Source organism: Xenopus laevis, chromosome 8L (assembly GCF_017654675.1).
Source record: "Xenopus laevis strain J_2021 chromosome 8L, Xenopus_laevis_v10.1, whole genome shotgun sequence".
Lineage (NCBI taxonomy): Eukaryota > Metazoa > Chordata > Amphibia > Anura > Pipidae > Xenopus > Xenopus laevis.
In genome coordinates this window covers 61,184,896-61,329,074 of record NC_054385.1, presented here as the reverse complement: position 1 = coordinate 61,329,074, position 144,179 = coordinate 61,184,896, and the positions used below count along the sequence as shown (strand labels likewise).

Here is a 144,179-nt window from a genome sequence, read left to right as displayed (position 1 = left end):
ATTTCTATTTGAATCAAAACAAAGTCTAAATAAGATATATATATTCCTTTTAATGTAGTGGAAGATAATTACAGACTGACAAGCTTCTTCAGTTGGTTCTGCGTTTATCTGTAGCCTTGGATGCCAGAATACATTATCCTGCTTCTGGACTCCCCCTCACCTGACAATATTATGCAAATAAAAGTAAAACCAGTAAAAAAAACATATATCAGTATGAAAGGAAACACTCTGCATATGATTGTATCATACATATATATATATATATATATATATATATATATATATATTCCTGATGACGGCTTTGATGTAGGCGCTGAAACATAGAATAAATCCACTTCTCATTTTCACAAGACCTGTGAGTGCGGTTGTTTTTCTTAAACTTAATATACACTGAGATCTTGCATATTGTTACAGAAGTCACACAACCACTTTGCATGCATTGGGACATTACAACTGCAAGAGTATGTAAACTGCAACATCAGACTTAAATGACCATGTTGTTTTCTTTCCCATTTGCCCCAGTTGCAATTGCATCAGATGCATCTAAACAAAAGCAATTGCGTATCTGTGTTTTAGCAAATCAGATAATATTTTCAGTGCAGGTACTGTATCGCTTCTGGAGGGAATTCACTATGGGAACCCTGAAATTGTAGCTATATTCAGAGTGGTGGTAGCTTCAGGGTTAAACAGCATCAATAGGCACACTTATGCACCTACTGTATACCAGGGACTGGTCCATTTACCATCTTGGAGTCAGGAAGGATTTTTTTTCCCTCTCTGAGGCATATTGCAGAAGCTTTAGAATTTGATTTTTGCCTGCCCCTGGATCAACTAGCAGGAACTTGAACTTGATGGATGTGTGACTTTTTTTAAACCTGACTTCCAGTAAGCTCTTACCTTTTTACATGCACAGTTTGTGACAATGTATATTATGTAGTGAAGATATACTTTCCAAATGTGAACATTCAGCGCTATAGTGCTAGTGTATACAAATATCAGTATAAGTAAGATTCTATATGAGCTTCACACTTTAGCAAGGACAAATATTAGTAATAATCTGCAGGGTGGGTGTACATGTGGGCAAATGTGCTTAAGAGCACTCTTGTACTGTAACAATTCAAATATGTCTTACTATTAATTTTGTTCAATAACTGTGGATTATTGAAATAAATTGAAGTCACTCTTGAAGATGATTAGCCCCATCTGAAAAATACTAAAGACAAGTAATGGCATGTAATGTTATGCATATTAAACTGGCTCTGGCCACGTTTGTGTAAATCTGTGAATTTAGCTGAGACGGTTGAATAACACAGGGGTGTATTCAGCCAGATAGTTCCATTAAATTAACAAACAGTGCACAAGCAGCAGCAGTATAATTCTGCAGGTGTATATACAGCATTGCACTACCCAGATGATTCATCAGAATGTGCAGCACATGCTCCAACTGCTTATTATTCCCCCTTAACCAGAATAGACTTGACCCACATTATTAACAGCTTGGCAAATGGTGCTTTTGATTTCCATTTCCTGATACTATGGGGAATTATTCTCCTGTTAAACTCTAGGGTGCCAGCATGGAAATCTTTAAGTAAGTTGCCCTACTGTTTGATCAGACATTTTTGCTGCAGCTGCCATCCAGATCTGGTTAAAAACCAAGCATGTCTAGACAGTAACGTTAATGAATAATATAAGTAGGGGGAACTGAAGTTCCTCTGCAAAGGGCCCCTAAAACTTTATTTACACCACTGATGGTTCCAGACAATAGCGCAGTACGAACTAGATAAAATGTTCAGCCTACTAACCTAAGAGACTGCGACACTTACAAATGCAAGCACTACTGATTTACACGAAGCAAATCATACCCTAATGCTGTGATTTTATCCACATGCTGATGCAGGTCCGGACTAACATTCAAAAGAGGCCCTGGCATGCATTTCAGGCACAGAGGCCCACTAAATAGTGACTGTCTATGGCACAGAGCAGCAGCCCCTCTGGCATTTGCTGGAAGTTACAGATTGCCAGTCTGGGCATTTCAGCATGTTCATCCACACTCTGCAAATGCTACCCACAACTTGTGCCAAATTCATGAAAACATGCAAGGTAATTAGTATGAGTTTTGGTATATCACACAAATTGTGTTGGATGCAACATAGCACGCAACAGCAATGATGCAGGAATTCTGGGATAAAAGCTGCATTGTGGGGGAAAAAAATTGACGGTTTGTGTATGAAAAGTTTACTTTGTGCCATGCACTGTTTTGTAAATGAGCCTTAAAGGCACTTGCCTGCAACAGGGACAGTATTTAATAGATGCAGTCAAGGGGATTTTCTACGGTTACTGCCATCTAGGGCGGCTGTCCTGATGCCACCCCTAACACTTACAATTTCCATGTTCTGACAGGGGTAAGGAGGGACTGATTCGCTAGAGCAGAGAGTGGAAATTAACTCTCTGCACTAAAAAAAGCCAAATTTTCATTTGAATAACAGAAAATCAGGGGTGGACTATTTATAATTGATTATGATGAGAACTGCTACCTTTTTTCCCATAAGCAGTTTTTTAATTTCTGTGTCTGAGAGGACACAGTACCTTTTAGCTAAAGAGTGCTTCCTGGGGTGTAGCTACTGCCTGTAATTATAGGGTTCCCTGAATTCCTTATAGATGGGGTGCTCTATCCATACAACTTAGGTGTAATTTACTTTTGCCCAGGCAGAACATAAGTACAAGAGGTATCAAATTATTTATACTGCATTTGTTTCTGAAGCATTGCTGCACTTCAAACTAAATAAAAAAATTGGCACAAGGTACAGAGTGCAGCTCTCTTGAACACAAGGCAGCCCTGTACCAACGCCTGAACTGCATCTTGAGCCAACTGGTGCTCAGTGACTTGCATATCTGACTGATAAATGGGAATTGCTGAGGGCTTTATAGGAACTCCTACAGTGTCAGGCCAGGGATTCAGGGGCCATCATCTCCTCCACTCCAGTAATGAACATCTCCACTTTTGAAACTTGGAGCCAGCCTACTTGTCCCATAATCACTCCTTGCATGAATGTTACAGCCACTTCCTCTTTCTTACAGCCATGATTGGAGGTGGGGTGAACAGCCCAAAGTTCCTGGTGCAAAGCAGACCTGGGCCCACTGGTATTTCCATGTCCTGCCAGCCCAGTTAGACCCTGGGCATGTATGTGCCATTTTGGAACACAAAGACTTGGACTTATGGGCCTTCCCTATGTGCTCTAAATGAGTGGTGTGTAAAGTACAAGACATAGAATCAGGTCCAGGGAACATCTCCAAAAACAATCTTGGCTCTGTTTAAAAATAAAATGTCCATTACACAAATGTGACACACCACACAATTTGTGGCATAATGGAAATATGCCCAGCATTTTGAACTATGAGTGGGATGCTACAAAAGAAGCTGGTGTGCTGCTTCACAAAAGTGGATAATACATACGTGATGCCTCTATTTTTAGGCATGGGTGAATACATTCTGTATACTGTATCTAGCTATAATGCACGTGAAAGTACATTGTGTGAGTATATGTGTTGAGAAAGCTAGTGAACGTATCATATCGGATGACAATTCTTGGAGAAAAGCTGGCAGGTTTGGGAAAGAATGATGTCAGGAAATACTGCCTTTTACAGGGTGAAAATGGACCATTATCATTCCACTTTGCTTGGCCCATTTGCACCAAAGGGAGAATCCAGTCTCCATGGTGATACAGCCAAATGTTTTGAATCACAAGGTTTTGCGTTTTAAGGTTTTAATTAGGTAAGTGAGTATGCAGGAAAAGTGTAGCCCACCTGAGAGGCAGGATGCAGCTGGGGAGGACAGAGGTGGGTGAAACAATGTCACACCTGCCAGCAGAACATAGGGAGAAGAGATGCTTATTCTCAGGCACTTGGAAGGAGTGACATATTAATGATGAGTGTTTGTACTTATTAGTATCAGCACAGAGATAAAATCAAAGCAAGGCACATTATTGGTATACATTATGGCAATCTGGGATAAACTGTTTGCTTCCAACTGTCTCGTCAGATGCAAAATGCCACAAACAGTTAGTCACGGTTTCAGCTTGGCAACACGCATTCTAAATTTGTATCATATTTCATAAGGTCTAGCAATCACACATTGTGCGTCTGAGGAACGAGACATTACATTGTTCTGCTATCCTGCGCTGTACAATAGCCCCTGCGAGGGGTGAGGGGGTCCTGCCAATTTCAGCATTTCCACTTCTAAGTGATTAGAGAAAGAAATATGTAAAATGGTTTTAATGCAGCAATCTGCTGGTTTTATAAGAACGAGACGGCTGTTATTGCTTGTAAATGTGATGTGCTGTATTGGTTTAGCACCCTCTGCTTGTTCCAGGCTTCTCCATAGCTTGTGAGTTAAAAAGAGCATGGGGGAGGGAATGGAAGACTGGGAGAGGAGGAGGAGGAGGGAAAGGAGAGGGCTGATTCCTCTCCAGCAGAACTGAGCTGTCCAAATCACAGAAATAGACACAACGGGAGGGGGTATGGAGACAGATCCATCATTTTATCAGCTTCCTGAAGCTTATGAAGACAATGTCCATCAACAGGTAATTTTACTCTCACCTTAACATGCGTTTATTCCAGGGGCGAGAGTTATTTTCATTCACAGGACAGAACATATTGGGTGATATATTGGACATATAGCTAGATGTACACTGCCGCTCACAATAATACCTGTGCAGCTGTGCAAATAGGTGCCTTAGAATAATGTATACACCAGTGTATTCTATGAAAAAGCTCTTGTCTTAATGTTTGTACTGATGTCTTTAGGCCTTTCTGGTGGAGAAATGAAGAAATGGAAATTGTCAGAATGTGAAGCTCTAGTTTCTGCTCAGTGTCCTCCTAGATGCTCTGTGTGGGTGATGGATGTACAATCTACATATAGAACTCTTTCTAAGAGTGGCCTGGATCGTGCTGGGGTAGAATAGCACTCCAATGCTGCTCTGGCATACAGTCTGACCTGAAGAACCTAGCCATCCCACTCTGGATGGAGGTGTGAGTGAGGCTTGGTCACAACCATGCAGAGGTTGAGTGAGCGAAGGGTCATCGGAAACCAGAGTCACTTTTCAGCTGAGCAAAGCTCATCCTCTATGCCTGACACCATTCTCAGGATTGTCCTCATTATTTCCCTCCTTTGTCTTTCTTTATTTGGAAATATAATGCTCCTGGTGGTTTTTCATCGAAAGCCTCAGCTGCTCCAGGTAGCAAACCGTTTTATTTTCAACCTGCTGGTAGCTGATCTTCTGCAGACAGTCTTGGTGATGCCTTGTGTCATTGTTACCTCCCTCCCTGATATCTGGCCCTTGGATAATGGTCTCTGTGGAGCAGTGGTGGTGCTGATGCATTTATTTGCATTTGCAGGTGTAAACACAATCACGGTTGTTTCTGTGGACAAATACCTGGCCATAATCCATCCATTGTCGTACCCCACTAAGATGACCCCAAAGAGAGGCAGCCTTTTGATATTTTGCACTTGGATTTTCAGTGTCCTCCAAAGCACCCCACCTCTTTATGGCTGGGGGAAGGTTGAATTTGATTTACAGAGTCACTACTGTAAAGTGTTGTGGGCTTCAAGTTACTCCTACACCATGATTAGTGCTCTGTTTTCCTTTATCTTGCCAGTAAGCATTATGTTGGCGTGCTATGGAATGGTTTTCAGAGCTGCCAGGAGGCAAAATGCATTAGTGCACCCAGTCCAGGCAAATGGATGTGACAGGTCTGAAAGCTCTAGATCCACTGCACTAAACGCACTTGACAAAACAACTCACCACCGACCTCTCTACCACTGCAAAGCAGCCAAGGTTATCTTTGCAATCCTGTCATCTTACATCATAAGCATGGGTCCCTACAGTATACTCAGCATTGTCGCCTCCAGTGCCAATTCAGACATTCCAAGAGGGGTAACCTCATTAGTTCTGGTTCTATTCTTCCTTCAGTGTTGCATCCATCCTTATATATATGGTTATATGCATAAAAGCTTGAAAAAAGAATTCCTTTTGCTTCTGCATGGGTTTTTCTGCAAGCAGGTGCATCCACAAAACACCATAGTAGACAGTTATATTATCCTAACAGATGGCAGGATCTTTCCATCACACTTTTCTGCTGGTCCTACAGTCAAATTTCTGGAGGAAGAGACTACCATTTCTGTCATAACTGGAAAAAGTATGAACAATCTAAAAATTAAAGAAGGTAAAAAAGAAACTAGTTCAGCCAATCTAACCCCAGAAAGGGAGCTAAGCCAACAAAAAAGGGGTCCTGATATACCACAACTTATTAAATGTTAATGTACTAGATATAAGGTATACATAAATATATATATATGTATATATATTTATGTGGTATTTGGGGTAACTAATTATGGGACATATCTGCATTTATAAAAGACAAATGGTTTGATATAAATTAAAGTAAAAAAATGTGGGTTTCCATGTTTGACTTTAAAGGTCAAAGCAAAATTTTGTGGCCCTCCGTTGCAGATTTATAGATTAATTTTGCTACAAAAACTGAAATAAGATTTTTTTTTATACAATAAAATCATACATTCTAGTAAACTTTGTTTAGTTTACCTTATGTTGATTATAAATTATTGCTTTAAGAGAGGGAGTATTAACTTTTTATGTCCATGTGCCATTCCTTGCATTCCAAGGCATTCACCAGCAATATGAGTGTGTTGTGAACTGTAGTTCTGCAACAGCTGGAATGGCAAAGGATTTCTAGTTCTGAAAAAGTGCCAGGCCCTTAAATCATATATGCAATAATTGAGTCCAAGGGTCTGGTATGTGGCCTTCCAGTTGTTTATGAACTACAGATCCCAGCATCCCTTAGAACCTTTCAGCTGTCAATAGACCCTGAAGGATGTCTCTAAAATTAACTATGTGACAACAGGTTGGATAGATCTGCTCTCTATACAAATATCCATGCACAGTACTTGCACTTTCCAATTAATGCAAAACCACAGAGGAGGGAGTATTCTAACATCTTGTACTAAAGCATTCAATAAAATGACTTCTTTTCAGAAATGAAAGGCTTGCAGAAACTCATTGTGGGGAAACAATTTCTTATCTACAGTATACACAGAATTTTATCATTTTACAGTAAAGTAAGAGCTCATTGTTGGAAATAAATATTGCTTTACTGCATTTGGGTGGGGACTGCCATATTTCTTGCCTCAGTTGTGGTTAATTTAAATGTTTTACATAAACACCAACAGCAACAACATAAAATTGACTTCAATTTTTTTTCATGATACCATTGTTAAAGCATGCATTTTGTCCACCAAGCTTTAGCCCTCAAAATGCTGTTTAACTACAACTCCAAACACCCTCTGTGAGAGTTGTAGTCCAACAATATCTGGAGCTTGGTGAGAGCATTATTAAATAACCAATAAAACAGAGAGGAATGGTGGGCTAATGAAGTATCAAACTCTAATTATATAGAGGGATACAGACTATTTGTCTGGACTTTGTCTATATTTTCATGTATTGTATACCCTAATAAGGCAAGAAATGGCAGGCAAGTAGATGTAATTGTTCCATAGCAGCGGATACTTACTATTATAATCCCCTGCTCTGTGGTACACGATGCTGCTATTTATAGAAGTCCTTTTATATAGCGATAGAGACCAAGAGCACATCTGGAATCAAACTGAAACTGATGATTGTGCTAACAGGGGAGAAAATAACCACCGATGTCTGCATAGAAGCAGAAAACAATCAAAGCAGCACTAAAATGATCATCTGTTACATTTCATGTGTTGATTGCATTTTCAGAAATCTCAGTAATTAGGAGCATGCAGGTGGCCCTTTAGCTACAATTCATTGTTAACTTTATTTATTACAGAGTGCACAGTTGACTGGGAATGATGGGAGTTGTATTTCAATCATAGAGCCGATATTCCTGAGACATTGTATACTGACTGTATCCATTCACAAAGCATATTCTCTCTGCTGGTAGATGTCCATCTCTATCAAATGGAAGACATGGATGAAATGCATGTATTTTGTCACTAAAACAAAACTATACAGTTAACATGTATTACAGTACATAGAGGGGTTGGACATATTCATTTCAGAAATATGCCTTGTATTATTCACACACCTTGTGAGAACCTACAGTGATACTTTTATGTAAAGCAGAGAGATTGGATCCCATTGCTAAATGTACATGGGGCATCAGCCAATGCACAACTGTCTAGACTCACACTGCATATCAATCCGATCGATCCCCCCCCCCATACACACACTGATCAGTAGGATGAATACAGTGTGGCCTTGCATGGCTGAAGACAAGCTGCTCAACAGCTATCCAGCTTTAAAGTGGAATGATAGCACCTAAAACACAATTCAGTGTCAATGCCATCAGAAAGAAGCCCAATGGCCTACATATAAATCGAGAAAATAAAAACCTATGGCACGCTGTAGCTTTTGCAGGATGAAATTAGTGCTTTATTAACTCCAAGAAGATATTATTGTTGCAATGTTTTAGGCCTGGCTGCCAATAGCTGAGCATTTGGTTAGATATCAGAAAGTCAGCCCATGTGTCACTAAATCAACAGGAGAGGGATTTAAAATTGTTTGTGTAGCTGAGTCTTGATAAGAGCTGCTGAAATTGCTGATTACCTGAAATACCCCTTATGCTGAGGGCACACGAGGCGCAGGCTCAGCTATGCTCCATCTACGTTTTCCCTGCAGACGGAGAAAAGCCAATTCACTCCTACTGCACTCATAGACACAGCATTGGGCACTGAGCAGATATCAGCACAAAAATGCATAATTTCGCATTTCTGCCCAGATATCCACTCAGTGTGTCTACAAGCAGCCTGACGCTGTGCCTGTCAGTGCAGAGGAACAGATGAGTGGATGGGAGCCCATTCCCTAAGGGGAAACACAGGCAGAGAGAAGCTGAGCATGCACCCCGTGTGCCCTCACCCTTGTATTATAAAAAGCACTTAAAGGGGAATCTATATGTTTTGAAATAAAATATAACAATTACTACAGCAGTGCTTCAATTCTATAATAATGAATTTTTTTTAAAAATAAGCTTTATTTATATGAAAATGTCATTTTAATATAGACTGTTTATGTTTCCCTTTAATGACTGCTGATATAAACAAACAAAGGTATGCTTTTATATCTTGTATCTTTCTATCAGCAGTCATTAAAGGGAAACTATACCTCAGAACATGCAGAATATTTCTCACATAAACAGCCTATATTAAAACGACATTTTCATATAAATAAAGCTTTTTTTTTTTTTTAAAAAAATTATAATAAAATTGAAGCACTGCTGCAGTAATTATTATATTTTATTTCAATACATATAGATTCCCCTTTAAGTGCTTTTTAATAATGCAGACAACATACATAGTCAACATTGGGGGTGGGGATCATTTGCTAACCGTGGGCACATTTGCACTAGTGCAGAGAGCCATAGCAACCATTCTGTCAGAAGCTTTCATCAGTCTGCTGCAAGTAGAGTCTGAAAGCAAAGCTTTAAGGTGTTCCACAATAATGGAGAAAAATAAGAAGCCTTAGCTTAGTTATGGGCCGATCTTTCAATCTTTTTTATCTTCAATATTTAACCCCTTAGCTCAAGGCAAGCGGCAGACAAGCAGTAAATTATTTCTGTGAACAGCAAACAAAAATGTGGCAGTGCAACCCTCAATAAACTCAGTGTGTGTACAGCAGGAGTGGGAAAAGTACACATGTTGTATCTCACTAATATGTTGCCTTGTTTTAATTTGTAAAAAATGCTTTTGTCATTTCTACCTTCTAGATCTTCTACCTTCTACCGGTTTCTAACCTTTTCTTTAGCCATTGGAGTTTTCATTGGTTTGTGTTATGATTCATTCCCAAGGGAGTATTCTGAGAGATGTATTTGTTTAACAACACTGAAAGAGATTCCATTTATCCCCTTAATTTAATCCTGAGAAAAGCCCTTCCTATCCTGTGAGTTAAAGAGATTCCCTGAATACCTTGAAGAAAAGTTAGAGCTCCTTAAATGAAGGGGCTTTGTAGTCCTTGATAACTGGGCCTCTGGGACCTAACAGATAGGAACATAGAGAATGAGACTTTGCTTGTGATATAAGAATATCATACAAATAGTATATAATGATATATAAATATATTTAGGTAATCTGATATTGTAAATAAGCGATAGGAATAACCTGTAAAATACAGATTTAGAAACTGTGCTTACAGATGTCACATGTGCCATAAGACTGATCTTTTCTACTATGATAAACAATGCACTAGGGATGGATTGGATATGGAAATTTGGTCGAATCTGAGCCTCTCAGCAGGATTTGGTTTCAGCCATATACAAGAGCCTGGCAAAACCAAATCTCAACCATTAAAACCATGTGATTAAGGAAATAAAAAAAGTGGCTTTCTTTTCCCATTCCGTTATCTGATCTGCATATGCAAATTTTGGTGTGGATTTGGTTCAGGATTCGCCTGAATCTCAAAAATAGGCATTTGGTGCATACATACTTTGCACCCACCTACTTTATAAAAGACTATCCAGAGAATAGATTGCTTTGGCATAGGTGGATATCTAAAACATATTGCAATGTATAGGCAAGTAATCCTTGTTTTATTACTCATTCCTATAGGCAAACTACCAGTATTTAGTAATTTCTATAGCAGATATTAAACCTTAAAAGAATGAGAACCAAAATGGTAGCATGACTCAAAAGGTGCCTTCCAACTGCTTCTCTTTAATATAGAAACTCACTGTGTTTTGTAAAATAATAGACACTCCTGCATACTCAACATTATCCTTGCACAGCTGCATACCTAAATAATATCCAGTTCAGGTGTCTCAATTCTTCTTTTTCTTGTCTGTTTAATAACAAAGTATAATTTATACTGACAAGACAAAATTTATGGTATGAACAATTACTTAGGTTTCTTACCTTTATTTATTCTCTCTTCTTCAGCTAAAAACAAAAAACACTGTATTTTACAACATGTGGGGAATACAGGACCAGTTTGTTGGAGGCATCTCAGGACTAATTTAGTAGGTGGCCAGTAGCCCTACATCAATCCAAACCAAGTTGCAGGTTCAGTACTAATTTTCATGTTTGAGGGGGAAAATAAGAGACTTTTTCCCTGATCACTTTTTTTTAAACTGCAGCTTAGTTTCACAAACCTTTAAAGAATATCTAAACCCCCCTACCATAATGCTGTGTGGGCAGTGTCGGACTGGGCAGGCGGCACACCAGGTAAAAACCCAGTGAGCCCCGGCCCTCTTGGGCCCCCACCGGCCCAGACCTGCTCCCCTGTTTGGGTGCCCCCTTAAAAAACTTGTGCCAATGCGCCTCAGCACAGGTGCGCGGCATGATGGCATTTTTTGTGCAGGTGTGCCGAACCACCTTTCGCCCAGGCAAGCTGAGGTTAGCCAGGAGGGCCCTTCATGTGGCAGTCCCGATGGGCCCTCATTGCTCCAGTCCGACCCTGTGTGTGGGATCCACAAGATCTGTCTAGCAACCACTCTGCTTATATTTTGTGATTCAATGAGACAAATTTGCATTTGTACCTGAATGCTATAGAAGGAAATATCAAATGGATGTTCAAATATTAGATATATTTCCAATTTAAGTCCAACTGTAGACAACCTTCTCATCTATAAGCCACTTTCTACATAAGTTATTTAGCAATGATCTACACTTAGGTGCACATTTACTAAAACTCTAATTACTCTAATTGTTTTATGAAAACAAATCGAACCAAACTCCCTTCCACGATTTTAATTCTTTTTTCAATAATTTTTCTTGAATAAATCAGAGTGACAAAATGTCATGACAAAATCGAGTGTCAATTTGAATTGTACGATTGATGCTCCAAAAACTGGATTTTTTTAGCGTTTTCACTGGGAAAACATGACTTTTTCAGATTATCAGATGAAAACAAATTTTTCAGATCATCCAGCACATATCACGATGTCAAGAAAAAAACTTCAGGGACATCTGCCATACACTTCTATATAACCTTGACAAGTTTGAGATGGCGTATTTTCGCATTTTTATCAGCTTTTGGGTATTATAAAGCTCCAAAAATTCTTTTTTTTTTTGAAAAATTTGAGTTTTCCCCCTATTCCCTGACCTGCCTGACATAAGAATGAACAACAGTTTAGTATTTAGCATTTCCACCACCCACTGCATTCTCCATGTTACACGGCATATGGGTCCAATTCATTTCTAAACATCCTTACTAAGAGACAGATATTAGTCTGATTGTTATTTTTGTTCTGATATTAAAGGTTTTGAATGTAAGATTTTTAACTAGGTAACAAATGTTGTTTCTCAATAGAAAAGAAATGTATAAACAGATTTTGTTATAAGCTATTAAGGATTCCAGACTTACATGTTTTTAAGAAAAAAAAGAAAAAGAGAATTGATTCTGTAAGTCACTTGATATTTTGTACCAAGAATAGGGCTCAGAATGCTAAATGTTCCAGTCCTCCTCGTGTCCCAGCTTTGCTTCAGTGACTTATCACTATACACAGTTGATTGGGTCAACATGTGCTCCTTGCATTTCCATAAAGATGCACCTGGCACCTCTTGCTTTCTATATTGAGCACAGTTGCTTCTATTGACACAGGGGGAAGGTTATCTCGCCCCTTCCTCCCCACTATCTCACCTTATAAGCTTTAATCTCCTCCCCTCTCATACCTGCCTTGAGCCAAGGGGAGGGGACTGAAAACAACCATCTAGAGAGATCCCACCCCCTCCCACTGGCAATCAGCAACACCTAGCCCCAAAAACTATAGGTCTCATGGGCCTCCATTTAATGAATTGCAGCCTTCTTTGCTTCTATTGACACAGGGAAACCTGGGAGCAGTGGCAGATTAATGAAATGTGTGGCCCCTAGATTACAGCCACAGGCCCCCTTCTAGGATATTGCTGATTCTGGATGTGTGTAGATCAAGACACGTGTACCCCCGAGCTCTCTGCACCCGGTTGGGTTCAGCATGTGCCAGTGACATGACTGGATATGCACACATACAGGCACATGCAAGCATGTGCCTTTCCTTCCTTCCCCTCCAATCAGGTGCACCCAACTGGGCCCAGCAGTGCAAATTAAAATAAATATTAAAAAGAAGAAAATAGTAATAATAACTGAAAAAAGCTAGATGGGCCCCTGATTACACTGGGCCCCAGGCTATAGTTTAAGGGAGCATGTGCATTAATCCAGCCCTGTCTGGGAGTTACACCACCTCCAAACCAGGCAGTATGTCCAGTGTTTCTATAGCAGCCTGTGTTGTAACATATTGTAACCAAAGAATATAAGAAGATCAAATAGCTCCAGACAGTATATTTTGACTGCAATGTGGTTTATTTTAGCAGTGTAAGCACACTACATATTTTGGGACAGAACTTCAAATTTAGACACTTGATAAAGAGCTTGTCTGGAAACATGTAGTGTGCTTAAATTAATTAAATGTAAATTAAAATAAACTGAAGGTGCTAAAACAAACCACATGGCAGTCAATAGATACTGCCTGGAGCTGTTTGACCTTGTTTTATCCTTTGGTTACAGAAACAAGTTGAATCACAGACACCTGCTATCTGAAGCTATACCTTTACAAATACAGTGCCATTACATAAGACTGAATAGGGTGCACATGTCACATTTTCTGAATGCTGCAAATGACAACTGGACAACCCTAATTATGCTGGAATCATGGGGACAAAAGCTTTGCTGTATGTATAAGAACATGGCAATTGTATACAAAATTGTACTTTGCACATTACAGTCACACCCTTATAAATTTGTCCCTGCAACATAATGTCAAAGCAGACTGTGTTATGATCACTGTTCCCTAAAGGTTCACCCATGCTAGTGACAGATAAATTCATTATTATCTATGATAACAAAATCCAAAAGGGCATATTTCCTGGGCAGGTTCTTGACTACTACTTGACCTAGTTCTGAAGCTTGTTTCATTGCACTGTAATTGCAGCTGGGCCTTATTCTTCTCATTAATGCTGGGGGGTTGTAGCACATACCAGTGATCATTTTGTTAGCCATCTTAGGTTCAACTGAAATCTTTACCCATTGTTAGGACTAGTTCTCAGTTTTAATAAGAAAAAACGTACACAAACCCCTGCAGGCAATTGAAAAAGGGCAGACAGAATAAACAAGTCCTTGAAACATGCCGAAGGTCAAGGGTAGGCGGCAGACAAGCCTAATACAAAAACAGACCGAAGGTCAGGAAAAGGCAGAGAACTTGAAAAGTCAGGAAACAAAAACAGGCCTATGTCAAACTGGGGAGTCAGAACCAGAGGGAACAGGGACAGGGCAGAGCCAGTGTTACTGGATCAGAATCAGGAACAGGGTAGCAAATCAGAAGCACAATCTTCATGACACTAGGCTAGGATAAAGCTGGCCATAGACGAAAGATCTGATCATACGAATCAAGGAATCGTACGATTTTCGGAACGTGTGTGGAGAGTCCCGTCATTTTTCATCCGGCGGAGATCGGTCGTTTGGTCAATCGGACAGGTTAGAAAATTTCTGTCGGCTGCCGATAATATCTCTGCGTGTATTGCCGATCGTACGATTTTAAGTGGGAGACTGTCACTAGCTTTGGTTGGACATAGATATCGTACGATTGCTGTCAGGGGCAGAACATTGCTGATCTGTTCTTTAACTAATCTGACTGGTAAGACTTTGATCTGAATGGTTAGTGGCGGGTCGGGAGATGGGAAAGTCCGATCGTACGATGATTCGTACGATCGGATCTTTGTATCTATGGCCAGCTTAAGGCAGAATCGCCAATGATCCAGGGAAACGGGGTTAAATAGACCTTTAACAAGCTATTGCCCGCAGCTGGATAGGCAACATGGGTCAGGTAAGATTGCTCAAGCAGGAGGAGCAGTGGCAGAAATACACTAGGTACCTGGTTCAAAACCAGGGAGTTTCTGAAAATAAATAAATGGGCAAATATGTAATACACACTGTATTCTTTTACCAGTCAGGAATAAGGGAGAGTTGAGACTCTTTTGCAGTTGATGCTTATGTACAATAACCGCTGTGGCCATCTAATACATGCATTCATTCAAGTCATAGTGATATTCATTTGTTGCTGCAAGAAGCTAACATAGGTAACAATTACCAGCTGCTTCCAAGACTGAAAACTATTTCTTTTGTGCCTCCAAGATTCTTCCACATGAAAAGATTCTAGGCCTCGTGGAATTTCTTTATGATTAAAAAACCAGACATGCTGCAAAATGTCATTTCCACTGATACTAATAAACTATAATTCCCTCTGCTTAAAAAAAGGGAATTATTGTACATGCCATTACTTGCTATTTAGGTAAACTAGGCACTTTATCATTCCTTAGATTATAACTTAATTTGGCTCACATCCTATCAGCTACTTCATTCAGTCATCACGTTTAGAGATGTATCACACACTTCAAACAATATCATATAGAAATGATAAATTACAACTGCACATTCATACACACAAGCTTATAGACTACGTTTGTCGCAGTCACTATTCTACATTTAACCCAAAATTTTGTGGGTTATTTACTAAAACCTGAATTTATCTCATATTTTATTTAATAAAACCATGACCAAACTCCCATGTTTGATTTGATCTTATTTATTAATAAAATAACTCAAATTAATCAGATTGTAGGAAAACTCAATAAAACAAGCAAAAACCTGAATTGCTCCAAATTTTCGGGCTTTTTCCCTTCATTTAATATTTTCAAATTTTTGCCCAAAGACCCCTGAAAATTTGGATTTTTGGGCTAAACACATTGAAGACTACAATAACTTCAATTTGGGATAGGTGCCTCTCCTATTGAATTATACAGGACCTCAACAGGTCTGAGATGGCATATTTTTGGATTCTGGCTTTTTGCATCATCAGGGCATAATGAATCTCTAAGAATTCAAGTTTTGTTTCCTCAAAAAAATTGAGTTCTGCCCCAAAAAACCAAAACAGAAAAATCTGAGAACGAGACAAGTGCAGGAAGAATGGAGAACAAGAAACATGGTCGACAGAATACCGGGTCAATATCAATCAGGCAGAGCAATGCAAAATTAGGAGTCAGGAACAGTTGTGGTGACAGGCCTGGGTCAAAACCAACAGTAGCGCAGTACAAAAACAGGATCCAATAGAATGATCAATAAAAGGGCAGAGGTCAGGACAGGCAGCAAACTAGGGAAGGTCAGGAATAGGCTAGATCAGAAACAGACAAGAGAGCTTTAGGAAACTCAGCCAGGAACTATTAGACATATAACTAAATTGGGAAATTGAAAATCAGCCAGGAACTATTAGACATATACCTACGTTGGGAAATTGACAATAGGTAATGACACCTTTAAATGTTTGAATTTCGCACTTTGCGTGATGACGTCATTGTGCCAAAACATTGTCACGTAGCGTCAGATCACAAAGGCCAAGCATGCGTCCAAGAAAATTGCGGGTGTCCCAGCGAATGATGCGGCTGGCGTCCCTGCTGCACCGCTGGACCACCAGGTATCGTAACATTACCCCCTTCTACAGGGGCCACCGAACCACTAGGCCTAACAGGAAACCTAACATGAAACTGGCGCATGGATATCAAAGGCAGGAACCCAGGATCTCTCCTCTGGACCATAACCCTTCCAGTTTACCTCTGGAATGGCAGGAATTCACTAACCTCTACACCAATTATTCAGACTGACCCTCAACTGAGATTGGAGGAGGAGGATAATTCTGATGAACAGCTCTGATGGGCTTCAACAAATAAATTTAAAAGAATTCAAAATTTTAAGTTCAGGAGGCAGTTTTAATCAGATAGTACAGAAAAAAGACCAACAAATTTAGGACCCAGCTTGGCAGTAGGGACTTTCAAAGGAATGTTCTTAGAAGATAACGGGACCCTATCACCAGCCTGATACTCAGGAGAAACTTTAAGATGCCTATCAGCTACTGCTAAAGACAATAGTCTTCGACCCCCTGCCAAATCTTAGAAAAATAAACAACCAACGACTTGGCAGCAGGAACATTTGAGCAATGACCAGAAAATGAAAAGGCTCTAGGATGATAGCCAAAAACAGTAAAAAACTGAGATTCTCCAGTGGACAAATTAGTGGTATTATTGAATGCAAACTCAGTCCACGGAAGAAAATCTGTCAAAAGTGATTGATTACTTGAGACATAACATCTGAGATATTGCTCCAATGATTAATTTGTCTTTTCCATCTGGCCATTAATAAGTACCCATAGGGGAACAAACGCCTCTGTTATGATTAGTATCCCAAACCTAGAACAAATCCCAAGATTCCAGGCTCACTCTTGCGCCTTTAGCAACCACCTATGGCTTCAGGAGGAGCCCTCCGCTACTCGGGTGCCACCAAATCTTAATATGAGAGGACCAAGGGAAGAGTTCTAGGCAAGCAAGGGAACCGCACGTTAAACTGAATGGGAGAACAAGGAACGTAGTCGGGGTCACAGGCGGGGTCAATATAACAGAAAAGCTGAGGTGAATAATAACAGGAGATGGTAGCGTAATCAAAGTCACAAGCCGGATCAGTTTACCAAATGGACAGCGCAGTACAAAACAGGAGTCAGAAGCGTAATCGGGTCACAGGCCTGATCAAATTACCAGAGGGTTTTCATGATCAGAGAGAATGGTCAAAGACAGGGAGCAGGCTGGACTTGGTCAAGAACAGGTAGGATATATCCAGAAATAGCTGAGCACCGCAAACCCAGAAGAATACGCATTCAAGAAGATAGCGCCAACGTCACACCCCCACTAGACCACCAGGGTGAGTTGTCACAGGCCCACTAGAATCTTGACACAAATTTAACCCCCCCCCCCATCAGAAAAAATGTTTAATGGGGGCCCCATGAAACGTAAATATATTAAACAGGAACAGTTCTGCAAGAGAGGGTGAGAAGGGGAATAAAATGAGACATTTTAGTAAATCGGTCGACCACTACCACCCAAATAACAGCATTACCTTTGGAGGGAGGCAAATCCATAATTAAGTCCATGGAGATATGGGTCCATGGCCTTTCAGGAATAGGAAGTAACTGTAGCAGCCCCTGAGGTAAGGACCTGGAATCAATATAATTACCCACATCCAGTTTCAGTCGTGGCCACCAGAAAGCAGGGGACAGAAAAGAACAGGTTTTACAGTGGCCTAGATGCTCGGCTAAGTGGCAGGTGAGAGCCAATGTTGATAAATGTAAAGTCATACTCATGGGATGTAAAAATATGCAAGGCAGTTATTCCATTAATGGGACTGCACCTTGGAGTCCTTGTAAATAATAAACTTGGCTGTAGCAAGCAATACCAGTCAACAGCTTCAAGGGCAAATAAGGTCTTGAGCTGTATTAAAAGGGGCATAGATTTGTGGGAGATGGAGGTTATTTTTGCACTTTACAGAGTGCTGGTAAGGTACCATATACTCATCTAAAAAAAATGCAGTAAAGTTTCAGCCTCCAGTGCTCAAACTGGATATTTTTTGCATTAGAGAGGAACCAGTGTCTTTTTTCAGCCTGACTAATTATGTTACTATGTAAGGCAGTGATCCCCAACCAGTAGCTCGTGAGCAACATGTTGCTCACCAACCCCTTGGATGTTGCCCTCAGTGGCCTCAAAGCAGGTGTTTGTTTTCGAATTCCCAGCTTGAAAGCAAGTTTTAATAAAAACTTAGTTTGCATAAAAACTAAGTATGCTCTCCTGTAGGCTGCCAGTCCATATAAGGGCTACCAAATGGCCAATCACAGCCCTTATATGGCACCGCAAGGGACTTTTTCATGCTTGTGTTGCTCCCCAACTCTTTTTACATTTAAATTTGGCTCACAGGTAAAAAAGGTTGGGGACCCCTGATGGACTGACTGGCAGATCCCCGGGAGTCAGCCATAAACAAGTGCCCTTGCAAAATCCAGAATCATTCACAATTTAGTGCTGCAGATATTACAGTACATGTATGAAAGCGAGAAAGAACACTTTGCATTAGCACCAATATTGGAATGGAATTTTATACAATATCAAATTTCAAATTGTATTTAAGCACCGATTAACTGAACCCTGTACTGCAGGTTGTTTTTTTTTTGTTTTGTTTTTTAAAAAAAGGGTTTTATTCCTTATTAAAATAAATATGGTATGCTGGATTTGGTTATAATGATCAAGCATCGTGATCTGCGTACACTGTAGATTAAATTGCTTGGTTACACTGCAAATTATAGCTGCCAAGGCTTGTTATTTCTGCATCTGCCTGGTAGTGCAGGGATTATTTGGTATAAAGCAGAAAGCAGTTTTTTTAATAGTCAACTAGCTGTTCTTTATAGCACTGTGTGCACCTTCCGGGATCAATAAGACACAAACATATCCATTTTAAACCTTCTTGTTGCAGGAGAAATACTCAGTATGTAACAGGGTAGATGAGAAACTAGAAAGTCAGGGATCATAAAACATATTAATTTAGCTACTGCAGAAGCCAATTAATAGCAAAGTCACTGTTGAGGTCACCCAGTCCTCACTATGTTAAGAGTGGAGCAAATACTCACGTTACTGTGAGCGCATTATCACAAGACTCATAACGGGCACCTTGGTTATTCAGGTTTGTACTGCAGGCACAGGGCTTGTGTTCACATTGCTACAATCTTTTGAACTAGAATCATCTCTCTGAAATCTGAAAGATACTGTCTTCATTTTTATTGTTGAGTGAATAACATACTGTATTCCAGTTTCTTTCACTGAACCTTTACTAAAGCACTAAATATATGTGCATTCTAATTATAGCTAGGAAATAGCTGCGAGTGATAAGAATAGAACCAGAAGACCAAGCAACTGCTGTGGATCCAGGAATATTAAAGGCTTGTGAGATGCTTAATTATGGACAATTTAATATATGAGCGCAAAAAAGGCTATTTTAGGACAGGGGGATGTTGAGTCCTAAACATATGTTGTTGGGGGCTCAGTACCTTGTAACAGAACTACTATTTTTAAATAATTATTATTATATTCATATTATATTATTCATATTTATTGCACTCATATTTCGAATGAATAATCATTTTAGTAAATCATCAAACAGAACATATCCTAAATCTAGAGTAATTTGAAGAACAAAAAAATGTATTGGTATTTTTGCATTGATATTCATATTTGGGCTCCTGTATACTGCCAGAATTGAGTGTGTAGGGTCAGATGGTTTTCATAGGGCTTTTGGATTGCATTGAAATGTAGTTAAGTTTTCAGACTATGATAAACTACTTGGAAAACAGTGGGTTAATGGTTCTGATGTGCAGGTGAAGCAGTCAAATAAGCACAGTAACCTCTGGTATATTTATTAAGAGTAGCCTGCACAAGCAGAGGTTACTACACAGACATAAGTGCAAATTGGTCATGATTACAGAAGACATTAGGATAAAATAACAGGCATGGTCAGAGGGATATAATATTGTTGACATCAATGTCAGGTAGGAAGAAGAGCAACCCAATACTAATGGCCAGCAATCATTGTATCATTTGCTGTTCAGCTTCTAGTTTTGCCTGCCTGTCTAACTGTGAAGGTTTAGCTAGATACTAGGCCTGATTTTTAATATACAACTACCGGTATATACACTGTGGGTTTGCAACATTCTTTGCTGCATTTTTCTTTCCAACATCCCTAAGCATCAGACCATTCTATTACATTCTAGCAGCTTCATCGTAAGCAATGGACATGCCTCCAATTATCGAAAATGTAGGATATTTTGGTCACTAGCCTGTTGCATTCAGGCTTTGCTATGTTACACTTAGGAATACATTTTTCTGGGTGTAGAATTTCTGTGTTCAGCTCCCTGCTAATGTATGTCGTGTTTGACCCAAAACAGTTTGCAAAACTGCTTTGTGAATATTTTCTCCACCAAAGTTTTGACATAAGCATTTGAAATGGTGCCATATTTAAAAAGCTCTTATGGACATTTGCAGCTAAATAAAAATGTGCAATTCTGTTTGCACATTTCTGAAGTATCTGAAAGCAAATCAACTGAAAAAGTGTTTGGAAAGTAAACAAGGGTTTGTTCACCTTTGAGTTAACTATTAGTATGATGTAGAGAGTGATATTCCCAGACAATTTGCAACCGGTTTTAATTTCTTTATCATTTGTGGTTTTTGAGTTATTTAGCTGCTTATACAGTTTGCAATTTCAGCAGTCTGGATGCTAGGGCCCAAATTACCCTAGTAACCATGCACTGATTTGAATAAGAGACTGGAATATGAATAGGAGAGGCCTGAATAGAAAGAGGAGTAATAAAAAGTAGCAATAACAATTTATTTATAGCCTTACAGAGCACTTGATTTTAGATGGGGTCAATGACCCCCATTTGAAAGCTGAAAATAGAAGCAAATAATGAAAAAATTATACAAAATAAACAACAAAGACCAATTGAAAAGTTGCTTATAACTGGCTATTATAAATACTACAAATGTATCACCCCTTTATGCACTGAAAAATACCCTTAAAAATTCTGAGTATAAATATTGACTTGAAAATACAGAACAAAAACACCACCGAAATGTCTAAAATCGTGACCTACACTTTTATTTAGCCTACACCAATTCCATATCTGCCTGTTGCTTCAAACAGCCCTGTTCAATCGATCTTTCAATTTATAATCCAGAGACCCTAAATCCATTTGCTTCCATTTCAATGCTGGCATTCTATAATGTATCATTTCATAATCAGAGCCAACGATCAACAGGCAAACCATACACTATTTAAAGCCTACTTATATCATTAAGCTTACAATTGAAACATAAATGGAACAAAACTGTTTGCAAATTGCTAGGTAATCACTGCCTACACGCCAGGCACACACCCACATGTTAGACACTCAACACATACATCATAACCACATTTAATTATGTCAACCATTTGTACTGCACACAAATACTGTATGACTCTAACCAGGCATGGTAATGTGTCTGGCCAAGCCATTCAGATCAGTAAATTTATGTCATGTGAATTAAGTTATTTAGTCATGTCTTGCATTATGTGATTGTCTGCAGTAGACCATTGATCTAAGGCACAGAACCTCACTGCAAGAACCATATACAATATATGAGTTTCCTGGCAAGCCTCTCAGCACTGCTGGTTGAAATTTGGCCAGCACTTAAAAGATTAAGGCCAGAGCCTAGAAAATGTTTTAAGGGAAAACTATACTCCCAAATGAATACTTGAGCAACAGATAGTTTATATCAAGCTTATTAAAGAATCTTACCAAACTGGTATATATATTTAAATATTGCCCTTTTACATCTCTTGCCTTGAACCAACAATCTCTTGATGGTCTGTGTGCTGCCTTAGCTGACCAGAAATACTACAACTCGAACTGTAACAGGAAAGAGTGTGGACAACAAAATACAGAACTGTCTGTTAATTGGCTCATGTGACCTAACAAGTACAGTTTGGTTTGTTTGTGTGCACCATGAATTGTACGATCCCAGGGGGCTCACCTTATTTTTTAAAATGGCAGTTTTCTATTTATGACACATACTGCTAAAAAGTACATTATTATGAAAATGGTTTATTTATATGAAGCAGGGTTTTTCATAAGAGCTGTTTTATGGTGTGTAGCCAATTATTGCTTATAGCAAAATGATAATCAAACAATGTCATACATCACTGTCACTGGTGCTGGCTGAGGGCAAAGCCTAAATAATTTTAGTTACTTGTTTTTTTATTCAGCAGCTCTAGAGTTTGCATTTTCAGCAACCTTGTTGCTAGGGTCGAAATTACCCTAGCAACCATGCATTGGTTTGCATAGGAGACTGGAAAATGAATAGGCGGGGGCCTTAATAGAAAGATGTGTAATAAAAATTAGCAATAACAATAACATGGTAGCCCTCAGCGCCGATCCGCGCCTATATGCCGCCTGAGGCGGCCTTCCGTTGCCGCCCGACCCCTCCTCACGGCGCTCACATTTTCTGCGCAGGAGGGGGTCGGGGCGCTGCACGACGCTAGTGCAGAGAGTGCAATTGCGCTCTCTGCACTAGAAGAGCCGAATTTCCGGGTTGAAAACCGGAAATTCGGCTCTTAGTTACCAGGAGCGGCATTTTTGCCGCCCCTGGTAACCAGGGGGGCGCTGCCGCCTGAGGCGAATGTCTCAACTCGCCTCATTGGTGGAGCGCCCCTGGTAGCCCTACAGAGCATTTGTTTTAGATGGGGTCAGTGACCCCCATTTGAAAGCTGTAAAAAGCAAGAAGAATAAGGCAAATAATTAATAAACTATAAAAGATAAATAGAAAAGACTAATTGAAAAGTTGCTTACAATTGGCCATTCTATAACATACTGAAAGTTATCTTATGGGTGAACCACCCATTTAATATTTTAAATAGTTTTCTGATCTAATTTTCTCTTGTCATGTAAAGTTGCTTAATTTTAAAATTGTCTGTGTATTACAGAAGGTAGAAATATACTAATTTATATTAGCGTGGTATACCATGCAAAAATACAGAAATAAAAATAATATGCAGAGGTGGCAAGAACATGGGAGTAATAGGCACATGGCTAGTGCTCAAAAGGGGAAAAAAGGGTTGAGTGTAAGTATGTAACCTGATTTCAGGTTGCTTCCAAATATTTGGAGACTAAACATTTGTATGTGGCTTGTGCTTTAGAGTACAAGGAAAAGTGTTACATACAGACTGACGCTTGTGACACAGCACTGCAATTCCTTTACATTTGTGTGTGTGGCGCTAGGGCCAATAGTTTTCTATTGTCGATTTCACTACTGCATTTGAACTTAAATAAGCCTTGCAGTCAGTAAGTCAATAGTCTTGGAGAGGCTAACATGGTAAATGTGAGATGAGAAGCAGGTGTACAGCAGGAGAAAGCATTTATGACATATAGCTCCTGCTATAAAATGCTTCTTGTCTGCCCCCTTGTGCTTTGGTACTGGCCTTTCCTCAATAAGGATATCAATGCATTTTTGTTTCCTGGCTGGAACAGAGATATATGTGAACATTTTCAGATGGACTTCGCCTACTAGTTAATATTTTTGTTCTCATTAATTTCTGCAAATATCTGGACTGAAAGTTTGAAACACTTAGCAACAGATAGTTTCTGCTATGGCAAGAAACATTTACTTTCATATCTCACTTGCAACATTAGTAATTGCACTTGTATGGTGTTGGGTGACCAGAAGCAGCCAGAAGAGCATCATAAAAACTGGCCTGGATAAAACTAACTTCTCTAAGTACCATAGGGTGTATTCCATCAGGCCTAGGCCTCACATTGATTTTGTTTAAAGGGATACTATTAACTGATACGTTTTGAAAATAACATGTTTTCCCATGACAGTATCCCTTTAAACATGTACCATGTATCAGTCACTGACAATTTGTTTGAGCTAACCCCTGAGTACAGAGTTGGTTCTCTAAACACTGACTCCTATATTGAATACATCGAGGAAAATAACTGATTAAGTGCATTTGCCTTTTCAGAATCCCTTGTAACCAAAATATCTTCATTTTTTCAGTGTAGCCACACTCTTAAACCAAATCTTTGTACTGTTGATATATTTGAACTTTTTAGGATTAGTCTCTGCTTGGAATTTTTAATTTGCCTTTCTGATTGTTGTTTTACAACAATCATACAGGGTTATGGGAAATAGCTCATAGTCCAAGTTGATCCAGGGACTAGTCCGATTGCCATTTTGGAGTCAGGAAGGAATTTTTCCCCCTCTAAGGCAAATTGGAGAGGCTTCAGATGGGTTTTTTGCCTTCCTCTGGATCAACTGGCAGATAGGTAGTTAATAAACAAAAAAAAAAAAAAAAAAAGGTTGAACTCGATGGACATGTGTCTTTTTTCAACCTTACTTACTTACTATGTAGGGGTATATTTATCAAAGAGCGAAGTTACAGGTCACCACAGTCCTCTAGAGTGAAATTCCGCCACTGTTATTAATTTCTATGGGATTTGTAAAAGAATATTTATCAACTGGTGAAACTGAAAGTTCATCCTTGATAAATACGCCTTTCAAAATCCCATAGAAATGAATGGAGAGTGGCGGAATTTCACTAGAGGACTGTGGCCATCTCTTACTTCACTTATTGATAAATATACCCCGTAGTGTTTATAAGTCCTAAAAGAAGCATCTGACTCCTCTGACTTGCTTTTCTTAAATTACAACCATTTCTGTTCTGTGTTTTTAGTAGAAACCTACTGTCCCAACCCACCAATCTAAGTAATTAAGTAGTCCAGAAGTAGTTTGCCTTTTTTGTTGACCCAAAGTATGCTTTGCAACATTACATTACATAATATTATAGTCACTATTACCCAGGACTAGAAAAAAACTCGAATCCAATTCGAGTCAAATTTGTTTCGAGTTTTCTGGTCGATCCTATTCATCCGAGATTTGAAAATGAGATATTTTTAATAAATTTGGATTGGTCAAATTTCGAGTTCATGGGCGTTTACGGGAGTTTTAAAAAAGCTCCCATGAATTCAAAATTCGAACCTTGATAAACCGGCCCCTCCATGTCCTTAATATATTGATAACGTGTGATGCCAGACGATTTTTGGTCTGTAATTTGTGGTCACTCGTGCGAATCTGTCCTGTGTCGCTTTGCAGAGAATTTGGCAAAACAGCGGAAAGAAATTGGGAAACGCATTTAAGTCAATGGACGTCAAAATAATTTTGACGTGTGACAAATTTTTTGATACAGCCAATTTTTTGCTGGCAAATTTTCACAGCAGTTTCGTAAAAACATTCGCCATCGGCGAAATTCCCTTTGAATCCATGTCTGACAAATTTATTCACCCATTTCTAGTAGTCACCCCCTCCCTGCACCCCAGTCCAACGCTGTAGTTTATACAGGAGCACTGACCAGCTCCATGTTATAGTTCCATTCATTCCCAGATACAGCTGACCCCAGTTGTGGCCAGTGGAAAGTGCAACCATTTGGGAGTGTTAACCTTGGAAAGTAAGTTGTAAGTAAAACGTAGTCCCTGTGAAAAATGCATAATGGATTGGACTTTGACACAGTTGACTTGAATACATTGCAATTTATTTGATATATTTGGTATTTTGTTACTATCTTTATGAACAAAAAGTCTTAATGCCCTTAATTTATTGATATAGTCGAGTGCAGAGGATCTCTTGTCCTCTTTTTGTCCTATGTTTGTCAATTTTGTAAATCTTCTGGTCATGTTAGGCCATCTTTTTAATGCCAATGGCACTGCGCATGTTCAATTTGGTGTTACCTGCTAAGTGTTGTGGTTATCAAAGATCATCAACACATAGCAAAAATTGAGGTTGAATTTAAAATAAAAGCTAATGCTTGCTAAGGCCTGCTTATTAAAGGCAAGCTATTGTGAAAAAATATTCAATAAAAAATTAATCTCATAAAATAAGAAAATGTCAATATAATTAAAAAGATTGTGTCCTTTTTGAAATGATAAAGTTATTATTCAATATATATCTATCAGCAATCTGTCTCTAGTCATGCAGGCTTATGTGAAGAGTCAGTTATTTTGAAACACCAATGATACATTGTCTAGGCCCAGGGAGCACAACCCAATATTTTTATTCTAACTGTCAATCAATATCTGACTCAGATTTAGAAACAGAATAGAATTTTTAATAGACTATATTTATATATATTTATTAAGTTTATTATTTCCACACGATAAAGGACATGACATTTTCAGTATACTTCCCCTTTAATCAATTTTGATGCACACAGCACTGATTTCTGTGCTGTCAGTTTTATGATCTTGTCAGTTTCCCATAAATCAGTTATGATATCTATGAATTAATGGAAAGCATATGTTAAACCAACAATAAAAAAAAGAATAGCAAGCTCAACCTGGCAATTACAGGCCTCTAAGTCTGAGTCTATGGTGGGTAAGCTATTTAAAGGCTTCTTAAGGGTCACATTCATGATTTTGTTATGGAGAATGTCATTATAAAAAAAAATTGCTTTATGAACGATTTTTTCTAGCTTTTTATGAAGACATGGTAGATGTGGTCTACTTAGGTTTTGCCAAAAATGTTAATACAGTGCAAAATACAAGTTTCTTTTTTAAACTAAAGTCTGTTGGCATTAGTGATGCTGTTAGTACATGTATGGTCGAGGTTTGATAAATCTCACATTCAAATTTACATTTGAATAGGGAGATTAAAATTAGAATGTGTTAATTTTGACACTTGAAAATTCTAATTTGAATTTACTATTCAACCCTTGATAAACTGTTTTAATCAGACTCTTTATAACCTGTATTGTACTAAGGACAAGGTTCTGTATTTATCTGAAATCACATAAAACACATATATGTCATGTGCTCTGTTTATTTCTCAAGAAAAATCAAAAATAAAATATGTATGACATAACAATATTTTTATTTGGTTGACTTTAAATTCCTATAGAAAAATTAAACAAACATTCTATGCAAAAAAATCTAGAGCAGTATAGTGCAATATGATTTAGCAAATGAGGTGAAGAAAAAAAAATCAGCACAACTTCTGCTTTCAGGAACAGTAAAAAATAACTGCATAATTTAAACAAACAACTAAGATTTACATTTAAAAATAATCTCTACAACATTTTCCATAACATGTGAAAATGGATCTGAAAAGGTAATACGGTGCTCAACATTTTGGTAGGATCCGAAACATGGCCATATAGTTGAACATGCTACCTAGGTTTGTCTTGCAGTAATTGGGTCATCCAGAGTAAGAGTCGTCCATCTTGCACTGATGTCAGAATTAGCAGGTCATCAATGGAGAAACACAATAATAAACATTAACACCTATGGAACACAATGCATTCTGATGGTGCAGGTCAACCCCATCACTGAAAAACATCTTGTGATAAAAAGTACTGGGCAGCTATATAAATGATTCTTACAAGCAGTAAACAAATTTTGCATGATGCCATAATGACACCTCTTCCCCAGATGATATAACTGCGCCAAGATGTATGTAACCCCTACTAGCAAAAACAACAATCTTTGGTTGCAATTACATAAAGCACCATATATGCAGAAAGAATTTCAGAGTCAGCCATTGCTATATGTGACAGATATATACAAATTACATTTTTACCTACATAAAATTAAAATCCAACAAATTACTGTAAGGCATGGGAAAATAGATGGTGAGGGAAACTATGCAATATTTCTTATATCATTGTCTAAAGATCACTACAATTGTACTTTATCTTGGACTCACCACTGCCAGCAACAGGCAATGCAAAGATAGCGAAGCCTAACAACAAAACCCAAGATGTAGGCTAATCCAAATATTCATGCCACATATTTTGCTCCGTAGAAGCAAGTATAGAATGTCCCTTATGTTTATATTTTAAACACTATAAAATAAAAATACATATAAGCTCTGCACATCTTGTGTACAATTACAATATACGGTCATAAAAAGTAAACCAGAAAATGTATAATACCTTTGAATAAAAACGTTTAACTTTTTCAGAGACTACAATATATTATTAAAGAACAGGAATGCACTTACAATGGATTTTAGCAGTTGAAAGGCACAGTAGCTTTTGATGACTATCGTTGTTACCAGCAAATATACGGCCCAATTCTTTATTTCATCACAACATCAGTATTTAGGACATAGGCAGACAGCTGAAATGTACCTTTGCTAAATTAATCCATTTTCAAACTTTCTATATGTTACGAGTGAGACAGTAAAAGTCTTTCAACATACATATATGACATTATATCCTAAACACAATTATCTAAAGTGCTCATCTCAGTTGAAAGTTTCTGTTTTGTGCCATTATAGCTGCATTATTCTTATGTCTTCAGACAAAAGCAATGTTGAAGTGTGTGGGAAACATAACGTGCTGCTGTTGCACAGAATGATGCATCAATCCACTTTTACCACACTGTAGATCTTTTTTACAAACCAGTAGCAAGCAAAAAATCCAATGGTTCCTAAAGAGAAGGGAAAAAAAAAGTTTGATAAAAATAATATTTGATACACATTTTCATGCAGACAGATTGCTTCTTTTCACTAAAATATTTTACACTAGATATGTGTCAGGACCTAGAGGCTCTAGTAGGTTGGAGTTGGGAGGAAAATAGACCAATTCAAGGTACAAAAGAGTTAAGTAGATCAAGGTTGATATCCAGTCCAAAAAGTCAGGGCAGGCCGTGAAACAGCAAGGTCAGTAATAGGCTGAAGGGTCAGGAATCAAGGATCAGTCGGTAGAGCAAATAAAGTGCACACAGGAACTCACACAACAAAAACTATATTCATGGAATGAACCCAGGTCTTTGATATCCTTTTATTTTGAATTTGTCTCCAAACCACAGCGAGGTGACATCTTTCACTGGCGTGATATCACTATGCCGCTATGAATGTGGTCCATGGGCTCCGCCACCTTGGATGCAATACTGAAGAGGAGTGGAGCTCCATCAGGCGCTCCTCACAATATGTAAAGTCAGCCTTACAAAGTTGAAAAAGCTGCAGACTCAGGACAGTCCATCAACACTGATGGGCTAACCCAAACAATATCTAGGCAAAAATTGGCCAGATATTAATTGGGCAAGTTTAAAAAGCCCATCAGATGAGGACCATATCAGCACATGGATGTGGTTCTCTTCCAAGGGGTCTCTGTAGGCCCCAAAGTATGATCAGCCTGATTTTGAAGAGGTTTGTCTGGCATTGTTTGAGCAGCTTTCTATGCAGACCGTGAAAACATAATCAAACTGAAAAACATTTCCCAGCAATAGAATTGGTAGTAATTATCCTAACCAATAAATCACTCCTGCACTAACTGCTTCAAAAGGGTCCTGGTTCTGCTCCTTCTGGCTTTGAAGAGAACACAATGCATGGAAAGGATTGTGGCTTAGGCTGCAGCCAAATGGGTAACTGGCTTTCTATGCATGGGAACACCCAAACAGAATCTAACATCTGGAGCAATAGGTAGTGTATCCACAAGAGGGGATGGGTGGGGGGTGCAGCAGAGACAAAGCCCTTTTCATTACTGCTAATGTTAAGACAAGTGGCTGCACTGAGTATTGATTTACAGTAAAATGCCTAGGTAAAAAAGGTGATTAAACAGGCTGGTAGAGCACAGTGAAAAACATAACTGCCTGAGTAACTAGGGAGTGTTGTTCAGAAAGGATTACCCGTGCTCACACATTAGACTTAATGAGGCTATTTAACTTTATATAAATGTTAGTATTTTATAGATTAATTTATTCTAAGCTACTTTTTAACTGATCATCATTTAATTATTTAAAATATCAGGTTGTTGGGGGTCACTGACACCAGCAGCAAAATAATTACTGTTCTGATTTTTAATTGCTTATTTAATCAAATCATTTGCTGTTCTACCTGGGTGTTTGGATAATTCAGCCATATAGCAGAAATTCCAAGCTAGAGCGGTACCTAGGTTAAGTCAAGCTAATGCTCAGTCTCCTTCACCTACCACATACTTGTCTTTCACCAGAACAGTAAGGCTAATGTGAGACAAGGAGCTTCTCCCCACCTGCATTTTCCTTCTGTCGGAGAGAAGGAGATATCCTCCCCTCCGCTATGACAGGCCCATGCTCTGCCTTTACTCTTCAGCCGGAGAGAAGCTGAGGCTCTGCCTTGTGAGACATTAGCCTAAGGATACACACCAATCACATTGATGCTCTTATAATTCTGAACTGCAAAGTAAAAATCGTTCTTGGTTTCTCTATGCCAGGGATCCCCAACCTTTTTTTACCCGTGAGCCACATTCAAATTTAAAAAAGGTTGGGGGGCAACACAAGCATGAAAAGTTCTTGGGGTGCTAAATGAGGGCTGTGTTTGGCCATGTGGTTGCCCCTATGTGGACTGGCAGCCTATAGGAGGTTCTGTTTGGCAGTACACATGGTTTTTATGCAACTAAAACTTGCCTCCAAGTCAAGAATTGAAAAATAAGCACCTGCTTCGAGGCCACTGGGAGCAACATCCAAGAGGCTGGTGAGCAACATGTTGCTCACGAGCCACTGGTTGGGGACCACTGCTCTATGCTATCTGCATAGAAGAATGAAGAATGTCAAGAAATGGCTCCATATATACTTTTTCTGCTGTAAATTCTTCAAACATATATCAAACAATGACACACAGTGTTTTTAGGTATTTTGTCAGCAAGATCATTAATAGCTTTGTGAATAGATGAGAAAAAGTGTTACGTATTCAATTCCAATTGATTTGAATGTCAATCGCCAGCAATAACAGCTGCACTTGCATGTCCGGAGACTGATATTTGGTAATGTGGATGTCAGCCTTTCCTAGCCACAATTCCCTGAAACACTTGTGTACCTGTGATTGCAGGCAATTGTCATTTAATTCAATGGGGAACAATGCCTAATCATCTTGATAAAAAAAAACTACAGTTGCTACGTTGCATCGACTTTCATTTTTACCACTGGTCATGACCCTCCTCTTCATATCTTTTGGAAAATGCACACAATGCACCAAACTACAGAAATCAAGTATTCGATTTCTGTAATAAATTTGCATTTCTTTAAGGGGGGTTTTTATTAAAGGTCTAGAGGAGTTTTTTTCACGAAAAATTCAATTTTTTTGAGGATAGTTTTAGTAAAACTCAAATTTTTCAGGATAAGAAAAAAAACTAGATTTTTTTAAGTTTTATTATGCCCTGAAGCTGCACAAAGCCCAAATCTGAAAATAATACAGGTAAAACACGTCAAGGTCATGTAAAAGTCAGTGGCAAAGTTCCCTTGAACCATTTGAAGATGTATTTAGTCTTCATAATTTTGGGGGATTTTTTGGTGGTTTGTGCTTAAAAGCTTGATCAATTCGAGGGTTTTTTTTGCAGATAACTTCTTGGTAATTTGAGTATTCGAGTTTTTTACACTCAGGTTTTTTCATAAATAGGCAAACATTCCAGTTGTAAGTTTATTCGAGAATAAATCTCACAAACCTCACAAACTCGACCTTTGATAAATAACCCCCTAAATGTCTCAGTCTGCACTGGAAACTGTGGCTGAGATATTCCTAAAATAGAAACTGAGCACTACAAATCTGTCAAAACATGCTTTCAGTATTTAAAACACATACGTTAACAACAGTCTCCCTGAAATTTAACAACAGACTGAATGCAATTTATCTTCTATTCATGAAGTGGTAGATTCTTTCTTGCACAAGACAGCGAAAATGTACAACCCGATTAGAAAAGCAGAAATCCTCTGTATAAGCAAATATTTATCATGGATCTAAAAAAAGACCCAGTATGCACAGCAACGGTAACCACCTTGCTTCCTTTAATAGAATGAGCCTCCTGAACAATATCAAGGACAGACTGAATAAAAAACAAAAAGGGCATCTTCCCATTGTGTGTGAAGCAAGGCCTCTTTCAGAAAATAAGTGCAAACTGATACCATGCACATTAAAAAATGGAAAGAATTTTTATCCCTTTATGTTGAATGTGAGAATTATTTAAAGAGAGACTATACCTGTTTTATTTGTTTATTTTTATTTTATTTTTTTTGTATCAAGGTGACTTGAGATAAGCTGATGGGAAATATTTTTAAATGTTGTTTATTTTACACTTACACAGTGTTTTTTCTTTTATAGAAATTAATAAAATAATATATTCATCAAAACATCCTCCATCAACCACTGGTGCACGTATATACTCAACATGACGCCAAGCTACACTTAAATTAATGACAAACATTGACTTTTGCGTTAAATTAATCTTTTTGACCATTATAAGACCTGTGAGTGCAGATTTTCCTTCAATACATGGGCATTGCACCCAGGCTGTGCTTCTGAAACATGCAAGTGTTAACATTCTCTTGCAGACTTAAATTAATGTATGTAACAATAGTAAAAGTTATCATTAAATAATAATCATTAGTTAAATAAAGAAGCAACAGCATTCAATGTCTTAGGGGAAGATTTATGAAAATGTGGGTTTAGATTTTAATAAATAAAAACTCAACCACGTTCTATTCATCCCTATGGGATTTTTGGAAGTGTATTTATCAAATGGGGAGTTTAAACTTCCACTAATTGATAACTATACTTCCAAAAATCCAATAGGAATGAATAAAACGTGGGTGAGTTTTAATTTATTAAAATCTAAACTCTTATAAATCTGCCCCTTAAAGTGCAATTACACAGGCCACAAGAAGAGCATCACTGGTCCTTAAAGGTATACCGTCATGGGAAAAAAAAATGTTCAAAATGAATCAGTAAATAGCGCTGCTCCAGCAGAATTCTGCACTGAAATCCATTTCTCAAAAGAGCAAACTGATTTTTTTATATTCAATTTTGAAATCTGACATGGGGCTAGACATTTTGTCAATTTCCCAGCTGCCCCTGGTCATGTGACTTTTGCCTGCACTTTAGGAGAGAAATGCTTTCTGGCAGGCTGCTGTTTTTCCTTCTCAATGTAACTGAATGTGTCTCAGTGGGACATGGGTTTTTACTATTAAGTGCTGTTCTTAGATCTTCCAGGCAGCTGTTATCTTGTGTTAGGGAGCTGCTACCTGGTTACCTTCCCATTGTTCTTTTGTTTGGCTGCTGGGGGGGGGGAGGGGGTGATATCACTTACTTGCAGTACAGCAGTAAAGAGTGATTGAACTTTATCAGAGCACAAGTCACATGACTTGGGGCAGTTGGGAAATTGACAATATGTCTAGCCCATGTCAGATTTCAAAATTGAATATAAAAAAATCTGTTTGCTCTTTTGAGAAATGGATTTCAGTGCAGAATTCTGCTGGAGCAGCACTATTAACAGATTCATTTTGAAAAAATTTTTTTCCCCATGATAGTATCCCTTTAAAATGGGATGAATGCAATGCCATTTTTCCACATGAAATTTTATCTCTTCATGTTCATCATGGTAGACACAATGCTAGGCATCACTTTTATACATAGTTCAAAGTATGATGGGATATCAATTCTTCAAGTCAAAAAAGATCATATATGGAAGTACAGTAGAACCCCCATTTTAAGTTTTTAAGGGGACCAAGAAAATTGTGTAAAATCCATGAAAATGTGTTATGTATAATATATTGGCAGGGCCACTAAAAATGAGGTTCCACTGTACATGCTTTCCACATATCTAGTATAACTCATTTAGTTTTTTTATGGCAGTTAACACATATATGAAAAGTGTTCTACACCCTTAGATGAGTTACTGTATTATGAAATCCTATTCAGCAGATAAGAATCTGCTTATTCATTAGGTGAATAAAAAAATATTTTGCGTAGGCCTTTGGCCATATTTGTGCTTTTAAGGTAAAGGAATATGTTACTTTTCTTCTGCTATAAATAACACACAAAATGTACACACCATGGATTTGATATCATTTGTGTAATAAGTTCACCCTAACATCTGACCAATTATCATATGTATAATTGACTGGATATTCTGGAATACAGGTATTGGACCTGTTATCCTGAATGCTTGGGACTTTGGGTTTTCTAGATAAGAAGTCCTTCTATAACTTGGATCACCATACCAATCATTTAAACATTAACTAAACCAATAGAATTGTTTTGCCACCAATAAAGAGTATTTATACCTTAGTTGGGATCTAGTACAAGGTACTATTTTGATATTAGAGAAAGAAAAAGTAAATAATTTTTAACATTTTTTAATTATTTAATAAAAATTGAGCTGGACAAAATGATACATTATGCCCTGCTCATGCTTGCACATCAGTTGGAATAATAATGTAAAAACATGTTTTGGGTAACCCTTTAATACCCATTAGATAATTCACATTGGACTTCCGAGCCACAAACAAATAACCAAAAGCAGAAAAACAGGTACAAAGTGTTTGCAAAGAGGATATAAACAGCTTTAATCGCTACCTACCTGTAAATAGGAAAAAAATTAAGAACATGATAATTGTGTAGCCAAAGTACAAAATAGTGCTGGCAGTTCCTGTGATTTGCAGCTTGGAGAAAAAATAATGAACTGCGTATATAAAAAGATAAACTGCAGTAAAGCCACTTGTTAAAAATGATCTCCACCACCAATGGTAATCCTGCAATAAGAAAGTTATGTCAATACGATCAAAAATACATACCTTACTATTGTAGTACCAACTAAAAATATGTACTTTTTTTAAAGTTGCGAGAGTGAACGTCACATATTTGTAACTTTCATAAGTGAAACTAGCAAGCTTTGGAGGACCAAAGCATTGGAATTGTAACAGAAGAACATCATTATAATTAGCAGTACCAGGCATTTGTGATCCATGACTACATAAATGCACTTGAATTGCATTTGAAAACAGTGGGTATGCAATATATTATAATATACAAGTTTTGGTGAGCCATGTGACAGAAATGTCTGTCTTTCATTTACAGCAGTTGCTATACTCTTTTATCACTACATTTACACATAAGAAAGTTCTGTCTTGGATAAAAAAGGGCATTAACTCAAGGGATGAAAACATAATTATGCCTCTTTATAGGTCCCTGGAAAGGCCTCATCTGGAGTATGCAGTGCATTTTGGACTCTAGTCCTTAAGAGGGATATAAATGAGCTGGAGAGAGTGCAGAGACGTGAAACTAAACTGGTTAGAGGGATGAGAGTAGACTGTCAAGGTTGAGATTGTTTTCTCTGGAAAAAGGCGCTTGCGAGGGGACATGATTACACTTTACAAGTACATTAGAGGACATTATAGACAAATAGCAGGGGACCTTTTTACCCATTAAGAGGTTCACCGTACCAGAGGCCACCCCTTTAGACTAGAAGAAAAGAACTTTAATTTGAAGCAACGTAGGGGGTTCTTCACAGTGAGGACAGTGAGGTTGTGGAATGCACTGCCGGGTGATGTTGTGATGGCTGATTCAGTTAATGCCTTTAAGAATGGCTTGGATGATTTCTTGGACAGACATAATATCATAGGCTATTGTGATACTAAATTATATAGTTTGTATAGATATGGGTATACATAATTTATGTGAAATTAGGGAGGGGTGTGTGTATGGATGCTGGGTTTTCATTTAGTGGGTTTGAACTTGATGGACTTTGTATTTTTTCAACTCAATTTAACTATGTAAATAACTATAATGCACGTACCTCAGCACACAGATGAAAATAACACAGCAAGATCGTAGCCTCTGAGCAAGTAATCAGGAGTATTATGAATACCAGAAACAGAAAGCCAAACATATAGTACATTTGATGAGACCTATAAAACCAAGAATGACACATTATGAAATAACAGGTAGCAATTTTCAAAGAAATAGGCACTGCTCTATAATGAAAAAAAACAAATCTTATGATAAGCACAGCTTGTACGACATATATTTTATTTGAAAAGAGCACATAATACACTTGTCCCTGAAGGTTAGGTTTACAATACAGTTGACAGCATGGGAAGTAAAATGGAATGAATTGTTAGTATCATGGCAATGCAGGTGGAATATGCAGGGACTTTGACAGCTCTTACACATGACTGCAGAGAGGTGAAATACAGAACACTACTGGGTCCATTTACTAACAATCACATTGAGATATTTCCACATATTTCTAAAATTTGTGGTTTTCTATTTTTTAAAAAAAAAAAAGCTTTAACAAATTGAGATTTATGAAGTGTAAAAACCACGAAAATTACTAATACAAAACATTGCCAGATAAAAGTTGTCATGGTTCTATAGAAGTCAATGAAAGCTGCACTGTTCCTATTGAACTGTTTTAAATCAATTCAGACTTTTAGAGGTTTTCATATTTTTTTCTGAAAGAAAAATTTGAAGAGGTTTTCTAAGCATTTGTATTTTTTAGCATATTATTTTCCATTCGTTTCATTTCTTATTTGGATAATTGAATGAATTCCATGACATTCGTAGCTTTAGAGTTTGAGAGTTTTGATGTAGTTTCAAAAATCCAACCTTTGATAAATAGGCCTCCACTTGTATGGCCACAGTTGCAAAATATTGTGCAGGTGTGGACAACAGTATATTGTAGGGTGAGACTAAACAGGGGTAAGTCCTGGGAAGCCATATTAGTTGGTAAAGTTCAGAGGTACCAGGGCCACGCTGGGCTTTAGTTGATGCAAACCGATAAAGCAATTTATCTTGCAAAAACTCCAGGGCTCTTCAGGATTTTGTATAAAAAATGCTTTAGAGTAACTGTGTGCCCTACAAAAGTCAGCAGTTATTCAATTAAGATACTTAAAGGAGAAGCAAACCCTACCCTACATAGACCGCCCTCCCACCTCCCCCCAGCCCTAAGACTTTACTTACCCCTTGGTGTAGATTCAGTCCAACGAAGTTCACGGGCGCCATCTTCTTCTCTTCGGTAATCTTAGAAAAGTAAGTGCCGTATCGGCGCATGCACAGTTGAAGCAATTTTCTGTTTCGCCACAACTGTGCATGCGCCGAAACTCACAGAAATTGCCGAAACGGCTGAAGATGGCACCCGTGAACTCCGCTGGACAGAATCTGTACCGAGGGGTAAGTAAAGATTTAGGGGCATTCTCCCCTGGTATAAGGCCGACAAGATTCCTGATAATGCACTTTAGAATAGACTACACATGAACAATAAACATTTAACACTATCATACAACATCATATTTCAAATTATACTACTTGGCTCATCAAAACTGCAAAAATCCAAAAATAAATAAATAAAACTTACCAAATACTATTGAGAATGAAAAACAGCTGAATAAAAATGCAACCAAATGGGAGAATTCCACCCATGATGATTCCAGGTAACGGTTTGGTAAAAAATGATTGCACTGGAATTTGCCGAGGAATTTGATTTGTACGAACTGGGTGTTCAATAGACTTAAGAAAGAAGAGAAAATGTTTAAAAAGATCAAATATGTTAACAAAAATATTCTACCATCTTAACTGCTCTTGTTTATTAATCTTACTCATTTTTAATTTAAACTAAAAGAAACAACAAATACTAAAGACCAACACCAGTAAATAAGTAAAAGTCCCTTATTTAAATGATAAATGTTAAGAAATGGTAGATATTTTTTGTGTGTATATGTATTTATATGTTAAGATGTGTTATTAATTTTGGTCTGTGAACATTTCTTCTCTGTCTCCAACCCTGTTTCATAGGCTTATTGAGATGAAAATATCACAAATGACTTACCAGATGTGATTAAACAGTCTGACCCACTGTGTAGCATTTCACAGTAAGTACATGGTTTCTTATTCCAACTTAGCCAGCAAAGCACCCCAATTAACTCCCAATTAATTAAATATGCTAGACCATGACTACAATGCTACCATGCGCTATGATACAATACAAATGCAAATAATATATTAATATATAATTACTGGACCACATACATTATGAAAACATATTAGATTTTAAGTTGTGTTAGAAAAATTGTGTTCAGTGAGCTTCTTCTCCTACATAACCCCACCACTCTATCTAGAGAAGGCAAAAAGAACATGCACCTTGTACCTGCAAGAAGAGTTTGGCTGAGACATCGCCCCTAGACTGTTGTAAATTACTCAACTGTATATATGCATTAGAGGCACGGTTCCTGAGTAGAAGCCAAAGAAGGCAGAAGTTGCATGTTCCTACAACCTAATTGACATGGCTATACATTTTATGGTGGCATTTATCTACCACTACAGACTTTTCCAACATATATGAATGACCAAGAATCAAAATAATGTTGAAATACATACTCTTTCTTTGAATCCGAAGTAAGCCCCAAGAAATGTTAACGGTACAGAAATACCAAACCACATAGCTAAGATTGCAACTAATGTGCCAAAAGGAATTGCTGCTGATGAGCCTTTCTCCCACAAAATTATATTCATGACAAAAAAATCAGCAAATATAATCCTATAATCAGAAAAAGAGAAAACAAAAAAAACCATTAAAACCTGTTCATCATGCAATAATAACTTAGCAAATGGAAAGCTGATCAAATGTTTGCCTTTTATCACTTTATAACATAACACATATAACAGTATATACTGTAATTTGGTTTAGTATTATGAGATGGTGTTGTCAGGTTGACAAGCAATGTTTCTGTGCTTTCTACCACACATACTGTAGCTTTTTGCATGCAGGCCAAAAAGTTTTATGAGACCAGAAAACCTTTTTCGTAATTATGGCATGTCCCACATTCCAAACAAGCTTTAGTTTGCATTTTATCAATGGTATACTTCTTGCCCTATGCTAAACCACTGCTGCAAATGCAAACCCTGGGGGCAGATCAGCATTAACCACACTTGCCAGAGAGGAGAAAAGCCATCCATGTCTGGTTCCTATGCAGGTTACCTCAACAAAGAAGGTAGAATGGACACTCCATATTCACCACACTGAACATACCTTAGAACATACATACTTTATTCAGGATTAAAATGTAGAATCACATCACAGCAGTTTACCACATCACTCTCTCAAACAAGCACTTTACATAATACAAATCTCTATCCTTCACAATCCTAATTATGTTACTTTTGAAAGCAATTGGTTGCTCCACAGGGGTTTCACAGAGAAGAGTAATGAGTAAAGACGTATTCAATCAAGACTTTTCATGTTATATTAACAAATCTTTGTTTTCCACATTGACATAACTGGCTGTTTTTTTTAATGAAAATCAGTGATATAAATCTTAGTGAAATACAGTATAATAAGTCCCAGTTGCAAAAAAAAAAATACTTGTGCAAGGCGCTGTATATCAGTCATAGCATTATACTAGGATATTCTACAAAACTGCAGGGTAAATAATAGGGATGTATAAGTAGACTGTTTGCAGCAGTGAAGAACATTTTAGGTGGAAGAAGAACATGTAACTACAGCATGAATGACATGCTAAACATATAATATGTGAAATGGAGCAGAATACTTACCCAGGACATAGAAGTGCTGTCATTAACACATTTGTTTTCCATTTCTCCCCACCAAATGCTGCAAGTGGAATTACAAATCAATATCAGTAATACATTAGTCTCCAGGAATAGCCTAGTTTTCTAGGTCATTCATTATGACTGTGATTGTCACTAGATCCTGTGCAAACTGTGGCATTTAAAAAAACAACCCTAATCACACAAATATAAAAGGTAACCTGTAGATATCATAATGTCAGTTATGATAGTCATGTCCCTAGGAATCCATATCTACATATAATGCATTTGATCAAAAGTTAAGCGTTTGTGTTGCCAAGTCATTGTCAAATTAATTAAGAATGATAATCACCTGTTGTGGTTGAAAATGATATTTCTACTATCTATTATCAAGGCTGGCAAGACATACAGAGTGTGCTGCCAAAAATGTGGTGCCTCCTGCAATCTTTTGGTGCATAAGCCTAGCATGGGTGTCAGTTGTGTCAAGTTGTTGTATCAGCATGTCATACAAGATTAGCCATTCATCAAAACCAGATGATATTGCTAGAAAGTCTAAACTATGGCGACTGGACAGACAAACTCATTGTGCTGTCACCAAAATTTTGCACTTCCTGCAATTTTGGTGCATAAGCCAAAGTCGAGGTATCAGTTGTGCCAGCTGTTGTAGCAGAGCCTTAAAGGAAAACTATATCCCCAAAATGAATACTTAAGCAACAGATAGTTTATATCAAATTGAATGACATATTAAAGAATCTTACCAAACTGGAATATATATTTACATAAATATTGCCCTTTTACATCTCTTGCCTTGAACCACCATTTCGTCACTCTATCTGTGCTGCCTCAGAGATCACCTGACCAGAAATACTACAACACTAACTGTAACAGGAAGAAGTGAAGAAGCAAAAGGCAGAACTCTGTCTGTTAATTGGCTCATGTGACCTTACATGTGGTTTGTATGAGTGCACAGTGAATCTTACGATCTCAGGGGACGGCCCTTATTTTTTAAAATGGCAATTTTCTATTTATGATTACCCAATGGCACATACTACTAAAAAAGTATATTATTATGATAATGGTTCATTTACATGAAGCAGGGTTTTACACATGAGCTGTTTTACTCAGTATCTTTTAATAGAGACCTACATTGTTTGGGGGTATAGTTTTCCTTTAAGCAAGGACCTTAGTAGTCGTGTATTTTATAATCTACTAAATTAGCCAATAAAAAATACCTGCTCTATACTTCCTGACAGCTGCTAAGCTCCTGCTCACCCATCTTCAAACCACAGCAGGCTACATAATATATGGCACCAGTGCACCAGAGTCATCTCTCTAGGTTTTCTAGGCTATCTAATCTTGTCAATCAAAGCCCTGTCAATATTAGGGCATTCTGCCACAAATGTTAAAGATCCTACCAGAATTTTTTTTCAGCTGAATCCTTTAGTGCACAGTTGTCCAGTAGCACAGGTCAGGCACTCCACAAGCTTTCTATTGGCTCCAGCATTCCAAAGATCTCTACAGACCTCTATATGACATTGTTTATATCGCTATTATCTGAAATGTCTCTTTTTGGATGACTGATGAACACTTGAATGTGTATATGTGTTTTGTATGTATGTATATAACATATATATATATAATATCTTATTGGGATTAGAAAGATAAGAAAATTGTAGAATAACTATCACATTTTAAATCATGTAAAAACTTTGCCTCAGAGATTAATACTATTCATATAAATAAAGTTTTGTCGCAGTAGAAGCACATCTGTACGGCCCATTTTTCATAGCATATAACTTAACAGATTTGAAACAGGATGTTTAGTATTTAATTGCTGATAAACAGGAGCTCAATGTCATTCTTGGCTTCTGCACAAATAGGGTTGTCACTTCTTCAGTTTTGACCCGGACAGCCCAGTTATTAGAAGTACTGTCTGTCTGAAAACTTCCTGTCCAGATTTCCAAATTAGTAAATCCGAACTGGACTGTAAAGTGAATGACGTGACAATAATCCAATCACTGATCACTGTGTCATTGTCCCTCCCCCTGACATCACAAACATGTCTACAAAACATCACCCCTGAAGTTACCCGCCACTCCATTGCCTGCTTTGAAAGGTGGCAACCCTACACACATATTTAATATGAGTACTTATTATACAATGTTGCTGTCTATAAATATATCTTGTGACCTATGAAAACTGCTAAAGTCTACACAGTTTTGTGATACTGACCATTAAATAAACCATGACAAAGCCTTCAGTAACAGATGACTTACTTTTGTACAACCTGGCAGACACATATCCAGCAGGAGTTCCCAATAGAACCCATAAGACAACAGAACAGGTCATTAGAGCTCCTCTATTAGCAGGTGACAAAAACCCAAGACAGGCTAGAACTTGAGAAATAAAAACAATTAAAATTATTTTTAAGGATTGTCAAATAGTGTACAATTACATTAACACACTGCTCCATGATTCATGGAGCAGATAATACACACTAGATATAGTCAAACAAGCAGTCGTGGTATAAAGATGCATCTTACAATATAATTTATCATAAAATAACTACTCTGAGAATATTTTTTCCAAATAAAACTGTATTTTATTAGAAAGAAATTCAACAGAGTAGAAATATTAAACTGATTTATTTCTGTATGCACTATGAGCAGTAAAGGCAGCATGCACATAAGCTATAAATCTTAGGACCACAGAACTCCCCATAAAGTCAGCGCTGCTTTTCACTACTCACAGCACTTACAGACATAAATCACACAGAAGAAGTAACGCTGCCCACAAGCTCCAACTCCCAGTACCTAAATTACACGAAGACTGATGTAGATTACAAGTCACCTTTAAAATCTTCCATACAGCAATATCACTTAAAGGAGACCTATCACCTGGACATAAAAAGCTTTATAATAAAAGTCTTTAAAAATCTCAGCTGTCAATCAAAGATTGTCTGACCCTCCTCTATGCCTTAGGCATAGAGGCAGGGCAGGCAATTACTTTCATTTTCCATTCAGCACTTACTACAGGTCACTGCACTCCCCATATCCCCTCCCCCCCATTCTCTTCACCATTTAATTGTGTAGCCAGTGCTACATGGGGATGGACAACAGGTCCCCCATTCTGGTGCACAAACAAGATTCTGAGATGATGCAAGGCTTGCCTTAATAACAGTGTCCACAAAATAGCTTCTGCCTGCTTGCTATAATTAGAAGTCCCCAAACAGAAGGAAACAAAATTCAAATAATTTATATAGTGTAATTAAAGTTCATTTTGCTTGACTAACGTGATAAAATAGGATTTGGAATATTTTTTTTGGGTGACAGGTCCTCTTTAACTTCTGGTTTTGCCAGATGTTGGGTTAGGAGGAGATGTTGAGTGCCGCTTGTTAGAGCCTGCTGAGGGAGTCGTCCTATTGCCTTATTTGTGTAGACCAGAAGCAGTGTTTTCTCACAGTATTTTTTAATAAAGCATTGATAATCATACACTTTATGCAGGGTAGAGCTATTATTAGTACATTATTAGTGTTACAGTTCCTTTAAAGGAGAAGAAATACCATTTTCTACTTGGGTGCCAAAAGTTAGTACCTGACAACCCGGGCCGGTGCTCCTATCAGCAGAAAACCGCACTGGCCCGGGGTTCTTCCAATGGGCACCAGGGAGCGATCCTCTTCCTGCTTCTTCGATTTTTAAATTTCCCAGGGCAGAAGCATACGCAGTAGAGTGAAATAGCTGGCTTTTTTGTGAAACTTCAGCTATTTGCTCTGCTGCGCATGAGCAGCCATGAGAAAACCCGAAGAAGCAGGAAGAGGATTGCTCTTTGGTGCTCGTTAGAAGAACCCTGGGCCGGTGCGGTTTTCTGCTGATAGGAGCACTGGCCCGGGGTGTCAGTTTAGTAAAAGTAGTCACTTGGGAGTGCCTAACTTTTCGTACTCCAAAGTAGAAAATGGTATTCCTTCTCCTTTAACCTGTTGAGCAGGTCTCTGTGCATGGGTGAACCAATCTGACAAGCAGAATGTAGCATATAGCAGCCGCCTTTGGCTTTGGGTGGAGCCCTCCGCTACTCAGATGCCGACAAGTCTTGAGGAAGAACCAGGGTGAGAGTTCTGGGCAAGCACAGGAACCAAATGTCTATGGATAGGACAGGGGAGCAGTTAGTTGAGTCAATGAACAGGTCAGGTCATCCTGCCTTGATTGCTTGCTGCTGCAGCAATTGATTGCTGCTGCACCTATTGACGCAGGGGAACCCTGAAGTTCTCAACACCCTAGAACCAGGCTGTTGCCTCGGCACCCTGAGTGGAATGGTGCACTTCAGCTGCAACAAAAGAATGGAACACACACATCACTTGCATGGCAAACACCACAAATGATGCCAGCAAACACCAGGCAGACTTTGAATATATAGTCTGTACGATTTGCAGAGCAGTTGCATCTGTTTTGGCAATTTGGATGCAATTTCAGAAGCCACGGCACAATTACTTACATCACCCCCTTGCAACCATTTTTTCTTGGAGAAAAATGCTGCTTTGTGGGAAAACAAACATGGTCCAAAGTCCATTCACTCGAATGCTCACTGCACTTGCCGACATAAAGGTGTCCTTTGGTATCCTTATGAAAATAACCTAGTCGAACTGTGAACTTCCTTAGCCAAAAATTCTAGAATGTGGCTGAATACGATCTATGCTTTATGAAGATTAACAACGTTAAAATATTTATATCTGATAACTGAATAAACGTTGCATCTCTCAGGAAAAACGTCCCAAGAAAGAGGACCAAAAAACCCCCAAGATAACACATATCATTAAATGCACATGAATATTATTTTTAGGACAACAATGTTACTTACATAATGTAATAAATGTCATAATGAAAATCTGGGTCCCTTGTCCAAGGAAAACAGACAGTAACATTCCTTTTTTGGGTGGTCTAAATATATCACCATGTACCAGTTTCCAGCCAAATTCTTCCTGGGCATCCTCCTGTGTATGTTAATTTTAAGAAAATGATAGTCGTACTCAATATAGTTGTATACAGAAGGAGTTTAAACAGCAGTGTAGATCACAAAACAAAATTGTGGTACCATGTTAGCCAGTAGCAAAAATAACAAATAATAAAAAAATAAATACAAAAGTATTGTAGAAGTTTTCTTAGGTACCATTTTTCTTAGGGATTGCGTTTTCTTATGTAGCATTTGCTACACTGCTGTCAATATAACAAATAAAAAAACAAGCAAATATAAAAGTATTGTAGAAGTCATACCTATATTGACAAACAATAAAAATACATTGCAAGCTTTCGGAGCACCAAGGCCCCTTCGTCAGCAGTATTTTTCCTGGGTGCTCCGAAAGCTTGTACAGCAAGCTCAATCCTGACATGCAATGTATCCCATTCCTAACATCTTGCCTAATAACACCGTACATTTGTAGATATAATAAAAGAAAACTGTTACTTGGCTTTGGAATTCAAATGTTCAGCCCCTTATTATGCCTAACCCAGGTACCCCAATTGGTTATATAACCATCACTGTTGTAAATGTACTTACAGAAGAATCAATTTGGTTGTATCTGGCAATATCCTTGTGCAGAGTTCTTAGCATAATCATAGCCACCATGCCAGACAGAAAGAGAACAATTACAAGAGAGTTCATGATACTGCAACAAACAAAAGAAAAATAGGTGTCACTGCATTTATATCAAGAATGAAGTCAGGACAGAGAAAATGGTTGTCTTAAGCTGTAGAAAATGGTAATTTTGTTACAGGCACTTTCTGCAGCATTCACATAAACCAATGCCTCCCAAGTAGTGGGAGGGGGGTAGATATGGCTGAAGCGGCTCAGCTTTAAGGTGACATTTAGGGAGAAAGCCTATTTGCTGCCCAAGATACACTGCCTTGCTAAAGTATTCACTTCCCTTGGCTTTTTACCTATTTTGTTACATTCCAACCATGTTTATTAATCTTATTTTATGTGATGGATCTGCACAAAATAGTCTAAGTTGGAAAGGTGAATTGAGAAATATATATATATAAAAAGAATTAAAAAAAACAAACTGAAAATTGGCATGTGCATATGTATTCACCCCCTTTGCCACAAAGCCCTTAAAAAATCCTGGTGCAACCAATTACCTTCAGAAGTCACATAATTAGTGAAATTAAGTCCATCTGTGTGCAATCTAAGTGTCATATGATCTGTCAGTATAAACCCACCTTTTCTGACATGGTACCACAACAATGGTAGCACAACAAACCTGCCAAGAGAGGGCCGCCCACCAAAACTCACAGACTGGGCAAGGAGGGCATTAATCAGAGAGGCAGCACAGAGATCAAAGGTAACCCTGAAGGAGTTTCAGAGTTCCACAGCAGAGACTGGAGTATCTGTCCATAGGACCACATTAAGCCGTACACTCCATAGAGCTGGGCTTTATGGAAGAGTGGCCAGAAAAAAGCCATTACTTAAAGTTAAAAATAAGAAGGCACGTTTTGAGTTTACCAAAAGGCATGTGGGCGACTCCCCAAATGTATGTTGGAAGGTGCTCTGGTCAGATGAGACTAAAATTGAACTTTTCGGCCACCAAGGAAAATGCTATATCTGGCGCAAACCCAACACATCCCGTAACCCCAAGAACACCATCACCACAGTAAAACATGGTGGTGGCAGCATCATGCTGTGGGGATGTTTTTCAGCAGCAGGAACTGGGAAACTGGTCTGAGTGAAGGGAAAGATGGATGTGCTAAATACAGGGATATTCTTGAGCAAAACCTGTGTCAGTCAGTCTGTGATTTGAGACTGGGACAGAGGTTCATCTTCCAGCAGGACAATGACCCGAAGCGTACTGCTAAAGCAACACTCGAGTGGTTTAAGGGGCAACATTTAAATGTGTTGGAATGGCTTAGTCAAAGTCCAGACCTCAATCCAATTGAGAATCTGTGGTCAGAATTGAAGATTGCTGTTCACAAGCGAAAACCATCCAACATGAAGAAGCTAGAGCAGTTTAGCCTTGAGGAATATGCAAAAATCCCAGTGGCAAGCTCATAGAGTTGCAGTTGCAGCTGTAATTGCCGCAAAATGTGGCTCTACAAAGTACTGACTTTAGGGGGGGTGAACAGACACGCTGAAGATTTCTGCTATTTTGTCCTATTTATTGGTGTCTTCACAATAAAAAAAAAGCATCTTCAAAGTTGTAGGCATGTTCTGTAAATGAAATGATGCAAACTCTCAAACAATCCATTTTAATTCCAGGTTGTGAAGGGAGGTGAAGACTTTTGCAAGGCACTGTACATCTAAAAGCCCATCTTGAAGATAAATTAGGGTGAGATTTAGCAGCTATGCAGCTGTATTGACACTGGCTAAAGCTTAATAATAGACATGGATTTACATTTATGAAGAAATGTAATTTAAGAGGAACTTTCTACTTAATGGGGTTTAATTATAAAGTTTGTGCAGTGCATGTTTTTTCACAAATGGTTGTATTGCCCATGTTTTTTCCTGAACGCTAAAATATTGCACTGTTGTGCCCGTCTTCCGGTTCTTGTGATTTTGCATTGCTTACAAATTTTCACAAATGGCTCGCAAATGACACGGGCGTTTGCGTGAGCGTGCCCACTGTGCAAGGTTGTTGTGCGCAAAACAGTAATCTGAATTTACAATCATGGTGTAACTCAAACACAGAGTATTTCACATAAATATTTGCAATTTGTTTTGTGTTTTTGCCATATTTAAAAAGCTTTTACGGACTTTCGACAGTGTGAAAAAAAATTCACAATTCGTTTGCACATTAAGTACACTCTTAACCAGCATTATAAATATAACAATGCGCATGGAAAATATTTTCACTGTGCGAATCATTCTGCGTTTTGCAAAGTTTATAATTGAGCCCCAATATGTTTAGAATTAAGCACAATCTTACCTGAACCACTGTATGTTTGTGTGTGGCATAGATTCCAAAATATAATCCCAACGTGAAGCCCATTTAATGGTATTATTTTCCTATAGAAATACAAGTAAAGATATATGATAGAGCATATGTAGCTAAACATATAAGCCTTCAGGGTAATGTTACATGGGCAACCTTTGATATTTACCACCACTCGAGGGGCAGAGTTACTCGAGACCGAAGTGGCTAACGCTAGCGTCAATTCGCTAGCGTTACCGCCCGGAGGGACATCGCCAGCTTACTAACGGGCACAGGCATCACTTCGCTAGCAAAAGAGATAGACGGTAGCGGTCATTCACACTCTATCGTCAGTTGACAATTCGCTCTGGCGAATGGACGTTACTTTTGAATTGCAAATTCAATGAAATGCGGATTTTACTGAACGTTACCTCTTTCACCAGACTTGCCTTCGCCAGCTCAGACCAGGCGAAGTGCACTGGGGTGCATAGATCTTTCTCAATCTTTAATCTGTTACTTACATCATATTTTTTAGTGGAAAAAGCTTCTAAGTCCAAAAAATGATGGCGTCTTTTACTTTTTTTCAGAGTGATAGCCTGCAAAAGTCCTTAAATTTTTTTTTGGGTAACCGGGTTCCCCCATACATTTTCTAACATATGGAACATTAACAATACAGTGGGCTCATGTGTAGGGCATTATAACAACTCTATTTTGTTTATTAAAGTTCCCTGGACTAGCGTAATGTATTTGCTGCAACATATTCAAATTTCCCGCCATATGCAAATTATCCTGAGCGCAAGACCTTTAGCGAAATGAACGATAAATTCGCTTTCAATTGCTCGCACTGCCGAAGTAACGCTAGCAAAACGTCACCAGCGTTCGGCGCCTACGCATTCCAATGAATTAGCGTTGTCTGAGCAAATTTTCACCTGCCGAAGTGTAGCGATGGCTGCGAATCGGTCACTGGCGAATTTTCACCCTAGAGTAAATCTGCCCCTAAATGTCACTATACCAAAGAGTAGACACTGCATTATGTAACTATGGAGCACAAAAACAGTAGACTGGATCAGAAGCTAGTCAATCAAACATAATCAGTTTTGAGCCATTTCTAAAGGATTTGTGGTCAGCAGGACAGACCAAATTGCTGTAACGATAGTGAACTACAATTCTGGAAGTTTAACGATCAATGAGTACATTATCCTGTGGGTCTGCAAATGTTTTTGAACTACAAACTTCACTCCCAGAAGATGAAGGGGATTGTAACTCAATGACAAATTAAAATCCTTCAGCTATAATAGTTAAAATACAGCTTATATGATCTCTTCACAGCTATAGCTGATGGAAGATTTTCAGGTTATAGTTTAACATCTGAGTTTATTATAGGTCACAAACCGACTTCTGCTCGCTGTTACCTATACATTGGCAGGCTCAGCATCAGCCTGTCAGAGCACACATGGGGCAGATTTTGGTTCAGAATGCATTTTTGTGTTGAAACTCACCATGTGTGTGCACTGACAAGCCAATGCTATGCCTATGAGTGCAGACAGAGCAGGGAGCAAAAGCCAACAGATCAGCCCTTTCTCTGCCTGCAAAAGTGTGATGCTAGGGCTATGTCATATGTGGCATTTTTATGTTACGTTAAGAATTTCCATCATAGAGTAAAAAGGCCATATAAGCATTACCTAACTTAAATCAACACCTAAATTAATGACATCATTGTGGATTATGATAAACAGATTATGCTGATTGTAACAACAATCCAGAGGATATATAGTGAAGCAAGATCCTATGTACAAGTTATTCTGAATTGAGAAAGCCAGTTGGATGACTAATGAAACGTCTTCAAGAAAAAACAGCAAGTCCAGTTGACTTGACTTATTTCTATAGGATATACCATGACCTGGATGAATGAGAATCTTCACAAAATTTTGCATTATTATATTCACCCAACAACTGCAGAATGTGGGTTTTCACTTGTAGAAGTAGAAACACCAGAACGTATCATAATCATTAAAACAAATGAATACACTTTAGCTTTTTTGAGGTATTGGTTCATATGTGGAAACTGCATTTATTGATCTGCTGTCTAGATACCTTCCTTGTTACTACTTCAGCCGATGTCCTTTTGTTGCATTACGTTCTGCAATCTATACTGTATTGGTGAAAATCAATAAAAATTTTAAATTTAAAAAAAAAAACAAAAAACAAATGAATACGTCTGGATTGTTGGCATATGTGGCGTATAAATTTAACATGTTTTAAGATTTTTGCTGCAATTAAACAGGGAATTTCATTTTTGTATTTATCCAGGGGTAAAAATTAGAACTCGCCATTTAATACCGGTAAATACAATTCTAAAAATCCCATAGAAATTAATAGAATGTGGGTGATTTTTTATTTATTAAGATCTAAACTCACATTTTGATAAATGTCTTAGTGGCTTGCTCTACGTTATTTGTGATAATATAAAACTTACCCGAAATGTTACTGAATATGAATAGATCACTTCCAGTTTACTAGTGAGTTCTTGAGGGATTTCCATAGGGTGAGCCTCACAGTTTAAATTATCTTTACTAGGGTGTTTATAGCTAGTGGAAAAAGAACACAAACCAAAAGAAATTTAAAAAAAACAGTAATGCTGTAAATAGTAAATATTTTGTTTTTGCATTTAAAGTTTGTATCTATTAATCCAGTACCTACAAAAACAATTTCTGGCAACAAATGTCTTACGTTTGTAGTAAGCCATGAACAGCATCAGATGTCTGTTTATCTCCATGTGTAAGGGCAATGGCACATAGGGTGTATTTATTATCCACAGGTTAAAACTACCTCAGCATTGCAGACCATGGGAACTGCAGTGTTCGGACCAATCGTTTCCTTCTGTATCTTTGTTTAATTAAGTGACTGATTTGATCACTGGTTTGTCACCTGCTGGAGAGACAATTTTGCAGGGAGACAAAGTGCCCATGTCTGCCATTGCCCATCTTAAACCATTGTGTTACACACAGCTTATCTGTTATTTAAACATCGGCCTAATATCAACATGAATATTTCAATGGCTAACATTATCATATTTTTATTAACGATAGTAGTGTTTCTGCAACAAACAACATATTTTCAGACACCAGTGTCTATTGTCAATTCAAAATTAGTATAGTACCAGGACCCAAAAATACCACAGAAAAGCAATTAGTAATTGTATTTACCATTTATCTTCCCCTACTCGTGGAGGTCAAAGCAAGTATGGGGATTATGATTTAGCTGCTGGACAATTGATGGTAAGTAAATATTTAAAAGCAAACGCTTCCCTTGTTGACCCAAATTCTCTAGCCAATTCCTCCCTTTTATTTATTTATTTTTTTCAACTTTCTGTTTATTGAAGTTAACACAAAAGTTTGACAGACTGTAATATGGCATTTTTCTCATACATACAATAATAAAAGTCTTTACTGAAATACAATCTCGTCAATCTCATTGTATCACGTGTATAAACCTTTTTTTGTGTGTTAACCATTTTTTCTGTATTGTTTAAAAGGGGAAAAAGAGGGGAGAAGGGGTGGGGGGGAGGGAGGGATTGAGTAACCTTTCGGTGGTTGAGAAATTACGTTCTCCTCCCTTTTATTTTTAACTACTACAGTAGGAGAAACAAAAACAGGACAAGTCAAGCACGCCATCCCCAAAAACCCTTGATTGGTCAAAGGGGAATGGAAATAGCCACTCCCAAAAGGAGGCTACAATGCATAAACAATATGCCAGGGGGGAAAATAAAGTCACACAAAGGAGTTGAAGACAACCAGGCTGAGAAGAGGAGAAAAACGCCTCTAATTTGTTACAGGCAGTGAGACCAAGAGACAGGGTGAAAACATAGGATGACAGTGATGGAGGGCTGGGGTCAAAAGAAACCTGACTGGAAGAGAGGTCTTTACTGAATATAACAGTGACACAGATAAGCAGATAGCAGAAGCCAGTGCCCCCAGGAATATAAAAATATGTTAGCCAACAGAATATAGCCAATCTCTAGGTTATAGAAGAGAATTCTGGTTAAGCTACTGTCCCATGACCACTGGTTCCAAATACACTTGAAATCTTCTATAGCTGTCCCTAAGCCTGAAGAAACCGATGGTTAAGGGAGAAATCGAGGGCATATTAACTATTTAGAGTCCATTCCCCAGCAGCTAAATCTTAATATCCATAGTCCTCATGTCTCCATATCGAGAAAGAGAGAACACATTTCAGGAAAAAAATCCTACATTTAGTGGGTTATTTATTAGCAGTCGAGTTGTGTTTTTCCTGAAAAATTCGAGTTTTTCATGTGTAGTTTCAGTAAAAACTCGAATTTTTGGAGATTTATTATGCCCGAAGCTGCAAAAAGCCCAAATCTGAATATACTCCAGGTAAAAACCTGTCGATGTCATATAGAAGTCAATGGCAGAGGTCCCTTGAACCATTTGAAGATGTTTTTAGCCTTCATGATTTTCGGGGGGGGGGGGGGGGGTTTCAGTGGTTTGCTCTTGAAAACCCGATTAATTCAAGATTTTTTTGCAGATAATTAGATCAATTGAAGTAATCGAGTTTTTCGCCGATTGCATTCATTTGAGTTTTTTGCATTCGGGGTTTTTTTTTTATAAATAAGCAAACATTCAAGCTGTGAGTTTATTCGAGGTAGAAAAAAAACTCACAAACTTGACCTTTGATAAATAATCCCCTTAGTGTACATCTCCCAACTTATTACAAGTGTGCAACCATAAATATATGCTGATATTATTTTCTACAGAACTTTAGAAAACAGCAGCATAATTACAGTAAGTGTGCTCCAAAGTGTAACCTGTTATTCGCCAAAACTTCGATTTGTAGTTTTTTTTACCTAAAATGAACAGCACAGTTGGTTCAGGTCATTTCAGTAGCAAATATCTAAAAAACTGATAAAACTCTATATGCAAGTACTTGTAACGGTGGAGTAAAATACAAGCTATTTTATTAATAGTTTTCTTTAAAAGTAACATTTTTGGCAAATTAATGGAATAATGTAACTTTTGTGCTGATCACGATAGCATTCTCAGCTGCAGAAGAGAAAGAGACAGAGCAGGAAAAATAATTATTCTATACAATAGGAAATGAAGATTAACTAAAAAGGGAGTATGCTCTAAGTTAAACTTCCCTTTTAAGTGAAGTCCATTGTCAACTGATTTTACAGCTAAACTTTGTTTAATCTGGAATATAAATATGCCACAAAGGCACATAAAAGTATTGCCTATTCATTCTCAGTGATTGATGCCTCTCATAGCGCCAGGTTATTGCTTTTGCCACAACCAAAGACAATGTGGGAAAACAGGAATTACTTGAGTGACTAGCAACTAGCTCAATAGAAACTAACAAGTTGTTATTTTAAATATTAATTCATTAATACAAAATACTACAGACGTTATCTATAACATAAATTTAGTTATTATTTCCCAAAGCAAATGTTATTTGTCAAAATTACCTTTTTGGTACAAGTCTTGCAGCAACAAGACGCGCACCATCCCAGTTTTCTCCATTTCCACTATGATAAGTGATGGTAATATCAACATGATTGAAGAGGTAGAAAGTGTCTTTTTTGTTAAATTCAGACTAAAATGAAACAGAAAAAAACATTTTCAGAATTTCCTTACACACCAGTCTGATAGCTAAGCTCACAGTGATTTCAATATATGTAGGTATGCATAAATTAGTCAATATTTCATAAGAAAGCAGAAATGCATGTATTTAACAGCAGTTATAAAAGCACAATTTATAGATATTCTTATGGATGCTGTATTTTAAAGGACCAGTGACATAAAAAACATTTTACTTTATATATTTATGATTTTAATTTCCTTAAGTCATTCTACCCAAATAAAATTATACAAAAAGAATATTATAGTAAAACATGCCTTCAAAAGTGCCCTAACCATTTTTAAGCAACAGAACCAAGAACCATTTTTTCATCTCTTATGATCAATAACTCTTGCTGTAACGGCATTACAAATATTAAATATATATAAATCCCCCACTTACACTGATAACACAGGCATCTTTTACTCTTCCATCTGGAGCAACAGCACAACCTATAGGGAATCCAGGACTGCAGAATTTCTGTCCTTCCTCCACATCATAACACCAAGTTACTGGCATATTGTCAACAATCCTGCAAAAACCCAGATAAAGAAAAGAGCTACTTTCTAAAGAATAGCTGCTACAAAATGAAATTAGAAAAATATAAAGTGTCTGCAGTTTAGTTATGTGTGAAGAGAGGGGCACTTGACTTGACAAATGCTGTACTATAAAGGAAATGTACTAAACATTAAATAAAATAAAAAAAGTCAAAATGCATAAATCTGTGTATTCAGACAGTTTTACTCAAAATACATTCTTTTGCCCCAAATTGTATGCACATTTTTACCCTCAATTTGATATCACATCACTTTCAATGTCTACACTATTTAATTGATGCAAGATCATTTGTAATCAGAGATGCACTTTGCACCTCATTCATAAAACAGTACTTGACAATATGTTTTTTGTGATATAAATCTAAGCTTCAGCTAATTAGTGCAGATATTATCCATATTGTGTTTTTATGAAGGCAAAATTATGCAGTCTTTTTGTACTTTCCACATTGCCTCTGTTAGTTAATGAGGCCCAATGAAGGTAGGTGTTAAATATGCTGTTTAAAAAAATGTATGCTGTATAGATATTTATTGAATAGATATTGTTCTGGGCACCCCTGGAGCCCCCCGAAAACACCTGGAACAATCTTATTAAATATCTGTGACATTATTATTAGTTCAGTGTATGTTATGAAGTGTCTGGACTAAATTGTAGATCATAAGAGAAGGCTTGAACTGCAAACCTCTGTTATAAAGTGCTAGATACTGTAATAAACTTGAGAAACAAAGTTTTACCAATGATGTTGATAGTTTAGTTGTATTCCTTTCTTTATGAATTCCAGTTGAGTATTAACCTTGGGCTGATAGACCTTGGAACAAATCATCTTGCATGTCTGGTTCTTATTAAAGTAAAACTGTAAATTTACAAAAAAAATAGCAGAGTTATAACAACATTTTCTCAAAAAGCTTATGGGTAGAACATCATGTAGTTCGCTTGAATAAAAAAATAGCAAGTGTATTGTTTTACAGAGATAGACAGTGGCATAACTACGGAGGAAGCCAACCCCATGGCTACAATTATTTTGTGTTGCGAGTCACCTAAAATTTCAGCAGGGGAAGGGTGGAGGAAAAAACTTGTGACCCAAAATTATACCACTGCATTTAGATTCTATTGATTCTTTTATGGTTTTAATTCATAGACAATGGGTAGTTTAACCTTGTATGGTGAGGACTCAATCCTTTCTCCAAAAAGAACTTGTCCAAGGTTTTCAGATGGTCGCCTTTCATTTTCATCCTTACAAAAGTCAAAGCTAAGAAAGAAAACAAACACAAATTGTTTCAATCTTGCAATTTCCCTCTAATCGTTTAGATGTTTATATAGGGCTGCATAAAACCTTGTCACTGATAAATGTCAATATAATAATAACTATCAGTTGGTGATCATTTATTTCCACTATAACAAAAAAAGAACATTTCTACTTACGCATCATATTCATATGGAAGAACAGATTCTACAGAATCCAGGCGATTTACAAATAATTCAATTCTGGACTAAAAGAAAATAAGATTAAATAGAACAGAATGTAAAACAATGTCATTAAGAAATTCCTAATAAACATCCCTAATATATTGTATGTTGTTTGCATAAACTTGTAAGTTGTACGGGCAAGATCCTCTATTTTTATTTTTTTTAATTAAGAAAAAATATAATAGAGGAAAATAAATAACAAGTATATATTCACATGTATTGTACAGAGAGACAAAAATGTGTGCAGTTCATAAACTATAATGGGAATTCTGTTGGAAAATCCAGTGAAATAGTCCAGAAAAATATTTTGTATACCATTTTTAAGTACTTTGGTGAGACATTTTCTCTTCACTTGCCTCTTGACAAAAATGCCACTGTGTATTAAGGGGTTTATAGCACAGGTTTATAAAAATTCACTTCTGGTGAAAAATGGGAAGAATGACCATTTTCTCTCCAAGTTACACCTAAAAAACCTAGCTTGAAGGTCATTTGTGGTGAATATATTTATTGTCCCGGATTTTCTTGGAACTATGACTGGTATACCAACATTTTACCATGTCTGTACCTATTTTGTAAGTTAGGATGGACTCTGATCAAAGTTTGATTGCAAGGTTGGATTCCTGGTCGAAGGTTAGACATTCAATGAGGCCTATTGCTAGGATAAAAGGAGCAGGTCAACTTCACAAAATGTTTTATGTTACAAAGCAACTTTTACAACTGGAGACATTAGTTGCGGTCAAAGTTTCATGGAGCATAGGCAAGATAACATAAAAGCAAAGTAAATGAGTGTCAGGGGATTAGCAGTGAATTCTCAGGTATGTCCACATAGTGCTTTGCTGCCCTACTTTTGACACCAATAATCTGCCACTAAAACAAAAATATTGAAAAATCGAATGGTTTATCACTGGCTTTACTATATAATGCTTTCATAGAACATGTGTTCTCTCAACAGTAATGTTGTTCTATTTGGTGTTGCATTTAAATAAATTAAGTTTAAACAAACAAATATGCGAAAGATTTAGATTTAATGACTTATCTACAGGGATGAGAAAAACGTCTATAGAGGAACAGACTTCACCTGGGGGACAGACCACAGGGTCTGCTGCCTCTATAGCTGTAGAGTACTCCCCCTCCCCGGCTGGTCTGCTACCTGAGTGTGAACGGAGTGGGGGATGCAAGCGAGAGAACGGGCAGACCAAGTTGCAGTTCACGCCAGGCCTCTCCGAAAGTTTTTTTGGGAGGGGGGCCTGGCGCCACTGGTGTGAGGTTTAAATAAAACAGGTTCCTCCAAGATCCTCTCCAAAGATGCACCTGATCTGATGCACCCAATTCTAACTTTAGGTACTTGATCTAATGATTGAAAAAGTCATACATTTCTATGGGGTATATTTTTTCATATGACTGTATGTGTGTGTACACACACACACACACACACACACACAGAGGCACATTTAGATTTTACTCGAAATTCGATTAGGGGGTTATTTATTAAAAAATTTGAATATCTTAAACTCGGACTAATTTTACCGACCCGAAAACTCTAATCGAATTCGACCAAATTCGAATCGAGTTTTTTTTCTGGAAAAAACTTGAATGTCAGGAAGGCTACAAACATCATCAAATTGGTCACTGGACCTCTCCCATTGACTTATACATGAATTTGGCAGGTGGCGAATAGTCAAATTTGAATTCTTACAGGTCCAGAGTTTAATAAATCTCAAAAAAAAATTAAAAATTCTAATTGAGTTTGGATAAGTCACTAGTCAAATTTGACAGTTTTGACGATAGAAAAAAAAATTGAATTTTCAATTCGACCCTTAATAAATCTGCCCCACAGTGTCAAAAGAAAAGACCAACAACTTAAATTACTTTTAAATTCAATGATCTTCTTTATTAAAACATATTAATATGCAGCTGACGTGAAAACATTGGATGCATGATAGATGAATATTAATATGGTTTAATATTGTCATCAAAATAAGTTGAAATTCTGGTATTTTGCTTCTTGTGTGTCTGTGTTTGTACAGTCCCAGGGCTGGGAACCTCTGCTTTAAATGCTAGCTCTGTAGCGGCAGAAAAATATGTGTAAACCTAGATTTTATGTTTTTTGCATTTTCTAACTACCTTGCAAACAATGTAGAATCTATGTTGCTTACATAGAAAGGGTTAAACAAAATATTCAATTTTACATACAAGCAAACTATGGCAGCAAGGTTACATATGTGTTTCTGATACATCTTCTACCTTTCAAAAGTAAAAATGCAAAAGTATTTTCTATTAACAGGCCAATCACACTAAAAATTAAATACATTGATGTGTAATTTAATGTAATGTTCTGTTAACCTGTTAAAAATGTGCATTTCCTTTAAGGGGTCTAATATAGTTTGTATAAATGAACTACTATTTAGCCATGGGAATTGACTGTAGAAGATACTTCGGGGATCTAATATAATCCATTGCTCTTATTTAATCATTATGAATACATACATTTTGCTACCAATATATATTTTATGTACTGTACCAGCACTGGACAAATAGATACAACCTTTTTTTTATTTTGCTTCATGGTTACTGGCTCTTTAAAAGCATGCCAGCATGCAATGCCATAGTAGTTACATACTGCCCATAATCCCAAGGCATTATCCCTGTGTACTCCTCAACTAATCATGTGCTCATACTGAGAGTAAGGCATTCTTTTTATATGGCAGCTACTTAACATAAGCTCATTAGACTGGTCTCCTTGCACTATTAGTATGACAGCTTCTTGTTGCCCTGTGACCCTTGAACTGCACAGTTTGCCCCTTGTGCTCTTACCTTGCAGTTGTCTGTGCTGTTCCCTTCTCTGCAGAAACTTACAGGAGCCAGACCTGGGAGGTAGAAGCTGCTACAGCAGCTCATGTACAGCAGCACCACAAAAGCCTGTAAACTGTTTTTCACTCCCATAGCTTCTGTCTTCCTTCCGAAACCTTGCTGCTGAGATGAGTATCTGACACCTAACTACTGTAGTTCAAATAGCAGCAGTGTGGCAGCAGCTTCCGTGTGACGTTGACTTTCTGGTAGGCGCTTGGTACAACGTAGCTGATGAGGCTGAGCGTGGTGTGCGTGCTCTACACTAAGATGCATTACATAGCTTTTGGTAACCTCACTGTGCTGTGAACGCACAAAAGTCAATGTCTGCCTTTAGTAGAGGAATCACAACTACGGTGTCCTTTCTAGGACATCAGTGTAAAAAATGACAGCGTTTCCTGCTCCCACCCCACTCCAAAATCTCTATGCTACTGAAAATTCTAAATCACACCTTCCCTCAGAACAATCCCCCTATGTGTAAGTGATTGTTCCAAGCTACAACATACACTCTCTGTCCTGTTCCCTCCTCCCACCATCCTGCTCCCTCCACCCACCTCCCTCAAGCCTGCTCCATACTCCCTCCTCCCTCCATCCTACTCTCTCTGGCCACCTCCCTTAATCCTGTTCCCGGATTCCCCCATGCTGCAGCATTCTACCTGCTTCCTATCCGTACTGGGATTCAAAATAAGCCCAGGCATTTTAAGTACACAGAGGTCCAAACAGCTCCCACCAGGCATCTTCCTGGTGTTTGTCAGAATATACAGATTGCCAGTCCAGGCCTGCTTGTAAGTGATTATTTCAGACTGCTGCATACGTTTTCCTTTCTACTCCTTACTCCCTCCGTCCTGTTCCCTGATTCCCCATGCTGCAGCATTCTACCTGCTATAGGTGAAGAGACAGTACATGATACATTTTAATATTAGAATTGTTTTCAAATTGTGGGTTATAATAAAGTTGCACTTGCACATTATCCCGTCTCCGGTGTATAAATCTTGAGTGAATGATATAGTTGAATTCCATCCTATACATCACTGAACAATACCTATCAGAGAATATCGGTGGAACTCACCCAAAGCCCCAGTGACCACACATCCACCTTTGCATATGAAAAATCAGATGTAGAATGTGTATTGAAGTGGGTGGAATAATTTCACCTAGATGTCGGCACTCATCACCAGAATACAATGCCAGTGAACATTTCCTGAATCTGCAAAAAATAAGCGATTACTTTCACATTGTATGTAAAAACCTGAATCAATACATAAAACAGAAGCATAATCTAAGAGCTCTACAATTAGATATTAAGACAAATATCGGTGTGGAACAATCCCATCCTAAACAAACATGCTACAGTATATGCAACTAGTGCAGCCTGTACTTAATGCTGCTACCAGTTGACCGCCTCACTTGCTACCAGTTGACCACCTCACTATACAGATATACAGAATTGACATTTAAAAAATTTGCACTAAAATAATAGCAGTAAAGGGTGAAGATTTGGCTATAAAATATTCCCGGCACACTGTGAACATCTTAATAAATTAAGAGATAATATTGCCTCTAAAAAAGCAGCAAAACATGAAAGAGACAGCAACGACTACCTACTGAACAGGGTCTATACTTGGTGGGAGGAACGCAGCCGACAGAGGGAAGAAAGGAGTATTGTGCAGCAGAGGGACGCTACAGGCAGCTCTCAAGGGGGAACTCCTGGATCAGACTTCGGAGAAAATGGCATGGTCACCCTGCAGCCAGTAGAAGTGACCATCTGACTACCTCACTCTCTGGAAGGACTTTTTTAGAAAAAGACACGAGGGAGATGCAGCATACAAAGAGATATCACTTAAATAAATATCAATATATGAATGAAGCAGACAGACAGGGATATCCTTATATTAGAACCACTGTCTCAGTTTATTGACCAGTATCTCCAGCCCATATTACAAAATATACCAACATGTCTAAAATATACACCACATATTTTATTTTAAATGCAAGACTTAACTGTACATGACAAAAATATGTCTTTGCAGCATAGACATACAAAGTCTATACACCTCAATACCACAAAAGGAAGGTATAAACTGCATTGAGGAGTACCTGTTGGAAACCAATATGAAGAAACACCTTGTAAATTTTCTTTTAGACTGCCGCACATTGATATTACACAGAAATAATTTTAGATTCTACAATAAATTCTACTGGCAACACCAAGGTACATCAATGGGGGCCTTGGTTGCCCCATTCTTTGTGCATCACTTAGAAAGGTATATATTTTTGCAAGGGTCATACAGTAAAATATTCTTAAATATTGGAGATTCGTGGATGGCATATTAATCATTTGGCAAGGTACAGAGAAAGATTGTACTAAAATTCTGGCGGAAGCTAATAAATGTCATTCCACCATTATATTCACAAGTGAATGATCAACAACATCCCTTAACTTTCTAAATGTGAAACCCAGAATTTGTAATACGGTAATAAGATTTCAGCAGAAATGTATTCAAAACCTACAGACCACAATACATTGATACTGTCATCCAGCTATCAAAACTCATATATTATTAGAGCAATACCCAAAAGCCAGTATATGCAAGCACTCGGTATAGAATCCACCAATGAACATTATAAAAAAAGCTACAAATTCACTTACTGGGAAACTTACAAACCTCTTTCAAAAGAGTAAATTCCTACAAATCCAACACCAAGTCAGTAAAATCAACAAATTAGCTTCTTAGAGGGTCCAAACATAAGCAGAAAAGGCTTAGAAAAAAATCCTCTTGTATCTAGAAATTAGGGATGCACGGAATCCAGGATTCGGTTCGGGATTCGGCCAGGATTCTGCCTTTTTCAGCAGGAATCGGATTCGGCAGAATCCTTCTGCCCGGCCTAACCGAATCGCATATGCAAATTAGGGGCGGGAGGGAAATCACATGACTTTTTGTCACAAAACAAGGAAGTAAAAAATTTTTTCCCTTTCCCACATATGCAAATTAGGATTCGTTCGGTATTCGGCCGAATCTTTCGAGAAGGATTCGGGGGTTTGGCTGAATCCAAAATAGTGGATTCGGTGTATCCCTACTAGAAATTAACATTACCAGGAGCACCTTTTTACACCTGAATTATGGCATTGTAACATCTTTTTAACTGTATATTTAAAAAATGCAAAACAATAGTACAGCCAAGCATGTTTCATGGGAACCACTCAATCATATGACAACTATATACTTAAAACCCCAGATCACAGTAGTATAAATGAGACAGAAAATTGGGACAGTTGGTGGTCTTTTGCAAACAAAACAGGCCACTTCCATTTATGACAGGCTGAAATGAATGTTAACCCTTTAAATGCCAAGCACATAGGTAATACGTGCTGCAGGAAAATGCTCTGACTGCCAAGCGCGTAGTACCTTCCTCGCTGTGCTAATGGTGTTTGCTGCCCTGCAGTGAGTCAGATGGGCCCCCAACCCATCTTTTTATCAATTTACCTTGTATTTCCCCTAAGAACTGTTGATTTGGATATTAATATATTGGATATTTCAATATATTAATATTAATTTGTGCACTAATTAATTTGGCCGTCAGTAGCACTTCCATTATACTTTAATAAATTTTTACTTAGTCTTAGGAGTGCTCCCACAACCCACCTTTTGTGGTGAAATAAATGTAAATGGACTGTTCTATGAGAAAAGAAAAAAGAAAACCGTGCAGTACAGTAGACAGTATTAAAGTGCATAGTATGTGAATTGTATAGTACTGTATTGTGGTGACGTAGTAGTAGTAGTATGTCACATAGATCATGTAGGTGAAAGTGAGAAAAAGAAGGGGGTGGGAGATTATGGGTAAGGCATACCTCCCAACTGTCCCTTTTTCGGAGGGACAGTCCCTCTTTTGACAGCTCAACCTGCAGTCCCTCATTTGTACTGAAAAGTCCCTATTTTCTCTGCACTGAACAACCAAAAAAAGAAACAACGTTTCTAACTTAATTGGCTTTAGCAGAGAGCACAGAACAACTAACAGGTGCAAATAAGATACTTTGTAACAATTTTGAGACACAAGAAAACAGTTTAGATAAGGAGAATTATTTCAAACTTTAATAACCTGCCAAATTTTGTAAAATGAACATGGTAGTTAGGGGGTGTGGCCACAGAAAGGGGCATGGCCGAAAAATTTCGCTGCGCTACTTGCGGAAAGAATTTTTTGTCCCTCTTTTTACTTCCAAAATGTTGGGAGGTATGGGTAAGGTGGCATGAACCATGTTATTTACATAAGTGACAGTGAGTGAAGATTGTATAAAAAATATAAAAATATTTGACAGTATAAAAACAGCAGTGAAATACTGTATTGTGGTGTAACGTTATTTTGGAGTAAATGGATGACAGATTAAAGTTCAGCCTTCCCATTTGACAACTCATAGGCATATGATTTGAGTACGCTGTCCCATTATATTGCAAAACTTAAAGGAACAAATACACCAAAAACTGAAAGTGATTTAATGAAAATATCATGTAGTGTTGCCCTGCACTGGTAAAACTGATGTGTTTGCTTCAGAAACACTACTATAGTTCTTATAAACAAGCTGCTGAGTAGCAATGGCGGAAATTGAAAAACGGCTATATAGGGCAGGATAAATAATGGATAACAGATAGCATTATGTTCTACAGAGCTTATCTGCTATCTGCTGTGTAACTTGAGCCTTTTCTCCTTTGAATAGCTGCCCCCATGGCTACACAGCATCTTATTTATATAAACAATAGTAGTGTTTCTGAAGCAGACACACCAGTTTTACCAGTGCAGGGCAACCCTGCATTCTATTTTTATTACTTTAAAACAATTTAATTTTTTGAAGTTACTGGTCCTTTAACCCATGTCATTCGCACAACTAAATATTTGATTTCAAAATAAAACGAACTCCTGTCCTGCTATAAGCCTTTGAGTACTCGAAGAATACGTTTTTTTAACACGTCACACTATTTTTTTTCCTTCTCCACTAAAAAACGTAAGACGGGCGTTCTACTGTATTTCCTTTTTTTCTAATGCAGGGGCGGCCATTCATGAAGGATTGGAACCAAACACCTTATGGTAAAGCGTTTCCTCGTTCCTCCCCCCCTTCAGTAAATCCGGGTTCCGCAGCCTCACATTGGTTACGTGACGTCAGTACTATTTAAAGGACACGCTGTCTTTGTCCGCGGTCATTTTCTTTGCTTTCCTGAGTTGCACAAGAGCGTGTGTCTTTGGTAAGTGATACAACAGCGGGCATGTGGGGGAGGAGGGAAATGAATGCATGCAATTGTAAATGCAGGCACATTATTTTGTCCTCGTACTATGTTCATTGGCGGTAGATGTTAAATAGTAGAACTGCCGTTCGGCTAGGGACGTGCCGCCATTTTAGATGATCATTACTGCTCCTTCTATGTTTTAATGTGATGCGGGCATGGGTTATGAAATATTTACGGGTTAAAGATCAGGAATAGGGAGATTTTTTGCCGCGGATACTATCGGCACGTGTGCTTGCATAAAACGCTTGTTTAAGCGGATTCCTACCTACGTACATGCGGGCATTTTGTAGAATATTCGTAGGGCGGGGTATGTCTGTAGAATGTATGTTCTTTACCATGTGCCGCAAGATGGAAATGGCTGCTGCGCTCTCCGTTTCGCTTGTGTAATCAGCTGTCGGCCATTTTGTGCACGCTGCCTGCTCTTCCTTATGGGCCCGAGACGCTTTGCAGCAAACCCCTAAAAACTTGCCGCAGACATTGCGTGTATTTTTAGACACGCTTTACGTGCTCAGCGTAGGCTTTAAGCGCCTGGGACTGGGAGTTCTATGCTCACGCTGTTTTATGTATGCACTTTTCTCCCAATGAATGGAAGGTCACGTGTATATATTCTGCGTTGCAGATGAGTGTGAGTGTCTCTGTGTTGAGCAGTGACGCTTCTTCAGTTCTTTGTTTGTATTCCTTTAAAAACAAAATTTACATTTACAGGTGGTAAATAGTATACATGATGTAAATAAGTTACCACAAAATAAACTGCATAATTATTGGAATTGGCACAGACCTTACCATGTTTGCCTACAGACTTTTGAGGTGTGTTCAGGGTTGCCACATTTTCCTATATATTTTATTTTTTTCCCTATTAATAACATTGGGATCAACCATCATTTTTACTTGCCACGCCATGCGGCGACCCTAGGTGTGTTGAATCCCCCAAACACTAATTGGGTCAGTGGTCTCTGTGGCCCCAAGCTGGCTATGGCCATACATAATATCATAAGGCTAAATAGCCACAGTATTTCTGTCCTTTGGCAGACCCTTTAAATATTGTCTCCACAGTTAATGTATTCTGTTTGAAACAAAAACAAAAAACCTTTTTGCCAACATAATAGTTCATAGAGTCGTGTCTTTTCTGATCTTTTAGGCTTATTGTCACCATGGTGGAAGCTGACCGCCCAGGCAAACTGTTTATTGGTGGTCTGAACACGGAGACTAATGAGAAGGCTCTGGAGGCCGTGTTCTGCAAATATGGACGTGTGGTTGAAGGTGAGAGCGGGCGTTTCTTTAGCCCTTTATTTAATTTAAAGCTGTGATGAACAAAAGGCGTTGATCATATCTTGAACTGATTAAGCCATTTTGTCCTCTAAGAAGTTCTGAGCTGTATGATGAGTTGTTTTTTTTTTTTTTTTTTTTCTGTGTGAGATTTCTGGCCTTAACTTTTTATTTTTTTTTTTCTTCTAGTTCTTTTAATGAAAGACAGAGAGACAAACAAGTCAAGAGGCTTTGCCTTTGTTACGTTTGAAAGCCCTGCAGATGCCAAAGATGCAGCTAGAGAATTGAATGGAAAGGTATGCTAATTTTCTTTACGTAGAATAACTTGCTCTACGACTGTATTCATGGGTATTTTCATTGTTTTACATGCCGTGGACGCTTGTGCATTGGTTTTAATCTCTTGCTTCTCATTTGTTGGTATACTCAGGCACTGGATGGCAAACCTATTAAGGTTGAGCAAGCAACAAAACCATCTTTCAGTTCCCCAAGCAGACATGGGCCACCTCCACCACCCAGGAGTCGTGGTCCTCCAAGAGGACTCAGAGGGTCGAGAGGAGGTACTGTCAAATCTGGCCAGTATTTACAATCGCATATGTGTTAATATTTACTTACCTCTAGGTTGCCATTTTAGCTGTGTATGTCCAAGTTTTACACTATTCTTCTAAGGCACAGATTACTTGTTCTTTCTCCTTTGATTTCAAAGGCCAGTGGCATATGCAGTGTTAAACTGCTGCCTGGCAAAAAACATTTGCATTCTACACTTATTCTTCTCACTGCTCCTAATGATTCTCCTTGAGTAGCACATTAAGTGAAAACTGGCATATGTTTAGCTCAAATGCCCCTTTCTGCATTATTTAGCAGGTCTCCACTGACAACTGTGAGTGCTATGCCTGTGACTAGAGTACAGGCAGATGAGTATCTTGACAATGTCCCATAAACTTAAGTATGGCCATATCTTCCTTCCGCACAACATACAGGTTAATAGTTTCTTGATGGCAATTAACCCTAGCAATTCATGTTCATTTATTTCCTTTACAACAAGCACATTCAACTTAAATGTATCCATAATGTTAAAAACTTGCTAAACCATTTTATTTGCTGCCAAACAATACTTTATATGTTCTTTATTGAAATAGCAAAGACTAGGTTTAAAATTGACTTAAACCTTAATTTCTTGATGAAACTGGCTAACCCAAGCCATGCAAATCATCCCAAGCCAATGTGTTGACTAGAATGCCCTATTACATCATAGCCTGTTCAGTGATTAAAATCTGCATAAACTATCTTCAGTCTGTGCTGAGAACTTTACAGGATGTTCCATGGCTTAGACCCTTTGTATGTGTGAGAACCCCTATACCCCTGAGTTGACTGAAACATCATGTCTTTTTGGGAAAACAAAAATAAAATCCTTGAATGCAAGTAAAGTGTGTATGTATTATATTTATTCTACAGTTGTTCCCAAGGTTATATGTAAGTAACCCTTTGCATCACAATGTATACTCTTGCCAGTTGACCCTCAACCGACTTGATATAAATCCTTGTTTAAATTTTATTCATGTGAAAATTTCTCTCCCAAAAGGAGGATCCTCAAGAGGGCAGATGCCTTTGAAGAGGGGACCGCCACCAAGAAGTGGTGGGCCACCGCCAAAAAGATCTGCTCCATCTGGCCCTGTTCACAGCAGAGGTATGCTTCGCTTTTATATCTGTGTGGGTTTGTCTTAAACAGTGTTCTTCCCTCTGCCCATTTTTGAGCTTGGCAACAGCAGCCTTTGCAATCTGTGAGGTTAATAGATTTCATTATTTTAAAGGCTTTATATCCAATTAGTTTCCTTCCATGCCTATTCAGTGATAGGTTTGTGGCACAACTTTATTGGGTTAAATATTGTGGCAGAATTTTATTCAATTTATCTTTTTAATATGCAGCTCCACTTTCACGTGAGAGGGATGGCTATGGTGCCCCACCCCGCAGAGACCCAATGCCATCTCGAAGAGATGTCTATTTGTCCCCTAGAGATGATGGCTACAGTGGAAAAGACAGATATGATGGGTGAGTTTTCTGATTATCCTCACTATATGCAGTTGTTATGCCTTGCAAGCAGATTAACATTCTTTTCTTTTTGTTAAGATATTCGAGCAGAGATTATGGCAGTTCCAGGGACTCTAGAGATTATGGCCCACCTCCAAGGGACTACCCTTACAGAGACTATGGTCATTCAAGTTCCCGTGATGACTATGGATCTAGAGGCTATAGGTGAGTGTGGTTCCCCCTCCCCTTCTTGTGCAGCCAACTTTTGCTATCAGCACAGATGGTGAACCTGGCAATAGTGTTTGTGATAGAATACACCAACTAAAACACTGTTTGAAATTTGTCTTGCTGTTTCAGTGATCGTGATAGTTATGGTGGCCGTGACAGTAGGGATTATTCTGATCATCCAAGTGGAGGTTCCTACAGAGACTCTTATGAGGGCTACGGTAAGGTGGCAGTTTTGAAACGTTTTGTGTTTTGCAGGATACTTATTTGCCCCATGGTGAAGATTAAAAAGGGAAGTGAACACAACTAGCTTATTTGTACAGAGGCAAAACTTTATTCTTCCTCAAATGGAATTCTAATGTAATTTGAAGTGCAGCAAGAACAAAATCATACCCCAGTGAAGCATGCAACTTGCTGGAGAACCTGTGGCAATACCTTCTATAAAAAGCTTTTTTTGGAGCTCATTTCCTAAATGAGATGTATAAAGTGCCTCTTCAATTATTAATGGCAATCTAGATTTAATGTGCCACCCCTTCTAGATTTTCCTAAACATGGGCACCCAACAGAACCTACAAAATACAAATTTAAATTATCTTCAGATTTAAAATGTGATATGTAACTCATAGTATTGCCCTATTACCTGACATTGACCCTGCAGGTAACTCACGTAGTGCTCCACCTTCAAGAGGGCCCCCGCCATCATATGGTGGAAGCAGTCGATATGATGATTACGGCAGTACTCGGGATGGATATGGAAGCAGAGACAGTTACTCAAGCAGCAGAAATGATATCTACTCAAGTGGGCGTGATAGAGTTGGCAGACAAGAGCGAGGGCTACCACCACCAATGGATAGGGGATACCCACCTCCACGTGATTCTTACAGCAGTTCAAGTCGTGGTGGGCCCAGAGGTGGAGGCCGTGGTGGCAGCCGATCTGACAGAGGAGGCGGTAGAAGCAGATATTAACTTTAATATGGACCAAAGACTTTCAATTACAAAAAATCAGAGGAGCAATTGGATATTCTGCCTTTACCACCAGCGGACTACTTTAAGGAAGTTTGTTTTTTATTTATCTTTAAATTTTTTTTACTTGTAAGTTTTCTCCTCCATGGAATTCACTCGTGTGGGGAAGTTTAAATGCTTAATCTCAAGGTCTGTTAGTAATTTTTTCCTTTGATATGTACAATGTGTAGTATGAGCTGTGTATTGGTGTTGTAACTTTTTTTTAAAAGTAAAGTTTCACTAAAACGCCACGATCAATCTCGTTTTATGCTTACCAACCATCCACAAACCTAAAGTTGCAATGGAGACCACATGATGAAAAACAATTCAATGTAACTTATAACAGCTATGATACTTGCACCATAAACTAGAATTTAGCCCAATATCAAATGGGTGTGTAAAGGCGTCTAAATGTCCGCTAAAAAATGAAACCATGGATAATATACACCCTCTTACCTGCAGTTGATAACCTTCAAAAGGACCATTTGCTCACTCTGTAAAGTTAAACTGAATTCATCTGCAGCTGTTTAAATGGTAGTTGTTATGCCAAGGAGCTGCCAAAATATATGCCACACCTTCTTACCTCTGCAGTTAACTGACAAGGACATTTTGCCCACTCAGTAAAGTTAGACTGTATAATCTGCAGCTGTTTAAATGGTACAGTCCTAATGCCAGGAGCTTCCAAAAAATGTTTACTGTTTCAATGTGTTTGCAAATCTGTAATGTCACTTTTAAAGGAATGATTCTAGAGGCTAATGAAGATCCAAATCCAATGATGCCTCCTCAAAGACCTTCAAAGCTCAAAACAAGCGATTGTTCTACTATATTCCGTCAAAAGCCTGAGAAACTGCAATGAGGGTAAGCAAAGAGAACTAGTTTTTTCAGTCTAGTCAAACTTGCGCTGCATATCTTACCTCATGGTACAGACTTGCTGTACATAAAGGAAACCTTGAAAAACCATTGAAATGGAAAGGCACTGCTGGATAACAATATCTTAAACAACAGTTTGCTTGGATTAAACTAATTTAGCTTCAATTAGTGTGGAAAATGGGAATAATGGATACCTGCATTTGCTAGGAGATGGGCAAGAATTCTAATTGTAAATGCTCACTGTCCTCTCTAGCCATGGAATATCAGACAAAAGCACAACATAGTAATTAAACAAACCTTGCTGCCACTTGCACTCTTGACACATCAACTCTTTATCAAAAACCCTGAATAATAAACTGAAGAACTACAGATTCAGTACACCAATGTAAGCATGGCAGTGCACAAATGGAAACGACGTGCCATAAGTCATCCCAATGTTCCTTTCCAAACAATTGCCTCATAAGGACAGTCAAATGTTGCAAATTCTGACTTGTTTTGCATAGGCAGGGAATCTTATTTTACTTTCTTTTACAGGTTGACCTGAGACTGAACTGCGATCTGCCAATAGGCTATAAAGGTATGGGTGTCCTATTTGCACTACATAAGCTTGTTTAAAATAACTACTGAACTACGCTCAATATTCTGCTACCTTGTGCAACCAGTCCATCTTGAGCATTAAGTTTGTCATGTGCCATAGTCCAGTATTTGTGACAAGTCCACTTGTTGGTAATATAGCTAGAAACTTAAATTGCAGTGAAGTCCATTTTTAATTTAAATTGCATTTTTACCTAATGTAACAAGGGGCTTCATGAGCTTGAAATAACTGGTTTAGATGGACTAACTGCTATTGGATAAAGTCACAGATGGCCTTTCTAAAACTGCCCTTGTAGGCCGTAAGATTGAAATTGTCCAAGCTGCCTTATCATTTAGGCTTAATGCCAGTTGGAACTAAAAATCAGCCTGCTGAAATATGAGCACAGAGGGTTAATTAATCCTCGATATTTGACCATTAGTAAATGTGCCCCTAAATGTTGCATAAGGCTGATTAGATAATTAACTACATGGCTGTACAGAAACCAATGCAACTAGCACCAGACTGTAGTAATCTGCCTTGTAGGTTGATTTTACTACAGGCTAACTTATTTTAATGCTTGATAATTTGTGACAACCCCTAAACTTAGCTTCTAAACAGCTACTCAGAGCCCACTGAGCATGTGAGCGTTGCAGACACTTTCCAAGATGTTGACTCCTGTGACAAGTTTGAAGTCCTGTATTATTGCTGCTATTGGGAAGCTGAAATTTTAGGCTGGTGCATGGAAGTTCATTACATAAAATACGGCATATTAAGCCATATTCATTTAGGGCTTAGTTCTCCTTTAAGGAGCTGCAGAAGTAAAGTGACAGTCATGCATTTTAGTCTGTGCACTTCAAAGCATGATGTTTTGTGAAACTTTATTTACTCTTTCAATTTTATTTTTAGGCCAGTTCAATACAAGGTTACACTGGATATGACAACCAGTTGATTTGATAGCATGAGGCGGTTGCACTGCAATTAACATTTCTGATTAAAAACTATCCATTGGTAAGTCAATTCAAATGTTTTCTTGCACATATCGCATGGGTTTTGAATTTATAGTAGAAAACCTTTTTTAGCAAAGGTGGCCAGCATTGATTGACAACTGTTAACAGTACACAGTACAATGATTAAAACTTTGGCATGCAGATCACCTGGTAGTACAAAGAAAATACAGATTGACCATTGAGCTGATGCATAACAGCAGGAATCAGGTCATTCTCTATTGCTTAGTGAAGATTCAGTGATTGATACATTTTAAACATTGTCTAGACAGTACAAACTAAAAATTTATATTAAAGGAACAGTAACGTCAAAAAACAAAGTTTTAAAGTAATGAAAATATAATGAAGTGTTGCGCGCTGCACTGGTAAAACTGCTGTTTGCTTAAGAAACTCTACTATTTATATAAATAAGCTGCTGTGTAGCAATGGGGGCAGCCATTCAAAGGATGAGAAGCTCAAGTTACACAGCAGATTGCAAATAAGCTCTGTCTGTCTAATGGTATCTGTTATCCATTAGTTAACCTGTGCCATATAGCCGTTTTTCAATTTCCGCCACTGCTCCGCAGCAGCTTAATATATTATAGCAGTGTTTCTGAAGCAAACCATTGCAGGGCAACACTACATGATATTTTAATCAGTTTAAAGCACTTTAATTTTTTGGTGTTACTGTTCCTTTAAAGTAACAGTTCAGTGTGAAAATAAAAACTGTGTAAATAGGCTGTGCAAAATAAAAAATATTAATAGTTAGCCAAAAATATAATGTCTAAAGGCTGGAGTGACTGATGTATAACATAATAGCCAGAATACAACTTCTTGTTTTTCAGCTCTAACTCTGAGCTAGTCAGCGACTTGAAGGGGGGCCACATGGTACATCTGTTCAGTGAGTTTGCAATTGATCCTCGGCATTCAGCTCAGATACAAAAGCAACAGATATGACCCATGTGGGCCCCCCTTAAAGTCTTTGGTTACTGCCTGGTAACCAATCAGTGGAAACCAAGAGAGCTGAAAAGCAGGAAGTAGTGTTCTGACTGGTATGTTAGACATCCAGTCACTCCAGGCCTAACTAACTATTAGAAACATTTACCCAGTTTTATTTTCAAATTGTTTACCTTTTTATGGTGTAGCTGTAAATGATTAGTATTAATGTTTCATGTCACAATTGCAACTCTTGTTACTACAGTGTTAAATGTTTTTTTTTTTTTTCTCTCCCCTTAAGATTCTTCAAGGTCATCTAGGATCATTCAAAAACTTGTCTCCCTGATTTCAAGAAAGGTATAATTGTTTTGCTGGGCGAACGTGTGGCATACTTCTGATGTACAGTTTTTCCTTCAGAATTTAAAACCTCTCTCTTTAAACGTGCCATTCGCATAGTTCTTGGATATAACTTCAGTGCAAGAGGTTTTTTTTTTTTTTTTTTTTGTAATTATGCTACACGTGTTTGCTTTGTAGTAACTTAAAGGAACTAGCTAGTACACAATAGGACTTAGTGCATAAAGGGACAACATGCCTACACTTGGTGGCATAACTAGATATTTGGCCCCACATCATATTTCTCAGACCCCTGAAATGTCTACAGTTTGACCAGTCATATCTATTAAAATTGTATGAATTAGGGCCTCATGGGCCCCTATACCTCCTTAGCCCCCCCTGCAGCTGCATGGTCTGCTTCCCCTGTAGTTATTCCCCTGCCTACACTCCACATACATCTGGTGTTGGACATGGCTCTGCTAGTATATTTAGCAACACAAGCTTTAGTATATGCTGTTTTTTTTGCTTGGTTGGTATGTTTCTTACTCCATACACCAATGGAACCTAAAATACCCTGGTATGGGTTTCTCTAAAGCAGGAGACCCCACTGCTCAAGGGCTTCATAGATATGTTTGCCATAATTTAACTATGCCAAGGCTTAGGGATGGCTGTAACTAATGTACAACTAATGTAAAGAGCTGCAAAGCAATGCCCAGGAGCCTTCTTCTAAAGCTGTGGGAAAACTAGATTTCTTGCTCTGATTAGGTAGTCTGTGTACACGTAAGAGAGTAGATTGCATTCTCTATACTAAGACATACATTTTGCAAGGCTTGCTTGGTCCCTACCATACCACTTTGTCCTTTAAATTGTCCTTTGAATTACACACAATAGGATAAAGGCATGACATTAATGGGACAGGCAGTCTGCTCCCAGGACCTGACTTGTGAATGTTAGTCTATTACAGGTCTAGCTTGCTTCATCTGAAGTGATTTAAAAGTAAAAGCTTTCTTAAGTAGTGCATATATTTCCTCCCACTTTTTCTTGCTCTCCTAACTTAATAAAGTGTTTTAAACTTCATCTGTGTCTGTGTTTCTTAAGCTATTTAGAGCAGTGCTGTCCAACTTCTATGGTACCGAGGGCTGGAGTTTTTCCAATCTACATGGTGGAGGGCCGATAACAGAAGCCAGTGTTAGCCACTCCCTGTTTTTAGACCACACCCACTTTAAACCACACCCATGTTACCGCAAGACCATGTCCACATTAATAGCACAACAAAAAACCAAATGGTTGGTGCTCACTGCAGGGATCAGGGCCAGAACTAGGGGTAGGTGGCTGTCTAGCGCACCATCATTGAGGGGCGCACTTTTTTCCCAGCGTTAATTTAATAATTTGTTTCACTAATCATGATCACCCAGTTGGGTGGAACCCTTCTCCCTCTTGCCGGCAAGTAATAGCTCCTTCTGTGTGGTGCACTGCGACGTGCATACACTTGTCAATGGCGTCACTGATGTGTTAGATGACAGAGAGCTGGTGGCCTGCTTGGTGTGGCTCATGCTTGCTGCTCTCAGCCTTGCACAGTTGCACTGAACTGAAGACATTCTTTCTATTACTGTAAAGTGTGAAGCTTCCTGCTGGCACAGCCAGGTACAGATTTGGGGCCCCATATGTTTGCTGCTGGGCTGGGTGCTGGCACAGGTACATAAATACTTGGGGGGGCAATATAATGTGATCAGATTTATTTTTGGCTGCTGCTGACAAGATTGGGGGCAATATGGTGGCTGCAGGGGGGCTGTATGATGGATGGCTGCTGAGCTTGCTTGCACGGGGCAGTAATATAAATGAAATAGTGTACACTTTCTTGCAAACTACCTTGTGCCTGCCCTGGCAAGGATGCCACTCATATGGGAAAAAAAGCTAATATGTTAAGACATACCATAAATCCATATGACGCCTTCTCCCCTGTGTATAATACGTACCTCAGGATATGATTAAACACCTTAGGGGCCATGAACAATAATTTTCAAATGCTAACAAACCCCCAGAATAAATACCAAAGTATGACACACAGGGAGCATAGGGAAGGCAGAGCAGGAATCGGGACCAGTCTAATACGTACTACATACAGTGCTGGTGCCCCATTAGCATTTTGAATAAGGTGTGAACAATGTGGGCAGTTCAGTCTGGGTCTCAGGTGTGAACAGTACAGGGTTTAGGGGAGTGAACAATAGAGGTGTCACAAGTGTGAACAATACAGGGGAGTCACAGGTGTGAACAATGCAGGGGATTAGTCTGAATTTGTGGTTTAGACAATGCAGGGGCCAGTTTCTCTCTAGTGATACCTTTTAAATTTTACATATGGTAAACAGACACAGCAGGCAGACTTTGATTTGGAGGGCCACATGAGGGGGAATCGCGGGCTGCCGCCAGTTGGACAGCCCTGATTTAGAGAAATGTTTCCTTCTAGAAAGCTATATTCCTGAACTTTAAACATGTAAGTAAAATACAGCATGCCCATTTGTCAAATTTTGAATTAATGTGAATTTTTATTCAAATATACTATTAATTCGAGTTTGAGGTTGTGAGACAAAATTTGAATGTTTTTTATATTCAAACGATTCCAACTCCAATCATATTTGATTTTGAACAAATCTATTTTTTCTTCTGGAAAAGGAGTATCGGGAAGGCTGTTAACATCTCCAGATGGCTCAACGGAGCTCTGCCATTGACTTGTAAATTAACTTGCAGGTTTTAGGTGGACAATATTTGAATTAGGACTGTATCCATGGCCGAAGTGTGATAAATCTCTATTCAACTAGGGTTACACTAGGTTACAATACAAATGTGTGAATTCTAACACTTGAGAATACCCATTTATTATTCGTCCCTTGATAAATCTGACGTTAAATGTTCTGAGCAGATGCCTGTAAAGTGATGTCCCTGGTAGTATATACTAGTGATCTGTAGTCTGGCCCAAAACCTGTGAGTTTGGACCAGCTATCTTTATTCTGCTAGTGCCAACATACACCTCTTGCAATGATACCTGCTCACTGCCATTTTTTATTGACATTGAGTATGGGTGGGTCACTGGAATATAAATACCCCTGTGTTAAACAATGTGGATACGTCAACTAGTATGTGGCGCTGGATCACATAATAAAACAGACATTTTCTTGGGGGGGGGGAAGCAAAGTGAATAGTGGCTACAATCTCCTGCAGACCACAGCATATGTGCTGGGCTTCTGTCAGAAAAACTAGCTTTGAAGCATAGCAATGGATGCTCTCTTAAAGTGGTGCAGCCCATGGTTCCCCCACCCCACATCTTTTTTTTTTTTTTAATATACGTCCAAAATATAGATGTGCACTGTGGATTTTGAATAAAAAAAAAAATAATTTCACCAGGTAGAAAGCCTCCATGCCATAAAGCAGCAAAAGTAGAAGTGCTGCATCACCAAACAACTTTGACTTCCTTTGGGACCAACAAAGAGCAGTTGTGGTAGCAGATATCTTAAAAATGCATCCTAAAAAAAAAAAAAAAATAGTGCTTGGGCTGTCGAAATTTAGACTTCCCTATGAACCCTTTTACTGTACTTTCTGGTTTATTTTCATTTCAAACTAATTCAGCAGTAGCCAGAGCTGGCTTGCCATATGCACATGAACAAAAGCTGGTTTAACAATTGGAAGATGTCTTGTTCAAAGGCGATGTGTCATTACTGTTAAAATGCTGCTGACCCTTAGGGCTTGTGCTAATGGAGCATGCGGGGGCCTATTTATCCACAGTATTTTATTTTTTTAAACCACGACTAAACTCAGACTTAAAACTGAATGTTGTGAGATTTGTTATAAAATCCAAATAAAGAAAGAACGGATTACAATATAACCATATGTGATGACCAGATTTATGCCATGATACATACAAACATTTGAGGTTAACTGATTCAAGAGAAGTCCAGGCACAGCAAATATGATAGTCTTCTGATACACAAAAAGATCACACCCACTCTTGGGCCCATACCCCCCAAAGCTCTCCTTATTTCTAAGTGAAATATCCATGAGTAAGAGCAGGCCTGTATAATTATTCCTTCCTGGACACAAAGCTGCATATTATACTTGGCAATTTTTATTATTACCATGTACTTTTAGAGTGCCAACATATTGCACAGGCAATGGGCAATTCAGCGGCTGCATATTATACAGCTCTAAATATTGTAGTTCACAACAATTCAGCTCTGCATAAAACTTTGCAATAGACTCAGCTCTGCAGGTTTGCAAGTGGCCCTGGGAACATATCTGCATTAGTAATGTGCAGGTTGAGAAAAACTCGACCCAACTCTGCCTTCCCCCGGCAGGGAGAGCAGGCACACGAGCTTAACCCAAATCCGCAAATAGTGTGCCTAGGTCTACCCAAACCCGCCCGACCCTTGGGTATCGGTCTGGCCTGCACATCACTAATCTGCCTGTTACTGGGCCCATAACATAACATTGTTCATGGCATCAGGAACAGCTCTATATATCACATTTAGCAATGGTCATTTTGATATAGTGAGCACTCTCCGAGCACCATCTTTGATTGGTGGTACAGCTATACTGCCATTGCCTATCCACTTGCTCTTTAAATATGTACATACATATTTAATTTTTCTGAGTTGGGCTGGGACTTGCAGTTCTCACATGCTCTTTTTTCTGCCTGGAGGAGGTGTTTGAATATAAGTTAGTATATAAATATGAGCTGTTTTACTCAGACAGAAGAAGGGATCACATAGAACATATTTGTGCTAATAAGAATATTATTCTTGCGTGTCCCCATTAAATATGGGCTATCCTAGTCCTAATAAAATGTGTTTTGTGCTTGAATGTAGTAGTGCGTTCCCTGTGTTTTTGTATTCTTTTGTGGCAAAAAAAACCCCAGCAGTTCTGCCTTGCAGGTTCTTCTTATAAACTCAGGATTGGAGCAAAATCATTTCAGCTCTGGCAGCGCAGAACAAACAAACAAACTAGTTCTCTTTTACTGATTTTACAGAAAACAATACAGCACTATACATTTTTCTGTAAAAAAAATAAATGTAATTCTAAAGTGGTAATTATTTAAAATGTGCCTATATATCAATGCTTTGTCATGTCAGATAACATGGGGTACAGACCTAATTTTAGATAGAAGAGCAGCTCACGTGACTCCACTTGTACGAGGAGGTTGGTTGGTATACAAATACACAGGTTACATCCTGGATTTGCTTAGAATAACCCAGCCTACAATCTTGTTATTGAATTGGAGTATTTTATTGCCCAATGTATTTCATTTAAATATTCACATTTCTATATAATACCATTATCATTTTATTTACCGTTGTTTCATTAAAAACACTTTGGCAATACTGTATATACACAACATGTGTGAGGCTACTATATCCAATACCAAAGAACAAGAATTTCAGCTTCTTATGCCATGCCCATCTCTTCCGCATTGGCTCAGAAAACAGTGCACTTATCCTGCATAATTTATTAGACCAGCTTTCTGGAACATCGTACATCCAGAATAGCTTTCAACCCTAGCGCAAGTACAATGAAAAAGAACAGATGTAAGTGGCATTTGGTATCCCCCAAAACGCATGTAAAACATAGGTGCATGTTCTATTAAGGCAGAAATCAGCAAGCTTCCTGCTTGTTACTGAAGGCAGTTGGTGAAGGTTTTTGAAAAGTAAGCTCAGCCTGCACATAATAGGAAGAGCAAATGCAATCACGGATGTGGCTGCAGAACAGCCGTTATACATTGAGCTCTGCACTGTACCAAGCCAATGTACACAGCCATGAACCCTGAGGAACAGACCGTCACTTGGCTGATCTCTCTGGGTGTGTTGAGTTCTCCCAAGAAAAACATAAGCAATCCTGCTGACTTCTTGAAATGTTCCCTGAAAGACGGGGTGGTGCTCTGCAAACTTATGAACCGCCTCCTTCCAGGGTCTGTATTTAAGGTAAGCCCTTTTTCATTTCCCCTGTATAGAACCCTAAATCTACTGCACAAGAGAGTGCATAAAATCCAGATTTAGCTACATTTTGTGCATGAAATGTTTTCTATATCCAAACACTATTCATGGAGTAAAGGAAGACAATTGTCTGCAATTGTAGAGTCTGCAGTGTAGTGCGTGGGTTTCCCCTGGGTACTTAGGTTTCCTCCCACACTTCAAAAATATGAAGCAAGCTGATTGGCCACCGATAAAATTTACTCTAGTGTGTTTGACTTTGATAGATACTGTACCTTAGACTGTAAGCTCCACAGAGGCAGGGAGTTATTTGTATGATGTATAATCTCTGTAAAATGCTGCAGAGATGTTTCTAAACTGTATAAATACCAGCAAATCAGCAGATAAACACACGTAGAGGTCACTATTAATACAAGAGCAATGTGTTAGTTTAGCTGCTCAGGTATCTAATGATCCAGTACTCAGATCTTTGATATCCCCCCGTATTCTGTTTCAGTAAAACACTCAAAACACTCACACTTTTGCATATGCTGCGTTCTTTTTTGCATAGCAATTATACTAACATGGCATGAAGTTTCTGGCTTTCTGCACTGCTCTGGCAGACTTGTGGATAATGTAGTTTGTAAAAGAGGAAGCACAGATATATAGATACATGTATAATAACTGGTCCACTTTAGTTCCTCTTATGCTTTTGTAGTGAGAGCTGTGTTTGCCATGTAAGGATGCACTCTGTTTTGTCACTTCCCCTTACTGCCTGTTCAGCTCAGTCTGACAACTGCTTGATGCATTTCACATCTAAACATCCAGTAAGTTGGGTATAGTATTTTTCGTCTTATATTTATTGAACAGTATGCTCCCTTTCATCAATTTGAACAGCTTCTGATGTACCCACTAACTCTGCTCTAAGACCCCGGGGAGGGGGGGGGGTATAATTATTACAGGTTTAAACAAATACATAAGGTTGTTTAAACGTGTTGCTGTCCAACACTTATCCCCCATTTTCTCTGCCCTGTAGAGAATACTAAGAGCAGTACTACAGCGACAGCAGACAATCTAGATGTTTGCTAAATATTTTATATTTTTGTATTAAATATATCTATCTTTCATGTTAATGGAAAATGTATATTACTGCTATATGGTCTTACACAAATGTGGGTATTCGCTGCACATATTTTATGGTCTTACTCAAATGTGGTTATTGGCTGCACATATTTTATGGTCTTGTTACAAGGCATGACTACTTGAATCAATTTAGCCCCTCAGCTCTTAGTTCATTTAAGTTTCAGGCAGTATCACAAACAGCAGCGGTCACAGCACATGGCTATCTTTACCTAACAATACTAATGGATACAATCCAGTGTCAATTTGTATATTGACGGTATACATTACATTACAAAACAAATTAGCTTTAGTTTGCATCAACTGATTTTGTTAGCTTTCCTTTCAAAAGTTCTAAAATGCACTATGCACAGCTGAAAACACTCGATCAGAGAGGCTGGTTTCTCTAATGAACAGAAAATGCATTTAAAGCACCATTCCAAGTCTGAAAATCATGCAAAACAAAACATGCTCTGTGTAACCCATGATTGTGGATACGTAGAATCTATCATGCCAGTAATCTTCTGTGATTATTTGCATATTTAAATGTAAGTCACGTGATTTTTAGGGATGAAATTAATCTCAGCTAAACACTAAGGAGGTGGTGCCTGCAGGCTGTGCAATACTCCCCTTTGAACTTCAGAATATAGTCAGGACCCCCCTCACCTCATTACAAGGTTACAGATATATGAAAAAAAACTAATTTTATCCTTAGTATTAAACCTATATCATCAAGTTGTCTCCAGACATCACTTACTTAGACATTGTGAAGGAACTTCAGTTGAAAAAGTATTTAGGACACATGGTCTGAATATCTAGGACACAATTAGCATAGTAGAATTTTCTGTTCAGGTTGGACATAGTCAGGGGCCCATTCACCAAGCTCGAGTGAAGAAATAGAGCAGTGATCCCCAACCAATAGCTCGTGAGCAACATGTTGCTCTCTAACCCCTTGGATGTTGCTCCCAGTGTCCTCAAAACAGGAGCTTATTTTTGAATTCCAGGCTTGGAGGCAAGTTTTGGTTGTATAAAAACCAGGTTCATTGCCAAACAGAGGCTCAATGTAGGTTTACAATCCACATAAGGGCTAGCAAATGGCCAATCACAGCACTTATTTGGCAGCCCAAGAACATTTTTCATGCTAGTGTTGCTCCCCAACTCCTTTTACTTCTGAATGTTGCTCACAGGTTCAAAAGGTTGGGGATCCCTGAAATAGAGGAAAAATAGTTAGATTTTCAAATGGTTTTTTTTGCTACTTCGACCTTCGACTACGACCTTCGACTTCGAATCGAACGATTCGAACTAAAAATCGTTCGACTATTCGAGTATTTGATAATCGAAGTACTGTCTCTTTAAAAATTTCTTTGACCCCCTAGTTCGCCACCTAAAACCTACCGAGGCCAATGTTAGCCTATGGGGAAGGTCCCCATAGGCTTGCTAACACTTTTCCGATCGAAGGATAATCCTTCGATCGATGGATTAAGATCCTTCGAATTGAGAAAAATACTTTGACTTCGATATTCGAAGTCGAAGGATTTTAATTCGGCAGTCGAATATCGAGGGTTAGCTAACCCTCGATATTCGACCCTAGGTAAATGTGCCCCTCAGTGTCAGGCTACTCACTGTTCATGTATACACACTATTAAATGGGTGTCATTACACATATGCCTGTATGTGTATCATGCTCATACACATTGATAGTGTGTGTATGTATACTGACGCAGTGTTGATGCAGCTTGTGTGCATATTGACACGGAGCATGTATTGACGCCATATATGTGCACACTGCTGCTGCCTTTTAAATGGAAGCCCAACAGGCCAGCCAGTGATATCTTTAGTTATTTAGGTTTATTTACAGTGCCTAGCTTACTCCTGTTTCCTGAAACCTTCTGTTTTGACCTGGCCTACTAATGACTTTTCTGATAGCCCCTTCCTAATTGCCCCTGGCTTATTTAGACTTCGTGCAGGTACGTGGAGCAGAGGTTGGGCTGAAAATGCAAAAGCAGACATTTAAACTTGCGTGTAGGCACACAAAGCGAAGGTCGGCCAGAAAACTCAAAAGCAGGCATTTCTGGGCCGACCTCCACTCAGTGTACCTGCATGCGTGTGGAAGCTGTACTTTTCAAGGCAGATAAACAGAGCTGGGGAAGGAAACTGATCCACATCTCTCAGCCTGGAAAAAAATGCAGGCTATGAGCAGTGGAGCCAACACTCCGTGTGCCCTTGCCTTTACTGCCTGCTTTGACCCAGATCTGTTTGAGCTTGCTCCTCTTTCCCCTTGCCATTGTGCTTCTGTCAAACTGATACGTCTCTCTACAATGTTCGGTCTGCCTGTTCCGGGCTAGATTTGTATGAAAGCAAGGCACAAGCCAGAGCTTGCCTGACACTCATTATGAGCTAAAGCAAATGCTGAGTAATGCCAGCTAATAATGTAGCAAATCTAAGTAACTGGTAGCCTAGTTAGCAGCAAATACACTTATACAGTAATGCTCACACCTATATACTGTTTATAGAATTCACAGACAACATTACAGATGCATTTCTGACAGAAATTCACCCAACTCTAACAAAAATTATTTCAAATTGTGTAATAAAATCTGATGTTCTCGTTAGTCTTGCTACAAGGATGGTTCCTTTGCTGACACTTTCTATTCCCTCCAGTATTTGAATTGATGCTGTACTGTACAGGAGAGTGCTGGATTCTGTGCACCCCCTTGCCAGACTCATTACATGTGCTAATAGCAGGACTAAATAAACACACAGCCACGGTGGAGCTGCTGCAGTGTCAGCTTTGGCTTATTTTTCACATATGTTCTGATTTAAAGGGTGGGGGCTCTGAATTTCCTTTCTGTTGCTGCTTTTGCATTCACTGTGCTGGATTGTAGCATTTTTTTTTGTTGCATGCCACTAGGTCTGATGACATGGCCTGAAGCATTCTGTAGCTGTGTCTGTGCAAGTGCTTCCAATCACACCGCTGGCTTCCTGAAGCTTCTAATGTAAACCTCTCGCTTATTGGCAGCTTTGCAGAAACTCCAGAGGTTATTTCTGTGCTGCTTGCTGATTGGTAGGAGATATTTTCCAGCCCAGTTTACATTCTCTTCCTGTCACTGAATGCAGACTGTACAGGGGAGGAGAAGATCTTGTTTAGTAAACTGCTTTCTATAAGGTCAGTAGCGCTGGGTCTGTGCCCTTATTAACACAATTCTCAAAATAAACTCTTATGCTAACACACAGCATGCTATTTCCTGTCCGGCCCTCAGCTATTTCACAGCATTGTTTTGTACTCCTACGAGCAGTGTATTCATTCACTACTTTGTGTTCAGCTGCCCAGCATGGTGCTTTCCTGTACAGGTATGGGAACTAGTATCTTGAATGCTAAGGTCCCTGACATTCCGAGATAAGGGGCCTTTTTCTAATGTGGCAGCCAAGTACAAAAGTTGGTCACTGATATTGATTTTTGCTAACAGTGAAAAAGCAAAATGTAAATAATGAAACATTTACTTAATTCTTTGCTTGCCAGTGATGTAAGTACTACACCGCCGGCAATCAAAGTGCTTTTTTCGAAGTACCCATAACCCAACAGAACTAGGTATAGAAAGGGGTAAAAAGGATACTATCATAAATTGTCATTTCCAAACTTTGTACATAATCAGTTTGCATGTAATAGATCCCAGTCCTGTGTTTCTAAATGTTACGGATTTGATTCCAACAAAACATTTTGGGAAAAAGCTGTATAACAGTATAGTATTTTTCATTCTAGTCTGTGTTGCAGATGTTAGGAAAAAAAATGTTAAATTGAATTAATCTTAAGATTTTTATACAATTTCAAGGAAATATTCCATTCCATTGGCAATCGGAATGCTTTGGTTTTTGCAGTTCAGTACTAGTTGGAAGGGCACAGCATTATCTAGAGCTACAAACCTGACTCAAGGATTGCATTGGAGTAGAATAGATGAAAGACAGTTATTCTGAGTAATCCTTCTGAGTAAGAAGGATGTTAGGCAACCCAAGTGCACCAGCCTGGGGTTATACCAATGAGCACCACAGAGCTACCCACTTCTGTCTTCTTCTTTCCTCAAATTTCCCAGGGCAAACGCATGCGCAGTTGAACAAAATAGCCGACTTTTTAGTTAAAGTTTGGGTTTTCGTTCTATTGTGCATGCGCAGTCGCGAAAAGACAGAGGAAGATGGTAGAACATTGCTAAGTGGTGCTCACTGGTATAACCCCGGGCCGGTGCAGTTTTCTGTTGATAGGAGCACCAGCTCGTGGTTTCAGGTAAGTCAATAAAATCACTTGGGGTGCCTAACATTTGGCACCCCCAAAGGCACCAAGCCTTTCCTTCTCCTTTAAAGGAGGACTAAAGTGAAAAAAAGAATTAAACTGCACCAAAAGGGTAATTAACAACTCCAATTACCTGTTTTTGACTGACGGAGATGCACCTGACCTGAAACAGTTTGAATGCATCATTTCTATCTCTCAGTGGAAAAATTACATGTATGCTTGTTGTTGCAGATCATTGTGGGAACCCACAGTGTCAATATCCGCAGATGCTTACAATTTGTAACTGGGACAGACCCATCACTGCCTACACTTTTCTATTTTATTCTGTTTAAAGGAGAAGGAAAGGCATATTTAATTGTGGGTGACAAAATTTAGGCACCCCCAAGCGATTATATTAGGCATGCACCGAATCCAGGATTCGATTCGGGATTCAGACAGGATTCGGCCTTTTTCAGCAAGATTCGGATTCGCCCGACCGAACCGAATCTGAATCCTAATTTGCATATGCAAATTAGGGACAGGGAGGGAAATCACGTGACTTTTTATCAGAAAACAAGGAAGTAAAAAAAATTTGCGCTTCCAACCACTAATATGCATATGCAAATTAGAGTGCGGATTCGGTTCGTTATTCGGCAGAATCTTTCACGAAGGATTCGGGGGTTCGGCAGTATCCAAAATAGTGGATTCGGTGCATCTCTACAGGGCCGGATTTAGGGAGAGGCCCCCTAGGCCCGGGCCTAGGGCGGCAAGATGTTTAGGGGCGGCAAGCAGGCGCCCCTAACATCTATATAACTGTGTTACTGTGCCCCAAAAGGAAAAGGAGTGCTGTAATGACATCATTGCGCGACTGCGCCGCGCATGCGCACACACCGGCGCCCCAAAAGGAAAAGGAGCGCTGTAATGACATCATCGCGCGACTGCACCGCGCATGCGCACACACCGGCGCAACGTCACTGCACGCCGGCCGCGGTCGTGCAGTTCTCATTTGTAAGAGTGGAGTGAGCGAGCCATGGATCTGGGGGGGCGCCACAGCAGCTGTGCCTAGGGGAGCACAAAAGGTAAATCCGGCCCTGCATCTCTAGCTAATATATACTTACCTCACACAACAGGTGCTCCTATCAGGAGAAAACTGCACTGGTCCAGGGGTTCTTCCAGCAAGCCCCACAGAGCAATTGGCTTCCTTTTTCTTCTTTCTTCAAATTTCTACATTTCTATAATGCCTTGCATAATTCATACGAATCTCTGTAAGTAGTGTACTCATGAGCTCACACACAACATTTTCAGGCCAACATACATGACAAATGTTGGTGTGCACAAAATATTTTTTATGAAAATGCATAATTTGGTGCTTGTTCTGAGCCATCCACTTAGAATGTTAACTTCTGTAATTGTGCAAACAATATATGGTTTTCTGACATGACCAAAAATAAATTAGCGGGAACTTTGGGTTCTTAGTATAGTTTACAGTCTGATTTCTGTATAATGGTCCTACCAAAGTCAGGGTATTACACACATGCACAGAGAGAACATACAGACAGATAGCGACCAGTTGGGGAATAATTATAGGACCCCAGCACCACAGAGTAGCAATGCTATCCACCAGCTACTCTGATGTCAGCTACCAGCTAGTCTGATGTCACATACAGGGGAACAGCTTGTGTTAAAGAAATTAGGTACATATTGTTTCTATCAGTGATTGCTTTCTGTAATTCATTGTTTTGGCTTAAAGTGAAAGCTCCTATTAAATTTATGTAAATACCATTGGGTAGTTTTCTCTTACATTAGAACTCCCTGATTTGGTTAACATATATGGCAACGTACACAGACATTATTATTTCACAAACAAAGGATATTTGCATACAATAGCCAAGAATGATCACTCATAATGAAGTCATTCAGCTAATTAAAGTTGGATAAACTGTTTGGCATATTTGGCATTTCAGGTTAACCCAGAACCCAAAAGTGAAGAGGACTGCATTGAAAACATCAAAGGATTTCTGACGGCATGTACAGCACTACAGATAGAGGTGAGCTTTCCTAATGAATAATGCATATGCCGTTTAGGTTTTCATTTATATAGGAATCTGCAACACATGATACACTGGCAGTTGGCAATGTTGAAGAATGCTGACATTAGCAGTTCTGCTGCATTAAGGTGGTGTCACGGTCGGCACCCTAAACCAGAACTAGTGCCAAGCTCCCTGGTCTCGGCTTCACCAGTAATGTGACCGCCTTTGGCTTCGGGAGGAGCCCTCAGCGTACTCAGATGCCACCTGGACTTTTCGAGAGGAGCAAGGCAAGGAGTTCTGGCAAGCAAAGGGGCACGACTGTGGTAAAAGTCAGTTAGGCCAAAGGTCGTGGTATAATAACGTAAGACAGATTCGTGGTCAGATAGGCCGGGTCGAGGCAGGCAGATAGCTTGAGTCGTCAGGCAGGCAAGGGTCAAACTGGGTAATCAAACAGATGGGATGAGGCAGAATTGGAGTCAAATAACAGGCAGAGGTCAAACCAGAATGTCAAACAGGAGAGTTAAGCAGAATCAAGGTTGTTTTCAGGCAAGGGTCAGGTTCCAGAGATCAGAGTAGTCAAATAGCCAGGCAGGGGTCAAAACAAATAATCAGGATCAGATTCAAACAGAATAGCAATAGCTAACAGCACCAGGAACAAATCCTATCGAGGGCAATGACAAACAGTGGGAATGCCCCTTTAATACTTTTGAATTTGGAGCCATTGCGCGCCGACGTCATTACGCCAGCGCGCATGCGCCTTTAAATACGGAAGCGCACTAAGGAAGAGCCAGAAGAGGAACAGCGCGGCGGGCGTCCCCGCCGAGGGGGCGGCAGGCGTCCCCGCCGTCCCCCCACTAGACCACCAGGGTAAGACTTTATTACAGTTGGTCTGTTGCAGTCCTCATGTATAAAATAGAAAGGCAACTAAGAGTCAATAGGCAACAATAAATGGAATAAAATCACCTGCACTTTAATTGCATTCAAAGGACTCCAAATTTCTCAACTCATGTCCTAAATTTGAAATTCCTGCCCCAAATTCATTTCATCTACTTTGGGAATGTGCATCAATTAAGAATTTCTGGAAAGTTATTGAAAATCATCTAAAGATCATTTTACATTCACAGATGTCACTGTCTCCCCAATTTGCCCTTTTAGGGATGACCAACCCTAATTCTAGCGCCAGCTCGAAGAAACATTTACAAAAAATGGCTAGAAAAATCTATACCAACCATAAGTGAGGTGATATTTGAATTAAAAACCTTTCACACCAACATATATATATAGACAACATATATAGTTATAGATTCGAAAATACTCATAATTGCCTAAACTTCAATTCCAAATGGAAGATCTTCTCTCAAAACCTAGACTCTATAGAAAGAGACAACATCAACAATATCCTCAGTTGTTCCATGAAATCATAGTACCTATATAATCTAGTCCTGATAGCAGAGTTATAGAAAAATGTACCCTATGTAATTCTACAATTCACCATTATTTGTCAAACATTGTACTACTTTTTTTTATAGTATTTACTGTAATGCTTATTATTTCTTTTGATTGTTAACATTTCTTTTTGATTATCCTCTTGTGTAAAATTTCAATAAGAATATATTGAAAAAAAACAAAAAGATGAAGGGAGGGTTACCCCCCATCCCAATACTTGAACTAATAGCAGTCAACATTTAATTATAAAGATAGACAAACATGGTGCTAGTTCCCAGAAATTTGCAACAGTTGACAACTATGAGGTTTAATGTACAAGCAGAACCCTATAGCTTAGTTTGTGATGTTTCATCACTGGCCTTCACTAAGGTATCATCAGATAATGCATAAAAAAGGGATTCAAGAACAACTTCTTCATTGTTTGGGCATTGTGACCCTTTCTAAATTCTTTCGTCAATGTAGTAGTGAATGAGTTATTTAGATAAGTTGTTATGTCAAGTGAGAATTTGAAAGATATTTTCACCTAAACCATTATCATCACGAGATTCCGAAAATAACAATATCATGTAAATGTTTTTATCACCTATTTTATATTAGGGATAATCTACTTTTCATCTATAAATGGTGTATAAACCACTTTTTTTAAATTTATGTAATTGTTTTCTATTACAAAATTAATTATAAGGGGCTGACACCTACAGAAACTTGGCATCATTCAAGAGGTTCTTAATCCCCATTACTAGGTTAATCAAGCTCCTTTACTACAATCAAGGTTTGCAAAACAATGTAAAGCAGAAACCACAAGTGCTGATGTTATAACTTACCTTTTATTAATGATTTGCAATATAACTAATTACTAATAAATGATAACTAATAAATATGATAGTGAGACTATTATTAACCAATTGCAAAGCCTTGTAAAGCATTCATTTGAGTGTGCAGGTGTCGTGTCTAACCCTTAAAACCTTTTTTAAAGCCTTTTTTGAAAGAAACAGTTGTCATGAAATTTTGCAATAGCAAATCTTTAGACATAGCAGATTTATTGAGGTTCGATTTGTTTTCTCCACGCAACTCGAGTTTTTGATCAAAACTCACATTTTTGAGTTAAAAAAAACTGAAATTGATCAAGTTTTTTAAAAACAAAACTTGAATATTTGAGATTTATTATACCCTGCCCCTGGAAATAGCTTGATTCCGAAAATACACCACCTAAAACCTGTCAAGGTTCTGTAGAAGTCAATGGCAGAGGTCCCTTGAACTATTTGAAGAGGTTAACAGCCTGCTTGATGTTCAAGTTTTTTTCGAAGGGTTTTGGCCAAAAACTCGAATGATTTGATCATTTCAAGTTTTTTTTTCGCAGAAGACTCAATCGTTTTGAGTTTTTGGGTTTCGGGACTCGTGTTTGCAAAATCGGGTTTTACACATTCAATTTTTTTCTTAAGTAAGATACCATTCGATTTTCAAGTTCATTTGAGGTAAAAAAAACAAAAAACTCTAACACTGGACCTTTAATAAATCAGTCCCTAATAAACCCAATGCGATTGTTTTCCTTCAAATAATGCTTAATCATATCTTAGGGATCAAATATACGGTATGGTTTTATTGGTATAAAAGGCAATCCGTTTAAAACATTTTAATTATTAGATTAAAATGGAGTCTATGGAAGATGGCCTTCACATAATTCGGAGCTTTGTGGATAATGGGTTTCCGGATAAAATATGCCATACTTGTACCTTTATGGATCTCTTATACTTTATTGATTGTATTTAAGATATATAATCGATTTCCATCAGCAATCATTTGTCTTTTTCAATATGGTATATATGTATTCCTATATATACAGGTATAGGACCTGTTATCCAGACTTCTAGGTACCCAGGGTTTTTCAGATAAAAGATCTTTCGGTAATTTGGATCTTCATGCCTAAAGTCTACTAGAAAATCATGTAAACATGAAATAAACCCAATTGGCTGGTTTTGCTGCTAATAAGGATTGATTGTATCTTAGTTTGGATTAAGTACAAGGTACTGTTTTAATATTACAGCGAAAAATAAATAATTTTTAAAAATTTGGATAAAACGGAGTCTATAGGAGATGGCCTTTCTGGTTAACAGGTTTCCAGATAAAAGATATATATATATATATCCTGATGACGGCTCTAGTGTAGGAGCCGAAACGTTGTAATAAAGTCAAGCACCTTTTTTTCTCCAAAGACCTTGGAGTGCGGTTTCATTTTGTTATTTGCATACCTGTTTATGACCGGCACCCAGGAATTTTCTTTTGGTTTGGTGGTGCACCAGCAGTTAAACTTTTATGTGCATGAAACAAAATTTGAAATTGGGTAAAGAACAAATTATATGACAGGAGTGCTGTTTAGGGCGGGGTGTTTCATAGCAAAACCAAGAAGAGATCTCTGATTACACCCAGAAACATTCTTGTGGGTTTGGCCCTGGAAGATTTGCCTTTGTGATATTAGTCTTTGAAATCTAAAATATTTAAACATAAACTATGTTTTGTACTTTGAACTTTAATAGAAACTGTTCTTTCTTTCCATTCAGCTGTTTGATCCATTTGATCTCTACACTGGGGAGAACTTCTCTAAAGTCCTAAACACTCTATCTGCTGTTAACAGAGCAACTGAAAGTAAGAAGTGAAGATAATGTCTTTTATTAAATGCCATCATGTATAATTTTAAATTAAAACAAGAATCATTCACATTTTAATTAAAGCCTTTAATTAGTTTGCTTAGTAGTATATTGCACTTTTTAAAAAAATTTTAGTATCAAAGTTTTTTTTTTCTATTTTTGCTGCAGATCCGACCTCAGGGAGACCATGTTCAGGAAGATTATCTCAGTGCCATAGCATTCCAGTTTGTATTCCGAAAAATTCACAAGGAACAGATTGTTCTACCAGAGTGCTGAAGAGGCAGTCAAAAACTCTGGTATGTTTCTTTCAATTGGGGCCATCTAAATTTGTAAATCATGGCACATTCTGTCTTCTGAATAAAAGCTATGAAACCCCAAAGTATAGTATCAGCCTTTTCAGGATATTATGTGCTAGCACATAATATGAAAGATCACAGGATAACCTAACACAAATCAAAGTCCAGTTTTGTAGACCGATGACTTACTGACTAAGCCACACATGTATAATACAATATGCTCCTAACACTCCAAATCTTGTCAAAATGACAACACCAGATAAGCTACTATGTGTTCTGATTTACAGCCCCAAGTTTCCACACATCAAGCGAATCATTGAGAAAAATATCCCTATTTTACAGACAGATGATAAATTAGATTTGTTCTTGAACTCTGGTTGCAAATACATTGCAAGAAAAGGATGTACTTTAAGAAACCTCCTAGCATGGTTTCAAATCAGCAACTGGTTGAACCCACCTTGTTGCCAAAAATCGCCCTGAAATCAATCGGGCAGGTTTGATTTTTCCTGCGATCGAGGACCCCATGAGCTAGTTGATGTGGTTCTACAACCCATAGGCTCCCATTCTCTTCATTGTAATCCAATCGTTCGGCCCTAGGGCAAAAAGTTGTGATTAACCCGATCTCACCCTGCCGTTAGCGGGTCACCAAATGAGTGGAACTTATAGTGTATTGCCATCTTAAGTGCCTTAGGGGCACAAAACATGCAGGGCTATTAGGAGATGTTTGTTTTTTTATTTAAATTGAAATACATATTTCAATACTTACTTTATACTTGTGTCCCTGTAGAGTTTTCTATTGTGCCTGAAGCCACTTTCAACAGTATTGCCGCCAAAAATATACAATGACCAGCCCAAAGAGAACAATACTTGGCAAACACTGACTGTGATTGAGCCACGGTTTTTTCTGAGTTATTATGAGCCAATCAGACCATATTTTGGAGTACCTCCATGTAAAAATGTAAAAATCACACATATCAGTAAACTTGTAAATCATGGATCTCTATAGCAAGCAAAGTGGTCACAAGAGAGGAGGAAGAAGGAGCTTGGAATTTTATAGGACAAGTTTATGAAACACAAACTAAAAATAAATTGATTAAATAAAGAAGAATGATCAAAAAACACTTGGTGGCTTGTCAGAAGCCTTGTAATTAAATTGGTTATTCAAAACTTTGTCCAATTACTCCAGAAACAGTAAATATGTGGAACATGAAAAGTAGGTCTCATTTAGTAACACTGAGCAAATTTGCACCCCCGCAGTAAGGACAGGCATCAGCCCATACCAATAATTCCTAGGCCAATGTTAGAAGACAGGTAACAGAAATCATGCGGTTTCACAAATTTTTCTGTCAAGTGAAATCACAAATTTGCTCATCACTAAAAATCAGATGTGAAGGATTTTTGGGTATTGTCTGAGGCAGCACCGGTACTAACAAAGAACTATTCTAGTCTTCTACAGCAGATCTAGGCACTATTTTGTTTTTAAACTGACAGCAAACCATTCCATCTCAAGGCATTTACATGAAAGCAGATGCTTGTCTCTGCTCGTGCTTTCTTTTAAGAAAGATTAAAATGCCTTTCAGTGGCCACAAATACATGGTGCTGTCATAATTTTTTTTTGTCAACTCGCACAGCCAATGCAATATGACAGGTCTAACATATGTAGATGATGTAGATGCTTAGAAGAAATGTTATGTTGAAACAGACTGCAATTCCTTCATGTTTTGGAAACTAATAATGCAAAATAAAGGCAAATAATGTAAACTTACATGTCATTTATAAGAATATTTTATTTTGCTAAGTCATAATACTTATGGAACGCAGGCATGCATTTACAGAACATACACTGCATTTAAAAAAAAGAAGATTTACTCCAAAGTTTATTTTTGTATCTGTTTTTCTCTTATTCAGGACATGACTGGAAATGGCAGCTGCCAGTTAGTTGTGAAAGCCAGGTTTAACTTCAATCAGGAAAATGAAGATGAGCTCTCTTTTTGTAAAGGGGAGACCATCTACGTTACCAGAGTTGAAGAGGGGGGCTGGTGGGAAGGCACGCTAAATGGAAAAACTGGATGGTTTCCTAGTAATTATGTTAAGGAATTTAAATCCAATGGTAAGAAGCTAGTTTTCAAATATTGTGAAATCTTGGTTCCAGATTGAACAGCAAACAAAAATGTGACCACTAATCAATTTTGTGTGATTGTGTTTTGTGTGCGACTGAAATCAATGAAAATCTTCAATAAACAAGTATGGGATTCTTCATCCAGAAACCCAATATCCAGAAAACTCTGATTGATGAGACACCATCTCCCGTAGAGAATTTGAATTTTTAAAAATAATTTCTATTTTCTCTGTAATATCAAAACAGTACCCTGTACTTAATAGCAACTAAATTACATGAATACATATTAGTGGCAAATCTTATTGGGTGTATCTAAAATTTAAATTATTTTTTAACTTAATCCAAATTATGGAAACATCCTCTAACTGGAAAAGCCCAGGTCGCAAGCATTCCAGATAATAGATCCTGTACCTTTTGGAAAGGTGCTTAGGATTAAATTTTTTCATTATGCAAAAACATTTTTTTAAAGGACACCCCATTTCAAGCCCATTCTGTAGCAGAGATTCTGTGAAATTTCAGGTGCTACATATTTATAGATCTGTATGTGCCTATGTAAGCAAAGGAATAAACCAAAGTAAACCGTGACATACTATAGGCAAATATTGATTACAACATAATATAAACCCAATGCTTGATTCCGATAGAGAATCTATAGAAACTTAAATATATCTATACACATGGCAGGGATCCTGAGCTCTCCTATGGAATAGTCTCATACAGTGGTGCTAATTTAAACACTTAGGGGCAGATTTATCAAGGGTCGAATTTTAAAGTGCAAAAAACTTCGAAATTCGGCCATCGAATAGGCTAGTTCGATAATCGAAGTAGAATTCGTAGGATTATTAACAATCGAACGATTCGAACAATTTAATTGTAAGATCGTACGATTTCACTTCGACTTCTAAAAACTTAGCCAAATGTTGCCTATATGTTTTAGGAGGTCCCCACAGGCTAACATAGCAATTCGGCAGGTTTAAGGTGGCGAAGTATCGAAGTCTAAGTTTTTTAAAGAGACAGTACTTCGATTATCGAATGGTCGAATAGTTGAAGCATTTTCACTTCAAATCGAAGTTGAATTTGGCCTATTCGATGGTCAAAGTACCCAAAAATACTTCGAAATTCGAAGTTTTTCAATTCGAGTGTTCTTTCGAATTCACTTCGACCCTTAGTAAATCTGCCCCCTACTGAACAGAATGGTTACAAATGCATTCAGATCTCATGTATGAACAATAATGACATTTATATTAGTTTTGACCTTTCCCAAGACACAAATGCATTTGGAGCTCATTATACATGTGTGTGTATAAACTATTTACTGGTAGTATTATGAATATGCTATAACTGCCTTGTTTTAATGACCCCAAGTCATGTGTTTTGTTATGTGAGCATACTTATTCCTCTGTTCTGTATTCTTTTTACTCAGATAAACCACTCTCCCCAAAAGCAGTGAAAGCATGTGAAACGGCACAACTAACAAAAAATTATTATACTGTGGTAAGTTTGTTGATCTGGTAGATCTGTCAGTGTGTACAGTGATGGCGACTGCTAAAGCTAATATGTCGATTTCGGAATTTACTAAACTTAAAGGTTGAACTCTTACTCTAAGAAATAAGTACAAATCCCTTTTTATCATATTAATTGAGCAGAATTAACTTTATTTACATTATACAAATTATTTCAATCGTGTTTCCTTTAGTCTGGTTACTCACAATTACAACACACAGGCAGGCACCATTTTCTGTTATTAACGGACGAGTAACATCACAAAAAATTTATTAGTATACATTAAAAAAAACACCTAGATAAATGAAACTTTAAAATCGCAAAGCCTTTATTAAGAAATAACTTACCGCTCCGTTTTGGTACTCTTCAGTAAAGGCGACACAGCGATGATCCATCGTGCGGCACTCAATTTCTCCTCCCTGGCTGTCTCATAAGGAAGGCAGGGAGGAGAAATCGAACGCCGCACAATGGATTGCCCCAACGCTTTCTGAAGAGGAGCGCAAGCAGTTTAAATTATTTCTTAATAAAGACTCTGCAATTATTTCATTTGTCTTGGTGTTTTTTTATGTATACATTTTTTTTAAATTTAATTTTTTTTATGTTACTGGTCCTTTAAGAAAAGCTTTGCATCAACTCAAAATCTTGTGTATGTGACAGAATGTGATACCTAGTTCTCATGCCCATGCACAGGATATGCAAATATTGATGGTGAAGAAGGAGGGTGAATGTGAAGAGTGCAATAACATTTAGGAAGTGCTGAATGGATAGTGAAAGTAATTGCCTGTCCTGCCTCTAAGCTGGAGGCATTAAGGCAGGGCAGGCAATATATGATTAACAGCTCAGATTTTTAAATACATTTATAACAGGTATGGATACCAAAATTTTTATTTGCAAAGGACTTTTATTATATAGCTTTGCATATGTGGATGTCAGGTGCCCTTTAATTTGGGAATAGGGTCACATGAATTTTTTTTAACTTAAAGGGATACTGTCATGGGAAAAAAATTTTTTTTCAAAATGAATCAGTTAATAGTGCTGCTCCAGCAGAATTCTGCACTGAAATCCATTTCTCAAAAGAGCAAACAGATTTTTTTATATTCAATTCTGAAATCTGACATGGGGCTAGACATTTTGTCAATTTCCCAGCTGCCCCTGGTCATGTGACTTGTGCCTGCACTTTAGGAGAGAAATGCTTTTTGGCAGGCTGCTGTTTTTCCTTCTCAATGCAACTGAATGTGTCTCAGTGGGACATGGGTTTTTACTATTGAGTGTTGTTCTTAGATCTACCAGGCAGCTGTTATCTTGTGTTAGGGAGCTGCTATCTGGTTACCTTCCCATTGTTCTTTTGTTTGGCTGCTGGGGGGGAAAAGGGAGGGGGTGATATCACTCCAACTTGCAGTACAGCAGTAAAGAGTGATTGAAGTTTATCAGAGCACAAGTCACATGACTTGGGGCAGCTGGGAAATTGACAATATGTCTAGCCCCATGTCAGATTTCAAAATTTAATATAAAAAAATCTGTTTGCTCTTTTGAGAAATGGATTTCAGTGCAGAATTCTGCTGGAGCAGCACTATTAGCTGATTGATTTTGAAAAAAATGTTTTTTCTCATGACAGTATCCCTTTAAAAAAAAGTTATTTCTAGCTGATTCAGGTTCTGTAATTTCTGCAGTTTTTTAGCAAGTACATTTTAAAAACACAACAAAATACAAAGTATCCAGTAGCTAAAACTCACTGTTTCTGGTATACAATTACGATGTGATAATTTTTTGCATAATGATAAGGAAGGAAAGGAAATCTAACATTCTTTAAAACAAATATGAAATAAATAGTTAATTTGATTTGACTGTGGATGGAGCCTACAGTGATGAGGATAACACATTCTTTTCTTGTGATACTGTTTAAGGAACCTTGTTAAATTCATTGTAGAATGGAAGTGCCAATTGCAAAATATTAATCTATTAACTAGATTATACTAATGATTTGCCTCAACAGCTGTTTTAAACTAATTTAGACTTTGAATGTTTTGTAGTAGGTAAATTAATTCATATTTATGTAATACATCATTGTAATTTTTGAATTTCAGTGTAATGCTTTTAACAAACACTGGGGCTCACTTCTTGTTAGAATATTCCTACCCTGTGGCTGCTGGTTTTCCCTTTCCTTCTTTAGCAACAAATATCTATGACATTTTCAAGGCTGATTATTATTCAGCTGTAAACTGCACAGATTTACATATGAAATGTGCATAAAAGGACCACTTTTAGTTTTAAAAATTATTAGCAAATTAATAATTTTTCTGCTCTAAAATCTGTACTGTTGAGTTTCTGCACATCAAGCAGTGGTGCTGTGCATTTAGGAAGGTGTACATTTTCACTAGCTCAATGTTCCCCAATTCCCTGAAGAAATGTCAGGATAGCTGAATACATGCAATCAAAAATAATCCACCTTGTGGATAAAAAAAGGACAGATTATTACTACCGGTATTTGTCTGGTTTTTACAGAATATGTACAAATGTTAAGATTTATATTTATGTGTATAATGCAAATTTCCAGAATTCATAACTATAGCTCTCTTACTCTTATGTGAGGCACACACAGAGAACACGTCCCAACACTTCTGTATTTAAACTATTTCACTTTGTTAAAATATCCTTTTAGCTGAGTCTTTATTTCTCTTTACTGGGATTATTGCTTTGCTTTATTTCTTTATACTGGAGAATCAGCAGGTCTTATGAGGATCTTTGTTTTTCTATGAATACCTTATAAATACCATAATATCTACTGTATATTGATAATTTTCCTTTTCAAGGTAGTGCAAAATATTCTGGAAACTGAGCGAAGCTACTCCAAAGAACTCCAGTTACTGCTTTCCACTTACCTCCGACCACTTCAATCACATGATAAGTAAGTTGAGAGGCCAATCTTCTTGACCCACACTAGTTTTCCAGAGAGAGGAATCGTAGAGGGGATGTTTGTGCGAGAATTTATTCAGGAATTTGAACCATTCATCTCGCAAAAACCTACTTTTAAACTGACTGAGCCTGTAATCCTTAAAGAGGTGGTTCACCTTTTAGTTAATTTTTAGTGTGGTATAGAATGACCAATTCTAAGCAATTTTTCAGTTGTTCTTCATTATTTATTTTTTATTGTTTTGTAATTATTTGCCTTTTTCTCCTGACTCTTTCCAGCTTGCAAATGGGGGTCACTGACCCCATCTGAAAAACAAATACTCTGTAAAGATACAAAAATATTGTTATTGCTACTTTGTATTACTCATCTTTCTACTCAGAGCCACTGCTATTCATATTCCAGTCTATTGTTCAAATCAATGCATGTTTGCTAAGGTCATTTGGACCCTAGCAACCATAATGCTAAAATTGCAAACTGGAGAGCTGATGGATAGAAAGCTCTATAATGCAAAAAGCACAAATCATAAAAAATGAAAACCAGTTGCAAATTGTCTCAGAATATCATTCTCTCCATCATACTAAAAGTTAATTCAAAGGTGAACAACCCCTTTAAGAAAATTAAAAAATAATAAATGTTGTTACCGTATATACCCGAATATCACACAGCGCCATCTGTTGGTTGTATGAAAGAATAACAGGGACTGCAATATCACACAGCGCCATCTGTTGGTTGTATGAAAGAATAACAGGGACTGCAATATCACACAGCGCCATCTGTTGGTTGTATGAAAGAATAACAGTGCGCCCTCTGTTGGTTATATTAAAGAATAACAGGGACTGCAATATCACACAGCACCATCTGTTGGTTGTATGAAAGAATAACAGTGCGCCCTCTGTTGGTTATATGAAAGAATAACAGTGACTGCAATATCACACAGCACCCTCTGTTGGTTATATGAAAGAATAACAGTGACTGCAATATCACACAGCGCCATCTGTTGGTTATATGGAAGAATAACAGTGACTGCAATATCACACAGCACCCTCTGTTGGTTATATGAAAGATTAACAGTGACTGTAATATCACACAGCGCCCTCTGTTGGTTATATGAAAGAATAAAAGTGACTGCAATATCACACAGCGCCCTCTGTTGGTTATACGAAAGATTAACAGTGATGGCAATATCAAACAGCACCCTCTGCACATGGTAGTGGGACAGTGGGACAATGCACACAGTAATCCGTTTGGCAATTCTCTGTCACCATCAGCTTTGCAAAGAAGTCCGGTTGATCGCTCGGGGGGTCGCTTTGGCAGAATGTGCGCTGCTGGGAGACAGGGCTGTAGTTGTGTCTAGGCTTATACTAGAGTCAATAAGTTTTCCCAGTTTTCGTAGGTAAAATTAGGTACCTCGGCTTATACTCGGGTCGGCTTATACTCGAGTATATACGGTATGTTTGTTATAACACCCTGGTTCCACAGATATCAGTATCCTAGTAGCATAGCCTGTGCTATTGATGCACCTGATGCCTTTCATAGAATCTGAATCTGGCTTCCTGGATAATAAAATAGAATTACACCAAAAAGTGCATCACAAAAATGGCAACTGAAGCAAGCATTAGCCAATTTTAAGATGAGCTAAAACCACATTAAAACTAATTATAAAACATGACCCCAGAAAAATGCACTGGCAGCCATATTGACAACTGGTAGAAGGATGCCAAACTGTAAGGAAATGTATACAATGTACAATTGCTCATTCCTTACATTAGTTTTATTTCTTGATTAAAACAAGGTATTGCCATGTCTGAGAGATTAATCATTCAAATATATCATGACTGCACCCATTAATATGAGTAGCACAACCGTGAAGATAAATTGTGCTTGATGTACTGAATATTTAATGGGGAAATAAAGGGAATCTCAAACAATACATCATCAGATGATGTTTAGTTTGGCCTTTGTATAATTCATTTTTGAAATACCAAGGTGATGGAACATTCCACAGTGTAAAACAGTCTATGTGAATTGTTTAGTGGTTAGAAGAGAATAATATCTTTAGACGCTGTACATGTACATAGTTGACTTAAAGGTGAAGCACCCCTTTAACCCCTTTATTGCGCATCACAGCACATCAAACTTGTGATCATCATTCGTGTTGCTTGCTTGCTTGCTTAGTTATGTTTGTAAATATATGTAGAGGTTTATGGAACCAAAATATAAGGAGCTGGGAAGTAAAAAACTAAAATTACACAATAGCTTTGTAAGGAGTAGATTGTGTTATGTAAATACTGCTATTTCTAGTTCAGTGAACAGGTGAAGTTATATAAGGGAGATAGGGTCACCATTTCCTTTTTGGCTGATAAGAAGGAACAGTGCTTGATGCCAAGGAGCTTGTGGCATGCCGCATCAGAGAGGTACCAAGAAGAGCAGGGCCACCATCAGAATTCGTACAACAAAATTTTCAGGGCCCCCCTACAAGTAAGGAAAACATTGTTGTTGTGGCCCCCTACAAGTTAAAAAAAATATTGGTGGCATGGCCCCCCCTGTAAGGTAAAAAAAAATCACTGGTGGCCAGGGACCTGTACAAGTAAAAAAAAACTTGGTGGCCAGGCCCCCCACAAGTATAAAAAAACATTGGTGGCCACACACCCCCAAGTAAAAAAAAAACATCAGTAGCCAGGGCCCCCCTACAAGTAAAAAAAAAAAGATTAGTGCCCAATGGTTTGATATAAAAAAAAAAGGCCATTGGTGTTCAAAGGAACTTATCTTTCTGCTTCCTCAGCTCTGTGGCATTCGGCTCCTATCGGCAATGGCTGGGCTCCTACTTCAGTGGTGCCTCCTACTTTGGCTCTGCTCATCTCCTATTTTGGCATGGCTCAGTTCCGACGCCGGCAGGCTAGGCTCCTACTTCAGTGCGGCTTGGCTTACTCTTCGGCACAACTCAGCTCCTTCTTTGGCCCAACTCAGCTCCTACTTCAGCAGCTCGAGGGGGCCCGGCAAATCCAGGAAGTGCAGCATGGCCAGGCCTCCGTTAACATATAGAAGCCATCAGGCCTGGGACAATTGTCCCTCCCCAGTGCTCCCCTGATGGCGGCCCTGAAGAAGAGTTCTTAGCTAAATTAGATACAAATTAAAAGCCACTGTAGCACTCCAAATTTTGTGAAAAGTGTTTATTGTGCCAACAAACCAAGCAACTTTTTGGGGTCTGGCCTTTATCAAGCCTTGTTTCTAAAGATATGGGCACACTCTCGCACCAAACAGTAGAAATTACACCAACCAGACTGTCAGTGCAATTGCCTGATTTATGGCAAACTGCAAGAGCAATTGCGTTAATTTTGTCATATCGTCTGCAATTGCGTCAGGCACAGTGCACCTTACGACCACAACAATGCTGGAATTCTAGTTAAAAACTCTGCTATGCTCTGTTATAGGGAATGGGGGTAAAGCAACCATTTTATGGCCCAAAGGCAGTGTAACTAGAGAGAGAGTGAATTAGATTTATAACTTTCAATTACAGTAGAAACTTACTGCAAAGAGAAACAAGTATTGACTCTAATACACCAGGTTTTTTGTAGATTCCTCATTTCTCAGAATAGATGGATACATACCGATGCATACTGATGTATCTCCTGTTATTCTGACTTCTCCCTTAGTGGCAATCCAGATGGTATTAATCAGTATTTGTAATAATAAACAAAATGGTTGTTTGTTTTACAGAATAAGTGCTGTGGATGTCAACTCATTGCTTGGAAACTTTGAAGAAATCTGCACATTTCAACAAACACTATGCCAGGCCTTAGAAGAATGTGGAAAGTAAGATAATATTCATTAAACTGCAGTTGTACTATATTTGGGATTTCATGCTTCAAACTCTTACACAACTATTGTTTTTTTCCCTTAAAGGAATTGTTCATTATACAAATAAAAACTGGTTAAATAGATAGGCTGTGCAAAATAAAAAATGTTTTCAATATAGTTAGATAGGCAAAATGTAATGTATAAATTCTGAAGTGGCTGGATGTCTAACATAATAGCCAGACCACTACTTCCTGCTTTGCAGCTCTCTTGGTTTCCACCAATTGGTTACCAGGCAGTAACCAATCAGTGACTTGGGGGGGGGCACATGGGTCATAACTTGCTTTTAGATCTGACCTGCTTACTAAGGATTAAATGCAAAATCACTGAACAGTTATGTCCCATGTACAGGGTTGGACTGGCCGGGCCAGATCCACAATTCGGAGACTTCTTCCTGCTGCGTCCTCCCTCTGTCGGTCGGCCATGGCAAAAAACATTATGCGTATGCTCACACACGCGGCGCAGCAGGGGTTGCGGATGGGGGCCCTGGCACAGCAGCCCCAGTGGGCCCTGGGTCCCCAGTCCGACCCTGCCCATGTGGGTCCCCTTAAAGCCACTGACTAACTCAGAGTTAGAGAGCTGAAAAACAGGAAGTAGAGTTATGTTATGTTAGACATACGCTCACTCCAGCTTTTATAGATTACATTTTTGGCAAACTCTATTAGAATTTTTTTTATTTTACACAGCTTATCTATTTTTGGTTTTATTTTTACACTGAACTGTTCCTTTAAGGTTAATGACACACCAGGCATATTAATAACCGCTCTAATCTGGTAGAAAATTGTGGTTATTAAAGAGCCACTATTCCATGTCATCAATTACCATAGCAATTTTTGCAAAATATGCCGCATAAAGCACACATAGTGGTGAACCTCCTATTCCATGTCTATATCAACTTTACCATCTTGTATTTCTGGATGTGATCTAAAATAATGAAATGAAAAATATATAACTGAATGTAGCGATTGAAATAAATGGCATATCTGAAAAAATATTTTTCTTGCATTGCATAATAACATCAAGCCTTTCATCAAATGATTATCTCTGAAACAAGTTTTTTTTTTTTAAATAGAAATTACTGCTACCCACTTATGTGTTCTTGTTTGTTACCCTAATACAGATATGATACAGAGCTTTAGAACTCAAAATATTTATTTATTTGTTCTCCTTCTTTGTTAATGTAATTTAGACAGAAATGGGTAAACAGATACAGATACAGTGAAACCATAATTTTACATACTATGATTTTAAGTTTTCCCTCATTTTACACCATTTTTTGTGAACCCAACAATACCAGCATTTCCCTGGTTTTACATTTTCCTGGATTTTACACCATTTTTTTCTGGTCTTACGGGGGGTTTTGCTGTTCTGCTTTAAACTGCAGTAACACACAACTAACTTTAAAACCCCCTGAAATTCTACCAAACATGCTATTGAAACCAGTATCTATCTGGCTGTTTTCTTTCTCTGAACTCCTGGTTCTGAATACTGAAACAATGTTGCATGCTAGCTGATTAACAAACCTGGAGAAGAACTGACTCTTTTTACAATGTTTAAGAATACATTCTAAAATGCTGAGAAAAAGCTAGAAAAAGTGCAATGGAAGTGCAACTGATCTGGCCAATTTTACTGCAGACATACAGGAAAAAATGGGATAAATGTACATCCCTCGTGCTAAGAACTGTATTTTTTCCATTATGGAAAAGCAATGTTTTTGAATGGAGAAGCCCTTAAATTTATCTTCATCATTTAACCATCGCCAGTTTTTCAAGTAAGCAAGACAAGCTGTGGCCCATTACCATGACATCTTTATATAATTTACCAGATTCATAGCATTTTACTACAGAAGAAATTTTAACTGCAAAAAAGGTTGTATTGTTGCTTTAACATTTACACATTACTTTGTGATGATATCAATGACCCTAACTTATTTGTTTGTTTTACTAGCACAGTGCATGTCAGTGAATTCTCTGTATATCACCACGTGTGGTTCTTTCAGTGTTAGACTGACCTCCAGGGTACTAGGATTTTTTGCAATGGGCTCTGGAATGAGTGTTCCTTTCCCCTTTTTGGAGCACAGAACATTAACTCTTTTCTATTTGCTCCATGTTCTCCTTGTGTTCTCATTAATTTCCAGCAGTAAGAAACATAAGAAAGAGTTAGTTTAGAAGTTTGTGGAGTCAGGAAAAGACAGAATCCAAAGTATTGCCCTAGATAAGCAGAATAATCCAGAGAGGTGGTTAATTATTGAGAGCTGGCAGGAACAATTTCGCAAAAAGAATTTGCACAGTGTAAATGAGAGAACAAGCTAAAAGATTCCCTGAAATGCTGGAGGATAGAGAGGTTCAGTCTGCACATGTCTTACTGTCTGTCTGTTTGTGCTGTCCTCTGCAGTTTGTATCTACTGCATTCCTCTTATACACAGCTTGTAGTTTTTATTACTATTATTATTAATAACATGTTTATAAAACGTATTCTGCGTCTTTGTACAATAAATAATCGTATACAGTACATTAAACATACAGAAAAACACAAAAAAACACCAAAAGCAGAGCCAAAGAGGTAAAGAGGGCCCTGCCCAAAAGAGATTAGCATTAATACAACAAATAGAACACACAGGAGAGCACAGATACTCACATAGGATTAGTCCTGAAAGTGTCTTTTTAAAAGCATCTGCCCAAAAGAGATTAGCAATAATGCTACAAACAAAACACACAGGAGAGCACAGATACTCACATAGGATTAGTCCTGAAAGTGTCATTTTAAAAGCTTCCATTCTAGCTGCTGTAATATCTGTATGTATAAAATAGTTCACATACTGTAGACTTCAGTGAACTGACATCCAGCAGGCAAATTATTAATAAGTTTCATTTGATAAACCAATCTCTTAAACATGGAGTTTTCTCCATGAGATGGTTATAGGTTTCCAGCTGGTGGGACCTTGATATCAGTTTCTCTGTTGGGCCCTAAGTGCTCAACTGATACTTGATTGTTACATTAGCACAAGTACCTTTAGTAAAATATCAGAACAAGTGACTCTCTCTCCTGTAGTCCCCAAGAGATGTTTCTCAATGAATTCATTGTATTAAATGTCCAGTACTAATTTCACAATCTCTTGATTATATAATCATAGTGTTGAGAAGTTTCATGGAGAGTTGATGATTAACTTTGAAAAACATAAGGCATCCTGATGGCACAGGTTCAATGTAACAGAACATCTCTTTCATTCGCTTTTTAACCTTTAGAACCAGCACACTCTATTTTTATACATTTAGTTTAAAAATGTGATGCTTTATGTATTAATTACAGGAGTCCTTTCTGTACAGCGCTACTGTAGAATATGTTGGTACTAATTATATTACTAAATAACAAACAATACCCAACGTGCATCAAAAGACTGTTAATGCTGTGCTAGCTATGAGCATTATTCCTATACTGAAAAAGAACAGCAAATCCAATTGGATGTTTTTTGTTTTATACCTCAGTCATGGTTCACATTGTCTTCCTTGAACAGAATTTGTTGACATCCACTAGATGTCACTGTCTATTTTATTAAACAAACTGCTGCTGCTGATGGAACAGTGTTCTGCACCTTGTTGTAGGTTAAAATATGGTTATAGAAGCTGTGTATTTACACATTTATCAGTTGAATAATAAAACTAATGTATTAAATGGGCCTTGATTTGCTTTTATGTATTCATTCTGTTATCAAAGCAGAGCTCTTATGAAACTATTTATTTAAATTAATATATATATTAAAACATGGTTTTGTTTTGTTTTCAAGTTTATTTTTTTTTACCAGTTTATTAAAACAGTCGAGATTTATATTCTCATTGAAAATAAATGAAACAATGAGATTATCTTTTGTTCTGACTGCTATTATTCTGTCCAAGCCTTGTCCTAAACACGGTAGTGCTCTAGAATAAATAATGTAGTCACTGAAAAAAGTTTTTCCCTTAGACTCAAAATTGATAAATCTGCCTCTACTTCATGGAGTTTTGGACCTGTGCAGATATTTCTCTGCTAAGATTTTATAACTAAAAGTTCTATTTACAATTTAATAATCTGATTATATTGCAGAAAAGAATGCTGGTTAATTTTTCATCCTTTAGACATATAATAGCATGCTCAGCAAATGGGTGTAGTTCTTTTAGCATTAACTATTAATATATATATTCTAAAACAGTGGTGCGTTTGAATGTGGCGGGCCCCTCCTTAAAGTGGCATTGATTATTGTTTTTAAGGGTTATGTTTTTTTTTAACTTTGTTAACAGGCAGAAATATTAACTTGTAATCTGAAATTAATATTATTAAAGGCGTTGTTCACCTTCCAAACACTTTTTTCAGTTCAGTTGTGTTCACCAAAAATAAAGATTTTTATTAATTTGCTTTCTATTTCTTATTTTTTTACTATTTTCCCCAAAATTGTAGTTTAAAGATTAATGTTCCTCTTTCTGGTATTTCAGTCTGGCAGCTCAGTAATCCATGTGCAGTTTCTGAATTGTTACAATTTGCTACATTAGTTGATACATTTCTTAGCAGCATCTGTGGAGTATTAGCAAAAGAACCTGCGAATACTCGTGAAAGATTCGGCAGAATACCGAACCGAATCCAAATCCTAATTTGCATATGCAAATTAGAGATCGGAAGGCTAAAACATTATTTACTTCCTTGTTTTGTGATAAAAAGCCACGCGATTTCCCTCCCCGCCCCTAATTTGCATATACAAATTCGGGTTCGGCCGGGCAGAAGAATTCAACTGAATCCGAAAACTTGCAGTCATTACAGCCTGGAGTATGATGGGGGTAAGGTCACTTTCCCTGCTAGTAGTAATCTGGGTAGCAAAGAGATGCTTGAAATGCAACCCCATACTGATGGCTGGTCCAGAAAATCCCCCAGGAGTGACAGAATGCCTTTTAAATGTCACCAGGAAAGTAATGGGTATCAGAACCTTAGAAAAAACTGCATCTGATCAGTTAGATAATCTTACAGGGAGTTACCCAGTTTCTTGGTGAGAAAGTGGAAAACGCAAGTTTTGTGGCGGCTCTTAGTCTTGAGAACCTCAACAAGAGAGTTTCTGAACTACCTGAAATGCTGTTTCATTTTTCAATTTCATCATTTATAAATTGGGAAACCCCCTGTTAAAATGGACATGGTTTATTAACTGCTGTCTTATTTTTGGGCTTGGGCTGGAAGCTTAGCAATCAGAGAGGCCCATTTATCAACATCTGAATTGTAGTGGTTTTAGAGGTTTAAACTCTATTTCTCTTAAATCACGAAAGCCTTACAACTGATTTTACTTGCCGAAGTTTTGTATTACAGTTTTTAGTGGTTTTTACACTTTATAAAACTCTTTTTTTTGTGTTTTCAGAGATATTAACAAATTAGAGAAAAAAAGTGTTGAAAAAAAATTAAATAAAAAAAAAATGTAATTTTTCTACCTTCTCTTCTAGACTTCTAAGTCCCTGATGTACTAGACACAACGTGTTTAAATACCTAGTTTGCTGTGACATTAGAAAATTCCACACATTTAGCAGATGATAGATCCCCTACAAATTTAAGAGGCTTGAGAAACAGGGATTTGGGTTAACTTGTATCATAAGCAGAATGAAGTTTGAAAATGAAATATGTGACTAGATGTAGTGCCTTATGTACATAGTTGCTCCTTCTCCAGGAATTATATATGTGTGTGTGTGTGTGTGTGTGTGTGTTCTGCCCATTTCTATATTTTACTTTCTTGTGTCTGCAGGCTACCAGAAAATCATCAGAAAGTTGGTGGCTGCCTTTTGAATGTCTTCAATCAGTTTATGTCCTTATACTTATCCTATTGCTCCAATCATCCTATGGCCGTTCATGTTCTCACACAGCAAAGGTAAGGAGCCTGCGTTGTGTATTTTGACAACTCTGATTACCTACTGAAAAGACTGGTGTCATCATCATTTATTTATATAGCGCCAACAAGTTATGTACTAATTAAGGGGGACCGTCACTCAAAAAAATTATTCAAAATCCTATTTTATCACATTAGTCAACCAAAATGAACTTTAATTACACTATATAAATTATTTGAATCTTGTTTCCTTCAGTCTGTGTCTTGTGGACACTCTTATTAAGGCAAGCCTTGCATCATCTCAGAATCTTGTTTGTGCACCAGAATGGGGGACCTGATGTCCATCTCCATGCCCGGAGAAATTAAATGGTAAAGAGAACTGGGGGAATGTGTGGAGAGCATTGACATCTAGGAAGTGCTGAATGGAAAGTGAAAGTAATTGTCTGCCCTGCCTCTATGACTAGGCATAGAGGAGGGGCAGACAATATTTGATTGACAGCTGAGATTTTTAAATGAGCTTACAACAGATATGAATGCTTTAATAAAAATAGAAATTGGATTTCATGTTTAATTTGTCTTTTATTATACAGATTATTATTTATTATACAGATATACAATTTTGTGTCTGGGTGACAGGTCCACTTTAAGAACATAAACAACATACACAGCAAGGAAAGCAACATCATTCTTTTATTACATATGTAGGCATCTCTTCACAAAATATTTACAGAAATATAAATTGAATGTTTGGGTATATTTTTGTATATGTGAGAAAGGAGGGTGTATGTAAACTGCACCTCTGCTATCAGCCCATGCACTACAAAATTGTTTCAGCAGAATGCAGATGCTTAAAGGGACAGTTATACCAGGCAATGAAAATGTCCTAAAAGCATTTAATGTTTTCTTAGTCTAAAAATATTATATCAGTTCTGTCCAACTTCTATGGTACTCAGGGCTGAAATTTTTCTGGCCTACATGGTAGAGGGACAATAATGGAAGCCAGTGTTAACTACTCCCTGTTTTGAAAACACACCCACTTTAAACCACACAAGATTTTAAGACCATATCCACATTAATGGTGGAAGCACACAAAAAAAACAAAATGGTTGTTGCTCACTGCAGGGATATCACTCATCACTCATATGTGAAAAATGTAAGTCATATTAAAACATACCCTTAAATCCATATGCTGCCTCCTCCCCTGTGGATAACACAGCGTCCCTTAACACATAATCAAACACCTTATGGGCCCCTAACAACAGTTTCCAAATGATAACAAACCCCCCCGAACAAACCCTACCAGGCTTATGTCCCACATGTAGTGTAGGGCAGGCAGAGTATCGCACACACAGAGCATAGGGCAGGCAGTGTATGGCACACACAGGGACCATGGGGCAGGCAGAATAGAGCAGGAGACAAGGAAACAGTACAGGGCTTTAGGGTGTGAACAATAGAGGTGTTACACGTGTGAACAATGCAGGGGGAATTTCAAGTGTGAACAATCCAGGTGATTACAGTCTGAATTTGAGGTGTAAACAATGCAGGGGCCAGTAAATCTCAGTATTGATACATTTTAAAGTTTACACAAGGTAAGCAGTCACAGTAGGCAGACATTCATGTGGGGGCCATACAAGGGGGGGGTGCCAGTTGGACAGTGCTGTATTAGAAAATATGTATGTCAGAGCTTTGTATAGAAGCATAGCATATGATACTACTGACTTTCATAAATATCCAGTACTTATTATAGGTAATAAAGGGTATTTGACTACTGTTGTTTCGTATATGTCTTAAATATAATCTAGTATTACCGTAATTCAGCATGAAACTTTTGTTTTGTTTTGTTTTTGGAACCAGTAAAAAGAGTTCACTTTTTTTTTATAGTGATGAACTTGGGACATTTATGGAGAACCAAGGAGCACCAATACCAGGTATTCTCATGCTGACCACAAGCCTTAGTAAACCCTTCATCAGACTAGAAAAATATGTCACCCTCTTACAAGAACTGGAAAGACACATGGAGGTATTTCAATTATTTCAGAGTATTAGAGCATATAGAGCATTCTATGTTATCTTGATATAATGCAGTACATTATAAAACTACACAAGTACAGTATAAGAAGACAGGATTTGTTTCTCTATAACTCAAGCCCTTACTGAAACAACAAAAAAATACTCATGTATGTCTTCAAATGCTGAAGCATGCTTTAATATTCATAAAATTATGTTTATATAATATATTTCTAGTATTCTTATTACAGAGATATATGATTCATTGTTTGTGTGTTTTGTTTTTCAATAACATAAAATAACTTTAAATATCCCTTGTGTTTATTATGCTATGTTGCAAGTATATATTTCCTTTTTTGTTGCATTTTTAATTCCTGCTGTGACAACAGAAATAAGGCAACTTATTGAACAGGACTTAATGGACTGTATTGTGCTCATCATTTTGACAAGCAGTATATCTAGTTTTATTGAAGTAAAGATATGTTTATAGATATTCAATCAGGTAGGACACTTTTGAGCTTGGGGATTAGTTTGTTTTAGGAATGCTTGAATTTAAACAAAGACTTGTCCCATGTATCACCAAGTACAGGTATAGGATCCCTTATCCTGAAAACCGATATCCAGAAAGCTCCGAATTATGGAATGGCTGTCTCCCATAGACTCCATATTATCCAAATAATCCACATTTTTAAAAATGATTTCCTTTTTCTCTGTAATAATAAAACAGTAGCTTATACTTGATCCCGACTAAGATATAATTAATCCTTAATGGAAGCAAAACCAGCCAGTTGGGTTTATTTAATGTTTAAGTGAATTTCTAGTAGACTTAAGGCATGAAGACCCAAATTACGGAAAGATCCGTTATCCGGAAAACCCCAGGTCCCGAGCATTCTGGATAACAGGTCCCATACCTGTAATAGCATTCATTATATATTACAGATAGTAAGCACTTAAACAGGTATCCATATACCCTGTTAACAGCATTAACATATTTTGGGTATCTTCAGTAATACATTTTTTTGTCCATAATGTACTGATATCTGATTCCCTGAAACTATAGATGGTTAGGTTGAATACTGCATTCTAATTTACCTTAATTATGGGGGAAATATATAATTTTGTTCAGCATGAGCCCAATAAATAGGACCAGTGATGGAAACTGAATAGTGCCTATTGTTTTAATTTAATGATCTCCATAGTTTTTTATACTATATTATTGCAAAATAGTAAAATAAAAAACACGTTAACTTACACAAAAGGGCAGTTTTTAATGTTGCTTTTCTCAGTTAAAACCTCTCCATGTTGAATTCATATTTATCTGTAAACCATATACTGTGGGTGCAGAAATGGAGATAATAAAGTTAAAATCAAAACAATCATCAAAATTTTGGATCTATTTCATGGACTATAAATATGCATACTGCTCGTATTTTTCTTAGATGCAAATAAAATCATCCTGGACAATACATTTTAAAGTACAAAACATATTTTGTTTGTTGTTCGTCCTAATTGGTTATTCATTTCTGTATGAAATAACCTATAATTAAAGAAGATATAAAAACAATTATCCAATAGTATTCATAATTAAAAATTAAAAATTAAATCTAAATCAAAAAAGACAGGCAGGGTTTGTTTTCAATATGTAATTTTCTACTGGCTTGTGCTGAAGATGATTGTATTCCCTCTGTTATTATGCACAGACAACATTTAGTACTCAATAATATGCATTGCACTAAATAAAGAGGGAGAACCTGTGAATATTCTCTTTCTTGTGATTTTTTCAAGAGATATTTCACAAGATTGTGTTTCATGTACTTTATCTATAAAGTCATATTTTAATTACTTTTCTTGAAAACACTTGTATTTTTTATGGAAACTACTTCTCTGTAAATGGTCAGAAGATATTCTGTATAGAAAAATCCTTTCCACAACAAATTTTAAAGGGGACGTTCACATTTTACAAAGTCCTACCAAAGTTACTCTAGCAAAAATGAATACCTGCTTACCTGTTATTTGTATGAAATGCAGGTGAGAGTGATCGTTTTCCAGCTTTTTTGAAATAGCTGCCTTTTTCGTAAAGTTAGTTTTCCCTCTACTGCGCATGCGCAGCTGCTAGAAGAAAGAAGAAGCCGGAAGACGATTGTTCCGTGATGCTCGCTGGAAGAATCCTGGGCTGGTGCATTTTTTTTCTCTTGATAGGAACACTGGCCCAGAGTGTCAGGTAAGTAAATGCGATCACTTGGGGGTGCCTTACTTTTGGCACAAGTATATAAGGACTTTCCTTCTACTTTAATGCCACACTGTCGTTCCCTAAAATTTGTAATTGCTGTCAGTCACTGCAGTTACATGGTGGAGGAGCACCCCCAGGGGGGAAGCCCTAACTTTAGGGTAAGCAACAACTTTAATCAATAAAACTAAAAGATCCATTTTTGCTACATTAGTGTATTTGGTGAAGTGTTTCTTTGGGTAGAACTTTGCAAAAGGTGAACAGCCCCTTTAAGCATGAGCAAATTCCATAACTGACTTTGTCTTCTGCAACATACAAAACAACTGATATAATATTGCACTGCGTCTTTAAATATTTTGGTTGTGTCTTGTGGTCATGTTATCTAGTCATCTGTCACGCTGCATAGTAGAAACATGATTCCTTTCTTTTACAGGAAGCACACCCAGATCACAAAGATGTTCTTAAAGCAACTGCAGCTTTCAAGACTCTTGTGGTAGGTGATGTCAGATTTTTAAAATACTATGTTTATATTTAGGGGTTTGGGGCAAACTGTGGAATGAATCACAGCATGACATTTCTCCCATTGTGCACATGGAAATAAAAATGAAGATTTACTGTTAGTTTTTATAAAGATGACTTTTTATCCCCAGGCTTCTCAGTTCTTATAAATGGTTTGGGTTGTTTAAAATGATATCTGTCACGGAACCATCACCTCAGATGCACGTGGTGTTAAGTGCAGCTGTAAGGGATTACACACTCTCACCCACCTTACATACAGGCTACACTAATGTAATGGCACCCCAAAGACAGACCAACGCCCACAAAAACAGTGCCATCATCTACTCTAGAAAACCCCACTAAGATTATTAATTGTCTGCTCTCTATATCAGGTTATATATCATTCTACATAAAAACCTGTCAAAGGGTTAGTTTCCACTAAGCACTCAGCAACAAACGGGTTGAATCACATTTAAAGACACTTTCTGCCAGCAGTCAACTGGTTAATTAGCATACAAATGGACCTTTACACACACAGAAAGCTAAAATGCACATTCACTCTCATGCATAAAGGCTATAGGATCTTTTTACAGCAACAAAATTATAATTTATATTATTTATATTATTGCTAAATTTGTTTTAACAAAACATACATAAAACATACAATTGCAACATAGTAAATAAAATTTAAAAAAAACCCAAAGAAAGCCTACGTATGTGAGACCACTTAGGAATTCCCAGAGGTAGGGTTGAAATATAGGCATCCATTAATTTGGAATATCAACTTGCATGACTCAGAGCACTGGATCTCTCCACTTTTTATTCCTTGCTGGGAAATTCTTCCCTATTAACCTCTGCATGAGGTAGGTGTGCCATATACAACCTCTTGTAAATGAGCAGTTTCTGCAATATATATATATTATTTGTATTTGCATGTACTAAATATGATCATAAAAATACAGGCATAATCCTCCATATGTAATAAAAGGTACTATGTTTGCCAAGGAGCAGTAATCCATAGCAACCAATAAGATGTTTGCTTTTAAACAGGTGACCAGTAAATGCTACCTGATGTTTGGTTGTTATGGGTTACTGCTCCTGGGCAAACTTATTTCCTTTTATTACATAACCCACAATGTGTTTCATAGGGGGATCAGAATGACACCAAACATGACCTGTTCCAGTACCCCAGAAACCATCTCTCCTGTTGGGTATAGGATGGCCGTGTTTTAGGGTTACCAGATCACTTGTAAAATTCAGGGACATGACTTATAAATGCATGTTGCAGGGCAGCTGATGGCTGTTGTGTATTTGCATAAGCTGTGTTAAGTTTTATAAAGTTAATTACTTTTGAAGGATGTTAGAATGTAGCAGCCTTGGGAATAGAGTGTGTGTGTGTGTGTGTGTGTGTGTGTGTGCGTGCGTGCGTGCGTGTGTGTAGGTGTATGTGTAATAAAGATGGTGAACTGATCAGCCTGTGTGCATAACTGGAATATAACAATGGCATTTAATTTAAATTGCCATCAGGGCAGCCCTTCAAACTGGATTTTCTAGATGTGTCCCTGAATTTTCAAATGATCTGGTAAGCCTACTCTGTTTGGTATAATTAGGAAGCATGCAATCTCCTTATAAATGTGATTTATAAGGTTTTGAACCTCAAGCCATAGGGTATATGGATCCTTTATCCATATATTTCTCATAACTGTCTCATACCTGCATCTCTTGGTTGCTTTCCTTTGATCCACAGTTCAAATGGGAACCACTTTTATCAGCTCCCATGGCCAAATAATGTGGCTATGAATGGTTTTCTAACCAGCTAAGTGTATCACCTTTATACAGGTCCCTGCTGTCTAATTAAGGGTCTTTTTGTTAGTATGAGGCCAAATGATTCTAGTTTTACCCTTTACATTGCTAAAGCACTGCTACTTTAGCATGACAGATACTTTATGATTGAGCTCTGCAATCGTTATTGGGTAGGGTTGCCACCTTTTGCCAACAGGGAGACTGGGCAGGGGGTGGGCCTGGTGACTTCGGGGGCAGACAGGTGACATCAGGTGGTGGGAAGGATGATGGTCCAGGGTGTGTCCATGACATCAGGGGTGGGGTTATGATCTGGCAATCAGCGCTTGGTTGATTACTGCGCCATTCGTTTTAATAACCTGTCCTGATTTCCTAATTTGGAAATATGGATAGTGAAATTTTCACCTGGACAGCCCTCCTGAAAACTGGACAGGTGGCAACCCTATTATTGGGGTGTAACAGTCATTAAAGGGCTGCAGAAACTTACTCTGACTGCAGTAGTGCTATACATGTTCAGTCTAACACTATCTCATACTTGTTAACAATTTTTCAACTAAGTCAGTAATTTTCCAAATATTAGAAAGATAATGCACAAGAATCTTAGGAGGTATTACAATTAATGCATTATGTTTGCTACTTGTCTAATAACCCATAGCAACAAATTCAAATGTGATTTGGAAAATGTCTGTCAGATGTAGTGCTTCACAAATACAAGCTCCTTACTGGAGTGCAGTGAAATGGTGAGGTTTCCTCTGTGTAAGCTGCTCAATGTGTGCTTTAACATTTCCTTTTCAATGGCTGTAGAGCTCAGACTGGGATGGAAAGATCTATTTTGAATATCTTACACAGAATGTATGAGTTTTAGATATTTTTCCTTTTGGAAATTATTTTTCTACCATAGTTTTTTTTTTTTGCTGAAGTGATAAATTATGTATATATTTTTACTTTGCAACATTTTAAAAATATATCATAGAATAAACATGTATTTTTTTCCTGCTATTGTAAGCAGTCGACAATTCTGATCCACAGATGTGAAGTTTTAACAGTAAATATACAGACCATGAAAGCCATGTAAAATAAGTGGACTATTGACAAACAAAAGTAAGATCTTAACAACTCAAAGACAGTGTTTTTCAGAGCTTTTTCACTATAGTGACTTTAATACTATTTTACACAGCAGTCTAGATAAATCAAGAGAGATCCTCAAAATAAAGCATTCCCCAGAGTTATCCTGAGACACACAAAGGTCACTCTCCAGAGAGGTTCTGATGGACCTAGAGTAAGATGCCCACTGTCCTTATTGTCCTCTACCTACAACAATTTTAAAACTTCCAAGAATTAGAGGATATGTGACGAGGAGGTGGAGCAGACTGTCCTTACTAAGAAGTCCCCAGAACAATTTTCCGCAATCATCTTTATTCACTGGTAGAATTTGCCATTTTCTGATTCAACTAAATATAGGTGCCAAGATGACATTGCTATATTGGCCACTTCTAAAGGGTAACAAATTACATACAAGAGGTGATTTGTGCCTTTACCTCTGTGGGCAAGAAGTCAAGGATTAGGGCGAAATTATGACTAAACCCAAAAGGACTGGATGATTAGATGATCTCCATATTCAAATACTTATTGGCTGCAAAGTTGACCAAAATGGTTGTCATCCACCTGGTCCACATGTATAATGAAAAATCTTTTAGGTACCTTTACCAAGGTAAATTTAACATGGAGAAAAAAAGGATGATCCCTTTTTCCATTCAACTTTTAGGACAAAAAAAGGAGAGAACTTTTTTCAAAACGTTTTTTCTACAGTAAAAGACCCACAGTCATTCTTACCCTGAATTTGTATCCACACAAGTCTTGACAAGAAATGTTTCTGTTCCAAGACATCATTTTGTCTGGGCAAGTCTTTGAACTCATACATAATTCTACAGCCTGTGAACCACAAAAATCTTTTAACATGTAAGTTATAAATACTACTTTATACCATGCTCCATTATTTACTCCATGAAATACATCTTTTGAGCACCTTATTATGACCATATGCATCAGTGGCACTTTCATGCAAGGTTGCTGGCTTCCTCTTTATGCTGAAAATTAGTGCTATCTGCACTGACATAATAGCATATTACAATAAATTAATTGCCTTGATTACACTGTAGAATTAAAGACATTCATATCGTTAATATTCTTTTGATTTACACTTTGAAGTTTCAGGGCCAAGGGCATATATTAGCAGCTAAGTACAATGTATGGTATAATTAAATATTAGATAATAGTATGTCTACAAAAAAACAAATGAAATTGATGCAATTTCAGAGGCTATAAAAATTGGATTTTTTTTCATGAATCCGTGTCAGTAAGTTTTCAGTAGAGGATAAGGATAATAGTTATGTTTTGGCATCAGCTGTAAACACACCAAGGGGAGCAAAAGGGTACAACTCCTGTAGTTCACCTTTAAGTTAACTGTTAGTATGTTATAGAATGGCAAATTGTACAAACATTTTAATTTTTTATAGTTTTTACGTTTTTTTTAAATTATTTGCCTTTCTCTTCTTTCCAGCTTTAGATGGGGGTCACTGACCCCATCTAAAAAATAAATGCTCTGTAAGGCTACAAATGTATTGTTATTGCGACTTTTTATTACTCATCTTTCTATACAAGTTCTCTCCTATTCATATTCCAGTCTCTTGTTCAAATCAGTATATGGTTGCTAGGGTAATTTGGACCCTAGCAACTACATTGATGAAACTGAAAACTGGAGAGCTGCTGAATAAAAAGCCAAATAACTCAAAAACCACAAATAATACATCATACTAAAAATGTAACTCAAAAGTGAATAAACCCTTTAACAGCAGAGAGCATAATATCCTATCTGCCTTACTCACCAAATTGTCTGATCTGCTAAATAGCATCCTTAAAGTATGGTCTTGCATGGACTTCTGTTATTAAGTGATGATGTAGCAGTTCACCGTTGCTTATGATAAAATAATTACATAATGGAAAAATGTATCTATTCTCTTAGCATTTGAAAGAACTGGTTTGCTGTAGTGTAGGATGAAATAATAATCATAGGACTGTTTAAAGAATAAGGAATGCCCATTGCTTAGAGCATTCGGCTACTAAGACTACACATGAGTTCCTAAACTCTCGCATTGTTTCTACATTCAAATACCTCGGCTTCCTGTCAATTTTTTTTTCTCGAAAAAATAAAAAGTTTGGTTCCTAAGACTTGTAAAGCTTTTTATTTTTTTTTTCTGGGGGAAAAATCCCCAATCGGTAGGAAGCCTAGGTATTCAAATGAAGAAACCACAAGAGAGTTTAGGATGTTGTGTATAGTTTTAGTAGCCAAAAGGCTCAAGCATTCATAAATCGGCCCCTAATTTTCAAGAGCTGGAATGCATTCTAAAGGCTACAGTTTAGACTTTTATGGAAGATACAGGTAATCTGTTTATGACAAAATCATTTTGAAAAAAGACACTTAAACCTCATAGACTGAAAATAGTTGGTTACTGCTTTGGATGTACTGCAATTTAAACAGAGGGGCTCAATAAATACAAAGCAAGCTTGTTGCTTAGGTAAATTGCTAATCCTGAGAGTTTTCGCAATTAGGGGTAATGTTGTTTACAGGAAAAACGTTAATACACTCTATTAACTAGCAAGAGACATGTTTATTTTAAAATGATCTTTACATTAAATGAATGTAACCTTTTCCTCCAGCAATAATTAGTATTATTCATGCACAAATAAAATATGTTTGTTTTTATGGCATGATGCCCTTAAATAGAGTAAGGCAGTGATAGTGGATGGTGGATCTAGTACAGTATTCTGGGGAACTTTTCAGCCTTTTCCAGTTGAGTGTGGTGTCTCATTTACTACAAGAACTGTAATACAATGTGAAAATGGGACCAGTCATGTTTAGTTTACAGTTAACAGTCCTTGATGGCTACGGTATGTACAGCAGAGCATTTCAGATTGTTTTGTTCCAAATCACCCCTGTCCCTTTGCATTTCAACACTTATCCAATTTAGCTCATGAAAAGATTAGTTACAGTTAAAGCTCCATTTACTGCGTTGGGCCTTCTAGTTGTATCAACCCCTTAGTTAGTGTCCCTCTTTCATAGAGACTACTTATCTTTTTAACCATCATGTTTAAAGTGTTTTTTTTATCAAGTATAAGTATCGTTACTATAGTGCCAACATACTCAACAGCACTTTACAGAGAATGTTTCATGACTTACTCCTATTCATGGTAGTTTTGTGAGAAGCCAGTCAACATACCAGGAATTATGCACAAACACAGGGCGAACATACAGAGTCTACACAGATCTTCTATTCAGATTTGAAGCACAGACTCCAGTGTTGTAAAACAGCAATGCTAACTACAGTGTCTCCATGCTGCTGAGCCTAGAGAAAGCATCCATAGTCAGATAGAAGCTAGGACTCGGAGAGGTTATGACACAACATCTAAAGTTATTAAGCAGTGTTAACAACTTTCAATTTGTCGCCAACATTTAATGTGCTTAGAAAAGCATAATTCATGGCACAAATCTGTTCCTGCTAAGTCAAACATCACCCACCTAGTAGTTTTTAAAAGAAGCAATTAAAAAATAAAGGGGGGTTGCATGACTACTGTAACCTCTTCTTGAACCTGCTGATATCACAATGTGTCAAGCCCCTTTAGGTCTTTGTCTTGTACAGCAAATATGAACATTTTGGTGTAGATTTGGTTAAAAAATGTGAGTAAATGACTTGCAACTTATTTGTCATAGTGCGGTATTAACATGCTTTGTATCCCAGTAGGGATTGTCCCTTTTAATCAAAGCAGATTTTGCGTTCCCTCCACATGAGGTTGAATTTCCTTTCCCTTGTGATGCATCAAAGCCACGGAAGCTTTTTTGTTAAAGTTTCATGTTCACAGAGAATAAAACCAAAATGCTGGGGCATGTTGAATTCACACTCAGTCAGCAAGTGTTGTTTTAGGTGGTTACTTTGCAGTAATTCATAGACTTGTTTTTTCTTAAATAATAACTATAAAGTATATTAAGATGATGATCTTTTTATGTATCTTATCTTTCATTTCACGTTTTGGTAATTAACATTTCTTATTATATTTATAATTGTGCTGCTATGGTTTCTTCAGTCGTCAGGAGAACTGGCAAATGTATAAAGCAGCACTGTGGGGCACCTTTACTATAAGTCATCAGGTTCAGAGGATCCATAGGAAAGATAAAGCTGAACAGTTTCATGGCTAGAAACAGCAAAAAAATTAATACCATAGTTTGCAGCTCACCAGTGATTCCATAGCATTCATCTAAGGCAGTGAATAGCAGTATGTAGGGATAGGGCAACCAAAGCAGTGGTTGGTGTACCCGAGCTAAAGACCATTTATGGTAAGTTTTGGGGATGCCTAGCTGCCATCCTAGATATGCCTACAAACACAGGGTCAATTAAAAGACAGTTAGGTTGGGATTTCGAAGGAATTCTTGAAACTGTGGCTAATAATTTTTATATTTTTATTAAGCCATACCAAATTAAAATTGAGGAGTTTAAATGTAAAAAGTCTAAAAGACAAATATGTACTGTAAAGTATTCCTGGCAAGTATTTAGAGACATATGTTGTCAAAGGGATACTGTCATGGGAAAAAAAATTTTCAAAATGAATCAGTTAATAGTGCTGTTCCAGCAGAATTCCGCGCTGAAATCCATTTCTCAAAAGAGCAAACAGATTTTTTTATATTTAATTTTAAAATCTGACATGGGGCTAGACATTTTGTCAATTTCCCAGCTGCCCCAAATCATGTGATGTGTGCCTGCACCAGGAGAGAAATGCTTTCTGGCAGGCTGCTGTTTTTCCTTCTCAATGTAACTGAATGTGTCTCAGTGGCACATGGGTTTTTACTATTGAGTGCTGTTCTTAGATCTACCAGGCAGCTGTTATCTTGTGTTAGGGAGCTGCTATCTGGTTACCTTCCCATTGTTCTTTTGTTTGGCTGCTGGGGGGAAAAGGGAGGGGGGTGATATCAATCTAACTTGCAGTACAGCAGTAAAGAGAGATTGAAGTTTATCAGAGCACAAGTCACATGACTTGGGGCAGCTGGGAAATTGACAAAATGTCTAGCCCCATGTCAGATTTCAAAATTGAATATAAAAAAAATCTGTTTGCTCTTTTGAGAAATGGATTTCAGTGCAGAATTCTGCTGGAGAGGCACTATTAACTGATTCATTTTGAAAAAAAAATTTTTTCCCATGACAGTATCCCTTTAAGCTTTATATTTTTCATCCTGTGGAATACTAGTATTATGAGACTTACTGGTATGTTGTTACCCATCACATCTAGATCTTTGGTTTAGTTGCAAAGTTATAGATCAGTTGCTAAGCCAGTTTTCAAAAACTGGAATCCAAAAACAATTCCATTGTCTGCAGGACAGGTTTATATCCATTATTATAATGATCAGACCAGTGAATTGGAATTATGGCTGTTGTAGCTTTAGTGATAAAATATCTCTGAAAAAAATAGTCAAGAAAGTTGAGCTTCCTGAACTTTTTCTTGGGGGCCAGACCCTGTACTGTCTCACAGACTGGCTTTAAGTTAGAGTTTAGTCTTTCCTATTGCTGTTTTTTATAGCAATGCACAGGGGTTGGCAGCCCTATGTTCCTGGTTCCTTGTGTGTCCTTTACTTAACATTTCCTCTTGGTACCATCACTTTAAAAGGGAATACCAATATATTTGAGACACTTTGCTTTCTCATCCTTTGAGTTACCTGGCACAAACCTTTTCTTTTGTTCAGTGTTCAGAGAACATTAAGGAGGAAAAAATTAAAGGATAGTGGGAGAAAGAAAAAGAGCAAATATAAAATTTGTACATCGGGGAGCAAATGTGAATAAAAGAAAATTGGGAGACAATTTTTTTAAGATCACACAGTTATAAGCTATTTATTGAATAAAATAAAATAATGAATTTGATTAAATTGGATTCAATTAGAAGCAGTTAGGTTGATCAAATGTATTAATTGAAGGGGGAGTCCTATTCCAGTTCAACTGGACTAGATATCTCTGGTCAACTAAAACAAATCCCCCTTGATTTTATTTTTTTAATCGATTCAATTGAGCTATTGAATCAATGGACTTAATTGTTTAGTTTCATTGACTTTTGTTAGCTATGTATCCTGCAGGATTCCTGTTTTAAAAGTTTTAACTACTTTACTATTTATGTGGTAAAGTCTTGTAGATTCATTGCAGAAACATTGTGATTTTGATTATGGTTTAAGCAAGAGAGTAAAAGTAGATGAATGAAATTTCAAAGCTACATATTTTCCTTCTGATGAAGAAGCCATATTTGCACTTAGGTCCTCTGTTTCTCAGCTTTCTATAGTGATGTATTGCTCTTTTCAGGCCCAATGCCAAGATGTGCGCAAGAGAAAACAGCTGGAGCTGCAAATTCTTTCAGATCCCATTCAGGGCTGGGAAGGAGAAGATATTAAAACTTTGGGTACCCTAGTCTTCATGTCACAGGTTATGGTACAAAGTGGAACAAAAGAGGTATGTTGGGGGTTGAACCTTAAGCACCAGTTGGGGGGGGGGGTTGTAGCAAAACAGATTATACAACCTAGAGAATGTAATTTCAGGATCAATGCCTCTGCATAATAGTAAATGCACGACATCTAAGTTCTCACAATTGCTGAATGCAGTTTTAGTAAATGTTTGCAAATCCTTTTCAGATGGGACACATTCACATTTATTCTAATCAAATAAATGTATGCACTCTTAAATATGGGCCTCAAATAAACTTTTAGCAGTATTAAAGGGGTTGTTCAATTTCAAAAGAAAATTTAGTTTGGTTGTTTTCAGCTCGCCAGAAATAAATACTGTTTTCAGTTGTTTTCCGTGTTTTATTTTTTACCATCTTTCCAAAATTGAAGTTTACGTTTTAGGGAAGGCTACATGGACAATTTGCGTGCGATCCGACGCGCTGCGCAAAAACGCAGGCGTCACGTCGGATGCGACAGAAATAAGGTTAATAATGGAAATGTCGGATGAAGTCGCAGCCTTGATCCGACGCGACACGATGGATCAACGCTGCAACACCACCCGACAATGCTATAACTTACCTTATTTTTGTGCAGCGCGTCGGATCGCATGGAAATCGTCCATGTAGATCTACCCAAAGTAATTGTTCAGCATAAAAATAAAAACTGGGTAAATATATAGCCTGTGCAAAATAAAAAAAAATCAATATAGTTAGTTAGCCAAAAAGGTAATAGACAAAGGCTGGAGTGAGCAGAAGTCTAACATAATAGCCAGAACACTACTTCTTGCTTTGCAGCTCTCTTGGTTTCCACTGATTGGTTACCAAGCAGTAATCAGTGACTTGAAGAGGGCACATGAGTCAGAACTGTTGCTTTTGAATTTGAGCTGAATGCTTAGGATCAATTGTATACTCACTGAACAGTTATGTCCCATGTGGTCCCCCTTAAAGAAAACAGCTGAACTGAAAAACAGTGTTGGAAGGTGAACACCCCCTTCAACCAACTACCCTAAGTAAAGTAAATTTTATAAAATGTATTTAATGGGCAGTGTGATACGAGGTAGCACTGGGTGTGTGAATTAAAGGCAAATAGCCCAGAGTCAAACTGAATATTCTGTCCCTATGGGCACTGACAAGAGGACTCATGTAGTAGAGATATTTAGAAATGGGAGTAACATAGTCCAATACTAGTTGGAAACAATGTACAAGTGAACCCATTAACAAAGTCTACACTGAAGATGGAGCAAATAATGGGCTTGTGCTAAGAGAAGTTGCACAAAAATCAGTAACTCCATTTTAAAGCATAAACATTTCAGCCAATATATTGCATATTTCAGCATCATTAATTTCAAAAGCTGGATTTGTCTCTAAACAGTACATATCCAAACTGTTTACTTTTTCAATATTTCTCTTTCAACACAAGTTTCTTTTCTAGGAAAAAGAAGAACGATATTTCATGTTGTTTCCAAATGCACTGTTAATGCTTTCTGCTAGCCCACGGATGAGTGGATTCATTTATCAGGTAGAATTCTGGAAACAGCACTTAGTTCCAAGTACTTCAACTATACTATAGGAATGTCTATCATGGCATAGAGGCCACATATTGGGAAGTGTCTATGGTGACAATTAAGCTCTTTTTGTTATACATATACCAGTAAAAAAGTATTCCCCACCGTGAAACAGTCCTTTTTAAAATAGTTCTTGCTATGTTGGGAGATGTATTTCATTGGTTCTCAGTCGGGGATCACAGGATTGGACTCATGACAAATGCATTATTGAGTAATATAAAATATGAAGCCTTGTAAATTGCATGTGAATATGTGAGATGGGTAATTGGCATTACTGATAAAAGCTGGTGGTTGCTGTTTATGATTGTTTGTTTCTTTTCTCTCTTAAGGGGAAATTACCTTTAACTGGAATGTCAGTTGTGAAATTAGAAGAGAATGACACCACCAATCATGGTTTTGAAATTGCAGGTGAGATTAGTCTTCCCGCTCTGCCCTGTGCCTATCATATATTTGATCTCCTGAAGAAGCACAGTGTTGTTGTGTGACTCATTATCTTATCTTACATATCTGCGGTAACATTTTTCTGAATATAACCCTTGGATAAATACCTGCAAATTCCCCTTATGTGCAAAATATGTTATTCCACTACTACTACTGGTATTTAAGGAAAGAATACAACATATTTCTTAGCATAGTCCATAATATATTTAATTTATGAACATGGTCAATTTAGTCTGAATGGGAAGACAAGATTTACAATTTTATGGAAACCATAAAATGCAGTGCAAATATAGTTTGTTATAGACATTCAAATTATTGCCCATCAAAGCAAGGAAAATGCCAGAGTCAACATTGATTAGTATTGCCAAACTATCCACCTTGTTTTGAAAACCCACTTCTGCAAGAGGAATTATGAATTAACTAAGGGGAGACAGTGATGCTTATTGTTTATTCTCTGTAAAGCACTGTCACTTGGCTGTACCTTCATTAGAAATTGCTTTTGCACTGCACTATGTGGCTATTATAAGCATACTATAGTTTCTAACATCTGAGAAAATATTTCAGGGTCACCCTGCTCCTGAACTGTTGAGTCAAGTAACACATAACCGGTACAGGACCCCTTACCCAGAAACCTGTTATCCAGAAAACTCTGAATTATGGGAAGGCCATCTCCCATAGTCCATTTAAATCAAATAATTCACATTTTTTGAAAATGATTTCCTTTTTCTCTGTAATAATACAGCTTGATCCCAACTAAGTACTTGTACTCAATGCATCTAATCCTTACTGGTATCACAACAATCCTATTGGGCTAAGTGTTTAAATGATATTTAATTAGACTTAAGGTATGTAGATCCAAATGACGGAAAGACTCTTTATCTGGAAACACCCAGGTCCCGAGCATTCTGGATAACAGGTCCCATACCTGTATAACACTAGCATATAGTGATCATGGCTACCATATAGGCTACTGGACATAATGACATTTATTATATTTTAATCTCCCCTTTTTATTAACTGTAATTACTACAGAAATAAGAAATCACATTCTAGCCATAGCAACATTATGTTATTTTAATTTAAAACCTGCAATGGTTCCAGTGGCATACCTGCATTCAATCAAAACATTGCATGGCTATCCAGCTAAACCACAGGATCTTGACTATTACGCTGTTAAGGTTTATGTATTGTACTTTCTTTGCATTGGACTGTGATTTGTTTTTAATATGTTCATACAAAAAATCTAATTTCAATTTAATTTCAATTTCAGATTTTGTCCTGTTTAGTGAAAGACATAACAAAAACAATGTTTAAATTTATATTATATATTTAATCATTCAATTTCAGATTTTGTCCTGTTTACTGAAATACAGTACATAACAAAAACCATGATTACATTTATATTATATTGTCATTCCTTTAAAAAAATTTCATTTTTCTGTGTTATTGTTCCTTTAAGCAGAAAGTGTGTTCAACACAAGCCCAGTTCATTGAACAGAACAGATCTGTGTCCTGTACAGTATGGATATGCTTACCGGTGGGAATAATGTGCCAAAAAATGACTCATATTTAATACAATTTACTGTTAAGGGACATTCATGTACACTATGGGGGTTATTAATCAAAGTCCAAATTTATCTCAATAATTTCTGCTACAAAATCCGATCCGCTCTGTTTTTTTACGCTTATTTATTATTACATTTTCTGGAAAATGTGCTTTGCGGGAAAAAAAATCATATAATCGTGTTTTTTCAGATTTTTTCATATGATTTTCACGTTTTTTTCGGGAAACTTTTTCGTGTATTGCACGAAACCCAGCGCACATCAAAAAAATCATTGGGAATTCTTCCATTGACATATAGGCAACCTTGACAGGTCTGAGATGCCGAATTTTCAGATTCTGACTTTTCCATCCTAGGGATTTCGTAAAGTCTAATTTTATAAAAATGATTTTAGCATTCAGAGTTTAGTAAATAACCCACTTAGTCTGCAATTTTCATTTGCCTAACACACACTTGCAGCTCTTCCTTGTTCAAAAACCCTATATTTTCCCAGTTCATACGAATTGCTGTGAAGTTGAGATTTGTAGTTCACAGGAAAATGTGTTCTTCAGTTTCAGTTCCCTGCTTCAGAGTGATGTTATCAAGTAATCCGTTAAAGCCTGTTTGTATAGTCACGGGCATCTATGTAAAACTTTCCAACAATAAAAACTACTAACAGAAGTTCAAAAAGTTTTGAGAAATGCTTTTCTGAAGTACTTATTGTTCCTTTACATAATAGGTACCGATGGAAAGATTTCAGCAGCTAGAAGGCACAAGATAGGTTCTGTTGTAAAGGTCAGACAGAGATATTGTTTAGGTCATGTATTGTAAAAATCTATTTTTTTGAGGAAGGCTGCAGATTGCATCTTGCAAAACAAAACTAAATAAAGAAAACAAGATATAAAAATATCCCCAAAGGTCCTTAGAGCCTTTAGTGGTGAGGAGGAGTTAGAGGTGTGTTTATTTCACAATAGAATTATTGCAATAGACTTTTTTTTTAAAAAAATGGTAAACCACACAATGACCTTATGTAGCTCTACATGGGCAATAATATTGACAAAAATAAAAAAATGCAGTCCAGAAAACCTAAAGGAATACACCCAGATGTGTCACTTGATGACTTTTGTTAGAAGAAGGCAAGAGCTGATACTTTTAAAAGTAAGAAATGAGCAAACCAGGGTAGAGGTCTATATTCTTGTCGCACCATAAGAGCATGTAATAGTTGTAGCTTCCATGATATGTATTTCATAAGTTATTTGCAGTAATCATTTAGTGTTTCATTGTTATATTTTACAGAAGATGCTTTTCTAAGATTTTTTTACATGACCGTTTCTAAGGGGCACATTTATCAAGGGTCGAATTTCGAGGGTTAATAAACCCTCGCATTCGACCCTCGAAGTTAAATACTTCGAATATCGAATTCTAAGGATTTAGCGCAAATCCTTTGATCGATCGATTGAAGTAAAAATCCTTCAATCAAACGATAAATCCTTCGAATCGAACAATTCGAACGATTGAAGGATTTTTCTTCGATCAAAAAAAACTTAGAAAAGGGCTGGGGAAGGTCCCCATAGGCTAATATTGCACCTCGTAGGTTTAAACTGCCGAAGTATGTAGTCGAAGTATTTTTTAAAAAGACAGTAGTTCGACTATCGAATGGTCGAATAGTCGAACGATTTTTAGTTTGAATCGTTCGAGTCGAAGATGAAGGTCGTAGTAGCCTATTTGATGGTCGAAGTACCCAAAAAAATACTTCGCAATTCGACGTTTTTTTCATTCGAATCCTTCACTCGAGCTTAGTAAATGTGCCCCTAGATGTCATATCAACCTTATGGGATGTTAAGAGAAGGTTGGCTAGAAGAACTTTTTCCTTTTGGGCTTACTTGCTGGATCACATTGTTGCAGGAAGTCTATAAAATAACTGCAAAGTGCATGAACATTGCTTTGCATATTCATGCTGGTTTCCATTTCTCCTGTTTTCATAAATAAATAGTTGAATGAATGAGATGAATTTTTAACCTCAATGGTGATTGATAAATGTAGTCGGGTGTTGTTCTTCAGCAGGTTCTAATATACACAATGCATGGTTCCAATTCAGGTACAATGATAGAGAGGATTGTTGTCTTCTGCAACAATAACAACGACTGTCATGAATGGCTAGAGCACTTGCACCGTCTCACCAAAGGAACCCGTTCACATGCCGTGCTGTGTAAGACACAGTCTCTGACACTGACTTCGGTAAGCTGCTGATGCCTAATATACAATTGACCTGTATCAAACTCGCTGCAACGTCTACATCTGGGTTGCCTTTCCTAATTTTAGTGAGACACCTATTTATATGAATTACTTTTTGAGATGGCAAAACATGCATAATCTACCCAGTACATTGGACTGTTGTTCATTACAGCTGTTTGCATTTACAGTAGTGAAGGAAGGTGAAGAGGGTATGTCGTAGCAAATTGTTTGTATTACAGTTTTTTATTTGCATTTGTTTTTTTACTTATCAATCTTATCAGATGTGGATATATCTAACCACTTGTTTTTGCAGCTTACCGATAGAAAACAGATCTCACCATCTCACTACTCATTACCTCCACGAGGAGCTTTGGAACCAGCTAAAATCTATAAAGCCTGGACCTTAAGTTGTCTACGTCCAGCTCCACCACTCAGACCTTCATACGCACTAGGTTACAAAGAGGTAAAGTGAGGCTTTTTTCTCTACTACTTTTATTGCTGATCCTTGTATTTATAGAGCTCTACCCAATACCCTAGGTAAAATACAAACTTTCTTCCCTAAAACCTTTAGTACCAAAGAACATGTGTCATATCTGCAGCACTGCAACATTTGAGAGCTACCAGAATTTTTGATAAGTAGCTGAGGATTCTGATTCTGTTTTATAACATCTTAAGGGTCATGACATGCTTGGAGCAGCTTAGCTATAAAATACATTTATAAAATTTTACAAAACAATACTGAGAACAAACCGTTAAAATGGTGTGTTTATTGATATATTTTAGAACTTTTGATCTTCTGATCATAGTGACAGATTTACTATAGCCCCAAAAATTTTTAAAAAACTTATCTGTAAAGATAAGCAAGAAATCGCTCACAAACATATCAAAGGCTGCGCTGTCTTTTGCAATATACCTAAGGGTGATGATGACAAATCTCCAGCAAACGCATTGCTTTGTTTTTACAGCATACATGTGCCAGTACACCAAGGGGCCCATTTACTTACCTCGAGTGAAGGAATAGAATAAAAATAACTTCGAATTGCGAATGTTTTTTTTGGCTACGTCGACCATCGAATGGGCTACTTCGACTACGACATATCGATAGTCGAAGTACTGTCTCTTTAAAAAAAAACTTTGACCCCCTAGTTCGCCACCTAAAACCCTACCGAAGTCAATGTTATCCTATGGGGAAGGTCACCATAGGCTTTCTAAGTATTTTTGGGTCGAAGAAAAATCGTTCAATCGATGAATTAAAATCCTTCGAATCGAAGGATTTAACCGTTCGTTTCGATCTAACTATTTGCGCTTAATCCTTCGACTTCGATATTCGAAGTCGAAGGATTTCAATTCGGCAGTCGAATATCGAGGGTTAATTAACCCTCGATATTCGACCATAAGTAAATTTGCCCCCTAATATCTACTTTACCCCTGTTGTTGATAAAACAGTCACACCCTGCCGTGCTCTAAAAATTCCTTAAAGACACCATTTTTAAAGGACCACAGAAATAAAAAACATTGCAAATAATGAAATAATAAAACATTCTGTACAATTCATGAAATAAGAAAATTCATCTATACAATCCCCCATGTGAACAGTCTGTCTCCCTACATGCAGTTAGCTCTCATAAACCATCGAAGCAATGGGAACACCAATGATGAATTAACGCTATCTTTCTTAAAACTGGCACAAAGCCTGCATATAGAGAGAAAAATTACCAAACAGGGACAAGTGAAGAGTAACTTCATTATTTCAGGAACTGTACATTTCATTTTATTTTGAAAGTTTCTTATTCAATTTCAAATTCCTGAGAAATGGCTTTCAAAAGAATCTAATCTCTAAACATATAGGGGCCTATTTATTAAGCCTCAAATATTTCTGGCCGAGGAATAAAAAAAACTTGAATTTTTCAAGATTTATTATGCTCCAAAACAATCTGAATCGGAACCTGAAAATATAAAACACCCGAAGAAGCAAAGAATTAAGTAGCATTAAGGGAAGCACAATTTAATTCTAGAGTATCTAAACCAGGGATGTGCAACTCATGGCCCAGCATATGTTTTTTATCATATGGCAGAAGAAGAAGTTATGCTTATTATGTTGGCACGTGTATTTTATAGACTTTACTGTTAGTAGCTTGTCGATATGTTTTTTTTTCCTCTCACACATTCTTTCTTTACTTATTTATTTTAGAGGATGTCTTATATCTTTAAGGTAAGGGTAGTCACCTATCCATAGTTGTGCAATATAATTTGCTTATAGGTCAATGTTGCTTTTTTTGTCTGTCTAAACGTTTTGCACATTTTCTTCAGCCTCCGAGGCATTTGGCACAATGCATAAAGGGTCAATGATGCTTAAAAACAGTTTACTCTGGTCTTGTAACCTCTGCCAATGTTTAACTTCGCTCATCATGCAAATTGTAATTGCTGCTAAGTGTTCAAAAGGTCTACAGGACCAGAAAAAGATTTTATGTACATGTGCATAATTTTAAAAGCGTTCTACAAGTGTAAAGGCCACATCACTTCTTTTTAGAAAGTAGAGGGATCAATGGCATTGCTAGAGTTATGAAACTGACAATATTTATGTTACTGGTGATAGCCTCATTTTTTTAACTTAAGCCTCTGTGAATCCACAGTAGAGACTATAACTATACCATTACTGGACTATACCTTTATTCATTATGATAAGGCTTTCAAGCCTGTAGTAGCCAGAAGACTAGATCAGGTCTGGCACCTCTTTTGATACGTAAGAGCCCTCCGTTCCAGCTGACATTGCCTTCCATAATACTGTGGTGTGTAGGTACCATTTTAACCATCATATATTTATTAGTGGTTCCACATGTCTTAAGCATCACTGATCCTTTCATAATAATGGGAATAGCTTCATAGCTTTAAACTCAGTAATGTTAACAAGTGCAGTGTCTTTGGTATCATTACTAAAATGCAGACCTTTGCTTTGGGTGTGCTCCGCAGCAATGCTTCTTTGTTAGCAATCAATTCCAGCGACCATAACAGTTGCTTTCTGCAACATATCTCTTGGTTTATGTTTTTAACCAATGTAACATGATTCAATTCCTGGTTCAGAATAAAAATTTTATTCACATTTGCATTCAGTAACAATTTTCCATAAAGCTTCTCGCTGAGTTTTGTAACGGGTGTGTTTTATGCGATTATAATAAAAAACTGCGATTTTAAACCTGCTAGATACACTATTAATAATACATGAATGTTCTAAAAGGATAAGGATTAGAGACTCTTTCAGATATGGAGATTAAAGTAGAGAGCATATCTCTCCATTCATCACCAAAGTCACCTTCATTTTTTTCAGATGCTGTAGGTGAGATATCAAACTTATACATGTTATTAAAATGTAACATAATGCTAGTGTTATATTCATGTTGTTTCTTAATAGATCCATATGTTTTACATACAGTACAAAATACAAAAACAATTTCCCTGCTGTGATTTCAGTGCTGTACGCACAAAAATAATGCATACTTAACTTAATACAATACATTGCTATTTAAATTCATGCAGTTACGATGTCACAGCTAAAAAATTATAAACATATAAATGTGACAATATATAATGAATAAAGTACCCCTTATTGTAAAATATAAGGATATTATAAGTTACCAAGGAGTTTCATGACCATATAAAAACACGAGCCTGAAGGCTGAGTGTTTTTATACAGGTCATGGAACTCCAAGGTGACTTCTAATATCCTCATATTTTTCAACAAGGGGTACTTTATTTATTATAAAACACAAGTTTTAGTGAGTCATGTGACCAAAATGACATCGCTACTCACCGTTTATAACTGATGACATCACTAGTCACTGTTTATCAGGAGATATTCATGGCTTTTGTGTATTATATGGAAATATTTCTGTTGAACATATCCTTATGTATTATGTTTAGTGGTGTAATACTTTAAATAAAATAATAAATATATAAATAATAAAATAATAATAATATCAAATATAATCAAATAATAAAAGGGTCTCAGACTATTTATCAAAGGTCAGATTTTAGAGGTTTTTGAAATCATGATTAAAACATCCAAACAAAAAGGGGATTATTTATCAAGGTCCGAATTTATCTGAGTATTTCTAAGTTAGAAATCCGAGCAACTCCGATTGCCCGAATGGACCTTATTTATGAAGAAAAAAGCCTGAACAAATAGGGTTGGGCAAACTTCGGAGCTTTTCCCTGAAAACTCTAAATTGTTCATGCGGAAAAATCGCAGTTTTCTGAGTTTTTTGCACCAAAACCACAAACCTCATGGGATATCAGTATGGACATCAGCGCAGACACTGGGACCTTCCCCATTGACTTATACAGGACCTCGAGAACTTTTAGATGCTGGGGTTTCGGATTTGGAGTTTAATCAATCCGAAAACCACAAATTATTTGAGGTTCGGACATTCGGACCTTGATAAATAACCCCCTAATAGTATGAATGGAAAATTTATACCAAAACATGCACTAAAGAACTAAAAATTAGATTTTTTGGACTATTCCTAGTGAAAAAAATATGAAAACCTCTAAAAGTCCAAATTCATTTTAAACGTCCAATAGGATCAGAGCAGTTCCCATTGACTTCTATAGTCTTCATCCAGACTACACTGATTCGAGCTTTTTACATTCAAGTTTTTTCTTAAATTAGAATCCATTCGAGTTGAGTTCATTTGCGTTAATTCGAGGTCTAAAAAAGCTTCAAAGAGAAAGAGTTTTATGGAAAATTTTTAATTCTATTGTTAGTAAACAGGCCCCTAAATATTATAGAATAAAAAAACGAATATAAATCTAGAAAAGACAAGAATATTAGAAGACACCTTTGAGTTCTATGACTGTGTATAAAAGTACTTAGCCCATGGAATTGTGCATTTTATATCATCATGGAGCTTGTTGGTCACTTTTGTTATCCTTGTGTTTTACAGCAGGTTGTACATTATTCCTTGCATATATGCTAACAACTAGGGTATTGTACAAGTTAGAAGGAATAATGCACCTTAGCTAGAATGTATAAGGATACAAGAAGTTGCCTTGGATATACATATATATATATTTATATATATAAATTACTGATCTTTAAAAAGATACTTATTTTATGTGTAAATACTGTATTCTATTGCCCTTGTGGGAAATTATCACTCATTTATTTAAGATTTTTACATGGTATAACTTGAAAATGAATCTGGTCATAATTTGTGCAAAAGTTATGGTATACTGCAATTGCTTTGCAGATATAAAAATATTCTTCTGATCACCTGAATGGTTTGCCTCAATTAAAGCCCCTATTTGCTCATTGTCTCGCTTGATGTATTGTGTAGTGATTCTTGTAAATTATTTGAATTCTCTTGAGCATGTATGCATCTCATGGAGATGTTTGTGTAAATGTATCTGTTACCATAGCTGTCTCTGAAATACTGGCATTTTTTGTGATAGCTATGGAATTCATAAATTTTGCCTTGGACCTCCACTATAGATTTTCAAATGCATGTCCACCTAGTCATTAGGTAGGCCTTTTAAACAACAATTCAGCAATGTCAGTCATCCTTACTCAGCTAGTTTTTAGTCTCTACTTTGGGTAGGGCATCTTCAGTGCCCAACCGGTGCTTTGTATATTCTGAAATGCAGGGAATTGCATTGCACATCTGTCATATCGGAGAACTTTATACCTTCTATTGTCTCTATAGAACAGAAATCATGTCCTATTATATCAAATAAAGGAATGGGTGCGGCTCTCCAAAAGTCTTTGTTGGTTTAATTCCACGGGTTATCCTGTGTTCGATATCCCAAATCAATGTATTAATAATGCAGTTAGTTGTGGAACAAACCCAAGGCAGCAAGTTGACTGCAATATTCTTTATTGGGAGGAAGAGTTACACAACATGTTTCGGGCGGAGCCCTTTGTCAAGTTTACACTTGACAAAGGGCTCCGCCCGAAACATGTTGTGTAATAACATAATATCAAAGGCTATTGTGATACTAAGCTCTATAGTTAGTATAGGTATGGGTATATAGAATTTAATTAATTAAGTAAATTAAAAATTTCAACCCAATTTAACTATGTAACTATGTAACTCTACCTCCCAATAAAGAGTATTGCAGTCAACTTGCTGCCTTGGGTTTGTTCCACAACTAACTGCATTATTGATACATGTCCGATTATATTATAGATCAGAAAATCCATTTGTATTACAGTTACGATCCCCTCACCTTAAGAGTATCATCTTCTTCTATCAGAATGCAATAGGTTCAGGGTGTCAATTTGAGACTACCCAAGATGTCATAAGCCACTAGGGATGTAGCGAACGTCGGAAAAAAAGTTCGCGAACATATTCGCGAACTTGCGCAAAAATGCGAGCGGTTCGCGAACGGTTCGCGAACCCCATAGACTTCAATGGGAAGGCGAACTTTAACATCTAGAAAAGACATTTCTGGCCAGAAAAATGATTTTAAAGTTGTTTAAAGGGTGCAACGACCTGGACAGTGGCATGCCAGAGGGGGATCAAGGGCAAAAATGTATCTGAAAAATCTGCCTGTGTGTGCTTGGAAGAGATAGTGTAGGGGGAGAGCTGTTAGTGATTTCAGGGACAGATGATAGTAAGTTTGCTGGCTAGTAATCTGCTTGATACTGCTCTGTATTGGAGGGACAGAAGTCTGCAGGGATTTGAGGGACATTTTAGCTTAGGTAGCTTTGCTGGCTAGTAATCTACTGTTCTCTTTAAACAACTGCCATACGTTGACCTTGTAGGCATTGTTTGGTGTTTTTTCTGGAGACGGTAATATTATGGATATTTAGACAGAATGGGAACAAGGTCACACAGCTCGATGGCGGGTTGAAGAAACAGTGTGCAAATAATGCCTACAGGGCAAATAATGCCTAAAAGGTCAACTTATACACTACTACAGCGGTAGTAAAATAAAAAAAGTAAAATAAAAAAAAATGAATATTAAAAAAAAAAATTAAAGTTGGTGCTGCTGAACTACTAGGAGCAGCAGATTAGCACACCAGTCCCACTCCCAACACTGCTAGACTAATAGCACTGGGCTCTTATAGTAGTAGTAGTAGTAGTAGTAGTAAAACAACAAAAAAATAAATAAAAGCAGTCCTTACAAGGACTACTGTTATTGCAGCAGTCAGCAGATGAGATCAGAAGCAGGACAGCTGCCCACTGCAGCTACATACAGAGCACTGCAGTAGAAGGTAGATTACTAGCCAGCAAAGCTACCTAACCTAAAATGTCCCTCAAACCCCTGCAGACTTCTGTCCCTCCAATAACAGAGCAGTATCAAAACGATTACTAGCCAGCAAACTTTCAACTGTCCCTGAAATCACTAACAGGCAGCAGCTCTCTCCCTACACTATCTCTTCAGCACACACAGGCAGAGTGAAAAAACGCTGCAGGGCTTCGGTTTTTATAGGGAAGGGGAGTGGTCCAGGGGAGAGCTTCCTGATTGGCTGCCATGTACCTGCTGGTCTGGGGTGAGAGGGCAAAAAAAGCGCCAACAATGGCGAACCCAAAATGGCGAACGTCGCGCGACGTTCGCGAACTTCCGGCGAGCGCGAACACCCGATGTTCGCGCGAACAAGTTCGCCGGCGAACAGTTCGCGACATCTCTATAAGCCACCTAACTTATTGGAAGGTTGACCCTTGTAAATGTTGGTTTGTTGCTTGGTGGTGCACCTTGCACTTTCCTGCCTGCTTGCTGCTATGTGTCCTCACCAAGACTAATGCTTTCAGTTTTGTTAGTTTGATTTCTACCATCTGCTATCTCTTGTATTATTACAGCGAGGGTGGGGAATATGGAACATGCAGACATCTAGGCATCTTGGACCTCAGCCTGAGCAGACTCTGCCACCTAGACTTCATGCATCCCACAGATTATTAGACTGTTTGCCTTCTATTTATAGGCTGCTAGGCACTTGCTCTTTCCTTCTTGAGAGTGTCAATTCTTCATAGAAGGTGACAGCTAGTTCAACAAGAGCCTAATTTAAGCTGAAGATTGTTTAACCTAGGTTCTGCTTAATTAATAGTATAACATTTCAGCCCATGAATAAAGATAACAAAGGCACAGTGCACATTTATTATAATGTAAGCTTATACTGGTGGATACATAAAGACTGATTCTTTTGCGTGTTAAAGAATATCAATAACTAACACTTAAAAAAGTCACAGCAAGCATAAATACTTTTCCTCTACACTAGCATTTTTTTGCACTGAAATGTCTTGCTTACAAAAACAGATCTGTTTTATTTTCATTTAAGCTTGCAGATTTTTACTGTGTTTGAAGAGCAAATGCTTGGCTTGATTAATCGGAAAGAAAGTCTGATGTTTCATGCTCTACATTAATTCTTGATTTCTTTAGGATTCCAGCAAAAGCCCAAAAAACGTGAAGAAGTTTCTTCCAAAACGAAAAACAGAAAGAAAGCCTTCAGATGATGATTCTGGTTTCAGGAAAAGTATGTGGTGTCTGAGGTAGCAGCTAAAGTATACTAATTTAGTAAAAGAACAAGTTTTTTTCCTACTCAAAATTCCCACGTACATATTATTGCTTGGATTTACACACTATTAACATCATAGCTAATCTCCACGTTGACTGCCTTTTGGATACTCCTATGAGAGGTCAACTGTTTTAATTTTTTTAGCTTCCCCATGATATATATTTTGTTGATTTTTTTTGTGGGTAAATGAGTCTACATTAATTCTTAGCTAACCCAAGAAGGCAAAACATGATTGCTCTGTAAGGCTACCATTTTATAGTCATTGTTACTTTTTATTACTTATCTGTTTATTCATGTTCCAGTCTCTCATTCTAAACACTGTCTGGTTGCTAGTATATTGAACGTTAAACTGATGGAAGATTTTATTTATATGCCATCTTTTCTTTGCATATTTTTTCCAAGGCACTGTTGCTTTAGAAGAAGATGCACAAATTCTCAAAGTGATAGAGGCATATTGCACTGGTGCAGGATTCCAGCAAAGCCATTGTTCTGGTAAGTACAATGGTTATGTCTCTAATTTCACATACAGTTACTGACAGTAGAATTATTGAACGTTTGGAAAAAAGGAAAATATTGATCTGCTGTGTTTAATAAAGGCAAGATTTAACCTTACAGGCATAATTCATACGTGCAGCAGCAGAGAAATTCCAGCTATTACAAAATCAAATTGTACAAGTTTAGAGAGCTGGTAAAAAGGCTTACAGAACTACTCTACTAGGAAATAAAGAGGGGAGAATGTAGAACATTTTTAGCTTTAACAGTCTATAAGCAGTCTTGTATGTATAGGCAACTATAGAGACAGAGTTCATCTATGTAGGCTCTCTAGTGGTAGTGTTGCTTTCACTGTATTCTTTACTACTTATTTAAAGGGCACAGAGAATACCTATGCTACCTTAGACTTATGGTATCTTATGGTATTGCTCTTTCAATTGCCATTAACAGCTCTTAACTGGCTCTCCCTCATTCCATGTCTTATCGTGTATAGCAAACAGAGGAGGAGCCCTGTTGGAGGCAGTAAAAAGTGTCCATGGGGTCAATAGTTGATGAAATTGGAATAAAAATTGGATTGGAGGGCCCTGCCCACAAAAGCTTTCAATTAATGGGGTTGCATTGGTCACTGATATTCAAATTTGGGGGTGAATGCTTAGATCTGGTGAAAAAGTACATTGGTGTTGCTGTTAAATTGCCCCGGCTGCATTACTCACACAGGGATATGCCTTATTATGCTTTAAAAGATGAGATAACTAGACTGTGTAGTAAATGCATTGTTCCACTAATAAGATTTTTCAAGCATTTCTTAAGCTGAACTGACATGAAATACATTCACATGTGAAAGAGTTAACTTGGAGAAAGTTTCTTTGTCTACAAAAGCAAGACAGATCTTAATCTGCTTGTTTGTGCATACACAGGAAGCAAGAATATCTTTTCATCAGCAGTTTTGGCAACTAGAGGGATGCAGCTTTTTTTTATAATCACAGCGATAGTTACAACTGTTCTTTTTGTTCCATATCTTTCTCCGTTAGCTAAAGTGGCTGCAAGGTATACATGTACAGTCTCATTCTCCTGTATATTCACACATGCACAAACTCACACATCACCTGAAGAATAGCATAACTAAAGTGAGTGCAAGGTGTCCTGGGAAGTGAGAGAGGGTTCCTTGGTTTTGTCACTAGAAGATTAAGATATAGTAATATTGAACAGGGCACCCTTTAGTGTTTTGTCACTTTTTGTCCAGAAGGCACTATTGTATAGGTCAATATAGGAAGCTTATCACTCTAAGTGGCAAATTTACTAAAGGGCGAAGTGACTAAAGCGGGGCTAAAATTCACCAGTGCAACATAATTTCAGTACTTCATCGATTTACTAACGTTCGCTGTCGTAACTTCGCTAGTTAAGGAGATAGACTAGCGGTACTTCACTCCCTAACGCCTGGCGAATTTGTGCTCTGTCGAATGGACGTACCTACGAAAATTCACTAAGATGCGGATTGTACTGAACGTTATCTCTTGCGCCAGACTTGGCTTCGCCATCTCAGACCAGGCTGAGTGCAATAGAATAGATAGGAGTTCCTCAAAAAATAGGTCAAAATTTTTCTAAGTCTCAAAATACGCTGGCATCTTTTCCTTTTTCAGGGTTATAGGCTGAAAAAGAGCGTACATTTTTTTTGGGGTAACCGGCTTCCCCCCTACATTTCCTAACATATGGCACATAAACTATATACTGGGCACAGGTGTAGGGCAATATAACAACTCTATTTTCTTTTATTAAGGTTTCCCGGGCTTGTGTAGTGTAATGTATTTGCTGCAACATATACGTCCATTCAACTTTAACTTCCTGCCGTATGCAAATTAGCCAACGCTAGAGTAGCTTTGCTTGGCGCAGTAGCGCTAACGCAACTTTGCCAGCGTTCAGCACCCTGGACACAACTTCGGATTTTAGTGAAATAGCGTTGTGCGAAGTGTTGCGCTGTGAGCAACGCCGTCGCTGGCGAATTTTCGGACGTTAATAAATTTGCCCCTATGTCCCAAGTGAACTACCCAAATAAATGCTTGTGTATTTTTTGTTCTGCAATGCAACCAATGAATGAGCGCAAGTGAGTGTTACATGTCTGTCTGGGACTGTGGATAATTAGTTTAACATTTTGTGAAAGTTTCTTTAAATCTGATTTACATGACGTTTCCTAATAAACCTAATGTGCAATTTGTTTATTGCATTGATATTTGAGATGCAAAATATCGCTTTTGCACTAAATTATACAGTTCCATTATTGTTGTTCCCTGCCAGTGTGCTTCAGAGGCCTGACTTATTTTTTTAATATAGAAATTGCTTAAAGGAGAATTCAACCTGTGGGGAAAAAAACCCATACCCCCCACCCCAGGTACACCTCCCTCCCTCCTCCCCCAGGGTACCTACCCCCCCCCGGGAAATACCCCATACTCCATACTTACCCCTCTGCACATATTCTTCCAGCGGAGTTCCACGCATTCATCTTCTGCGTCCTCTGTAAGCTGACTGAGAGATCTGTAGTTGGAGCAGTTTGCCGGTTTGCGACAACTTCGCATGCGTGGAATAACACGGAAATTGCAGATCTCTCAGTCAGCTTACAGAGGAGCCGGAAGATGGGTGTGTGCAACTATGCTGGAAGAATCAGCACTGAGGGGTAAGTATGGAGTATGGGGCATTTCCCTGGGAGGGGGGTGGTAGTTAGCCTGGGGGGAGGAGGGAGGGATGTGTACCTGGGGTGGGGGGTGCGGGGTTTTTTTCCTTACAGGTTGAATTCTCCTTTAAAGGGCAGTTCACCTTTAAAGGGCATGTAAAGCCTACAATTCCCTACCATGTATATAAGTTGGGCATATCTTCCCCACCAAAGCCACATCATTTGTACTGCTTAACCCCCTCCATTTGCCAGCACCATCACATTGTCCTAAAACAAATAGCAGCTTTCACCCGGCAGCCATTTTCCCTCTGACACATCATCAGTAACATTGACATGTGCAAACAGGACATTTATGCTGTAAAGTTCATAAAATGCAGAATGCAGGTTTACACAGGCACAACATACTTTGATAGAAAGTTTTGCTGGGATTGAGCACTGTAATGGTTAAGCTGAGCTCAGGAGAGGTGGTTAGGAGAACAAATTAGGATCAGACAGCTAGAGTTATCAGATCGGAACAAGCAATGTTATCTCTTCATTGGCTGTTAGACTGGAGAGTGTTTACTAATCTGAGCTGAGAAGAACTGAGCATGCGCATTAGCCAACTATTCCTGAGGGAGGGGGCAGAGGGTTAGAGGAGGAGAAGAAATTGGAAGTGGTTAAGGGGATGCTGCAGCCTTACTGTTAACCTTTTAACAACCAAAGTGGCAGGTATCTAAAGATTTCAAAGAGGCTGTTCACTGATTAAAATTTTGTTGGGGGGAAGGTTTACATGTCCTTTAAATTAACATTTAGTATTTTATAGAATGGCCAGTTCTGAGCAATTTTTTAATTTTCATTTCATTGTTTGGTTTTTTTTATAGTTTTTTTAAAATATTTTCCTTTTTCTTTTGACTCTTTCCAGCTTTCAAATGGGGGGTCACCGTCTAAAAATTAAATGCGCTGTAAAGCTACAAATGTACTGTTATTGCTACTTTTTACTACTCGTCTTTCTATTCAGGTCCTCTCCTATTCCAGCCTCACATTTCAATAGATGCATGCTTGCTTAAGTAATTTGGACCCTAGCAACCAGATTGCTGAAATTCCAAACTGGAGAATTGCTGAATAAAAAGCTAAATAACTCAAAAAACACAAATAATAAAACATGAAAGCCAACTGCCATTGTCTCAGAATATCACTCTTTACATCATGCTAAAAGTTAAATCAAAAGTGAACAACCTCTTAATTAACTTGTGCATGACACTGATATCAGAACCATTGGCTTCTGCCTTTTTCACGTCATTAAACTCATATATCACTGCATATGTTTGGTGTGTCTATTCCTTTGTATTGATTTTAAGGGAAACTTTGTAATAAGCTGCAAAGGCAGGAACATGCTTGATTAGGATTTGTATCCTTTTGATATTGTGCTGTTACACAGAACTTTACATAATTCACATAAATCTATTCCACAGTGGCATATACATATATGAATCATAAAACAAAATAGGTTTAATTTTATCAGGAGATCTGCCTGTGTGTTTTTGTAGTGTGGGATTCCCAGAGGAACGTCATAGATGTACAGTGAGAACATGCAAACCCCTTGCAGATTTGTCCAGCTTGGTGTCCATTGCTAATGAGCCACTGTGCAATGAAGTTGTTCTGTAGATTACTAGGTAGTGTGGTTTCTATAAGATTCAATTATGGGCAAAGCCAGGAGAGGTGACTCATATACTGCAGGAAACTAGGCAGTGTCTCTTTCCAGTTTTCTAAGAATATGCCAGAATAACTATTCACACCTCTCAGATACAGACTGAAACACATTTTCCCCTTATTTTACTTATTCAGATAGGAAAAGTAAAGCAGTTTTGTTTCTCAGCAGGTTCACGTAAAGATTCTGTTGCACAAGTGTTGCTACTTGAGGAAGAAAATCTCATAATTAATGAGCAGAGAACCAATGGCCAAGCAGTTTCAGAAGAAAAGTAAGTTGGTCATTATAATCAGATACCTACTGCCAATGTTCTATTGTCTGGATTCATCTTAAAAGGGGAACTATTGTGAAAAATGAACATTTAATATGAGCTTCATCATATTAAAATAAGTTATATAAAAATTCGGGCCCATTTCTGAAATAATCAAGTTTATCTTCACTATTCCTCTCTCTGCATTTGTTACTTTGAATTCTGTATTCATGCATTGCATGACAGTTAAGTCTAATACAACCTTTGGGGGGCTCCTTTTTCCTAGAAGATGTATTAGAGCTCACTCTCTGTTTCCCTATAGGCAGGGGTTGTGCCAAGGTCAGTTATTGTGTTACATATTGTTTGTGCTGGAGTTGGATATTTGAGTGAGCTCTAATAAATGTGGTAGGAAAGGGACCCCCCCTAAAATGTATATTGGATCTAACTGTCAATGAAAATCTGATACCCAACTCATGCAAGACAGTATGAAGATGAACAGATGCTGAGAGAGGAATAGTGAAGATAAACTTGATTATTTCAGAAACTGTACAGAATCTTTAATTGATTATATTTAGAAGGTTTCTTATTTCAGCATGATGACCCTTATATTAAATTTTCATTTCTGCAAACCACATCTAGATCCATCAATACCCTCTGAGATAGATTTTCTCATGGTTAATGCTTTAACAGGAAACAAACATAGGAAAGCTTCAGCAATACAGAAGCCAAGCCCTATCCCTACCAAACCTTGAGTTGCAATTATAGCAATAACGTGGAGCATTCATATTCAACTACATCTAAAGCCTACATAATGAATGTATTACTGAATATTCAATTCTGTATGTTTGGAAAATAAATATATATGTAAATACATACATATAAAAAAAGACATTTCAGCACAATGTGATGTTCTCTGTGTTCAGACATGCAGATGATTATCCCTTTGTTAGTTGGTACTTTCATTTTCAAAACAAATTGCAATGTTAAAATGCAGGACTCACTTGTATTGTTGAAGTTCCCTATGTGTTATTGGTATTAAAAATCATCTATCTACACTTTCTTGTAGGAGCCTTGTAGATACAGTCTATGCATTACGAGATGAAGTCATGGAACTAAAACAGGTGAGAATATGCAGTATACACTGAACTTACTTTGTGGTTTTCTGTTTGTCCTTCAGTGAACCAAACTAACATGCACACCAACATCCATGCTAAGAATGCGAGCCCAGTTAACCCTGTTAACTCAGCTGTTTTTTTACTTAGTTCAAGAGGGATAATAAAATAGCATAAAAAAAAACACAGGAAAGCAGAATTATAAAACTGATGTATCTGGAACTCATGGCACATACTTCCTCCATCTGTATGAAACGAGGGGAAACAATTTACTGTCTGGGCCCCTGCTTCACTAGTATCAGCTTTGTCCTTCACAAATAGGTTATCTCATATGGAGACATAAATAGCTGCTATATGTATATGTTTTTAGGGGTTTTATTGTTTTATTGTCAATGTATTGTTTTAACTATGAAGTGATCATTTTGTATTCAAAAGGAGAATAAAAGAATGAAACAATCGTTGGACGAAGAACAGAAGTCACGAAAGGAACTAGAAAAGTTAGTTTGGAAGATAATGAAACAAGCCAATGACTCCTCTCGGGATGATCCTTCCCATTAGAGTCAATGGTCAGATTTGGTTTTCTATGGACTGCATCCCTAATTTGTATTCATCTGAGAAATGTTTCAGTCTGTCATTGTCTAAATGGTCAATGGGACTCTGTGAAAAATGTTTTAAGGAGCCTTTCAACAACTTAAAGCTGTGTTTTATCTTCACTGATAAGAGTTTTACAGACTTTGACAGTTTCGTGTACATACAAAATGCATACCTACCAACTATGAGCTAAAAGGAAAAGTGTTTGATTACCATTTTGATTTCTCAGTAGGGCTTTCTTTGTGTGTGCTACTATTCATTTCTAAATGGCACAACTTTAACAAATTAGCACAATTACCCCAGGTACTGCCTGGGTGCAATAGACCATAGCAACCAATAACATATTTGCTTTTGAAACAGGTGATTAATACATTCTACCTGGTGATTGTTGCTATAGGTGATTAGACCTGTAGCAAATGTTGCACCTTTTATTACATAACACCCATAATTATGCAAATACTGACCTGGATAGGGGCATAGCTTACTTAAAGGACCTGCTTGGAATGGATAGTTCTTTTTACTGCATGTAATCTGGTCAGTTTGGGGAATAAGTTAAAATATCCTGAATTTTAGACCACCAATTTAAAAACCAAGGCAAGAGCATTTAGGGACATTTTCTGCTTTTGCCTGTTTATCAGCTGACAATCATGAGGCAAACATTGGCTTAAAAAACACAAATAATATTTCTGATTAGCCATCAATGTTATTGTAATGAGATTGCTAAGAGTAGAGCATCAATTGGTATAATAATAATAATATTATTTTCTTAATAAGAGATATTACTTATAGGTATGTCATAAAGTGAGACCAAATAAAATAGCATGTATTCATTTAAAGGGGAACTCTGGCTTCCAAACCAAAATTTGATAAAGAGGACCACATAACACTTAAACCCCTAAAATATCCATCACAGTTACCTGTTTCTTCAAAAAGTATGGATTAATGTCATTTTCTATGCTGAAATCCAGCTGGTTAACAGTTCTTCTCATTCTGCATCATTTGAAATCCTGGAAGGGAAGGAGGGACTAAACACAGATGTAACAACTTCTCCGCAGCTTACAGACAGCATGCAGGAACTACATAACCCACAATGCATTGCACTGTGATGTTCCTTTCCTTATTAAAATCATCTGTGCAGGGAATTGTGGGGTTTTAAGGACAGATGGCTGTTGATAAACAGTAACAGTAGTCAGCCATCTCAGCAAAGTAGTCAGAGAGATCAGCAGGAGAGCAGGGGGCTTGGCTTAGGGAACTGTCAAAAACCATTAAAAATCATGAAAAGTCTGCATATTTTTTTAATGATGTATATTGCAAAGTTGCTTGAAATTATGATTACTTTTCAAAAAGCTTGTTATGTTTTTGTTGAGTTCCCCTTTAAGTATATCAAAGCTAAGGGTTTTTGGCATAGTGTTCACTATGAGTGTGATAGAAGCTGAAATACAAGCTGAATCTAAAATGTTTAACGATGCACTGAATATAAAGTAAGTGAATGTGTGTTTTGCTGCAATAATTAGGTGTATAGATGAATGAAGCATTATTGTTCAAGAGTTTACTGCTGAGTCTAATTTGAAACTGTGGTTTATTAGGTACTTTGATTTCTACAATCTTCTCAGAAAAAAATCGTTTAGGTTTCTAACCTCTAATTATTACTTCCGTTAACAGAAAATGGAGAGCTGCCTTTGTGTGACTCACCAACTAGTGTACTGGGCTCTCCCCTTGGAGTGCCTGTTACTTTTAATGAGTAGTTGTTACCACTAAATACAGGAATTTTAATCTTTATTGTTTCCTTGGAAAGGTTGTGGTGATCAAAATACCTAAAATGCTGAAGGCCTTAAACATCAGAAATAAAAAGAGAGATCTGTTTGGAGCAGTGTTATTGCTCCTAGTTTATCAGATTATTAGATTTAAACCACTAGAATTTTTTTCATGATGAAAGCAATGCTTCAGAATTGCTCCAAGTTTTGCCTTAAAGGAAAAGTAAAATTACATACAATTTTCTTTATAAAGAGGAGTCGCTTGTAATATTCACAGAAGAAGAAAAAGTAAATTATGGACAGACCTTCCACAATGATCACATTACAAGCCACAAAGTCTATTCAGATACACAGTGGGTTGAATGATAAATGGCTTACAGAAAAGGTCAATTGCCTGCAGTAAAATACTGTATATGACAAGGTTATGTAGTATATCATACATCAAGGATCTTTGGAATTATATTTATGAATCATATAAAATGTATTTGAACATAATAACTTGAAAATGTATTTAACTTGAAAATGTATTTGAACATAATAACTTGAGTAGTTGTTGTAGTCCATTAAAGGGAACAGATACCCATTTTCTAAGTGGTGATAATAAACCCCATTTATAAATAAAGAATAAAAACAATTTATACAAAGGAAGACAGGTAATAAAATATGAGATTACAGCATATTAAAAGACATTTCTACCGGTATAGTTACAAGTGCCGGCGTTTTCACCAACAGAACGTGATGGTTATAAATCAGTATTGCCGTTCTTTGAACCTTTAGCAATAAGTTAGCAAATACAGCAATTTTTCAGCTCCTACTTATTTAAATGATGGTAAATATAAAGAGATGAGATGGCAGGATAAAAATGTAGCTTGCTATTTCAGTATATTTTTGTTCTCTGACATGTTAAAATGAATGGGCTCTATAATAATATAGCCGTGTTCTATTTCTGTATTACTGTGATGCATAGCATAATGATATAAGAAATAAGGGATGTGTTGACTCCAAAATCCTTTAAAATATATGTGTCAGTATCATAGCTTTAAATATTTAAGATTATACAGGAGGATGGCACAAAGGGTACAGGACCTGGACAAAGTGCAATAGATTTTCTTTCCTGATGTCTTTTAATTGAAAAGTCACATTTTATTTAGGGTCTAAATATGCTGTTATGATAAATATCTTCTAGTCTTAAATAATACAAAACCAAATAAATGCTGTTATCAATGATTTGAAGAGAGTAAATGAATGTCTCCAGTGAATGCAGAAAGCTATCCCCCCAGTTTGCTCCAGTTTATTGTAGCCATGTTAACACTTTTAGTTATAAAAATCTGTGGGAAGCCTCAGGGAGCAGTACTATGTAGTACCTCAGACAACCAATGTTTAAAGATACTTGAATTCGTAAAGAACTATTTTTGGCAAATGTCAGGTCAAGCTCAGGCCCTACTCACTGTGGTAATATGGGGTAATAAGCATATTTGAATTGATGGTCAGGTCTTGTAAATACATATTTAACCCCTTTTCAAAGAAAAGAAATAATAAGTTACCACCGTTAGGATTTGTGATGTATAAAATGTGATTTTCTTCTTTTGTACAAGTAATTGATATTTGAGATGCTT

General features: G+C 37.6%; 4 protein-coding genes and 1 non-coding gene across 9 annotated transcripts; 4 read left to right on the top strand and 1 right to left on the bottom strand.

Moving 5' to 3' along the window:
* The first annotated feature begins 4,394 nt into the window (after positions 1–4,394).
* gpr101.L (G protein-coupled receptor 101 L homeolog) lies at positions 4,395–7,238 on the top strand. Its single transcript, XM_018230035.2, has 2 exons — positions 4,395–4,580; positions 4,804–7,238. Exon 2 carries the CDS (start codon positions 5,052–5,054, stop codon positions 6,315–6,317), a length of 1,266 nt encoding a protein of 421 aa, XP_018085524.1. The 5' UTR covers positions 4,395–4,580; positions 4,804–5,051; the 3' UTR covers positions 6,318–7,238.
* A 20,074-nt stretch (positions 7,239–27,312) lies between these two features.
* LOC108698499 (transmembrane 9 superfamily member 2) lies at positions 27,313–58,737 on the bottom strand. The gene is made up of 17 exons (XM_018230034.2): positions 58,167–58,737; positions 55,308–55,375; positions 55,041–55,134; positions 54,620–54,738; positions 53,733–53,862; positions 53,179–53,306; positions 50,173–50,284; positions 47,712–47,791; positions 45,350–45,458; positions 44,654–44,786; positions 42,079–42,198; positions 39,809–39,866; positions 38,633–38,792; positions 37,614–37,765; positions 36,054–36,165; positions 34,839–35,010; positions 27,313–28,938 (listed from the first exon to the last, which is right to left on the bottom strand). The coding sequence occupies exons 1-17, from the start codon at positions 58,293–58,295 to the stop codon at positions 28,871–28,873; spliced, it is 1,944 nt and encodes a 647-aa protein (XP_018085523.1). The 5' UTR covers positions 58,296–58,737; the 3' UTR covers positions 27,313–28,870.
* Positions 58,738–63,281: 4,544 nt separating this feature from the next.
* rbmx.L (RNA binding motif protein X-linked L homeolog) lies at positions 63,282–68,245 on the top strand. The gene is made up of 9 exons (XM_018230033.2): positions 63,282–63,433; positions 64,614–64,735; positions 64,931–65,037; positions 65,169–65,298; positions 66,321–66,425; positions 66,665–66,788; positions 66,867–66,992; positions 67,125–67,213; positions 67,651–68,245. The coding sequence occupies exons 2-9, from the start codon at positions 64,627–64,629 to the stop codon at positions 67,956–67,958; spliced, it is 1,098 nt and encodes a 365-aa protein (XP_018085522.1). The 5' UTR covers positions 63,282–63,433; positions 64,614–64,626; the 3' UTR covers positions 67,959–68,245.
* LOC121397457 lies at positions 64,776–64,850 on the top strand. The gene has a single exon (XR_005963682.1). It is a non-coding gene; the product is annotated as a small nucleolar RNA SNORD61 (small nucleolar RNA).
* An 8,768-nt stretch (positions 68,246–77,013) lies between the features above and the next one.
* Positions 77,014–141,809, top strand: arhgef6.L (Rac/Cdc42 guanine nucleotide exchange factor 6 L homeolog). Of its 5 annotated transcripts, none has more exons than XM_018230027.2 (22): positions 77,019–77,656; positions 84,989–85,072; positions 89,059–89,143; positions 89,314–89,441; positions 91,350–91,551; positions 92,984–93,054; positions 95,874–95,968; positions 99,692–99,787; positions 105,579–105,701; positions 107,541–107,679; positions 110,327–110,386; positions 119,583–119,729; positions 121,151–121,237; positions 121,613–121,691; positions 125,364–125,503; positions 125,814–125,963; positions 127,692–127,712; positions 133,877–133,970; positions 134,415–134,504; positions 139,028–139,127; positions 140,173–140,227; positions 140,654–141,809. In XM_018230027.2, exons 1-22 carry the CDS (start codon positions 77,480–77,482, stop codon positions 140,774–140,776), a joined length of 2,346 nt encoding a protein of 781 aa, XP_018085516.1. In that variant the 5' UTR covers positions 77,019–77,479; the 3' UTR covers positions 140,777–141,809. The 5 variants fall into 5 exon arrangements, with proteins under 5 accessions (XP_018085518.1, XP_018085516.1, XP_018085515.1 ...); XM_018230026.2 differs by having other exon boundaries at positions 77,020–77,656; positions 139,025–139,127; XM_018230030.2 differs by lacking the exon at positions 77,019–77,656 and adding an exon at positions 78,230–78,471 and having other exon boundaries at positions 139,025–139,127.
* The last annotated feature ends 2,370 nt before the right edge of the window (positions 141,810–144,179 follow it).

Bases quoted from the DNA above. Each gene is read 5' to 3' on its own strand.
- rbmx.L (XM_018230033.2), top strand. From the start codon at position 64,627: ATGGTGGAAGCTGACCGCCCAGGCAAACTGTTTATTGGTGGTCTGAAC. The intron at 64,736-64,930 runs GTGAGAGCGGGC...TTTTTCTTCTAG, and splicing joins ATATGGACGTGTGGTTGAAG to TTCTTTTAATGAAAGACAGA. The intron at 65,299-66,320 runs GTACTGTCAAAT...CTCTCCCAAAAG, and splicing joins ACTCAGAGGGTCGAGAGGAG to GAGGATCCTCAAGAGGGCAG.
- gpr101.L (XM_018230035.2), top strand. From the start codon at position 5,052: ATGCAGAGGTTGAGTGAGCGAAGGGTCATCGGAAACCAGAGTCACTTT.
- LOC108698499 (XM_018230034.2), bottom strand. From the start codon at position 58,295: ATGGGAGTGAAAAACAGTTTACAGGCTTTTGTGGTGCTGCTGTACATG. The intron at 55,135-55,307 runs GTAAGTAGAAAT...TTTCTTTCTTAG, and splicing joins CTTCCATATGAATATGATGC to CTTTGACTTTTGTAAGGATG. The intron at 53,307-53,732 runs GTAAGTGGGGGA...GTTTCATTTTAG, and splicing joins AAGATGCCTGTGTTATCAGT to TCTGAATTTAACAAAAAAGA.
- arhgef6.L (XM_018230026.2), top strand. From the start codon at position 77,480: ATGTACACAGCCATGAACCCTGAGGAACAGACCGTCACTTGGCTGATC. The intron at 89,442-91,349 runs GTATGTTTCTTT...TCTCTTATTCAG, and splicing joins AGAGGCAGTCAAAAACTCTG to GACATGACTGGAAATGGCAG. The intron at 140,228-140,653 runs GTGAGAATATGC...TGTATTCAAAAG, and splicing joins AAGTCATGGAACTAAAACAG to GAGAATAAAAGAATGAAACA.